The sequence below is a fragment of the Spodoptera frugiperda genome, chromosome 28 (genome assembly GCF_023101765.2).
Source record: "Spodoptera frugiperda isolate SF20-4 chromosome 28, AGI-APGP_CSIRO_Sfru_2.0, whole genome shotgun sequence".
In the NCBI taxonomy this organism is placed as follows: domain Eukaryota; kingdom Metazoa; phylum Arthropoda; class Insecta; order Lepidoptera; family Noctuidae; genus Spodoptera; species Spodoptera frugiperda.
This window is the reverse complement of record NC_064239.1, coordinates 10272807-10404412: the sequence shown is the minus strand read 5'-3', so window position 1 is coordinate 10404412 and position 131606 is coordinate 10272807. Positions and strand designations below refer to the sequence as shown.

The 131606-nt window shown below is 34.6% G+C and overlaps 3 protein-coding genes across 4 annotated transcripts; all 3 read left to right on the top strand.

Annotated features, from left to right (window-relative positions):
* The first annotated feature begins 15081 nt into the window (after nt 1-15081).
* On the top strand, nt 15082-72353 carry LOC118265521 (hemicentin-1). 2 transcript variants are annotated; one of them, XM_050705910.1, is made up of 7 exons: nt 15082-15545; nt 50370-50468; nt 59979-60178; nt 64984-65194; nt 67888-68015; nt 69929-70097; nt 70733-72353. In XM_050705910.1, the coding sequence occupies exons 2-7, from the start codon at nt 50396-50398 to the stop codon at nt 70864-70866; spliced, it is 915 nt and encodes a 304-aa protein (XP_050561867.1). In that variant the 5' UTR covers nt 15082-15545; nt 50370-50395; the 3' UTR covers nt 70867-72353. The 2 variants fall into 2 exon arrangements, with proteins under 2 accessions (XP_050561867.1, XP_035434329.1); XM_035578436.2 differs by having other exon boundaries at nt 15083-15545; nt 67888-68027.
* Nucleotides 72354-106659: 34306 nt separating this feature from the next.
* On the top strand, nt 106660-113764 carry LOC118265308 (O-acyltransferase like protein-like). The gene is made up of 13 exons (XM_035578119.2): nt 106660-106906; nt 107535-107850; nt 108648-108836; nt 109346-109425; nt 109807-110000; nt 110540-110654; nt 111088-111302; nt 111563-111756; nt 111847-111982; nt 112123-112309; nt 112392-112534; nt 112627-112735; nt 112819-113764. The coding sequence occupies exons 1-13, from the start codon at nt 106732-106734 to the stop codon at nt 113097-113099; spliced, it is 2334 nt and encodes a 777-aa protein (XP_035434012.2). The 5' UTR covers nt 106660-106731; the 3' UTR covers nt 113100-113764.
* Nucleotides 113765-115859: 2095 nt separating this feature from the next.
* Nucleotides 115860-123138, top strand: LOC118265078 (nose resistant to fluoxetine protein 6-like). Its single transcript, XM_035577792.2, has 13 exons — nt 115860-116051; nt 116405-116720; nt 117186-117374; nt 117763-117842; nt 118296-118489; nt 118733-118847; nt 119179-119393; nt 119797-119990; nt 120401-120536; nt 120896-121082; nt 121411-121553; nt 121628-121736; nt 122067-123138. The coding sequence occupies exons 1-13, from the start codon at nt 115871-115873 to the stop codon at nt 122141-122143; spliced, it is 2136 nt and encodes a 711-aa protein (XP_035433685.2). The 5' UTR covers nt 115860-115870; the 3' UTR covers nt 122144-123138.
* Nucleotides 123139-131606: the final 8468 nt, after the last annotated feature.

Genomic DNA, 131606 nt, shown 5'->3' with positions numbered 1-131606 from the left:
TTTTTTATTCTCCCTGTTGCACGATAATCTTGTACTTATAATTGCAAGTGAGTTATGAGTATTTTGAGGTGTTAATTTTGAAACAAAGTTTGATTATTAGCCATTCTAAACTCTTATACTCTTAAAAAGAAGACATATTCAAAATCCACAAAGTTTTCATGACCTTATTTTTTATAATAACTATCGTGAGCCATTATAAATTAAGTACTCAGCGTATTCCCTTCCCTCGTAGGGCCTTGTGTGACTCGAAACTAGTAGAGCTTTTTCTCCAAATATTTACTTGATTAAACCGTGTTTTGTAGTTACTTTTAATTACTCTAATTTTTTTCCTAACAATGTAGTTTCTTTTGATTTTTTTACGGCTGTGTTTACATTAATATGAACGTCTGGTAAAAATGTCAAAAATATCTATTAAAATAAAACTATATTGTAGCAATATTTATTACTAGAAAAACATCAACTACCACGGTACTATCTGTAAAGTTGTTTTTTGAATTCGTTTGAATTTGTTTTCAACAAAAACTATCGACAACTAAAACGAATGTTGTTTGGTTAACCAGAATAAACTATTTTGAACTTTTTTTTGTATTCGAGAACGTAGTTTTATCTCTATTGAATTCATTTTGTTGATTTTGAAAACATACCACGTATACATAGAGTACAACACAGGTACAAAAAATACTAACACATGGCAAAATTATTTAATTTTGGGCGTCATGTGTATGTGAATTTGTATGCTTGTAGACGCACCCACAATACAGGAGAAAATCATAGTGTGGAGCAACATTTTAAAAAATAAAAAAGGAATTTTATTTAAAAAATATTAAATAAATGAAATGATATGTAGGTATGGTTTTTACCTCGAAACTGTTACGCTGAATAATAAGTAAAATGAAAAAGAATTCACATATTTTTGTTTTACTTTTAATAACACTCAACTGCAAAAAACTCCCAACAATTTGTAGATAACATTTAGTAAAAAATATTATTTACAAAATATTTTTCAATGTAAGTAACTGGTCGCAAATATGATTGTCGGACACGATATCCTGGGTTCGATTCTCCGATCAGGCAAAATATAACGACGCTCTTTTTCGGCGTTTCGAAAATTTCTCAGTAGTAGCACGGAGTTTGTAATTGTACCCAGTATAATATGGCAATATACTCACCCCCTAATACATGGGACTTATAACACAAATGGTTAAAGGTGGATGTACATTGTACAGTACATTACGTGCCTTAGTGTAGACTTTTGCCTTCTCCTTCAGGCAGAAAAGGCGTGACGATACAAATGTAAATCACTCCATTATATACATCGATAAACATGTATTTGCTTCACAATAGCTTGAGGCTATTGTAAATCCCTACTGAAAAACTCATTGGACTTACAGAATAAAATTAAACATTTCCAATTTGTAAGCAGATCCTATGTTATTCTTATAACTTTAAATTATTACGTGATTAATAAATATAATATAATATTTTAATATAACCTTATTTTGTAGGATACGTCGGCAAGCGAATAGACGGCTCACCTGATGGTAAGTAATCGGTGCCGCTCATGGACGCCTGAAACACCAAAGGAGTTGCAAGTGTCTTTTGGGTTAGCGATTTGAGGATTGAGGTTGGTGAGGGGAGTACTCAGGCCTCCGATAACGTCATTCTTACGACGAAACACAATGCTACAGTTGTTTCACGCTGGCTTTCTGGTAAGGCCGTGGTATCACTCCGGTCGGCCCATTCGAATAGAAGCGAAGTATTTTTCTCCCACACTTTAACTTCAAAGCACATCTCACATCTACAGCCTATAACTGGCCATTGCTGATCAATGGTCTTGTCTCGCACGGAGAAAGTTTGAGCATTGATCACCACGCTTACTCAGTGCGGGTTTTCTCACGATGTTTTCCTTCAACGTTTGTCAGTGATGTTCAATCACTTAGAAAGTACATATAACTCGGAAAAAATCACATTGGTTCTTGCCGTTAGTGGGCTCCAAACCCGAAGCGGGCGTCTTAAAGTGAACTTAAAATGACTGCTTATGAATATTTTAACGAAACCTTTATCTTTTGTCAATATAGCTTTATAAAGTATTACGGCACGATTTAAAATGGAATCTCTCTCAATACACGAATGTCAATGCGATGTAGCGTAAATATTTTACGATGGACTCCGATGTACTTGCAGCTGCAATAGATAGAATTCCTATTGAACTCAGATATCAGGTTTGTTTAGCTTCAGCGATTGAAATTATATTGTGTTGTGATCTCGAACTTGGTTTCGAATGGAATAAATTGTTTGTTTTATTGTTCAATTGTTACTTTTGCTGCTACCAAATTTTTTAAAAGTATTTTGTTAAATATTATTATGTACTTGCAACAATAGTCACCGGAATGTCTCAAGAAGATATCAAGTATGCTATCGTTAGACTAACACAATGTTGTCACCATTATGCTTTAAGTTTAGGTAGTCTTTAAAATAACTACTATTCCACATACCCATTTTTAACTATTACTTTGTATAAAATCAAGGTTGACTAACTATAAAGGTAATGCAGCAGCATTAATAAACTCCAAAATTACAGATCGCCATCCAACCATACTAAGTCGCTACGCCGTAGCTCGTAGCGCTACGAGCTACGACCGTAGCATTTTTAGGAGCACCGAACACAGTCATTTCCCTGTAGAGTTACTGTTTTAATTATTTATATCTATAAAAAGTCCTGGTAACTTTTGTATAAAACTTTCGTATTTCATTTTACTCCTGGTGGTGAATTTGTGGCCTTCACTTCAGCGTCGACATGGGTAAAACACGTGTACCTAATTTAAACCATACTGAATTATTTCTACGAAGTAAAGGGTATTGTGTTTCTTCGGTTTTAATGTAAATAGGATTGTTGTGAGCCATTAATTTTGTTACGGTTTCATAGAATGCATTTTACTCATTAAAATAACCCGATATTTAGATATACAATTCTGATTTAACTGAAATGAAATTACGATTTATATACTCTTCGTTTCCAATTAAGACGTAATATACTACTGCATATTTTTTTTATAATTTTATTAACAAAAAATTAAATTCTTAGTTATTTTAAGCGCTAATAGTCTGAAATTAAATAAACCATCTCTATAATAAAACATGCTTGACCCTTTTCCACTTGATGTCATCACAAATACATAATGTACTTCATCCCGCTGTTCTTATGTCCACAGTCTAGCAAAACATCTTTAATATTCATCGCAACGCTTCCTTTGCTATTTATGTCAACGGCTTCGTACCTAATTTGACAGCAGAAGGCATTGCTTTTGAAACAATATTTTTTCTTTAGTACTGCGTGAATGAGTCTCTTCGGTTGAGTAATCATAAGTACCGCGATTTGAGTATTTTCGTCAATTCTTAGGGTAGGTCAATCAGGTAAAACTTACTAGGGTTATAATAGAATTATATTTGTTTGTTCCTACATAAGGTTATTGTTTGTAATAGGTAACCTGTTGAATATGAATCATAAAGACGTATAGAGACAGACGGTACACATAAGTTACCGAAGTTTATAAGAGATGTCGCTAGTAGTATCTTCAGGGCACGTTTATACGACATAGAAATATATAGACGCACAGATTGGTTGCTCGTTAGAATTTGTACATTATTAACTAGTCAATAAAGTTTATAATTGATGTAGGTAAAAAGAAAGAAGTAGATACGCAGCCACTGCGTGGCAACCGTGTAATATTTTTTATATCATCGAAATGTGTCCTAAATATTAATAAATATCATAACTTTTGGTATTAAGGTCGTTCTAGGTCGTAGAGTACTTTGAAGTACACTTACATTTATTCTAAAATGTCTAAAATAATGTTATAATAAAAAATTTAAGATACAAGACGATGAAAACATGTCACCGTTGAGCCTAAAATTTATTCCATATTAGTGTCACGAGAAAATAGAGACAGTAAAATAAGCACTGTGAGCATTCGTAATTAAATTTTCTTTTACTAAAGACGTTTTCTTGAAGCATATTACATATTTCTATGTTATACATTTTACTTTTTATTTACCTTTATATTTATTCTTCTTTAACATAACCGCCGGTGACGTGACAGTCTAGTACGTCACTTCTTATGAAGGATTTGCTAAACTCTCCACGGTTATTACATTTCACAATTTAAAAGGTTTATCAGTTAAGTATACAAACCTCTTACTGCTGCTCGTACTTTAAGTTATTTAAGCGCATTTAAGATGTAATAGCCAAGCTGTGAAACTAAGTGACCGTTGCCTATAATAGCATGTATATATAGCACGCATCTTTCCATGCAAAAACATAGCTGATCTGAGCCAGTTTCCACGAGTGCTAAGCTGTGTATACCAATGAATATGATTGGTGGAAGCCAAACGCATCTACAACAACGTAGCATAGCACATCTCTGTTAAAAAAGCACCTTTAAACTATTCCTTACCAACGATTTTGTATCGTATGATATATTAAATTACTCTCAATATGGCAGTTAATCTTATATTATGATACCTACGAAAAGAGTTTCGATAGTGCCAAATAATGTTCATCTCCATTATAACCATACGCCACATTTCTTCTTTATTACCATGAAATCAATCAAATATGAACAGTACAGAATTATGCATAGTTTCTGGTTCAAAGCCTTGTTGTGTTATGCATAAAGCTCAAGGTTTATGGGATACTGTTGCGATGATCTCAGCTATGAGAATTACCATACTGTGAATGTTAATATTGTTTTGTAGTTCGACCAACGAAATTTAATCCTGATTTGATAATTTAGTTGGAACTGATGCTGTTGGTGTTGACATTGGAATTTGTATTCAATGTTTGACCTAGAATTTGTATAAATTCCTTTGTTACTGTGTTATGGGTAGAGTGAAGCTATATATTATGTTATCTTTTGCTGGAATTTTAAAACGAAATGTATGCAGTATTTTGTTTTTAGTTTTCATCAGTTATATAGATGTTAAAGACTGAAGTTGCTTTGCTCCTTATGTGCACCAAATGTTTGCGAGTTTAACATAATGCAATATGGCACATTCTGTTCGTAGTTACATACTGATTATTAAGGGGTACAATTATCAAATGAGCTTTCTCTCCTAGGCGAGGCGAAAGGGAGTGTCCTACTCTTACTGACTAAAACCCACCCTGTTACTACTTTTGCTTTTCAAACCGGAGCCACGGTAACTCGCTAGCTGGGCAGTTGCATTTTGAAATATTAGAACCCAATATTGTTTTGTCGCTCATCTATTATTCAAATATACATATATTTTTTTTTTTATTTTTTTTTATGAGACATGCCGGTAATCGAGCAGACGTATTACCTGATGGTAAGCAATCGCCGCCGCCCATGGACACTTGAAACACCAGAGGCTTTACAAGTGCGTTACCGGCTTTTTGGGAGTCAGGAATTCAAGGGTTGTTGTTCGGGATTGGGGAGTGGGAAGATTGGGAAGGGGGGAATTGGGCCTCCGGTAACCTCACTCACACAACGAAACACAACGCAAGCGTTGTTTCACGTCGGTTTTCTGTGAGGCCGTGGTATTACTCCGGTCGCCGGCCCATTCGTGCCGAAGCATGGCTCTCCCACACTTTACATATGTTTCATACATCTTAAAATTACTATCAAAACTAGTAAGTCACTAACCCTTTCATCTCAAAATCTCATTTTAAAACTAATCTCCTTAACACAAAACTCAGTAGACTATTTCTTAGTAGTCTATTCAGTAGTATTTCCGAAAACAATATAATTATCTTTGGCGTCTGTTTTAATTAGTCCTCCACCCTACAGCGGCGGCTCCGCGACTTTATTAAACAAAATGTAATTATACATATCTACTTATATGAATAAGCAAGCTACGACTAACTGGAAATTTTCTCAGAATCTTCCTACGCGCAGGGTTATATATTTGTTCTAAGAGCACACTCACTGATGTCTTGTGGGAGTAAATTTGTGACATTTTATGCTTTTGATGGAAATAAAATGATGGGTTTTGTTTACACAAATAAATAACTTTTCGTCTGATAGGTTGCACTAAAAAACAGTGATTTAAGTTTAAATGTGTGTTCCTAAAATACCTACCTACCTAATGACATATTACGCACCCGCCTTCTCGTTGTAACATGCAAACCTCAATGTTTTTAAGTCGAGTAATATATCAAAATCCTTTTCTAGGTCATACATTCATACATACACACAGATCAAACTGAAAACCTCCTTCTCATTGAAGTCTGTTAACAATGTCTTAATGATTAACATAGAATGAATAACATTACAATTTTAAACTTAATCATGAATTTGAACCTTAAAAAAGTTACCAACTTGGTATTTTTATACTAGAACAATTTTCACGTAGGTTGCTAGAAAATATATTCAGAAAATATCCCGCGGTTATGTAACGGTAAAGCTGATAGATTGGGCTAAACAATGCTTGCTACGACTAGTGGATTAATGACTATCACTTACATACATCGATCGGGCTGGATATACATTTATTTTGCCTCGACGAAGCTTCGGGACTGGATAGTCGATAGATGTTTTTATTCGCTATAAAAATGTTCTAGCTTCGTAATTAAATTGTATGGAAATCTGTTTTAGGAGGTAAATGAAAGTGACGTGGATGTTAATGTTAAAGTACATACAGCTAAAACATACAAGAGATTTACAGCGTTTAAAAAAAGAAGTACCGTATTTTTTTTGTTTGAGCATATCAACTTACACGTGAAATATAAAAAGTATATTGAATACCATATATAAATTAACAACGTTCCTAGAAACCAATTTTGCCTTTTATAGGCTCTCCGTTAAAACAAAGATTCGATTACATATTATTTTGACAAACTTAATTTATATTCATTTCTAAAAAAGTACCTTATTATCAATATACTAAGATCAATCAAAACTGATCAGGAAAGAAAAGTAATTGATGAAATTAATTTTATTTAATTAAACATTTATCAAGAAAATGGTAGAATTCCTTGAAAATATTAACCTCTATTAGCATTTATCTTAAGCAAGATTTATTTTATAAGGAAAAGATTGGGGTTTTATAAGTTAAATAATAATATTTTTTATATAATTTCTTCTTATTATCAATGTTCTACGTAACATTAAATACAATAAAGTTTAAAAATATAACATAAAGTAACTACTTACTGTCCCACTCATAAACATTTAATGGTTAGTTAAATTATTCCATTCTAACGTTTTTTTTTTTCCAAAACCAATTGTTAAAGACTAGGTTAAGTAACCATTAAATGACTCCGAGTACGTTGGTAAAAATATAAAATGTTTTTGTTTTTTACATGCCATATTGACACATTTTTTGATTATACAAGCACGACACACGATAAAAAACGCAATAAGACATAACTTCTTATATACTCATTTAATTATACAAGTACAACACACAATTAAAAACGCAATAACTCATTTGTCTTATATAACTTTGAACATAACGATGATTTACTTATAATCAAAGAATATCATGACATTTCGTACCAACATAATTGTTACATTACTTCTGTAGAAACTTAAACGTTATTAACTGATGAATATAAACAGATTAAGATAACAGCAAATACAATCCAATCTCTAAAACTTGATACCACATAAAATTTTACATAGTTTGTCGAATGTCAATCCCATTATTTTTCTACATATTTTTTTCGATTAGAGTAGGTAGTATTTACAATTTACATAATTCCATAATAACAGTTACAAGTACAATAAAGCGTATATCACAAAAGATTTGTTAAAATTTAATGTCACAAAGTATTTACAGAATGCGGTCATTTTATTGGTAGCGACCTCCATAAATAAGACCCTCGTTTGTTTCGTCCAGTTACGATGTTATATTCATTATGATGTAATTTTCCAACTAATTTTCACAACATTTTGGTAATTTTGTGGCTGTATTAAAGGGTTGGCTCGCACTGCATTTAAAATGCATTAAAATCCTTTTCATGTATTATACGTTATAGAGAGACAATATTTACTATGTAATACACAAAAGACTTTTAGTCACATAGAACTATTTATTCCTTGTAAGCGTAGGATATTTACTTACATGCTAAAATATTCTAAATACTTTAAGGACAAGAATATAAGTCATATTATAGCTTATACATATGATATAATATATATTTATAGAGGTACTTTTTCACGACGGTACTTAATAGTACCAGTAAATATACGGGTCGACGACAACACTTTCAAAGTTGTTTTTCCTTGACGAGCATAATGCAATGACACGTAGGACACGTTCCTAGTGGGGACGTGACGTTCGGACTATTGCAGGTAAGAGGTATAGCAATAGATCACGTGGTACGGTACATCTACTGGCTGCACATCAAGCTATAAAACCAGTATAAACTAACCGTCAAATGTGTGGAAAGATTATACGAAGTAGGATCATGATAAACTGGTTATGTATCGGTCGACGTGTAACCGTGTACACATCTAGTGGCGTCCTTACTTACCCGATTGTATGGGTCGGGTCTGAATGATAGGTGTACAAAACAAAATGTATTTTCTAAGAAATGAGAGAAATATGCTTGTCTTGACAGGTTGTGGATGTGGTCGGTGGCCCCATCTTTTGATGGCTGGTAGTCCAAAAGTATCTCAAAGAAAAAAGACGTCAACATCGACGTTTGACCCTTATCTCGCTTGGTAGTAAGCGATAATACGGCCTCAAATAGAACACGCCTATCCATACGCAACCTATTTACTCTAGCCTTAAAAATACCCAGAATACCATCGGAAACCTCAGGCTTTACTAAATTATATTTTAAAACTAACCATGTCAAACATTTGTTGTTCACATTTATTATTATCTACCTAACAAATAGAGATTCGTTGATATAAAGAACGTAGCAACAAAAATTCTCTTTCCAATATTACACTCAAAATAGCCAACAACAGTTCAAATTACACCGTCAAGAACTAAAGGAGCCAGTTACAATTTCTTAGAACTCAAACAATTTCCAAGTTATATACCTTGTAAAAACTTAAACACTTCCTTCTCGGTAATGAAGATTCTAGGAACCGCAGTTACTCACTAATACTGAATAAACAGCTGACCAGTAACTACACAACAACCCATTTCATTGAGTTGACGTTTAATAGTTGGTAAAGGTAAACTATAAAATAACTTCACAATATTAAAGTCTTGGTAAGCAACTCTACGGGAACTGATACCTGCTGTGAATTGATAATTAGTTTTTAATGTCTACGTTATTGCTAAGATATACATATTTTTAAGGAAATATAAAAGTAAGATTTAAAAAAAAATTGTAAATTATAAAATGATGAAAGTGAATGTACATTGTGCAGCGGTATTGCGTGCCATAATGTGCACCTCTGCCTACACCTTCGGGGATAAAAAGGCGTGACGTTGTTTATAAAATGATCAAGTGGTCATAGAGACTTCGATTTTTTTAAAGTGTTTAGACCGCCACTGACGGATTCAGCTATACGATGATATATACCTACCTGAAAAACCATTAGTAATACACAAAGTAGCAAAATATTAGCACTAATTTGTAAATAAGCTCTTTGCTAATTAGCACCTACTTAACTAAGTATTTAATCTACGCGAAAAATTATCTTATTTGCTAACAAAAATATGGAAAATATGTTCAAAATTGTTTGCCGTCGAAATATAATTTTTATTTGGTTCGGTATCCGCAGACGATTGCTACCGTCAGAACGATCGGCGGTGCCGTTAAAATCGCACGCTTGGATGTATTCCGTGACAGCGAGACGTAATACCTACCTGTATTGATACAGAACTAAAGTTTACTGGATGTGGCATTTGCAGCGTTATTTTATACGCCTGTCTCTGCATACTATGTTTTATTATAAAAATTCCGAAGATAAATTATTTTATAATTGATGGTTAACTACTTATTTTTATTACGAAACGCAGAGCTACGCGAGATGTGTGTTTTCTATTGTGGCTCATATACCAGCAGTCAAGAGGTTAATCCATAATATCTGGCAACCATACATAGAAATTATGTGTCATCTCGTGTCTATGTGTCAGACACCGGACAGAAATTAAGGAGTTCTACCACCACAATCCTTGCAAACTTCTTTAATTAGATTCTTCACATTCATATAATATCTAGCTACACAAGTACGTAGATTGAACGCCTCCTCATTTGGCCTTTCTGCCTACCAAAGGCAAAAAATTACGTTTGCGTATATGTTCGTCAACTCAGACTTAAAGAATCGCGAACAAGAAAAGGAAGCCAACTTTATACATATACAACAAAAATATTAAATTCGGGTCACCCACAAACGACCTTTTTGTAGTTTTTGTAATATGAAACCTGTAAATTTTAACGGAATATTGTTTACCAGATATCAGAAACCTTAAAACATTATAACTCCAAACTTTTACGGTTTAAAGGTCACATGAAAGTGAGCTCGAACATTTGAAAATAATTTATTACACGGTTTTGATAAATAGCCTCATTCAAAGTAAAAACATTGATAGCTGTAATTTATGGTTTAAATTAAAATACAGGCAAACACTCGATACGTACTATAATTTCATGTGTATGTAATTTTTTTATGAAAATTTGTATACCAGCTTCAGTCAGCCAACGGCTTTGCCTGCGTTCTTGTGAGATAAAAAGCATCGTATCACACGAGTCAGTGCATACTCTGCCTGTGCATCTAATTTCACCCTATCACCCAAGTCAGCGCATACCCTGTCTGTACACTAAATTTCATTAAAATCAGTTCAGTGGTTTCGGCGTTATTGACGTTAATCGTCATCCAAACAAATTTTCACATTTAAAATATTAAGTGTAATTTTATTAGAAACTAAAATTAATTTTGGTTAAATTTAAGAAATAATAAACCTTTAAATAAGTATTCCAAATGTATTGTATACTTATCCCTTTTTCGAATGCCAGAAATTTAGTTTGCCAATCTGAATCGAAATTTAATCAGTAGGTAAATATAGGTATATATCTCGTCTCATATTGTCATTTGGCAAATATTATCAACTACGAATTTTGAACTGGGAAGCCACATCCAGCTCATATAAGATCTACGTACAGAGCATTTCATATCGAGTCGCAGACGCGTCGGCATTTCCCGAACCTCCAGGGGCCTCTACGTGACGAGCTTTCACTCCTAAAATATTTGTACTATTCATCGGCACCGGTATTAAAATGTGTGCTATTCGAGCCAGTCTTTTTATCACATTTTATTTTTTTTCTAAGAGTCGGTTACCGGTATCTGTTACCGGCAAGGAGAGTTGTATATCTATGTTAAAAAGCGTTTTTTTGTTGGATTTCATTTTGTTTTGTTTAAGTATGAGTATTGAATCACTATGTAAGAAAGCCTGACCTGAAAAAACGAACCTCCTTACGTCCGTCCCAGCCATCGCGAGAGATACTCCGCGCTTCGGGGATCGCATGACGATCTCCGGCCACCGTAATTTCTAGTATGCGGACGGCGAGCAAGGGTAGCTCGCCACCCGACCGGAACCACACGCGCCATCAGACCATCACAGATGGGGCCCAGTAGGACTGCTGCCTGATCCGGTGCTGTGGACTACCTAGCGGGTTTACCATGCCCCGGCTCAAAAAGCAGGAATAGAAACAAAAAAAGCCTGACAATTTACTTAAAATAAAAATATCTTAACATCTATAGATTTTGAAAACAATCACATCAACCTGTTATTTGCATAAATTGTACAAAAAACCTATGTAATATAGAAATGAGCACATTGACAGCCACAAATTTTCAAACAATCACGGTAGTCTAAATAAACCTGCAACAACAGAAGCCTCATGAAAGTTTTGAATATAACATGATATGTATTTTCCTGTCTAAGGATCAAACACAACAGAACCTCAGAGAGATTCCCAATAGTCACGCTACTGACTCTAACCCACCAAGCCAGCATAACAACCATAATTTTATTAGACTATTTGACCTCAATTAGTACTCGCTTGAAGTTCAACGATGCCCACTGAACCTAAGCTGAGGCTTGGGTATGAAATGAATATGTAAAGGTCTCAATGGCCGTGTGGGTGTAATCAAATTCAGAATCATAAATCCTGGTATATTATTTTGGGGCTTCTACCCGTTTATCGAAGTGAAATAATACGGGAATAGGTCACTTGTAAAAGTATACAAATTGTAATAGTTTATAAAATTATAACTAGGATATTGGAACGGGTATACGGTAATGTAGGTGTCGCTTTTTATTGGAACAGTGAACAAAAACAATTGATTACGTATTATCTAAGCTGTGAAGATGCAAAGATGTAATAGCTAAGCCGTGAAGCTATGTGACCGTCTTCCCTAATACTAAGCTATGTAGCTGTGTGAGGAAGATGCGCAGCTCGAGTATACGATGTATCGATAGTAGGAAAGCCATATAGCACGCATCAAAGGCACGTGTATTTTTATGTAAAAAACATAGCTTAGCTGACTCTATTTTGCTATGCTAATACATACCATAGCACACACCAATGAATATGATTGGTGGAATTCAAACGCATCCACAGCAACGTAGCATAGCACATATCTAGTGGAAAAGTACTCTAACTCTCTCTCTTATTGGCACTCGATATACTTTTCTCCGAACCATATATTTGGTATATAGTATTATACATATACATAGGATTTATTAATTATCCTAATTGAGTCATTATTCCTAAAGTTGTCTCATACTATCTCCTCTATTCATTATTTTAATGCCAATAATCTTCTTATACATCTTACTTGAATAATGAAGTTAGTGACGATGTATTTCCTTACAATTTTCCTTGGCAACTGTGCGACTATCCATTGTCAATGTACCATTTCATGTCACTATTATTTCAGGCGCCTTGTTGTATAAAACAATATTGTTACAAGAAAGTCCATTGACTTAATAGAGGGTGATCCAAAAAGTTGACTTGTCTTACTTATTCAAGTACTTTCTTACACTGATGAATCATTTACTCAAGGTGTGTCTTGGGTTTCGATACAAGATTACGACATTTTATTTTGATTATTTTTTTTGACATTCTTTGACACGGCATAGCTTGAAACTACTAAATATTGCCATATCACGAGCGTAAGATAAACGTAAGATAAAACTGAAATGGCTAGTATTCAAATGTGTGCTCATCACTATAAGAAGTTAAATTTAATGTTAGCAGTATTGAGAGGTGAATTAAAGCCGTATGCAGTCACTTTTATGATTATTTTATGCTCACTGCAGTTTTCATTTGAAAAACTACTGAGTCATAAGAATGTCATTTACCTACTTATACTGTATACCATATATCACTTAATATTATGCCTCGGTGTGTCACGTCAAACAAATGTTGCTTCTCGTAACCATCTTTGAATCGAATCTGATAAAGACGGCATGCTAACTCACCCACCCTTGCAAGCCAAGGGTCAGCATATAGGGGCAGTAAGAAGTTAATGTACTGTCCTCCTAGTTTGTATGCCCCATACTGGCTAAACGAAAGATTTTCCGGACTCCCGACTATTGCTAAGAGCAACCGACGTCGAAAACAGGAAATCATATTTTCGAACTTGTGACAAGTTTAGCTTGCGGTCCGGACATGAACTCTGACGTCATTTTGATCCCCAAACAGTGTAATATTAGATAACGCTTGCAATATTGTTTAATATCTATCTACAAACTATTCCAATAGTGAGCTATTAGCTTGATAGTGAACGGCTGTGTTTAACCGAAGGTATTTCGGTGGGTGATTACAGTTTTGGTTATTCATTGATGAAACTTGGACTATTTGGACAGATTTAGGGCAAGTAATCAATGAATATTAATTTTGTTTTAAGATATTGCTATTATTTTATAATAAACTAAGATTGCTTTCGTAACTAGACAACAATAAATATTAAATTCATCAATCAAGTTTTCCGCAACTTCCATTGTTTATATTTCATGGGATGTAATACCACAAAATTTTCCTTATGCGCATTATTTCATCTACCTACCTATATTCCCGAGGTGAGTATGTGATTATCAGAAGTAAACATATTGTCTTTTCTGGGATCAAATACTTCTTGTACTCAAAACATGTAGTCGCAGCTTTTATATGTAGGTACAACTTTGTATAAACTTCTGAGCAAAAGAAAATTTAAATCAATTCCAAAACTGTTCTTTAAAAAAAACAAAACCAATCGCGAAGCATTGGATTTAAATCTGTGCAATAATAGTGGCTGGAGTGAAACGTGACTAGTGCGAAACTGAATGAACGAACAAAACCAGAACGCGACCGACGCTATGAACACAATTCATTCATAGTCTGTGAGCATCGTGAAAGCCCGCGCCGTCGATCGGCTTAACAGTGCTGTCAATTGCACAGTTATCAAAGAAACAAAACATAAACCCCAACAGTTTGCTTACAAACGAAACATGGACCCCGACTCTTGTTAATCTTCCACCAGACAATCATTATAAGTCCACCGAATAGTGAACCTACAATAACTCAATTACTGTCCCGCCCAAGGGTGAATGTACAAAAAACTCGTTACGAAATTCAAACGAATATTAAAATAGTCTAGGTAAACTTTGAGGTAAAAGATTACAAACACGGCTTGCAACTGTAGAATTTTAATCTCGATAAAAGGTGCCTACAACGAAATTTTTCAAAACCAAGTGTTGCTTTGAAACTCACGAAGGATACTAGATTTAATTGGAAACGTGAGCTTGTACAGACTTATTGAGAAAATCTTGTTAAATATTTTTTATGTGTTGTGTTACAAAGTAAAAACAGAGACATGAACAAAACAAAAACATCAAAGTGACAATCTCATTTTACTTTTATACCGTACTACACAAGTAGACCACACTTAAGATTAGACCCTCATCGCTCCATTTAAACAAAAAACAATACAAAGTACATTAATTAACACGAACCGGACCGAAATTTAATTACGGCGTGCGTAAGTTATGCTAATTCTTTAGCCGATTATAAGATTAAGTTGAGTGTGAATTACTGTCGTTCCTTATAAGAAAAAGGCGGGCTCGTTATCCCGCCTTGTTGTTCTTCGGGTGATTACATTGCGGGAGAATCCCTCGGCGCGTTTCTCGTACCTTCAACGGGCGGTCGGCGGTTTTGCAATTTAGTTGGAACGGGCTATGAGAAAAATTTGCGGCGAAGGCCGCGAAGCGCTTGCGCGCGGCAGTACGCGGCACGGCGGCCGCGGCACGGCAGCCCCGCAGTCAGCGGCGCGGCGCGACGCGATTAGTCTGCGCCGATACGCTTCTCCACGCTTCGAATAATCCCGCGCTCCCGCGCACCCCCCTCACGTCAAACTAACTAATTGATTTATACCCCCAAACATTACTAAGCGAACTTATACCAACTTTCTGTGCGACGCAATCTACAGTGCTGTGAACTTTTTTAATCGAACTACTCAAAGTTTATGACTTTTCAGTGTATTTAAGCTTGTAAAAGTTTTATTTTTCTATGTTTTTTTTAATGACGAAGCCGGACGGGCACCGATATGTCATAGTGAAATGACACTGGCTGAATGATGGTAAATATAACAGCACTCTTTGTTAATTTTGTGTATCATGCCGACTCACGGTGACAAAAATGAGCTAATGGATTCTTCTCTTACAAAATATTCGCAAATAAAATGGGAATTTAAAATATCTGCATCATTTATTATCACGTCACCAACACAATTTGTACGAATACATGAATAACTAATCAGTTATTTCGTCTTTTACATAATAATATAGCGAGTTCAGAGCAAGACTTCGTTACGCCGTGAATTTTAATATAAAATGATGTTACTAATGCTACGGTTGCCGGCAACTTTTTAATTTTGTAACTTAACGACTTTTTTGAATATTTTAACGTTTCGATGTTCGTCTTTTAATTAAAACGGATGCAGCAATATTACAAGTATTGCTGTGGTAAAATGTGTTATTGTAGAAATAGTTTTACTGGTGCTAACACATGACACTAATATTTTTTTATATAATATGTTTAATGGGCCGTAGTTTAGCCTTTAAATTAATTTTCAGCAAAAAATACAGTGTATTAAAACTAAATTATAACGAGAGCTTAAATCGGTGAAACACCTCTTTCACAACTGTTTACTCGGAAAACTAACTAACTAACGTGCTTTGTGTTATTTAAAAAAACTGCAACATCTTGATTACCATGATTTGTTAAATTATTTTAGTTGTATATTATCTATTATTATAATTATAACTTTGACTTTACAACATCTAAGTCACGAATTAGATAGTTGTAGTATAAAAAATGTATTCGATTATGTAAATACAAAAGATGTGATTAAAATACTAAGTCGATATTATTGTTAGACGTATTTTATCATGCTTTCAGAGTATGACATTTAATTTTTAATCGATGTCAGATTTTTTTATTGCGTAAATTATTTTAATATAAAAATATTTTTTTCAAAATCTTCTTAATTATTTAACTTGTATTTGCAAATAACATATTAAGGATGAAAAAAAATCGACGAATTATTTAAAAACTAAAACCAAATGGTAAAGAAAAAGCATCCACCTACCAATAGTCAAAAATTTAAAACACAGGTGCATCTACATTTATCTTAGATCAGTGGTTCCCAAACTTTTGTCGATCGAGAACCATTTTTGTTAGGTTAGGTTAGCCTCTAGCATGGCTTGAAACTAGTCGAGTTCCTCGTCAAAAAAATACGTGAGTAAGCCGATAACATAATAATCATTTTTCTTAAGCTAGGAACCACTATTACTTTTTTTATGTACACACATACGATTTTGTCCAGAGTCGTGAAGGTTCGTTCTCGTTCTCACAAAAATAGTAACTTTTAATTATTGAAATCAATTGACTTTCTTATTATTGACATAAATATTTGTGCGTTAACCATAGGTTTTATTAGGTGATATCTATCTAGTGTATCTTTCTTCTTTCGCCGACCATACATTATCTTCTGCGGACCACTAGCGGTACACGGATCACCGGTTTTGTCTGTTCGTCTGTGTGCTTAAATCTTTAAAATTACGTAATGGATTTTGATGCGGCTTTTATAATAGATAGAGTGATTCAAGAGGAAGGTTTACATGTATAATACATGCATAATATATCACCATTGCACCCATGCGAAGCTGGGGCAGGTCGCTAGTACTCTATAATATAGACTTGACCTGTGAACGACAATTCATTAGTCAAAATAAAAATAACAAAAACAATAAGACTTCGTTACTTTGTTCTCAGTACAAGTCTAGAGCTGGCTAATTGAGCAATCAACGGGCTCATTAAGACACTTCCTATTTCCGGCTCCTCGCCATTCCCAAAGGAATAATGTTTTCTCTCTTATTTATTTTTGTTATTTTATTATTATTTTACATTTCGGTCGTGACTTTTGCTCCGGCTGTAAGAGTAATGGCTATGTAGGTCAATGACGTAATTAATGCTTTATGTAGCCGCTTCAATGGATTTGATTTAGCGTTATTTGTTTTACGGAGAAACGTCTTATTTATTAAGAAGGTCGTCTTAACATAATCGTGTTCCTATTCATATATTTTTTCATTATGACTGCACGATTGTGCAACGTGTAGCGGGTTTGATTCCCGCACGGAGCAGCTATTTCTGTGTGTGTTTCGTGTATGTTTGTAAACGCACCCACGAGACAGGAAAAAAAATTTTTAAACGTGTGGGCAACGTTTCCTTAAAAAAAATATTATACGATTATTTCTATATTAATAGGTACTTAAACTACAAGTCACATCACAGAAATGATTTAGAGAAATGGTCTACGGAAAAAAAATGAAAAAGAAGAAACAGTTTTTTTTTTGGATTGAGAAGGTCAACGTTCTCGTTAAAGGAATACAATATAAATCACTTTCATATTATTCACGGTCGGTATGTGGAAATACTTTAGGGCGACGGTCGTCCTTGAAATATCGGAAGATTGTAGCCATACTTCTGTCGACCGCACTTCTTATATTTTTCTTATGTAAACGAACATAAAAGTTAACATTCATTGTAAAAATTGAATGTGCTTACATAGAAAGACATATTTGTAGGTTGCTGGGGTATATAGCTGTATGTTACATAGTGATCACGATGGCAGTTCTATTGTTATATGTCTAAACTACGGTCACGGTCTGTTCTATTGTTTTATTAAACTATGTCCAAAAAACTAATGAAATGTCGAACCAGTGAATTGGATGGAACGAAAAAATTCACACATATTTTATTTCCTACTTACAAATCGGATACAAATATGTCATGCTTATTCAAGTATACATATTATTATTAGAAGAGTGATAAGAGAGAGAGTTAGACTTTTAATCTCATAAAGAAATGTAATAAAATCATCAATAGAAAGTTAAACAAAATTTGACTGCACTATCAATTCCCGCACGGAGATCCGAAGTAACTCTTTGTGTGATCCACAAATTGTTACTTCGGGTCTAGGTGTCATGTGTATGTAAAATCGTATGTTTGGAAACACACCCACAACACAAAAAATAGTTCTAGTGTGGGGCAATGTTTTAAAAAAAAAAGCCCGTAGTCTTATTTATACCAGTCATAGTGACAGATCCCACAGCTACAAGACATAAACAAAATAAAAGCCACAAAATTGAGAAATATTAAAATGCGTTTAAAAATTGGAAATGACAACCAAGAAGCTATTTGTCGTTCTCTATTCGTAATTTTCCTATACAGTTCAGCAAAACTGGCTTCCAGCCAGGACTACAGAATATTCTGGAACGTATTTTTAAAATTTGCCTCGCATACTAAAATAGGATTTTTAAACTCGATAACACAGGGCCATAAAGTTTGGAGGTATACTGTTGCTTTATTTAAATGTACATATTTAAATATTAGAGCTTGGTATTGTTCGTAATATTAATTCTCTTTAAATAAGTGTAAGGAAATAGTTACATTGAATCGACTTTGGCAATGTCAAAATAATCCTTCAACATTGCAATAGCAACAAGAGGTTTTTTTGAGAGGGGAAAATCATCCAATTACTTATCCCGCCTTGGGCGAGGCGAGAGGGAGTATCAGACTCTTAATGACTAAAACCACCCCGTTCCATCTTCTGCTTTTCGAGCCGGAGCCCCGCTAGGTAGTCCGCAGCATCGGATCATAGCAAGAAAAGATAGGATTTGATATAGACACGAACAAGCACTCGAGTACTGATGAATCTAAGAAGCTGGTCCGGATCACTGGCTAGAGCCACAATAAGTATTATTATTGAGTTTTAGAGGCTTACATTTTCAGCCTAATTGGGTATATGTATCTACAATACAAATGTGAGACGTTTCCATTCTATTCCGATATTTCAACAACATCTATAGCATAACGTCAATGTTGGCCAGTTATTTACGAAACTAATGGCTGTCCACAAAGGTTTCCTTCATTGTGTGTCTGCTCAAAGCTACTGGCCATTAAGAATTACTTACTGGGTACTATCTATAAATACGTCTGTATCCTTTATTAAACTCCCAATGAATGGCTCTCTCCTAACAATAATATTTCGCCAAATAACAAACGAAAATACGAAATATTTTGTACACATTTACAAATACCCGCAGAAGAAAGAATTTTCCTATAAACGTTGTAACAAAATTGTATAAAGATTAGCTGAAAATTCAAGATTCCCTCCATTACCGAAATTAAACTTAATAAATATTAGCCATTTGGGTGCGACGGTAATTAAATTTAGCGCTTATACCTTCATTTATAAAGTCCATATTTACGTGTTAATTTTGTTTCATTTACATACTTTCGCGTAATTTTTACGGCTACACCCTCTGGCGATATTTTTAATTGATAAAATTTTTGGTTCAGGAACTCAGTTGACATAATTCAACTTGTTTTAATGACATATAATTTAGCTTTTTAAGGGTTTTTTACGTGGTTATAAAAGGACACCCTTTTATATATTTACGGTAACATAATAAACGGAATCGTTTGTTTTAAGTATCAACGTAACATACAAAGCCTTTGAATTGGGTGACACTCGTTAATTGTCTGTAAATAAAATACAAATGTCAATGAAAACGATATTTTTTTTAAATATCATGCAAGTTAAAATCGTATAACGTGAAATGTGTTAGCTACACGCTTGATAACTACTTTTTTATTTCGTAGCATAACCAGCTAATGCTGTTAAGTATGTCCATTTTTCAACAGCTCGTCACTGTCTATTGACTATGGGTCTACTCCATATAAGAGAGTTGGCAGATTAAAATATTGAGGTTTATCTGGGAGAGCTAATGCCCAGTCTCTGACAAATGTGTAGACCGTTAGTCGACTAACCCGCGGGAAGAGTTGGAGTGGTGACAAATGTATTAAGGACACTTAACAACTAAATTGTTATTTAAATTTGAACTTTATATCGTATGTCGTAATACACTATATATGCGGTATATCCGAACCGATACGGCTTTCAAACTTTCAAGAAAAGAGCATATTCCTTTTGAAAAGACCCGCAACTCGCCTATAGCTCCTCTGGTGTTGCCGGTGTCCATGGGCAGCGTTGATCGCTTACCATCAGATACCAGTCTGCTCGTTTGCGCTCTATTCCATAAAGAAATATATATATTTCATAACGTCAATACAAAAAGGTGGTAAGCGCGCTGCCAGTTCGCTTGCAGCCTTTTTGTATTGTTTCCAAAACAAAAAAGCGCCGTGCCGGAACCGAGCCGGAGCCGTGCTTGTTAAGGGTGTTATGACCTTTTCTTTTTAACATTTTTTGAGTGGATCCACCACACATAGAAAGTTAAAGTGTTTATAGATATATGAGGCTTCAGGAATTTGTGACCACCTCCCTGATTACCGAATTACTGCATATTAGTAAGGCAGAATGCTTCTTATACTGCTTAGACTGTATAAAGCATAGACTTTAAATTCCATCGTCACCACATGACCATCCATTTAGTATGTTCCTTTTCAAACATCAACCTACTCTTTTGGGAAAACTGGTGTGATATAATATTACTACGTACATTACAATATTCCGTGTCTTAAATTTTATATTCTGAGTTCGCTTCAAAATGTTTTCTCCAAAGTGAAATTACATTCTTTGTCAAGCTTCATAGTACACAGGGGGCGTCTTGACAACTCATACAAAATGTCACGTTTGTATTCCCTCAAGTAGAAATAGACAGTGAAGTAATGGAACACCCACGTTCGCTGGTAATAAGTCCCGTGAGTACATGTATAAAGCTATTTATTGACCTAAATCAAACACGAATCCAGATTCCGGGATATACTGGAAGTTGCGAATCTGGTTATATTTCCGATCCGGGTGTTGGAGGAAAAAGATTCTAATTTTGTCTGTTTTTTGTTGGATACAAGCTTACACTAGATTGTGCCGTCTGTAAGCCTATTGGGGTAATACAGTCTTAGATTGAACCGATAATCAGCGTCCCGAATCTCTATCATATTAAAAATCATTCTGTAGGTACTACCAGAAAGCAAAGCGATTGGCAAACGCCGTAGTTATAATTAGAAAAAAAAAACAGTGTAAAAATTCTCCAAACAAACTTCTCTCGTTGCAGCAATATGTAGTTATTAACTGACCTAATTTTCAAACCTACTTTTCGAACTTGAAATATTTTAATATTGCTCTTAATTAGCAGTGTAGCTCCAACTAACTAGCGAAATTCATGTTCGAGGTTTCTCGTTCCAATATCTATTGCCTATCACTAGTTACAGATGCGTTTGACGCCCCATAAATTATCCTGATTACAGCACAAACTGTTAATATAGAGAGGTATGCCTCAGAATATTGTTTGACGGGCACCCAATATACGGCGCAAATTATTGGTTCCAGGAACGTGATTTTATCCGTATTAATTTAACGTGTATTTGTGTCTAATGTAGTGCTCATGTTTGATTATTAATTTTGAAATGTATTTGTAAGTACTTAGGTATCTATTTACAATATTAGGTACAAATTCCTGTAACCATTATCTTTAGCCTATTTCTGTCCACTGCTGGGCAACAACCTTTTCAGTGGTGTACTAACCACTGACCACTGACCACTGAGCTCAGCTTTGTGCATTCAATAAAATAATAATATTATAATAAACACATTATTATTAACCAATTAAAACAAAACGGCAGTATTTTTAACCGACTTCAAAAGAGGAGGTTCTCTGTTAGACCTTTATGTATGTATGGATGTATGTTTGTACACGATTATTTCGAGTTTGGCCGAATCAATTTTTGTATATTTGTGCGCGTTTATCTCACGAATGACTAAACCAATTTTGATGCGGTTTTCAGTAATGTTTTTGTTACACTTAGGAGGAGGTTTTAGTATATTTACTGATCAAAAAAAGGAAGTAAACGTCCATTTTTTAAACGCACGCAACACTAATAAAAAACATAAACATTTATATATAACATAAGCTTATTTAATAACAAAAAAAAGCAATAGCAATTCCTTATTTATTTACTATACTCTTAACAGCACTACAACTTTTCCATTACACCGTCCATCAAATGCGGCAAAATACTCTCAAAAGCTGGTTAACCTAATCGCTCACTCATCTGAGATAATCGATTCGCCTTCTACCCTTAACCGATGCACAACTTTTTGCTATACCGACTGATACATCAATCAGACCCCATGTTTGTCAAAATTATTTATGATGACGTATAGAGTACATGTGGATATAGGAGCGGCAACAATGAATAAAGGGGAGTATGGAAAAATGTTTTTAAATCATGCTTTTGTTAAAAGGCAGACGTGTGGAAGGTTGAAATTGGTATACCATTATATATTTATTTTGATATGAGATTACAATATCAAATTGTTTGTTATTCAAAAGTAAATAACAGCATAATTAAAGCAGTTATTGAGCATTCAAGTCCAAAATAATCCTACTAATATTATAAATGCGAAAGTTTGTATGTTTGTTTGTTATTCCTTTACGTCAAAAACGGCTAAAGAGGTCGAGATAAAAGATATAAGGATATAAGGGAATATAATTTGGAATAACCCATAGGCCACCTTTTATCTCAGGGGAATGTAGAAGCGAGTGACAAATAAAAATAATAGCCGAAATAAAACAACATTTACTATTACAAGTAAAGGAATTACCTACGAATTTCTGTCATAATTCCATGCTCAAAATAACTTCTCATTAGACTCGCATTAACTATGATATAATTCACACGAAATGTCTCTTCAAATAACATGATAACAATGACAAAATAATTGATAAACATAATATAGGAGGCAACAATGATGGAGCTATTATTGCTAATCACATGCCGTAGAGTGAGTGACCGATCCTTATCATCCAATCCTCACTTCCTCGGTAATGATACCTTTGATAAGGGAAAATCACGCCATTGTGAACTGATTGGTCTGTATCCTCACATGGACAATGGACAGTTGATATAAAATATATTGTATTAAAGATTCACTGTAAGCTTTTTGTTTTTTGTTCTCTTCTAATAATATGTTATGATTTATTTCGTTACGGGATCCATGATAGTTATTTATGTCCCTGTAACGCTATGGACTTCAGTGTTCTGGTGTTTTTTACTGTAGATCCTAGCTTACAGGAGATTTTTTTTATGGTAAACGAGCAGACAGATCACATGATGTTAAGCAATCGCCGCCGCCCAAAAACACTTAAAACACCAGAGGCGTTACAAGTGCTTTGCCGGCCTTTTGGGGGTTAGGAATTTAAGAGTTGTTAGGGAATCGGGGTTTGGGAAGATTGTGAGGGGGGTAATTGGGCCTCCGGTAACCTCACTCACACAACGAAACACAACGCATGCGTTTTTTCACGTCCGTTTATTGTGAGGCCGTGGTCACTCTGGTCGAGCCGGTCCATTCGTGCCGAAGCATATGGCTCTCCCATACATATTTAATTAACTAGTACCAATAAATGGTCTTTAGGAGTAGTTTTAAATTCCTAAATGTGCGACAGTAAGTCCTAAAGCCTAGATGGCAGTTGCTATACTTAAACACTAACCCCACCCACGCTACGTCTACTCTAACTTACAAACTTGGAAAAAGGCCAAAAGAAAAAGACACTTGAGATAAGCACGCGCTTTTATTGGCTGTAAGGGTAGGCAGAATTGTGTTGGTGTAAATTTTCTTTATGTTAAATTTCATTACGCCTTACATTTGAAGTGTTTAGTTATTATTCTTTCTTTAACCCACACAAAAAAGTCGCCTACGATACTAAAATGTACATGAATATTACTATTAAATTGTCTTACTGATTTACTGTCTGCGGCTTTTCTAGTGTGGTCAGAGGGAACAACCACTCTCTAGTCTACTATCTCCTAAAAAAACGTAAAATAATAAAGTTCTCAGTTTAACTTGTATGTATGCGATTATCTCGCGTTTCCTGAACTGATTTCAATGCGTTTTGATCATAGTATTTTTCAGAATAAGGAGAAAGCTTTAGGTATAAATAAAATAAATAAGAAATAACCCAATTAAAAAAATTAAGAAAGTTTTAGTGTGAAGACTTTAACAAACCGATCTTACCGCCGTACTCAGAGTAATTCAAGGGTTACGTAACCCAGTCCTTAGCGATGGTTTTCAGAACAAAATCGTTACTAAGTAATAGTTTGATTAATCAATTAACGTCCCTAAGTACGGCATTCATCAGAATTTTATTCAAAGAAAATTATCCTACATCACATTCCATAACCCATTACAACTAAATACCAATATTATAAACGTCTTATATCAGATTTATCATCAACTATTCTCTGAGTACACCTCAGTTTGACATTTAATTAAATGCCGCCTACTACAAAGAGGCAAATATTTGTTTCAAAACTAATAACATTCGAATACCAAACACATAATACTCTTAATCACCCTTATTTAACGCGATCAACACTTCATAATCCCGTTCTCCATATCCTTGTTTAATCCTCGGGAATTTATACAACGTGTAACAAAAAGGGGGTATACATATCAAGTACACGGCTTCTAGATAACATAACAAACGATACGGGAAGGGTTTTTTAAATTCATGTTTTCATGGTACCAAGTTATGATTTTTTCAAATCGCGCCACCGTGTTTTTCAAAATTAGGTAGACAGGTACTAGGCGATCAGATTGACAGAAGAAATGTTTCGTAATACTCGCGAGTGATCCCTGTAGTGTTGTGACATGTTTGTATGATTTAAAATCAAGAAAAATGCGATACCAAGTATTTGGTACAAAAATTTTTTTAATCGTATTTTAAGCTGAAACTTCGTGTAGAGACTCTATTTAACCTGTATTCATCAGCCCTTCTTGATGTATATGGGTATTTTGTTACACGTTGTATTTATGTTTAAGTTCATTAGCTGTTGTTTGTTCCATGGCTTGCAATACCTGATGTAATGTCTACTTTTATTTTTGTATGTTTTATTCTGATTCAAGATTCATACTGAGAAAAATTTGAAAATCCGTAAAATGCCCAACGGTAGTTTAAAAGACCCGGGAATCTAACCCGAGTTCCCTTGCCTGGCAGTCGCACTTGCGACCACTCGACCAACGAGGCAGTCGGAGCCTGGAAGAGTGTCCGGTATATGGCAATAGGCTCACAAATCATAGGTAATAGGGGTATTACATGGGACTTGTAATGCAAATAGTGAAAAGTTACACCTTCGGGGATAAAAAGGTGTGAAGATACAATTTAAGATTCGTATTACTAGGAACTGTGTTTGGGAAAAAGAGCTGTGTAAAAGATTGATAAAAAGTGGGACTACTGCAGGTATATTAGACGCTAAGTAGTTGATAAATTTCGTATAAAGTACGTATATAACTAATTTGACAAATTATTAGATTGGTGCGTTAAATTGCTTCCCGATTGAGTAATTACCAAGTGTATCTTGACACCGCAGATCGTTAGTTCAAGGCTACTGATATCGGGTTACTTGAAACTATATTAAGAAGCTCAGCTTACGTCCAAAGTACTAATTACACAATAATTCACTAAAAACAAAGTCTTCAGAATATTACGTAAAAGAAACATACTTAAGTTGGTTACAAACCGAAAAGTAAGATAAGAATGCAAATCTTTATTTTGCGAAGGTAAATGAATATAAGGAAATAAAGGGCAAGCAACCACGGGCCGGAAAACTTAACAAGTGACAGCTTTCTCGGGGTTCGGACCTGACAAGGGTCAAGAGAACCGTTCGTTGGATGCAAGCCCCTCAAAATCTCCCCAAAGTAATCCATAACTTACGTTCAACAGTCTACACGAAAGGGCGAAAATCATTACAGCTAAACAAAGAGATTAGATCCCATATCACGTCCACTGGATTCCTTGTAATGGAAAGAAAATAATAAAATAAAAACGTCTCCGAATTTGGTGTTAAGTCACATCACTACTGATCCACTTCCCGCGAGATGAATGTATTAATATTCGTCCTCCGTCACCCCAGGGGATAAACGAAAAAGTTTGTCACAGAAAAAAATATATATATATTAAAATAAAAAATACGAACCTAGCAACTATAATATTAATAAATTCATTTCACGTCCAATACATACGTCCCGACACAGACATCAGTGTGGGGAATTTCAACAAGGTATTCTGTATAATGTTGTTACAAGAGAGGGACCGATTAATCGGGTTTCGGGTTCGAATTCGCCTTCCGTGTATTTTTGTGGTATATTGACGAAGGGCAGGGTTCATGGGATAACGAAACTAAGACACACATACATTTAAAGAACAAGTCTATTTATTTGATGAAGCCTAAAGCTCTCTCGAAATACTTTTTCGTTTTCTACTTAATATAGGTCAAAGAAAAAATAAACACAATAAACATCGTTCGTGCTATTTCGGTGATACATCATTTTTTGCGTCCTAAATTACATTTCCAGCATTACTGCGTACATACAGAACAGAGAAAATATAATTCTAAAAACTACGAGAAATTAGGCCGAATGAGCACATCCAAGCGAAAAAGTCTCGACCAATTTTACGCAAAAAACAAATGCATAACTCTTGCCAACGATTTCTGTCGGAAAAATAACAAGAGTATCCGAACATCGTCCTCGGCTAAAACGATGAAAAGGCCAAAGATTCGACGCTGGCCGAAAAATTGCCCTCGTCCGGACTCGAACGGTTACATATAGAAGTATTATCGGGGGCCCCCTGCCAAGCAAGATTTTATGTTGCTTGATCGTTTGCCCGATATTTCTAATATAGCCTAGCTTTTGTTTCACTCTGCCTGGGTTCCAGTATTACTCAGCGGAATGGTGCTGTGGAGAATTATTACTCATCACTTTGTAACTTTGACATTTGTGACAAAACAATACTCTGTTATTAATTCGCTATTCAGTCTAGTATTGTTCTAGTTTGTTACCATCCAAGGCACTACTTATAAAGGATCTTCATCGTTTGAAGATCCTTTATAAGTAGTTGTATGATGACCAACCAACTAACCGACGAAAATATATTACAATATTGTTCTAGACTAACAATGAAAAACGAAAAATTAAACATCTAACAAAAGCAGTACCGAGAAAAAAGCAGAGATCGGTAAACGATCGTAATCCTCGAACCTTTCAAACTCGATTTTTCTAATCATTCGATCAAATGTTTGTTCGAATAATATTGTGATAAACTCGTCGCCCTATTCCTTAGAGGAACATTATTTAATCATTAAAGAGTTTTTATTTATCTTTTTGACAAGTTACTATCTTCGAAGAAATGTTTTAAATGAATAGGAATATTTCAAAAGATATTAGATTCTAGTGTAATTTAATAGTTCGTAGAAAACAATACAGACCCGAAAACGGTCAGCGTCTTAACATTATTATTATATTTTTTCCCTTTATAAGTCAGTAACAGAGAAAATACAATAAGGGGTCTCGAATAATTAAATACATCAGTCGGGGCATTCACTGTTGTGGTGAAAATAATCTCTTTGGTTATTTGATTCCATCGATAGTCTTATAGATGTGATCTGTTGTGCGCTTACTTCTAATTGGATTATTGTATTAAGCTTCTTTGTCATATTACTTAACAAAGAAATTGGTTATTTCGATTCTTATTCGACAACTAATTATAGTCTACAAACGACTAATTTGTTTGAAAGATTTTCTGCTTTCTGCTTGGTTTCCTACGTACTATTTCATTTTATTTCAATTTAATTTTGTAGGGATCCTTTTTGATTTTTATATTTATTTATTTTTGTGGTACGTCAACTCTATTGTACCATCTTAGTTTTAATTAATAATGAATTATGATGTTATCGGCTTAATCACGTGACTGTTTGACGATGAATTGGACTAGTTTCAAATCATGCAAGAGGCTCATATTCATAAGCAGCATACCGCGACACACGACGCAGCAATTGTCACGTGAGTAAGTCGATTACATAATAATTAATTTAGTATGTCTCACGAAAGTTATAATAAAAACTTAGTTGTTTGGTCCTTGAATTGAGCTCTGTAAGCTTAATGTATGATCTATATCACGCCTCCTTTCCTATGTTACCATTTAAATATAGCAAGCGGTATCCTCCAAATAGGTTTCTGTTGAGTAAGAATTCTTTGTTATGCTATACGTGTACGAAAATTCGCTGAATGCTTAAAGTACTTACTCGACCTCCAACGAAATTCCTATATTCCTACATTTTTCCTGATAAACGGAGAAAATCCTGAGCGGATGAAATCTATACCTAGCGGACCCAAGTTTGGACCGCTCAATACTGTTAACATAGGGAAATTCTTGAATATCCTTGACTGGTACAGTTACGACCAAAAATATATAGTATTTTTATTGGTTCTAAAATAGAATTTTACATCGTGTATGCCAACAAATCGTTTTACAAAATTGACTGCGAAGAACTTGTAAAAATGTTAGTCAAAGTTTCAACTGTATTAAATGTTAAATACCAACATAACAGGTAATCACCCTAAGGATACTTAGTTTCGACTGTAGGACTTATAGACATCATGGTATAATAAAATTTATATAAACAAAGGACAAGGCGCCACCCGTATATGGTTGATATTCCACCAATTCGCACGAAGCGTTTTGCTTCGAGTTTCCTTGTGCGAACCGCTAAAGAATGGAACTCCTTGCTGGAGTCGGTGTTTTCTGCAAAAAACAACTCATAAGTAGGCGTGCTCCATCGTCGGCCACATCATCGCTTACCACCAGGCGAGATGGTGGCCAAACGCCATCATATTAAGTATAAAAAAGAAATAGGTACATGCACAGCAGGTATTCACCCTAACGCTATTTAGTTTCAACTGTACAAAGATTTAATTTTCTTGTCTGTACATTATTAAATGTGTTTCATTAGATAGGACCGAAATGGATAGGAGTAATGTCCTAAGTTGATGGTATAATAAAATTTATATATAGAAATTTTATAACAAAGAAGATAGAGTAACATACTGTAGGTACATATAATATATGTAAATTCTATTCGTTACTCTACTCTTCAATATGCACTCTCGGTAGCAAAGTATGTAAGCGAAGGAATTCCATTCTGAAGACTGTATGTAGTATAAACGGGATTTTGAAGTACCTTTGCGAGTTCAAGTATTCACGTACTTTAAATATACGTGGTCAGTCCACTAGAGCTACTAGTGTCCCTTCTAAGAAACTCATAGTAGATTTCACAGAATATGTTCTGTAAAATGTAGGTACTATAAGTTTATGTATATGTATTTATTAATGTCATTCGTCAGATTTTCACTTGCAATATTTTAGATAGATTGCCACTGCCCCAGTGACAGTGGTAAGGACGAGTACTTTGACGCCTAGTGGAGAGAATTTTTATTTTATTTTTCATCGTTTGGACCTACTTGTGGAAACTTGCAATTGGCCTTCTTTCAATATTTCTCAAAACTATCTGTATCCTAGCTGTTTTCCGAAAAAAATAAAATAAAATGAAATTTTTGTTTTAATTTATAGTAAGTTGTACATATTTATTTATTTATTACTTAATTAAGTTTACATTTTAGATTTAAATAATTTGAATCAAACATAGCTTTCTAGAAAGTTCTATCAATCTACTTCTGTCTTAGTACACTGTCACTATCACATCCAGATTCTGTAGAAATTGCGTATTTAATACATAATGACTATCTACGAGACCTATGTATGTATTTCTAGCTCCACTAGAATAGCTTTAAGTATTAATCTACATAGAATACAGTCTCAAGATGTTTACCTTTCTAAAACTAACTATAGTACACTTTGATCTTAAAAGCAGTTACTTGATATTATGAAAACAATGAAATGTCATACGGCAGCGGTATCGTTTAAATTCTTCAGTAAGTACCGCAATTTTAGCAAAGTAAACCGATATCTTTTCGCTCCAATAAATACGTGCTATTTCTTACTATTAGCCGCGAGGATATTATTACGTAGCTTCAAGCTAATAATTCAGTGAATTCATTAATTTATTCACAGCTTCTCGCCCTTGAGAGTATTGATTATATAATCAAAAACAAAAGACGAATTGTTCTGTTTCAATTAGATGTGTTTGTTTTTGTATAATCGATGTCTTATCTCATTACTTATAATTGTTTCCTTTATGATACATATGTGATAGTTATAATTAGTATGTATGTAACTAAGTAACACATAATGATACAATTCTTCTTCTTTTGGATGGGTAGTCACAAGAGCAATTACCGGTCCCAACAATGATACTTATCTCAGGATTCAAAATATACCTCTTACATTTAGAAATACTTACGTGGTCTTACTTATTCTATCATATATATTTCTACATAAACTGCCTCGTTGGTCAAGTGGTCGTTAGTGTGACTGTCGGGCAAGGTGTCTGGAGTTAGATTTCCGGGTCAGGCAAAGTATTGCTGAGCTATTTTCGGTTTTTCTAAATATGCCCGATATATGCCAATAAGTTCACCCCCTATTACATGGAACTTACAATATACATTGTGAAAAGTGCGTGTACATTGTATAGTGTCATAATGTGCACCTCTGCCTACACCTTCGGGGATAAAAGGCGTGACGATATATATACTATCAAAAAACCTATAACGTGATATTTACGTTCAAGATTAATTCAAACAAAATACACTTACAATTACAAATACGAAGATAATTTGAAATTCTAACAATCAATTTCGTATGAGTACAAAAACTATTCTATTTTGTTGCCAACGAGGTTGATAACCTCTTTGTTATCAGACCTTTATTTGTTCAGGACTATGTCTAGTGCTAAATGCCGAGACTTCGTCAAAGACAAAAGTTGACGGCCAAAGTTTTCGCTTCAATTTTATCTAGGTAATTCCATAACAAACAAAGACTCCCCCAATTTCTAAAACAAACAGATCAGTAGCCAAACAATGGCAAGTAATTATTAAGAAATTAAACTTAAATTCAGAAAACATTTTGATTTAACTACCTCCATTTCATAAGTTAGTTCTGACTTGCTACTGGACTTTTTTGGAATTTATTTGATTTAGAAAACTTAGTATACTTAATAACGGAAAGATTTGAGTTAAGTATGGCCAATTAAAGTACGTATTAAGGCTAATTGGACCTTATTTGGCGTGCTAGAAAGTTATTTTTCAGCTAATTACATGAACTGAAAATTACATGTTATTTTTTATTACTTATTTGATTCGTTTCAATTTGTTTAGTCCTATTTTTGTAGCGCATTCAATTAATGATTTACAGAAATAGAGCTCTAAGGGTTGTGACTTTCTATTAATGATCTTTTAATATGCCATATAATGAAAATACCCTGTAGCACATACATTCAAAACGAAACATGTCTGGAACAACAATTTGCGGATTATCGAATAATTTGCAGGTATACTAAGATTGATTCCGTGCAAAGTCAAACCCGCGACATGTTATGCAAAAGCTGGTATCCCAGCCTCTGTGCCAACCGTACCGTCGTATATAATCCAGCTTCAGTTTTTGTGTCAAGAACATGTCGTAAAAGGCGAACATAAATAAAACCCAAATGGCATCAATCAATAACTTCTTATAAATTCGAAACGGCGTTCGATCATTAACTCGCGTCTAGCATTGAGACAAACCATAAATTATTTTCTCCGGCGATAAAATCTAACTTACGTAATGACAGGTTAGAAATTATATTTAGAAGTAAAAGATGAATTATTTAAGCTCGCTAAGTGATGGATCTTGCTTTTGTTATTAACTTAATGGATGTTCCAAATTACCTTAAGGTAAAAAATTAAAGCTAATGCTTTAAATTATTTTTGTATGTGCAAATTTTATTACAAAAATCAACAGTAAGATATTGTGTCTAGAAGAAAATTACACATTTTTAGTGACAAATTAGTTAAAACTTAAGCACAATTCAGTCAACATTATCGTTTCTAAATGAACAATTAACTCACATTTTGTCTAAAAAATATTACGTGAATGATTCTCCAGAGAATCAGAGACTTTCCAAAACAAATAGTTTTATAAAAACACTTGACAAATAAAACAACAGAATGAAAACGACGGAACTGATATCTATCTATTCTAGTCTTGTGTCTATTCTAATCTAAAGTCTACACGATGCGATAACCTCAATGATATACAGCCGAAGCCACAGTATTGACAGGCAGTCCTACATCTAAATTCAGGCCTAGACAAGGATAAAAAAAATTCTTACTTCACGCACTGTTATATTTGCTACATTTGCCTCGTACGTATCGATCGATGAAACCAAATTTTTCCTTACGCAATACGGTTTTGGTTCGAGTATAATATAGCTGGTTGGTCAGTTTTTTTGAAGATTTCAAAATGAAGTCATTTTAATGAGAATACTCAAGAGATTTTATGGAGTTGCGTTGAATGACGTCATTGATATTTTCTGTACCTACTACAAACAGTTTTCAATACAAAATGATTAAACCTAAATGAATTAAAAACCCACAAAACAATGACAATCAGCCCAACACAGGTTCGCGGTACTTTATTAATTACTCCACATGCGTATTACTCACTCGAACCGACTACCACATAGTTAAAAAAGGGCTTGCCGAATGACGTAACGTTGCCTGACTCGTCCCAAAAACACGCCAAATTCTTCCGCAGCCGTGACACAATAATCATGTACGAAACTAACACATATCGCAGTCCTTTTTATCTGTTCACAAAGAAGTTCTTTGTCCCCTCGTATCATTACGTTCCTGTGCTAAATTGAATAAAAGCCGGACACACGGGCATTCGTTGTTAACCCGAGATCGTTCAGCAAATGACTTACAATGGACTCGATTGTGTCTGAATGAGGTGATTTGTGTTGGATCACAGGTGAATGTTGAGCCCAAAGGTCAATTTGGTACTTTTTGTGAACGTTAGCACTTATTGAGATAAAAGATTTATTTGCCAGATAAAGTTGCGTTGGGGTTAAATGCCAGATTTGATTATTTTCTTCATTTTGCGATTCGACGCGATAGCCAAGTGGCGAAAGCAATTTTCATGAGAAAGGTCATTCTAGAAAGACATTCTATCTCTCTCTATTTATTTTTGACTCACAATAACACATGATACCATCGTTGGTTATACAAACATACCATAACAAATGTTTCACAGTAATTTTCCATACTCAAGAAAATATCAAATTAAGTACAATGTTGACGTGATTCAATTTGAGTTCATATTAACATAATTATAATAACAACTTTGTTCTAAATTGCTGTACTTACTTGCAAATTATATTGTAATCACATTAAAGGTACTATTTTAGTATAATGCTATAGCTTCAAGTAAATTGAAATTTTAAAACGCTAATGTAAATGCGATAGAGTTTTCGTTGGTATAAGAAAGAGGCGAAGAGCCAGCTCAATGTAAATCCTATAATATTACTTCTCTCCTCGCCAACAAGATTATCCTTTCAATGTACTTTCAACCCTTCCAAAGAAATTCGGTCAGTCTTTTTATACTTTATATTTCTAAAGATGTCCTTTTTTGTGAGGCTTTCGTCGTCCCTACATTATAGGCTATAATATTATAATTACATCTGCTACTGATTGTTGGATCATTGTAAACATTTATACGCTTCAAATTACTTTTGAACAAAAATGATCTAGTCTAATTGAACTCATTTGTATTTATTCAATCGATAACAGCAACAGCCCAAGGCAGTCCACTGCTGGACTTTGGAGCTTCTTGATGATGGTTCAGAGACCAGATTCAGATTCGTAGCGTGTTTGACCTTGGCAAATGTACTGTCTTGAGTAAGATACTCGAAGGGGTTAATAAAAGAGTTTCTAATATTAACTTTGTATTTATGCTCCGGAGCTGCAGAGTGCCTAGCGGGTTACCAGGGCTCAGGCACGAAAAGCAGGAGTAGAGGTAGCAAGTGAGGTGGTTTTAAGTCAGTCTGCCACTCCCACTAGCCTCACACAAAGCTGAGAAGAGATTGGCCAATTTTCTCCTGCAAAAAAAATGTATTTACGCTATTAAATCATTGATCTGTACAATTTAAGCCTCAACCAATGACGTATAAAAATATTTAACCGTAAAATCCACATAATTATTTCCCATACAACGTGGCAATGCGGCCAGTCTTCTGGGAACGTTCCCCAATGACAGCGATGCGGACGAGTACTTCGACGCCTAACCACACCTAACCACGCCTATTGCCTTTATTTTAGTTTTAAGTTAGTTTTTATTCCTTATTTTTTGGTATTTTTAAGTTGTAAATAATGTGTTAGTTTAGATTAATAATTATTCCTAGCTAATTAAATGTTTAATAAAATGGAAAAAAAATATTTCCCTAAAAAATAATTAATTCACAAATACGCCGCTGACTACCGTACGTACAATCATAACAACATAATAATTCGTTTTGGTCATTTCCATTAGTTTATTATTCGGTCGCTCAAATATTTCAATTAATTACTATAATTCGACCAACACATTTTCATTTGTTTACAATTCTCCTCGTAATTTGAAATGACTGTTTGCCGCACCTATTTTAGCTTTTTCCATTTATCCAATATTGTCCAATGCTACTTCGGGGAATCAAATCGTTTTGAACACGCTTTTATTTGATGTCATATTATTGTGTTTGCCTTAAAAAAATTATAAACAACATTGCCCCAACACTTGGATTTTCTCCTGTGTCGTGGGTGAGTTTACAAACATACAATTTCACATACACACACTCAAAACCATTTTTATTTTAATAACACGTCACATAAATAAATACATGAATAATAATAACTAATATGAATAATAATAACTAATAAACACAATTAACTAAACGAAGTATAACGTATGACAATATTAATTATTTATTCATCTTTTGGTGTCTGTGAAAACGTTTCACTATTGTATTCAACGACTTTTTTTACATGTTCACCTCAATTAAAGGTTTGAGTTAAAATATGGCATGTAAAGTAATTGTATTTTATTTATTAAAGTGTCCATACGTACTGAACGTGGGTGTATGTTGAGGAGCTCTCCCACTTACATATTTTAATACTGTATTCAACGTACATAAAGACAGGTTTATTATTCCAGACGAGTTCAACGATTTTCTTATAAAACTTCTTTTTTATTATGTAGTAAATTTGTTTAGGTTAATGATACAAACGCCTTAAGGCTGGTTCAAAGACGTTTACATCAACAGATACTTAATACAGACATAATTAAAAGGTAAGAAAAAAATCCAAAAGCAAAATAATAAAAAGTGTATCTTATTTTACACATTAACATATTTAAAAAGCATTTTTTAACTAAACACATATGCATCGCACTCAGAGACATTTCATAATTACGTAATCTATTTCTAAATAACGATTTTGTATCGAAAACAATAGCTAAGAACTAGTTTAAGTAACCATTAAATGACTCTGAATACAGCGGTAAAAGTCTAGAATGAAACAGCACGATTATCATATAAAATGAAAACAGATAACTTACTTAAGTGAGACACAATGTCAAGAACAGCTCTATTCAGAATTTCAAAGATGCAAACACAGCGATGTTTTTTAAAAAAGAAAATGTTTTATATAAAAGATTGCAATAACAATGATAAACATTGAATAAGAATAAGGCTTTCAACTTAAATAAAAATAAACTTAAAAATGTTTCAGTATTTCGCGATTTTGTTTGTAATTTGAGGAGAAAAAAACGTAACGAGGCTATTGTGTGTTTTATATCTGTCTTTTATGAACAATCTTTTATTCTACGATAGGCTCGACAGATGTATACAACTATACAAGTTTAGTATACTCAGTTCTTAAGAGTTATTTATTGGAAATAACTCAAATTATAATTGTGAGTATGAGTATATTATTATGCATAATATAGTACACAGCTTGGGAGAGCCATGATTCGGTACGAATGGGCTTGGTCGCCGAAGTGATACCACGGCCTCACAGAAAACCGACGTGAAACAAAGCTTGCGTTGTCTTTCATCGTATGAGTGAGGTTACCCAAGGCCCAATTACAAACTCCTTAATTTTCCCAATCCCCGATTCCCCAACAATCCTCAAATTCTTAAGTCCTGAATGGCCTGAAATGCACTTGTAACGCCTCTGGTGTTACAGGTGTCCATGGGCAGTGGTGATTGCTTACCACCAGGTGATGCGTCTGTTCATTTACCGGCTTGAACCATAAAAAACACATTATTACCTATAATCGTAATAAAAATCTGTTCATGACATTCACACTGCCTGACATTTGATTGACTTTTCTATTCACTCTATTTGACTAGCGTTTATGCCATTCATTTACAGGGGTCTGGACTACATAATAAAGATTTTTTCAATAAATTCTTAATAAATATGTTTACTACATATTTTAGAATACGGATACGTAATACTGTCGATACGTAATAAGTAATCCAAACGTAATTTATCCAGCAAAACATTCAACACAAACTTACAAATGTTAACACAGGCCCCAGTCCATAAATTAGTACCTTCGCCCAATCCCTAACATTTTTCTTACTTAATACCACGACTACATGATTAGAAGCAATTCCCTGGGAGTAAATTCTCGTCTTACATATCACATGGAAACAAATTGCTGCTACCTCTAAATCAATTTATTTGAGCACCTTTGAGAGTAGGTTAAGCTATTGCTTACACGTCTAATCTTACGAGATTAGATATACTCACTTATATGACTGCGTAGTTACTGCTAGTATACTAACGAAGGTAGCCGATGTATCGGTTTTCAATGGATTCCTGTCGAAAGGTAATAGAGGCTATTCGATGTATGAATGAATTGAATAAACACTACGACGACTAAAACTTGTTTTCTTTTTCATTACCACTAAACTATGAAACTTACAAAATATGTCGTAAAACGGGGTGAATAATCTAATTCAAAGGTGAATAGATGTTGGGAAAATGTCCTAACATCTATTCACCCCGTTCCTGTACCTATTCACCCCGTTGTACCGATAATAAAAGACAATATAACACAAGAAGTATCTCCTTATCCCAATAACCCAACTCGTATAATGTAACCCTCATTATAAATAAAAGAATATATCAGTTTAACTACTATGAAAACAATATCGCTAATCAACATTCAGCTACTCGAAGCTGTATCTCAATGAGACTGTAAGAAAAATCCGATTCAACTGATTCACATCACGTTCCGCACCATTGCTAGCTGGTACATACCCGACTACATTTTAAACCTGTAAGAGCAAATGTAAATTTTACTTATACATTATTGATACCCGTTGCTTCCGTACTGAGATCCGTTTACAAGCTATTGTGCCTTTTGAAACGATACGGGCCTGAACAACGGTTAAAATCCGCCCATTGTACTTGTCAAACTATACAAAACCAGTTTATCATGGTCTAGCTTTGTATGATCCTTCTGCACATTTGACGTTCAGCTTATACTGGTTTTTATCATATCTTGATGTGTTGTACAAGTAAATGTAAGGAATTTGTTCGGTAAAGTCTAATGTAATTTTATTGTAGGTATATTGTCAGGTTATTTGGATCATTATGCGCTCTTTGTACACGAGTTTGCTTTGTTGTGATTTTGAATGAGCTAAGGTTACAGGTACTTTAAATTAGAGTGTCTCATTTTGTCTGATGTATTGGTCTTTTACTAAAAAGTTTTGTCAAATCTTAATGTAATGTTTTTGTGTTGATACCATGAAGCAAATACAAAGGGGAGATGTCATAACTGGATTTCCCTTTAACATAATGCGTGACACTTTAAGAGGAGCGCGGAACGTTACAAACCACGCCCTTCTCTATTTTCCATCTAGCAGTCCCATACTACAAAAACGTTGCCAATTGTCCACATTTTAATGTGCTACTTTCTGAACGCTTATAACCTATCTACACCTTTTTACTTATAATATCATTGGTCAGGGCCGATTTTTCACAGTGCAGTCATTATAACATGTCCTCTTTGTACTTGCTTCATGGTCGATACAAGTGAAGTTAGACAAGTTTCAGTAGTTTTCAGCAGTACTATAGTAATCTGTCTTACGTTTGTCGATAGATCGATAGCCTAATACTGTAATGAGGCTAAAGAATGAGTAACTCCAATTTGTTTGTACTTAGTTAGTAATAACATAATTTTATTTCCTGTTCCTATACTTATTTTCATCAATCAATGAGCTATTTTCATACTCTACTTATCATTACGCACTGGTAACTCGGAAAACACTAATGACTTGTGTATTGAGTTTTTCCAACTTGTAGTGTTGCTACGTATTCGTACAGAAATGGGGACAAATGTAATTACACGCGGACAACCCTAGCCCTTGAAAAGGTCAAGATAAAAATACTTGGACTAGAAAGGATCGCCATTACCGACCCTGCACATTATTTGTGGTCAACAAAACTTACCTAGTGAGAACGTATTTGACGCCATTTTTTTTTTCTTAAATGTTCGGCACAATGAGGGCTAAGTTTATTGCAACTCAGACCACCACAGATGGGGCACTGTAGGGCTGATGCCTGATCCGCAGCTACGGAATACCTACCGGGGCTCCGGCTCGAAAAGCAGCAGTAGGAACGGGGTGGTTTAATTTACGCCCTTATTGCAACTGAATCACTTTCTAATTACCTTATGCCCATCATACCAGGAAAATATAAGCGTTATATTTTCAAACAACTAAAAAATAAGACACAATAATCCGACATGAAAATCACAGGTACTTGAGTGAAGCTCCTACGAAAATATTTTTCTCAGCATTAAGGTAAAAATACCCTCATAATTTATCTTCAATTTGAATGAGGCAAAAAGATCTTTAATTAAACCAGCTTCCCATTTAAGTGGTGAATTCAAAACGTTTAGAAAATATATGTATAGAAAAATAAGATAACTCATCCTTGTTGGGTGAAAATATTAAGATCGATTAATCGGACTGTCTGAAAGAATTTATCAAGGTCACGAGCTAATTTGTATTCAAGATTAATGATAGTTTCAAGGAAGGTCGCCTACGGCTATTCTTTGTTGCGACTTAGTAACTATTCTGTATTCATTTGCGACATATTTGCTGATTCTTTAAATCCAAATTAGGATAAAAGAATAATTTTCCTGTTTTTCTATGCTACAAACCAATAAACGAGCGGACGAATCACCTGGTACGCAATCGCCACCGCCTCTAGACATTTGAAACACCAGAGGCGTTACAAGAGCGTTGCCGGCCTTTTGGGGGTTAGGAATTTAAGGGTTGGGAACGGGAATTGGGAAGGTTGGGGGGGCGGGGTAATTAGGTCTTCTATTATATAAAGCAAGTCTGTCACTACATGACACAGTTTAGCGTTCAGTTAAAATAGGTTTTAAGCAAAATTACTTTAAAAGTGAGAAGTTGTGTAAGTTTTTACTCAAAGATCCTTCGTAATTGTTCTCAGAAAGTTCTTGGAACACATTTTGCCTAATAGTTCCAGGACTTGATTTAAAAATTAAAAAGGTTGACAACCCTTAAGTGGGTGGTGAGGATTTTAATTTTAAAACATTTAGTGTTGAACAGAGCTCTCCCTTTAATAAAGGTTCGCTTAATCTTCAGTTGTTTTGCACTAAAAGGGTAAATACTGCTTCAAGGTTTTCGTGTTTTACGCAAAATTTAGGTTTTAGCTTCTAGCGTGGTGAGCTAAAGTTTTAATGATGCAATTTACACTAAGCTAATAGTTTTGTTAATTTTGAAAATGTAGCACACTAGTTAGCGTATTTTATTTCGGGTTTCATTATACACTAGGATTTTCGTTTGTGTTGTGAATGCGTTTAAAAACATACAAGTTCACATAGATATACCTAAACCCGAAACAACAATTTGTGGATCACACAAGGAGTTGCTCCATGCGGAAAGTAAGCTACAGGCAGTTGGTTACCCAGCCTCCCACCAACAGAGCAGTCATTAATTCAATAATGCGTCAGTTTAATGTTCATAAACTTTGGTACTCTGATAGAATACCCGAAAATCATTACCCAACAATAGAAAACTTAAAAAACAACTTACAAAAACTAAACCGCAAAAGAAAAAATAATGTAAATTCTTGCCACAGAAATTCATAACGTAAGAACATAACATTTCAATTTGAGGGAACGCCGGCTACGCAAAACTGTGCAAGATATGGCGCCACTAAACAAAAAAGTTACAACAAGCAATTATTGGCACGCGGCGTGTACGCACAGGTTTGGGAAACTTCGGCCCATAAACGCTGCATGAGAATCGGTTTGAATAAAAATGAGTCCGCCCGACCACAGAGGTTTGTTATATTTCCGCGTTCACTAAATTGATAAAACGGTCCGTTTTGAGGTCATTCTAAACCGCTTTTTTTTTGTTCAACCGGTGTTTTTATATAAGATAAACAATTTAAAAACCAACCTACTTGTTTTGAGCTTGCCAATTAGTGATATTTGAAGTTTGTTTTTGTGCTTTGTATTAGACGATTTACAAAACTTTAAATGATCCTTCGTTAAAACTATAACTAATAATGAAACATAAGTTTTGTTGCTATTCGATAGCATTAAAATAAAAGATTTGTTCAAGAGTTTTTGTAAATAATATTCGTCATACCGTAGTTCTACCTTTATTTACTTTTAAAATATATACTCAGTTTCAAGCCCGCAAGCTGTTCATACCATGTTATTGTGTCATTTAACATTAATTTGTTGACATATTACATATACAAACATTACCACTACATAGGTGAAAACTTCTCGTTAAAAATAATTTATGAATATTGACTTTTACTAAATTACCTGTCAGTTTCAGCTAAAACTAAAACTGTTTCACATAAATATGTGACTCGTATACCTTTATTCACCTACTGCTAAATGTGAAACGTGCAATTATTTAGGCCAAAATAAATTACAACTGTGGTTTCAGGTCCTTGAAACAAGTCCATGAAAAACAAAGTTGCCAAAAACTAATGTCATTAAAGCGGTGCTCTGTATAATATATCACGATTCTCAGTAGTAGCATAGACGTCTGTTTTACATAATCATTTTCTTTGACATGAAACATACGTAATGAACATATGCATCTCTGCGTAACATTTCATAAAGTATGTTGAATACCAACGTGATTTTACTATAAATATCGTGAATTGCTTACATAATCTTACTTAGTACTTAGTAGGTTATTCGAATTTCAAGACACGTCACAGTATAACACCATGGATTTTAACATCATCAATTAATATCAAACAAATTAACACCTCGTCTCACTTTCTCTTTGAGCTATGAAGTGACAGCGAAGTAATCAACTGCCGGTCTAAATGCGAGATACACTACAGTATGTTTCATAAATATCCACTCTGAAGTTCCTCATGAAGCGAAAAGGATGAGAACAACTACATCCTTTAAAGAGTGACAAAGACAATGCTACATTCGTAGCTAACGTCACGTCAGTGGAAACAGTTTAATATGGAACATGCTGTATGTGATACGGCGACTAATTCTCACGCGTCATGACAGGAGCAATCTATCGCTCTACCCTGCCCACTACATGCGCCTGAAATTAGGTACGAATGATTGTCAGAATGTGTACTTCATTAGCTTGATTAACCTGTGCTTTGGATCAGGGTGTTGCTGTTTTAATCACTAAATGAATAGGTATTTTATAGAGTGTGTGTGTGTAAAAAATATCGACACATTTACAATTAGGTAATTACTAAGAGTGATCAACGAGTCGGACATTATTGCCTCATAGACTTATGGCCTATTGACTGAATGGCTTTGCCTGAAGATAACCTTTGAGTTGTTGTATTGATAGCTCGATGTACTACTATGACCATTTTTGAATCGTACTGTATAAGAATTTAGACTTGTATTGAAACCCATTCAACAAATGATGGACTAATGCTAGCTACTTATGAAAACACCGATCATTTACGAAACATAAATAAAAAATACATAAATATAACATCGACAAACAAAAAAAAATATGCATTGAAGAAACATTATTCACATTCTCAAAATGAAAATAAATCTAAATATTTTCTTCTATAAAAATGCACACACTATTGCACAAATACATAGAAGCATATTTATTTACTGAAAAGTTTTCTTTCCATGAAACTCTTGCTTTGACAAAGTATTATCGAGTCGAATAAAGGCTATAAAATATGAAAGTTGTCCTCATTATTTCTATAAAGGTTTTGTATGAACTGAATTGCAGTAAATATTATCTTTATTAGCTGTCTCGTTACATTAAGAGTGGAAACTCGTAGAGTCGTTGAAGGGAATGCGATCGTTACAGATATTTCAGGGCAAGCACGGTTTAAATATTTTGATGAATATTTTTTATATATTTGGGTGATATTTACATTTTCAGTCAACGTTCAACTGTCGCGCGAAGTGTGTTTATTAACACTTTGCCTAGAAAGGGATAAGTTTAATAATATGTGTAATGTAAGAAAATCAACTATAATAATAATCAGTTCCCTAACCAGAAACTATAATTATATTACGCTTTACTCATGTATATTAATCGAGAAATGCTCTACTAGTATCAAGTCACAGTGGGACTCTCCATCATGAGCAGTGCGAGCGTGCACAGACCAATATCGATAGGCTGCGCGACGTCGCGTCGCCACGTTTAATTGATTTAGTATCTCTCACGGTAGTTAAATTATAAAAACAAAAAAAAACTAATCAATTACCGTTTATTTCGAATATTACTAGACCAAGTTTATTTGATAGGTTTCGAGAAACTCACTCCACTTCAAACAATTCCATAAACAAAACATAATCCCAGCTAACCCCTAAACACATACCTACTTATCTATGTAAAAGACTAACAGAAAACCTAGTAAATAACATAAACAAAATAAATTGTTTTAACCTTCACTTGTATCCTAGTTAAGCCAAAAGGTTTATTGAATCTAGACCTTCCTTTAATAAATTCACTTTACTGGAATACCGCACCGCGACCTCACATGAAATAAAAGCTTGCGTGTGTTCATAAAAGTAGGATAACACAGTAAATTATTATGTAGGATGAAGCTATAGTGCCTCTATAATATAAAGCAAAACTTGTTATGTATTAAAATAATGTATATCTATCTAAAGAATACCATTGAAATCATCGCCAGGTCTTGTAAAAATGTTTGTCCTAAAACCTATTGTCAAAATTAAGCCGTCGGCGTAATGGCTCTTGCAATTTGTGTTGGCAAGTAAGGTATAGCGGGTTCGATTCCCACACGAAACAACTCTTTGCATGATCCACAAATTGTTGTTTCGAAGATAGGTGTCATGTGTATGTGAACTTGTACATAAATGCACCTACGACACAGGAAAAAATCGAGGTGTGAAAAGTGTGAGGTAATGTTTTTTTTTTTTAATTAAATTACAGACGCTTTAAATTTCCGTTAAACACTTCATTATCAATAACGCTACAAAATTTATAATGTAAGTACATTCCATTCCAAATGAAATCATTCAAAACATAAATTACATTCAATCAATATCCAGAAACTCGAGCAAAAGTCTCACTCGAAGATAAATAAAAAGGAAAAGCGGTTACTTTTCCATTCAATCATAAGTCTCGTGAAAACCATCTTTCATATGATGTGACAAACATCGGACAATAAAGTATATCATAAATCATGAGGACTTATCTCGCGAAATCTATACAGTTCCTTTTCTATTCATTTTTGTCTCCCAAGTTCTTTACCCTTATTCAAAGACAGAGGATATTATTATATTAGATTTATATACGTAAGACGGATTTTCAACTCAAAGATATAAATTGTATCATAATATTATTATTTAGAAATTCGAGGTTTAGGCATCTCTGGGGAAGCTGGGAAGTTATACAATGAATGTATGTCACAAAAATATTCGTAATATATTTTGTGGTATTCTGTGACACAGGTCACTTAGGTCCCTATTGATATACAAATAAAAATATGTCAATCCAGAAGGTAAATTTATTCTAAAAATGCGACTACGCTTATTTTTCTTTTTTAATTTATGAACACACAATAGTCTTACTAAAGCACTGGGTTTTCAAACTTAAGTTGCTTTCATTCAACAAAATTAACAACGTTAATTTCCTTAGAAACTATTTTTCAACACTGAACCTCTACTTTTAATATCGTGCACGCAGAAGTCTTCAATTGCTACGGTTATTGCAATACGTGCCTTATAGGAGTTGGAAATCTGTTCGCACTATCTAAAGGAACCTTTTTTGATGACACTTTTATAGCTCCCGAGCCTCTTCCTAGAATCTTTTAATAAAATTTTACGTCACACCTTCAAGATGCCGAAGCGACAACTCAATATTGGAACTATACAAGAATATAAGCTTTTGGTGACAGAAAATATGAGTAAACCTAAGCAGAGACTACAAAGTGGAAAATTATTTTACTCCCAAATACTGACACGTACTTCCCATTTTTATCAGCTGTTTGGTATCAGAAATTCGCTTAATCAGTCGAATACTTCTTACAATGACATCCATGAAATGACCTTGGAACGATTTCGACCTATTTCGGAGAAAACTTGGGGCGTTAATCTCACTTCAGCGTCGGTAATTGTTGGTTTTGTCAGTTTCGGTAATCCACTAAATCAAAGGCGTCATAAAAGATTTTCACTTACAACAATGACGATAATTCAAAGAGATCTGTCGCGTGTTGTAAAACTGAAGGAACGTATCCTCTTAAAATCACTGTATCTTAATAAATCATAATTTCTGTACTGGTAACTATTTACTATCGGTAGGACATAAACAATTTGTACATATTTTATTTAAACTTATTATGTAAGAAGCCTTGGCTGATCCAAACATTGTCAATAGAATAGGAAACACTGAACTTTCCCAATATCACATGTTGGTTAAAAACATCGAAGAACAAACCCCTAACACACTTGGCTGGGTATTCCCCTGTGACGTCATAACATCTAACTTCAGAATAGAACCGCAGGCCAAATCTATGTAGTTGTATGATAAAACTTAAGCAGTATCTCATGTTTACTTACATCTTACTTGGTACCTAAGAGACGACTCGTCTTAAACTTCAACTTAAGTTGTGGTGCTTAGGCTTCCCGCTGAAACACTTAGATTGGGATTTTAAGTAAGTTTGCAAACTTGTAAATTAACTGTAACAGGAAAATTTTCAGCGCTGTATTTTCTTAGTAAGTCCTTAAGATACGACACTTCGTCGGCCTGTATCTTTTGAAAACAAAAAGCGTCGAGTAAGGATTGAGTACTTGAGTAACCTATTAAAAAAAAACGATTGATTATTATTTAATAGCAGTACTGTGTTTTATAAATAGTACATAATATCAAATTCCAGAATTAAAACATAAAGAATTGAAAGAGATATCAATGCTGTTACTGGTGCGTAACTAATACAAACAATTGGAACAAAAAAAGAATCACATCAAAATGCTACATAAAATACATTTATTGTTCTATGCCTTCGTAATTCAAAAGGGTTTGTGGTCCCTATATACCATATTTGGCAAATAAAGAATGATTGTAGAGGGACAAAGCTGTTTCACGTCACTGACGTATATTATCATCTACCGTAGCTATCTAGCTACGCCGTAGAAGTGCTACGAAGTTAGCGTAGCGCTACGAATGTGTAGCAGAATTGTGTTAACGTTCATTTCAAGTTTAGTTCAGATAGATTTTTCTTATAAGACTTAAATGTAAAAAGTGTTTATCTAGACATTATTTGTTAGATTACATAACTTTTAACTAGAAATTACATTACTTTCTATATATTTGTGGCTATGACAGTCAGAGACAGACCGTCCAATTTAATATACGCACACCAAAATCACTAGGGACATGTTTGTGGCATATATTTACATTACATATGTAATTGCCAATTAACTGGCCGTCAATAATTAGCCATAAACAAGCTAGTGTCAATAATGTGGTCATGTGTATTGGAATTATCATGTAGATTGTAGATCTATGATCCTTGTCGTCAGATTGTCGTAATGTTAATGTATTATTAGCCGTTTTATGACTTAGTTGACGCAGTGAGAGGCGGAGTTTCGACAGCTGTTACGTGGTATGTGTTCATTTCCCATTTAAGAGAACATGGTAGATGACTAATTTAATTTCAATGTCCGTCTTGTAGCTTATTTTAAAATACTTCCGAAAATATATCGATTTGAAATATCGCGTGACGTCACTTATATATTTTATACGTAGAAATGACGTATTTGTTCCCATTCGTAAACTTTGATCCGTTTCAACTAAGCATCGTCTTATAAGAGAAGATACAAAAATACGTGTCTAATATTTTACATTACCTAACTGACGCACTAAATAGATTTTTTAAAGTTCATATCCCGTCATCATCCCTATTAAATGAAAGGACTATGTAAGTTGAGATTCACACAAACTAAGATACATAAAATAAGATTTCTAAGATTGTAAATAATTCAGACAAAACATATTTGTTTAACCTTCTTTCTTCTTCTTTGTGAGAATTCAAGTAATCAAAACTGCTTTGTTTTATTCAGAGTAATCATTAGACAGACATTAGAATATTCATATTTAAGTAATAAAAAATGCCTTATTTTGATTTTTTTTTTTGTTTTTGTGGCTGGCTTATTTTACACAAACACTTTGTTACAAAAACTTGAGCCAGAATTCAGATGTCTGTCCCTCTGCCAGTTACAACGGGCATTCAGTGAATTGTGACCAAATCTGTCAAGTGATTAATTGGCTGGCGCTACAGTCCCACGCAACCTTACAATAAATATGCTCCTTGCCCACCTACAGTCCGGAAACAAGGACGTTCCTAATTAATTTACTTTGTAATTAATTGTTATGCGTTCTTTTGATGTTACTTCATCAAAATATAAACACAAGACTGGCTCTTGACACGTTAGATTGTACGTTTTAGTAAAAGGAAAATAATAATTAAGATGAATGTAGCTGTTCTTTCTTTCAGATTATGCGAATTTCAACCTTAATGGCATTAAATACTCATAACTAATCTGTAATTTGTGAAAAATAATATAATTTACAATTTTGGAAGCATTTAGTTTTACAACGCCATCTAGCGTAAACCTATTGAACTACGTAGTACAATCTACAAAACAATATAACACAAACACACAAATTGTATTTACGGAATTTTCACTGAAAGGTTTATATCTTTTTTACCGGTAATAAAATATAGATATAGACTACCTAGTGAGGCTTAGGTTATCATAAATATGTATTTTAGACTTAGACTTAGACTGAATACAATTATTAGAGTAAATAGTCTGTTATTTGAGTTCGCTTTGCGGTTTCTGTGGCTGAAAGCTTTAAGGACATTTGTGTTAGACGTCTCTATGATGTATTGTTTATTGCTTTCGAATTGTTAGTTCGGGCACAAAACCTTATCATGACCTGAAGTCTAGATAATTATGTATATTTTTCTTTATTGTGAAGAGTATAATTTATTACCGAAAAATATTAGAATTTAGGTACTTTTTTTGAGGGGTGAAAATCATCCACTGAGTTCTCCCGCCTTATTCAATGATCCGGAGCTGCGGACCACCTAGTGGGTTTACCGGGGCTCCGGCTCGAAAAAAGGAATAGGTGGAGTGGATTAGTCAATAAGAGTCTGACAATCCCTCTCGATTTCCCCTGGCGAAAAAAGATGCACTCAATGATTTTACTAACAATGAGACAATTTAGGAATTTGGTTTGTCCTAATTTAAATAAAGACACAACAATTTTCCGTATTATTCTAACGACTAAAAAAACATAAGTACACAGAGTTTTAAGAAACTCATAAATATGATAAATTAAAAGAATAACACCGTTATTTTGAATTCAAAATCATATTACGTTTCAAATAACGTTCAATTCAGAATGGAATTAGCATACACAGGTTATTAGAATTCCGTTCGCTACAAACTCGTTGCTGAACTACAATGAATAGACAATAAGTGTAGAACAATAACATAGATTGTTTGTAAATACAGAGAAACTTATGCTTTGTGTTCATACACAAACATTGTTAGGGTGCTTATGTGAGGAAACAAGTTACTTAAATGTGTATAAACTTTGTTCAGAGGGATACAAGTGTCTTCCATGCAGGATTTATCAAAAGGTATTTAACAACGACAACTGTAGACAAGCAAGGAATTTTGTTCAAGTATTGTGAGCGTGTTTTCGAATAAATATAGACTGTTATGGAACAAAATACTTACTTATTAGATGCTGTAAATAGGTACTAGTAGGTAGTTATTAAAAACTCAGTTTCATAGCCAATATTCTTTTAAACGAATTATTATTCAAAACAAACTTGAATTTTGTTTTAACAGTAAAAGGTATAGGTAAGTTTGTTTAAGGCAATTTAATATAAATACCCAAAGCTTTAGCCCTTAAGTCTTAACAGTTTGAAAACTAACTACTAACAAGGCCTTTGTGTACCTACAAAATTTTTGTTCACATTTTTTTCAAGCACGTTTCGTGGGATCTTGTTACAGAAACATTACAAGGCTGTATTGTTTACAGCCGACATAAAAGAACGTGTCTTTATCACACACCCACACATACATACACACATATGTATATACACAGTTCCTACATATAACGAACAAAGAACACAAATATAAAACTTTGTTAAATACTTTGATCAGGCGATGTGTAGACAATTTTTAACTTTCATACGAAAATAACTTTGACACGACCTACTTGCTGACGATATGGGTCGATTCGTTAGAAATTTTAAGCCGTTCCCTATATTCTGGTGCGTGTTTGAATCTATCTGATTTTGTCATAATAAAACGTTAATGAAAATAGCACCAAATTGTTAGGATTATCGTAAATGAACTCACACCCTATTGTCATTACGGTAATACCTATCACAGTTGGCTCGATTAGCGCATAATATTATTGGTCCTATTTGTAATGAAGTAACTATGTTAAACAACCATATTATTATTTACCTTTAGGAAAACCAACATTGTTTTCGTCTGACCTGTATAGAGCAAAAATACAACAAGCAAAACGGGTTTTGGTGCAAAATGTCATCACATTCGGGTAAAACAAATTGAATTATGAGTAAGTCTTAAATCCGCAAATTGGGACTCCACTTAATGTCGGTCTTTTGTGCTCGTTTTAATATTACAAAATCTTTGTTAATGCGTCGTCGTGGATTTGACGTGTCGGTTTTCATTTTAAACGAAACAATTTCGTGATAAATAATGAAAGATTATATTTTGTTTGCTTTCAAGACGCTTTGTACCAAAAATCGGCTTAGTAAAGTAATTGTCCCAAGTTAAAGTGCTCTCTACATTAATTAAAACCGTCAAATAAGACAATTTCATTTGTAAGTAGTTACTTATATCTTTAATGAATTGCAAAGCTAAAGTTTTCGTCGCCGTGAGGTTGTAATTAAATATGCTGCAGAAAATAATAAGCCCTTAGTTTCTGTAGACATTTTAGTTTGTCAAAAATACCACAACGTTGTTAACAGAGCACATTTTTTTCGCGCACGGCTCATTTTCTAGAGGTATCTAGTAGAAAGAAAAGTTCATTATTTTTTTTTTATGGGACTTGCCGGTAATCGAGCAGACGTATTACCTGATGGTAAGCAATCGCCGCCGCCCATGGACACTTGAAACACCAGAGGCTTTACAAGTGCGTTACCGGCTTTTTGGGAGTTAGGAATTTAAGGGTTGTTGTTCGGGAATGGGAATGAATTGGGCCTCCGGTAACCTCACTCACACAACGATACACAAAGCAAGCGTTGTTTCACATCGGTTTTATGTGAGGCCGTGGTATCACTCCGGTCGAGCCGACCCATTCGCATAATACAACACCCACTTATCACCAGTCATGATTATTATAAGTACTATATAATGACAGACGAGCCTATTAGAGCCCATTGACAATTGTATTTAAGAAAACAAAGTTATTCCATTTATAGAAGAACAGCTTATTCAATAAATACGATATGAAATAATATTAATAAGCAGAACTCATAATACAAGAACGGATCTATATTATTGCTAACAGTTCTCGTTTATTTCAGCGATCTCGCTTGGTGAGGTGATCGTAATGGGGCATATAGCGAGCGGAGTAAAACCCGCTTTATGGCTATCTCTTCTACATGGCTTCCTTTTCCTCATCGGTAAGTACCCTGTGTTGTGTACTGCCTTATATTAAACCAGCGCCATACTTGTGCTCACTTGTTTATTCACATTGTGTGCCACGGACATTTAATGCTATTTTGTCTTGCTAAACAATATGTACACTCATGGGAACAAATAAGTGTGCGCAGGTATGGCGCTAGCTTTATATTACGTTTAATATGGATTGTTCTAGAAATATTACTTTTTTTAAAAGCTTTCGTCGTTTGCTTGATGGCATTTGTTTTTTATTTGAAACGTTAAAAATATGGGCTGGTTGTTTCTTGAGTTTTGCGAAGTTCTTTTGTTTATTATGTTTTTGACAGTCGTTTCTGTAAAAATGGTGTAGTAGGCATTGGATATACTTGGAAATATTAATAACGGAAAAATTAATCATGGTTTTATTAATCTTACTATGTATGTATGTATGACTAAGAACATTCCCATCTTTCAAAGTGAGAATCAAACATTCAAAACACAAATTTATATTTAAGTAAAAATCAGCAATTTGATTTGATTACAACAAATCTGCAAACGTAGCGCTGTCCGCAAATTTTCATAGAATTCATTTCATTTTCGATGACAAAACGCTAACTTCGGTATTTCGTGCCTACGCCTAGACTAACTACCTCATGAAAATTTATGGATTTGTTATTATCATGTCATACTCATGTTTAGAAACTCAATTTTGAAATCAGATCTAAATTTGAATTTGTAAAACTACTATAAAAAAGGCATTTACCATACTATTCAACTTTGAGGGTCACGTTTAAAAAAAAATATCTGCATAAGTCCTAGAGTCCTAGAAGTCTAGGGTTGAAACAAAGGTTAGTCGCCCCGTCAATTTAAGCGTAAACTATCTACATCACTGGCTAGGTCCAGATTTATAGGCAGTTTTAGGTCACATTGACAACATTTATCAGACGGTTCCAAACGCCTAACGATTTTTCAAACAGGTTTCCCAATACTGAAATACTGGGGACCGTATGTCTATATTCAGGGCAGAGAGATGTATGTGCTAAAATGGTTTATTTTAAACAAGAAAAGAGAAATAGAAGGTGTTAACTGTGTACTAGTTGTTTTAATCAGTTTACATACATAGCTACATTTTGTATACAATAACTTTGTGAGCGTAATACCTATGCAGATGTATTTTGTGAAAATAAACTTGAGCCATCTTATGAAACTACAGAAAATATTACTACATAAATTGGATTCAAATTATTTTCAGTAAAATACGTTAACAAAATCGACTTGAAGTCGTAGTCGGTTAATATAGGTACTAAAACCTGATCACAGTTTATAACAAATACTTTTCTGAAAACCGCTTCAAAATCGGTAAGGGTAATCGTTAGATAATCGCGCACGTAAACATACATAAACACAGGTCAAACAGACAACCTCCTTCTTATTTAAAGTCAGTTAAAAACAGGTAGCTAAACAGACTTTCCTAAAACATCTGAGTGAAAATGGAACAAGCTACCAAAGCTTATAGTGGAACCACTTTTAGCCACTTATGATAGTAGGTAGGTAGAAAATGAAGAGCTAGAGATTAGCTCAACTTTAGATGCTACACATAAACTACTACATTGTCTATACTTTCCAATAACAGACAGGCAAAAACTAGTTAAACTGATAATACTTTCCAAAAACACACAGCAATAAAGTAATCTTCAACCAGGTTATAAGTGCACTATTCCATACTTTTCTTATAATCTATTTTTAAAATTATAGTCTCCTATTAGATCACCTCGTTGGTCGAGTGAGATGAGATGAGAGCAAGTGCGACTGACGGACAAGGAGTCTCGGCAAAGAACTACTGGAAATTTTTCAGTTTTTCGAACATTTCTCAGTAGTAGCACGGAGTCTGGAATTGTACCCAGTATATGGCAATAGGCTCATCCCTATTACATGGGACTTAAAACACAAATGGTGCAAAGTGTACAGTGGCATTACATGCTGTAATGTGCACCTCTGCCTACTCCTTCGGGGATAAAAGTCGTGACGATGCATATATATTATATATCTCCTATAACGACAATAATGACGAATATGAGTACTAGGTGGCCCACTTTCCAAAACCCATACAGTGGGATTATGTTAAACATAAGGATTACCTCGTCCTCACACCTGAGCCATTTCCATCCTTTTATTTAAGCCCTTGCCGCTGTCGTGCCTATTTTGCGGTTTTCAGCACACTTTATAACCCCTTTTCTACTTAAATCTTAAGTCTCACAATCCAGTAGAAGATTTTAGTAGCTTTTACATAGAATAAAATATTTTTCCACGAAACAAAATAATGATAAAAATGTTTTAGTGGATTTTTTTAAGAGGACGCATGTGTGCTCTGAGAACATAGTACGCGCAAGTTGATCTACATAAATCATATTTGTCTTTAATTACATAGCATGTTTTAAAGTATTCTTTATTTAACAAAATATAAAAAATTAACTAAAAAAAATCACGGTTTACTTACGTAATGAATAGATAAAAGCGCGGTGATGTCGCGCAGCTACTGTAGACTGCGCTACGTCACCGCGTCTGCGCACACTGCTAATGATGAAGAGTCCCTCTGTGACTCAAAGTCAAGTCAAAGCATTTATTTCAATTAATCCTAAATTAGGCACTTTTGAAACGACGAATCGAATTGTCCGTCAGTCTGTCTATCAGTGAAGCTAGCTACTCGTTCCAAAGTGTAGCTTCAAATGGAGAAGAACGAGAAACTAGTAGAGCTTCTCTCCATTAATGTACGTGAATAAACCTTGATTTTTTAGTTAATTTCGTATGCCTTACCATAGTTATTATAAAAATATAAAAAGACTTACACTATCCATTGACATACATTTTAACTCTACTCCAAAGATAGATTACAAGTATTAGGTCACTAGAAGCGATCAGTTGTGATCGATCACTCGTTACTGAGCGCAGTCTAATACATAACGAATTGAAACATAGGACACAACACGCCAGGGTACGTTCTATTGATGGAACATAAACTGGAATTACGTAAAGAAAACGAAATGAGCAATACATGGATATAAATTTTACGACGAATAGCTTAGGAAACGTGTTTGTCCGGAGATTCGTCGGATCCCATTTTGTTTGATGGAAATCACAAAGATATTTGTTTAAAGAAACTGAGTATGTAGATAGTTCTCTATGAAGCTGTTTATCTGTATACTACTACTACTTTTTAATACGACACAAGTAAAACAAGTGATGGCTATTGATACACTGTTTTATTCCGTTACACATTTTCCATACATTTGTGGATTCGGCCATGGCCCACTAGATCATCCATGGCCCTCTAGATCATTAACAACTATAGACAATCTAACAACACAGATTATTACTACAGATACATAACAACTACCATACTTTTAAACATACAATCAATATAATTTCGGTGTGCTACACACATTCTCTCTTTAAAAGGAAGTTTTAATAAGAACTCTTTATAAGGTTTTAACTTCAAGCTAAGATAAATTATACTAGAATTTGTAAAAATATTACGTCATCCTCATCGGATGATGACGTAATATTTTTCCATATCGATGTATTGACGATCATAAGCTATTGTGCGCACTTATTTCGTTAACTAAGAAAATATATAACAGAATTACGAGCGTATATCAATAAATGACTATCGTGATGTCGTGCTGTTTAACAACTCTTTCTCTTTACCAAACACCGCACAATAAAAGAAATAGCAAAACGTAATATAGTTTACAACCTATCAAAATAGAGGTCAGCAATAAACCTAGCGTTTTACAATAAACATTTACAAGATCACAAACCCCTACGTTGACTCTAAAACATTTTATATCATGCAAACCCAATCTGCAAAAACGGGCTCTAAATAAATCGTACGTAGAACTATTTTATTTAGGTCAAACTTGAAGTCTGTATCGATAAAAAAAACAAGGATTATTAAGTATTAAGAGTATGTAATAAGGGCCGATGTCGTTGCCAAATAGTCAATTGTACATAGGTATTGATATCTAGTCATAAATCATAAATCATAGAGGTTCTTTTGTGAGAGTCGCGTTGTTTATTCGCCTTTGGTTGGCTGGCTTTGAATGAAAACTGAACATTATAGATATGTGCTTGCATTTCCCGAGATGTATGGAGGGAATCTTTATAGGTCATGTTTGAGTGGAATTCTGTTGTTTGTTTTGTTATATTAGTGTAATTGCTTGTAGAATAAGTATGTCATAAAATTGTGATTGACAGTTTTAGTATTCTTAATTTTATTATAACTTTCGTGAGACATACTAAATTAATAAATGTGTTTTCGGGTTATTCACGTAACTGTTTGACGAGGAACTCAACTAGTTTCAAGCTATGTTAGAAGCTCATATTCATGAGCAGCATAACATGACACACGACGCGGTGATTGTCAATTTGTCGCCCTGCTACTAGGAGTAGCCCATAGAGAGTAGTATTATACTATTATAATTAAAAATAATTGCAATACTGTGTAAAGTTTTTTTTATATAACTGTCAAATACGATCTACTATAAAAATAAATCCTAAACTGCCTTCATATTTTTGTGAGTCTCGCCTTTGATTCTCCGTAAGACTAGTTAGACAACATTCAAACATCAGTCAACAGACAAAAATCAAACAATAGAAAAAGTTCATGAAATTCGAAGCAAAACTAAGCGTTTCATAGAACCAAAAAAGTGGTTGCGGATAACGAAAAAACTGCAGATTTTTTTAATCCAAACATGGTTTCATACACCCTTTTCAAATTATTTAAAAAAAGAGACTATTGTTAAAAGTAATAGAGGTAGCATGTAAATAAATAATTTTAAGCTAAATATCTTTTTTTGTATAATTCTATTAATTAATATTTTTATTTTGGCAGTTGCATTGCCAGACATAATAAATGCCACAATTAAAACTACACGCGCAAAAACAAAACGAAACTCAATAAAAACTGACGAACAAAATAAAATAAACTGAAATTTAAATTGGACACGAAGTTCCGAATTAAATTCGCTAACTGGTTCCAACTATGAATGCCAAGTATAGCGGTGGTGACTGCAGGGAATATGACAACAAGGGGTGGTTTTCACACCCTCCATAAAACTAATTTAAAGTTCCACCACTACTTATACTGACAAACTAAACTAAAATTATGGGAGATATACTTTAAATAAAATTAAAGGAGTGGTATCATATAATTTAACTTTAGCAAATGTCACAAATATTAGGTCTCACACAGGTATCATTACCATACATAAGATATGTTAAGATGATATTTATCTTCGCTGCTACTTTTTCTATAAATCAACAAAGTATTACAAAACTTCATGAAAGAAAAACAAAACCAAAGTGTCTGCTATAAGAATAAAATCAGTTAATTGGATCCTTTCCAAAGGTCACTTACTCACACAAACATAAGCCACAGAACACTCTTATACTATAGTATAGTCAAACTTTGAACACAATATATTTGCGAAACACAAAAATAATTGGCACACACACACACAATCTGTAACAAAAGTTCTGGCCGAATCCTTGAAATTCTGTACAAAGTTGGTGCTCAAAAAAATCAAAAGCTAAGGCCATCCACTTCTGCGAATACTGCAAATTGTTTTTAAAGTCGAGGAAGAGAAGGGTGATTTTTCACCAGAGATGTGCTATGATATATAAGTATACTACGTTACGTACGTTTGGCTCATATTCATTGGTACACATAGCATAACACTGGTGGAAACGGATTCAGCTAAGCTAGGTTTTTTATGGAAAGATGCGTGGATGACTTCCGTACTATCGATACATCGCTCTTACATACGTGTTCTTACTGGCGGCATCAAACATGTTCATACGCTTAGTTTGAGTTTAATTTACGTTTAAAGTACATATGCCTTTGAGTATAAGAGCAACAACCATTGATACGTCCTGTCATGTTATACATATATTTCTTCCGAGCATTTTTGAGCCATTGACATATATTTTTTTCCAGCTGTCCATTATACTGTTCGATTCTAATTCAATATTACACCATTTAGGCCAGTGCAGATAGGTTTTGAAACAAAAGAAATTTATAGTAGAATGAAACCTATTGGAAATGGAAGAGAATATGCTAAAAATGGAAAAAAATAAAAATTCCACTCCATCCGAGTTCGGGAAGTGGGGGGGAGGGAGGTTTTAAGAGGAAAAATCGGTTTATCGCAATTTTCGGCGAAACTACAAGTCCTATAAAAAAAAGTTCAACGGCAAAGTTGTAGGTAATAAAAAGATCTACAACTTTTGTATTTACACTTTTTTGTATTACCTCAAAATTTTGTGAAAAATTAAAAAAACTACGATTTCGGTTTTTTATTGTTATCTTCGACAAAAATATTTATTTTTTAACGAAATTTTGTGAAAACGTGCCTTTATATGTACCAAATACATTGTATTTTTTTGGAATTGAAAAATTAATTTTTTTACCAATTATTTATTGATTAAATACCGAAAAATTATCCTAATTTTCAATCGAAAATTCACGCGTCAAAATATCAGATTTTTTATAAAGTTCGGTGGGCTTTTTGTTCGTTGAAATCTCTACTTTTCGATAGTGTAAAAAAAAATAAACGTTACTATGGAAAATGTTCTGAAAAAACAGGTGATAGTGAACGGTGGCTGGAGATCGTCGCGCGATTCCCGACGCCCGGAGTGTCTCTGGAGGAGCGAGCGAGACTGGGATGACGTCTCCTCCTTCTGCGAAGCAGTCATGCTAGCAAAGAAGGAGGCGGGGCACGTGAGGGAACGAACCTCCTCACCTCCCAGCCTTCGCGAGAGATACTCCGGGCGTCGGGGTTCGCGCAAAATACTCTGGCCTCCGTAAGTACGGGTCTGTAGACGGCGAGCAAGGGTAGCTTCCGCCCGAACAGAACTAGACCCGTGCATTCCGCGCATCGCGTTCCGCGCGCACCTCAAAGAGCCATCAGAATACCTCAGATGGTGTCTAGTATGGCTGATGCCTGATCCGGATCTGCGGACTACCTAGCGGGTTTACCGGGGCTCCAGCTCGAAAAGCAGGACTAGGAACAGGGTAGTTTTTAGTCAGTAAGAGTCTGACACTCAATCTCGCCTCATCTAAGGCGAGAGAGGTCATTGGATTGGATTGGATGATTTTGCCACCTTAAAAAATAAAAAAGGTTTATAAATTATCTTCAAATAAGAATATATAAGTATCTACGTATTTAATTAAAACAAAATTCTACATTTTTCTTATAACATTGTAGATGTCTTATGAAATATAAACATTATTAACTTATTTGATTGTTAATCATAGTAGAATGTTTTAATTTATATATTTTTTTTAATTGTCAATGTACCATGAAATCTTACGCTACATGAGTTAATTGTAATAAATAGCTCGTGATCCGCAATCCTCTACACAAAGGGAGCAAAATGAGAGGAAACTTAAAAGCAATCGATTTTAATCGCTATTACGTGCATGGTAAAGTCGATGTCGAACTTAATACATGCTTTTAAATTACAAAGTAAAGATACTTAGTACTTATCTACCAGCACCACGTGAGTGTATTTTAAACATAAAGGAAAACCGCCAACTTCTCCTAATTTCTAAAGGTATTAAGAGCACTTATGGTCAGACAAACTCCGAGATCTCGTGATCCGCAATCCTCTCACACAAAGGGAGCAAAATGAGAGGAAACTTAAAAGCAATCGATTTTAATCGCTATTACGTGCATGGTAAAGTCGATGTCGAACTTAATACATGCTTTTAAATTACAAAGTAAAGATACTTAGCATCTACCAGCAGCACGTGAGTGTATTTTAAACCTAGATATCTCATATCGGAGCTGCAGACTGCCTAGTGGTTTTTAGTCAGTAAGAGTCTTACACTCCCTCTCGCCTCGCCTAAGACGAGAGAAGTCATTGGATGATTTTCTCCCCTCAAAAAAAGGTATCTCATATAATATTACTCGCTTTAGTCCTTTACAAAATATAGCCAGTTGAATAGCCTTCCCAGAACAGCTTTAACTTGCAATTGAATTCAGCTGAAAACAATCTGCTAACATTTTAAGCCACTTACGTAGTCCAAAGCCTGTGAGAGCACACAAATCCGTACAAAAATAAGTGGTTCCTTGAAAAGTTGAGGGAAATGGAAATATTTTCAATTATTATCTTTATTTTATACCTTTATAAAGGATTAACAGAAAGGAGATAACACTTCAAGGCAGTCCTCTTAGATAAATGGCATTTTAACTCTAGTCCACTCCAATAGAAAAGTCAATGTATATTGACATAGGTTTTCATATATTTAGTTAAATATCGATGCCAATCTCATAATTAATTAATCTTTTCTTTTATTTGACTAGTGTTTTGAATGACATTTGTATCAGAGGCAGGTCGTCTAAAAATTAAAACAGACAAATACTATCCATTTCTATTTCGATTAGGTATCTGTATTTACATTAAACATTGTTAATACTTTAGCTCACCGCTCACTACAACAAAGTTTATTTATTACAAATGTGTGGAAAACACAAATCCAATTACTTTATACGTTTTGATCAGATTTGAACTCATGGAGCAATTTGAAATAAAATATAAAAAAATCTTCCGAACGATTCATTTCGAAAACGCTTCGTGAGTGCATTAAATTATTTAATTGTCATTACGATTGGTATCCTTTTGTCAGATCAAATGGAAACTTAATTAATAATTCAGTGCGTTAAGTACACTGCGTTTATTTAATAATAAGTGAAATAATCTATAAAGTTCCAATTCCATTGACGTTTATTTTAATAAACATTTTATTAAAAATAAACGTAAATTGAATTGGAACAAACTTTATAGATTATTTCACGGTTTATTTAACTGTAATACGTTTTCCAACGTTATGAGGGCTTTGCAGCACTTATGATGGCGAATAGCCTCTTATGTTGAAGAATCAAATGGCGGTTTGGTGTGCAAGCGAAGCTTTGAATAGCCTGTGTACATCTATTTATGAGTGTGTGTATATTTAAACATAAAATAAAAGTTATGTACCATCCAACTACGCAAAAAGTACCTAGTACACACAAAACGTCACGCCTTTTTATCCCCAAAGGGGTAGAGTAGAGATAACACATTGCTGAGTGGGTGGATTCTAACATACTTTGTGTAGTCACTCGTAATACTGGTATAATTTATTAATGCTTATAATGATACGGCAGAATAGTTGGCACAGACAAAATATATTTATTTGTTCTTAAACACAGTACAAGTAAAACGTCACTAGCCGTCGTTACATATGTATATTACATTTAGTTATATTCATAACAATATTTAACTATGACGTACCTATATAACTAGCTTTTCCTACCTTCAAGAAATGAACGTACTTTTTTTTAAATCAACGCACCTGTGGCTCCTATTGTGTTGTGGGTGTGCATGGGCGGCGTTGATCGCTTACCATTAGGTGACCATTCTGCTTATTTGCCCCCTATACCAAAAAAAAAATCTTATTGCTAGCACTACCTATAGTATTGTCTTTTTTCTTATAGCTGATTCCGGCACCGAGTCACCTCAAGACCACTCAACAATGGACGTCTCCTCACGTCACTTCAGGGCAGAATTCCTTCAAGAATGGCAAGGATCTCCTGACGCACCCTACTTTGACCCTAGTACACCTAGAAATATAACTGGACTGGTCGGACATCCAGTTCGATTACTCTGCAGAGTAAAAAACCTGCAGAATAGAACGGTAAGTGGTTTAAATCTATTACCTATACTAAAAACATAAAGCTGATAAGTGAATGCGCTAATCTCCAGAATTACTGATTCGATTTGAATAATTGTTTTTGTGCGGGGTAGCGCATTTATCAAGGAAGGCTATAGGCTATAAAATATTACGCTGAGATGAATAAGAGCTGAGCAGAGCGGGTGAAACCGCGTGGGAGTAGCGAGTGATAGGATAAAGCTAATAAGTTTGATGGCATGCAATTATAGTCCTTTATTTACATTCAGAAGTCATATTATTGCGTAACATTTTGAGATAGATATTATAATGGTTATGTGGGCGAGCTTGTTATAAACTACAATACGAATATATATACATACTTGAAAACAAATAAGTATTACATGTCATATTAAATTCGTCTGCGTTGCCCTCTAGTAACAATTGAATTCGAAGTCATACAATATTATTATTATAATAATCGTTCAAAATTATATTTGTTTAGGTTTATATAGCAGACTTTGTATAATGTAATTTTCGTATCAAATTGTGACTCTAATTTAAAGACTAACCTATATAAATATACATCTACAGTTTCTCTTTATCTCACTGTTAGGAAATGCATGCTGTCTTTCTCCAGGGATATACAAAATGCACATGTTTTTTTTAAATTCCATTTATATTCTTTCTCCACGGACTCTTGGTCCGTGTCATTTTCATACATTTTATTTTTTATAATAAGTCTGAATTACTTACACACACTTGTTAAATACATAATACATGGATGTCATCCTTTCTAACAAAGATAGCATAATCATTATCTTCTAAAGACATATCTTTTATACGAAAAATTAAGTAAAGTTTTACTATTATTTGAATAAAATAAAACGTTTTATTAAAATATCCGCGTTGACACGTCTGTTATTGTCAACAACTACTTTCAGATGCATGACATTAAAGGTCGCTGGCTTTCACAGCTTTATTACTAAAGGAAAATCCATTTCCATTTACCTGCCGTGATTTTGTACCTCTGCCAGTTCGCTACTAAGAATTTCGTAAAAAATCCTAAGCTGTTTCATCCGACATGCTTCATTAATATCTACAGAAATTTTACATGTTGAAAGCCAAATTCGTAGAATTTTTCACCAAAAAACGGCTCTGGACTCTCGAAACATTTCCCGTTAAATGAAAAAAGAAACTACTTCAACGTCTCACGATTTATCATCCTAAAAATTCTTTTATATTCCATGATCTGGCCTTTTATACCCATTTTTGTTCCAGTTCAGCTTAAAATCTGCTGGTTTGCAAATTCATCCCAACGTATATTCTACACATCGTCAATTTTTAAATTCACTTTTTATATCTCTATCGTTAATCCCAAAAAGAGAATATAAAATTCTTTATGCACTCTGTTTTCATTTATATAGCAATATATGTGTTAGGGGTTTTTCAAATGACCAGACAAAAGAATCAACATTAAGTGACTCACTCAGAGACATTTAATGATTAGTTAAACTATTTCTTGGTAAAAAAATTGTTTCGAAAACTGTTGCTGAGTTAAGTGCCTGACTATTAAATGATTGAGTACGGCATTAAGAAAATAACATTTTATAAAGATCAGATTTATCATAACGCCCAAAAAACGAATACCTCTACTTATAAAAATGGACCAGAGATGAATATACTCCCAACCAACAGATCTAGATCGCCGGATCCTATATTGAATGGATAAAATACTTAAGCGTTAGGGTCAGGCAGTTTTATATTTACAGGTATCGACCTCTTTGCTTTACAAGTACGCACTTCATCTCTATTGATAAGTCCAACCCAGTAAAGTGCTTAAGACTGATCCATTACAAAGAATTCTTTAAAAAAATCTAAAGGGAAAATTGGAGCGATATTTTTTCTTTATTGCTGAACGCTGAAACCGTCTCGGTTTTCTTCGCCGACCATTAAGTGTCTCAACGTTACACTTACAAAATAGCTGTTTGTAAACAACATTAAAATATTTTTATAGCAAGATATAAAGTAGGACAGGTTGACACTAGAAACTTTTTAATAGAAGCTGTCGTTTAACTCACGCCGGGATGAGCTATAGAACGAAGTGGTGTCGAAGATTGATATATACATTGTTTCTTTTTAAGTACTTTGAGTGTTCTTTAATGGGGCACTTTGTATGCGGAAAGTATACAAAGTGCTATCGTTTTTTTAACGTACATGCTAAGGAAAATGTCTTAGAATTAACCAAAAATGAAAAATAACAAAGATGATTATTACCGATTTCTTGTTGTATATTTTATATATTTGTATAATTCATTGTATACATAACGAAAACCCAATCACTTTGGGCCAAGGATCTAAATATAACTCACATTTAATACCTCCGGTTTCAGTCTCATTCAGTGACATTTCAACCATCTAAAGTATCGCCATTACTCACAGCTCCTCACAAAGCCGTGAAATAGTTCGGTTCCAGTTCCGTCCATTAGCAAACAGGTATCAATTTGTCGTTTAAACCTTCGAAATCAATACCACCATTAATAATTTTGTCTTTGAAGACAGTGAAAACAGCGTCAGTTATAAAGGCCGGGCCTTTATTACGGACATCCTTTGAAATGCTAAGTTCGTTTATTTATGTTTCAACATTATTCTGTCCCTTCGGTAACTTTTTGTATAACGATGTCTCCGGACCGAATCCGATATTGGAGGAGGCTAGTTTACGACGTACTAGATGTGGCTCGAGTATTCTCAGAAATAGACCGCTTTCCATTCTCTCATTGTTATAAGTATGTGGGTCATATTGTTGGATTTATTCTAGATTTTTTGTGATTTATTCGCTTTTGTTTATATGTCACATTAGCTTCTGCCAGCGGCCACGCCCGATTGTGTTATACCAGACCATAATCTAACCCTATTTCAAATTACATTCCAATCCCTTCAGTAGTTTTTTCGTAAAGGAGTAACAAAGATCCATACTCACAAACTTTTGCATTTATAATATTAGTAGGATAATCACAGGTTACAAAACAAATTATATTTACCTATTAATTATATCTCTCTTCCTAAAAGTTTTTATTTACTTCACTAACCAACTACTGAGACAGTATTCATAAAATTAAAAGATTATTTGAGTCCACTATGAAAATGCAATTTGCATGTTCTAAAAGTAACAGAACGTTTTATGAAGAAAGTTTTAATAAAGCAAACAAAAAACGCTGACTGATAGTGAAGTTTAAAGATGCAAATTCTGGTTTGTTATGCTAATCAGAAACAGTTTCTTCACTTAAATTCTTGGGGTTGGCTGGGAAATAATTCTTACCAATAGAAAGTTTCATTGGTGATTTTTATTCTGTAGTTACTGATTTGTGATAACAGTAAAACAAATTAAATGTTTTATAGGTAAACACTATGTCGTCTATGGTTTGATATATGTGTTCATAATTATGTTTACAGTCAAATAAAATAATTTAATTAGAAAATATTAAGCACTAGAAAAATTATTATACAGCCTGATTTTTTTATCACCAGCCAATTTTTTTCTGAGAGTTCAGAGGTATCATTCAATCATTCCATTTTAAATAAAAACCTATAACAATGAAAAAAAATGGGATGAAAAATGCAGAAATCAGGAGACAGAAGTACTCGTCCATTGATAATATTCATATCGGAATACTATGGAATAATATTATTGAAATTATTTTTGGGAAAATAATATTTAATCTTAGTTCACTACAAAGTAAAATGACAGAAACAGCATGAGACTTAAAACCAACGTAACGGTGCTTTGCTACCAGATATGTGCTATGTAGCTAATGCTATGAAAATGTAATAGCTAAGTTGTGAAACTATGTGACCGTTTCCACTGATACTAAGCTATGTAGCTGTGCGAGGAATATGTGCAGTGTTGAGTATGCGATGTGTCGATAGTAAGGAAGCAATCCATAGCGCGCATCTTTCTATGTAAAAAACATAGCTTATCTGAGTTAGTTTCCACCAGTGCTAAGCTATGTGTACCAATGAATATGATTGTAGAAGCCAAACGCATCCACAACAACGTAGCATAGCACATCTCTGGTGGAAAAGCTACCTAAAACGCTATTCCATTACTGCTCGCGTCTGTATATTTTAATTTTAATTAAAACAAAAGCTTTATCTCTTACAAACAGACCAACAAACAAAGAAATTATATAATGTATGTTTCCTTTATTCTCTTGCTATCACAAACATTACATTATCAGAAGACGAACAAAATGTTTGGTTTACACGTAAATTGTATGTGTTCGATTCAGGAATGCTCTTTCAATCGTATCTATGTGTGTCATCTAGCATTTGAGTTGGAATGAAAAAGGTATAAAAGATAAAGAATGAAAAGATTTTTTTTTATATTCATGCCCCTTAAATTGTTAAAGTGTGTTTATTTTGTTATCGGTTTTCAGTTGTTTGGGTTTGTTATGGTTTTGGGTTAAGGGTCGGAATTTGTGTTTTGTCAATGAAATTGTTTTTAATATTATGTACTTCTTCTTGCGCCATATTCCTCAGTACGGAAGGTGATATTGCTTCTTTATCATTTGTTGCTGTGGTCGTTGTCGATGGTCTGTTTCTATTTTATGTACCTATGTTTGTCTAATCTAAAGTAATTTGCATTTATAAAATGTCCACAGCAGTAATACATTAAATGCATCATTCTTCAAATTTTTTAGCAGTGTTTTGTTATCCTGTGGCTGAAGAATAATATTTACTGCCTCATTGATAATGCTGTATTGGATCAGTATCCATTGGATGAGCATTGCATACTGCATTAAATATTATTTTTCGTGTTTCTTATTACACAGGTATCATGGGTCCGCCACCGCGACATCCACCTGCTAACAGTGGGCCGCTACACGTACACGTCGGACCAGCGGTTCGAGGCGCAGCACAAGCCGCGCTCCGAGGAGTGGGCGCTGCGCATCCGCAGCCCGCAGCGCCGCGACTCCGGCCAGTACGAGTGCCAGATATCCACCACGCCGCCTATAGGACACGCTGTCTTCCTTAATATCGTAGGTTGGTATAAATTCTTTTACACATTCTTCATTAGCTGCCTCACATGTCAAGAGATTTGGGATTTAGGTCGGGTAATGTATTATTAGGATTTTCGGCTGTTTGAAGATTTTTTTGTGAAAATGGAGCCTAATGTCTAGGAATATACTTACTCTGTATTACCATGATAACTGGCAAAATATGTATATGTATATTCCTCTCTCTCTCTCTGTAGTCGGCCCCTCATGACTGAGGATCGTAGTCATCATTGGATTAGCATTTGAACCGAATTATTTGTCTCCATCGCGTCGGTTTCTGTCCAAGGCATCGTGAACGAGTTGGTGAAATACGGTGGTAGACGATTCCTTGATCTGATCTTTCCATCGTGTTGGTGATCGGCCACGTGATCGTTTGCCCTCTGTATTGCCGACTATGTTGAGTCTCTCCAGATTTTCGTCCGTTTTTTATGTATATTCCTAGTGTTTGTTACAATGAACGTTTCAAGTGTAACCTTTCACATACAAATTTGTGTGGGTCGTTATGTAAATATAATATAATGGTATACAACAAAAGGCTTATCTTTGTGTGAAGCCCTAATTTTTCTATGGAATTTTATTGTACCTAACTGTTTTGTACGATCGCTAACGTGTTTAAACAGAAACTCTACCTCGTATTTCAAAGGCATCCTAGAAAACAAGCTAGAATTAGGTAGGTAGGTTTGAGTTACTTGCCCGATCCGGAGTTGCGGACAACGTTAAAGGTTACCGGGGCTCCGGCTCAAAGCAGGAGAAGGAACGGGGTGGTTTTTAGTCAGAAAGAGTCTGACACTAAGGCGGGAGAAGTCATTGGATGATTTTCCAATCTCAAAAAAAAAGAACAAAAAGGTTTGAGTTACTTACAGTCCCTGGCTACATTATTAGACGCACTCTTGTTTTTTTTTAAATGTACACATTTAGATGAGTTTACTCTGTGCATATTCACTACTTTTACGTTGAAACATAATTATGAGTGTTATATGTACTTAAATACATATTTATTGAGGTTTATTGTAATATTTATTTTTACAGAAAAAATCTTTTTGTCAAGAATAGTCAATTTATTACAGAAATTTATAAGATCTAGATAGAAGCCTTTAAACATCAAAATAATTACCAACTTACATAATGTGAGTGCTTCTAATAATATGGCCAGGGACTGTACGCTTTGTTCATCTTTCAGCTTATACATACATGTGGCTAAGGTACTTCAAAATATGACGTAATTCTATTTACTTAAGTCATATTTCATAAAGTAGATAGTTAACTTTCATTTATATCAATCAAAGTAAATAGCTAATAACTGAGAAGAGGCGGTAGGTTCCATTATTCTCAGTACAAAGAAAAGGCTTCTCTTCTAATGGTATTTGCGAAGACAATATTAATTTCTAGTTATTAGTGCTTAGTCAATAAAGTCTAGTAAAATCTGATTTGATTACATCATAGTCTTGCTTGAAAGGCTATCTTTTAGGAGAATCTAAGAGATTAGTTTTTAATATTAAATATACGTATGTAATGAATTCATAAAACATAATATATGTATATGAAATAAATTCCAGATGTAGGTCCAAAAAATGCTTCATAATCTTCTTCAAAGCAATATTCTAATTGGAACTTTTAAAAATCTCAAATATAAGGTAAAAGGATCGTACACCAAACATTTTTAAATTACGTTTTTAAAATTTAATTTTATGGGAGACTATTTTCAACACATCACATCAACAACCTATAAGGGACCACTGCTGACCAAAGGCCTCTTCTCACACGGAGAAGGTTTGAGCATTAATCACCTCGCTTGCTCAATTCAGGATGGTAATTTCCGACTTATAATTAGAAATTATAGGCCCAGGTTTCCTCCCGATGTTTTCCTTCACCGTTTGTCAGTGGTGTCTAAATAATGTTAGAAAACGGTGTAACTTGGAGACATTGGTACTTGCCGTTGGTAAGTTTCGAACCCGCGCTCTCATATATGAGGAGCGGACTGAGCAGAGGGCGTCTTAAGCCTACGGGCCACCACGACGAAATTACATTTACAGAAATCAATCTTTGCTGAAATCTTAGTTGAAAACAGTTACTCAAGTAACAGTTACTCAAGTAACTGTTTTCAACTACATAAAACTTAATGTCATTGTAGTGTGTTATATTATAATAAGAACCATTTATCTCAACTAGTGGTCGCCTAGTGGTCGAAATTCGACCATATACTATTTAATTTACAATACCACTTAACATACGTTCAAGGATAATTTGTATTTAACGAATTGCTATTTAGAATTAGATTTAGATTTCAGCCATGATCGTCCCACTGCAGGGCAAAGGCCTCCCTACCTTTGCTATTAGTTTTGTAAAATTCAAATTAATATATTCCGGCGCATCCTGAACAGGAAAACTGACGTGAGAATATCATCGCAATATGTGTTTGTGTCTCGATTTTGACGTTTTGTCAAATACGATCAGATACTATGCATGGTAGTAATGTTTTATTTATTGATTTAATGTACTTTATAAGCATTATTTTTGATAAATATTAGCGTTCTCCACTATCCTACACATAAACTATAAGTGTACCAAATTTTGTGCTCCTACGTCCGCGCAATTTTCGTAAAACCTTCTATAGTTTTTGCATCACGTATTAATTATATAGATAATGTGATATAAAAATCTCTTTTCTCTTTCCTCTAGAACCAGAAACGGTAATATCAAGTGGACCGGAGCTGTTCATCCAAGCCGGCTCCACCATCAACCTGACCTGTACCGTGCGTCACACTCCTGAGCCGCCGAGCTCCATCACCTGGACGCACGGAGAACAGGTAATTTCAAATGTATGTTTTATTTTTATATCCATTATTATTACTTACACTAAACATTCATTTATTACATTACATTAAGTTACTATCACTGACTGTCCGGTTGGTCAAGTGGTCGCAAGTGCACTTGCCGAAAAATGGGCCTCGGGTTCGATTCCTGGGTCGGGCAAAATATTACTACGGTTTTTAGGAAATTTCTCAGTTGTAGTACAGTATTTCGGACTCTATAGTCTGAAATTGTGTTCAAGTATATGGCAATAGGCTCACCCGCTATGAAATAGGACTTATAAAACAAATGGTGAAAACTGGATGTATGTTGTATAGCTGGATTACGTGCCGTAATGTGCACCTCTGCCCACCCCTTCGGAGATAAAAGGCGTGACATTGCATAATTAACTAACAATTGAATTTAAGAATGTTTTAAATAACCAATACTGAAAGTTTAATGTAATAACATAATATATAACGTACTTCATTGACAAATCTTGCTTACGCACTACGACCGGAGTTTTATTCATAAGCAGCGTATGAAACTAGTAGAGGTTTTCTCGATACGGTCGTGTGAGAAAATCATATACATAATCTAAATTAATAAAAAATATTAATTAAACTCTGTAATATTGGTATTAAATGACGTATTAAATAGTCAGAAAGCCACGTGAAGCTAATTACGCAGTTACTAGTGTGGTCTCGCGCTAACCACTGTCACCACAATATAGTGCACGCTGCCTGCACGCTATCTGCGGTCTGTCGTTATCCAGTTACAAAATAAAGGTTTAATTCGAATCCATTATTAGAGAATTCGTAGAATCTATACACATCATTGTCAGTGATCAAATTAACTAAACAATACATTTTTCCAGTTAATAATTGTACATGTGTGTATGTGAGAACAATGCAGAAACATTGCAATGTGCAACACAAATAGTTAATATAGTTATAAAGTTAATATACTGAGGGATCCTTTAATCCAAAATGGTCCTCACATATACATACCTACATGCACCCTTTCTGATTGTCAAATCAGAAAGAGTACTAAAGTGCCCATAAAAAAAAAAAACTACCTTTTTCAATAATAATCGAAAGTTCGATGCCATAAAAAAATTTTATAACAATTTTGAAAGCGGAAATTTGGAAATATCGGAATTTGAGCAATAATCTACTGACTATATTTGAGTATTGTCTAGTGGAACCTGACCAACATGCCACCAAGCATTTGCTGCCATGGTAGATAATCTGATAGATCACAGTGACAAAATTTATACACATTGTCAGAAATCAAATTACCTAATATACAGTATAGAACAAAGGAAAATTGGCTTAGTGATTACCATTATTGAACACGTTCCGCAACATAATTTCCATGTACCGAACCATTTTAAATAAAAAAAAATATCGAAAATCTAAAGCAAATTCGGCCACAAAAATTTCATTGAAAAACTTTTGCGAATTCAGCTAATAACAAATTTGTCGACAAATCCCCGGCAGCCAGGATTAAGAGCATTAAATTTCCGATGTGTACAGAATTGGGGACTCAATCCCGAGTCAATCGATTTCATGGTTTCGAAGTGATTGCGTAATGAATGGACTGTTTAACAAACAAATTCATTCCATAATTATGTCAACTCGTTAAAATGCCACATTTATTAATATTATTATTTTAATGCAAATGTAACTAATGGTTACAATCACATTATTTTATAATAATTAGGAAAAACAAATCTGTATTTACAATAGGTGTTGATTTAAAATATTGTGTTGATAATGTAATGATGACAAAGCATAAAATGTAATTGGCATATTTGCATAATTTTAAATCAGTGTAGTCTAAAATAAACACTATCACAATATACATATAGACAATTTTACATTATTTTAAAGCTTATGAATTGGTAACTAATTAGCAATGTTTCTAGGTGATAAACTTTGATTCTGCACGAGGAGGGATATCACTGGTGACTGAGAAAGGTCTGAAGAGTACCAGCCGCCTTTTAGTGCAGCGAGCTACGGGGTCCGACGCCGGAGTTTACACATGTGGACCTAACAATGCCCCCTCAGCAGCCACAAGGGTTCACGTACTATCTGGTGAGAAAACCACAAAAATAAACGACTATTGATGCTTTTCCACCAGAGAAGTGTTATACATATAGCTATGATACGAAGATGTACGAGTACCATAAGGTGCTCCCACACAGCAGTTGTATAACGTTAGAGACTGACTTAACATTTGTGTTTAAACAAATTATAACAGTAGTTGTAGAGTATGTTACATGCTATTATAAATGTTACACAATGTTGTATAACGTTATATAACTGCTATGTGGGAGCACCTCAATAACTAAGCTGTGAAACTATGTGACCGTTTTCACTGATTCTAAGCTATGCAGCTGTGTGAGTAAGATGTGCTATGAAGATGCACCGCCGTTGAGAAGCTGTGCAAGGAAGATGCACAGTTCGAATATGCGATGTATCGATAGTCGGGAAGCCATCTATAGCATACATCCATAGATTAGCTGAGTCCGTTTCCACCAGTGCTAAATATACCAGTGAATATAACTGGTGGAAGCCAAACGCATCTACAGCAACATAGCATAGTACATCTCTGGTAGAAAAGCTCCCTTATGATAGTGTTCCACCAAAAAAAAAAAAAACTTAAAAGATATCTGACGCAAAATGCTTTCACTATTACTATTATCACTCATTCCAATCTCTGTTCACAGGTGAGCACCCAGCGGCGATGCAACAAGGATGTGCTAAATCAACACTAGATAAGACAGCCTCCATCCTATGTTGTTTGTTAACAATCTACGTGCTAAGAAAACCATCGTTCAACGACCTACAGTTCGGCACTTGAATGTAAAAAGTTATCGCTAATGAACCGTAAACTGAGTCAATAATTCGTATCGTAATTTTATTGCTTGAGAGTAAAACAAGCGTGATTTAATAGGGAAAAGGGATAAGAGAAATGTGTACTTTACGGTGCCTAAAAAAACTTTGTTAAAAAGTCACGACGTCTTGTGAATAGACAACTTTTCGGCTCTCACAGTCTTTAATGTCTCGTTATTTGTTTTCATCAAGTTACTTTGTTTAAGTGATTTTGTTTAGGCCGTTTAACATTGAGAATAGTCATCTCATCGCATAGCAGTTTTGTATAAAAATATTTCAAGCGACATTTTTTTTTAAGATATTAAAATTAATTTAACTGTTTAAATATCTCTTTGTAAATATCTCTATCGCTTTGTAAATACTTTAATGTACTACAATAAAGTTATAATCTGTACAGTTGTCTGTCTGTTCTGTCATGTTAACATAATGAAGGGTTGCTGAAACTCATGTATCTTGAAAAGGTATTGTTTAAACTCATTAACAGTTACGTAAGATTATATAATAAATTAATTATTACGAGCAGACAGTAAAACCCTTCTAATTGTAACTAAGGTTTTAGCTCTAGAGAATTTAATTGACAAGTTGTAATGGAAAATAACAGTTATGTTCTGAGTCCTCAAGATTTGAAGGTTTTTACATAAAGATAAGAAACATGGCGGGTTTTGTGAGGGTTTGATGGTTTCTCGGCAGTCTATGGTGTTTTAATGGCGGTCGCAGATGCTTATGAAGTTCTCAAGGACTATATTACACACTTTTGAAAGTCATAGGCGAGGATCCGGCTTAGAATGGTTATCTATAAATATTTATATATATGATGAAAATTTCGAACAAATTTATATAACTTTCTTATTTTAGACATGGCATTATAAGGCACTTCTAAGCTGTATCCTAACCTGAACATTTCAAATGTGTTCTAGACATTTTACAAAATATTTTGAACGAAATGTATTCACGAAGGCATTCATATAATTTATTGAAACGATTTACTGAAAACAACGCGTACATTTTGCTACATTTCACATCAAAAAAATATGCGTAGGCCCACCACCTACGCATACTGCGACAATAAGGATGACATAATCCTGTCAACGATAAAAAATTGTAAGATATAAAAGCTAATGAATGACCTTTAAGTCGTACGGAATACCAGTCATAAAGCACTAACGATGACTAAATAAGAAAACGTGTCGTCCATTACACAATGCCCTGAATATTAATGTCACACAAAATTTCGCCCAAAATTTGAAACAGGCCAAACCATTTATGTAAGATACTCCTCGCTTAATATAACACAATTATCTTGACAGTTAATTAGATCGCGACGAATTGGGAAGGAGAATAATTAATGTAAATTGTCTGTAAATAATTAAAACGCAAATTATTGTCCAATTTTAAATAAATAGATACGGGATATATGAATTATGAACGTCAACGAATAAAATTTGTTATAAATTATGCTTTGGTGTTTCATTCATTATTTCTTTTCAGCAAGATTGCGTACATTCCTATCACTTTAAGGTTAGGTACAATGGTGGTCACGAGCGCCTGACCACCGCTAAGTTTACTGACATCTGATGAGATTCGCTTTCTAGCACCACCCCAAGAACTTGAACTGACGAATGAAACAGGGTGGTGAGCGGTGCCGACGCCGGACCAGGTAGCCGAATAACATCAGACGCACCACTAACAAAGGAATTACACGTGTTACGTTACTAAGCTGCAACTTTATTAGATGCGACATTTATGGGGTATGGTTTAATGTTTTTGCTGAGTGCAAGTAATACATTTTTAAAATGATCAGGCGAATCTGTCCTCCACTGTACATTTAACTTTCGAGTGTTACAAACATTCAAGATGTAGTGAGTAAAGAAGCAAGTCTGCAATTGAAGTAAACATAATTTACCTTCAAAATAAAGGCTAAAAACGTTGTAGGTACAATAAAATAATTCTATTGAAACTCGAACCTTTCAAATCGTTTTCAATGAACGAATAACATGAGATCAATAAGAATGAAGAAAATACCTACACATTGTATTCAATCTAGAAAAAATAGCAAATATGCCTGAAGAAAACAATTATTATAATATTCTATCGTCGTCCACAGTTTATTTACACAGCCTAGATTTCAATGAAAACCGGCTACGTAAATAACTATAGTACTTTAATCTTTGTCGCTTTAACAGTGAATTTGAATAATGGGCTTTATTCATGTTTAAGATAAATTCGTTTTGCTAACTAGATCTCTGACGGAGCGACCTCAAGGCGTTTGCTAGGCAGACCTTTGAGTTAGAAACACAGAACAATGTAGTTCTTCCTTTTTGAAATTTACAATTGTAAAATGCAATTGAAATCACTAACTGGTAGGTAATATACATTATCTCTATATATAATAATCAATTACTGTTGGTTAGTCTCGCTACAACTCAAGAATGGCTGGACCGATTTGGCCGAAATCCAAAGTCCAGGGAAGAATTAAAAGGTGAGAAAAATATATTGAGGTGGTACGAAGTTTGACGGGCCAGGTAGTTTTTTTTTTTTGAATAGGGGGCAAACAAGCAGCCAGTTTACCTGATGGTAAACGATCAGCACCGCCCATGAACAACCGCAACACCAGAGGAGTCACAGGTGCATTGCCGGCCTTTTAAAAAGGAGTATGCTCTTTTCTTGAAGGCCTAAAAAAAGGTAGTAATACATTATTATTTATCCGTCTTATCTCGACAACTCAGCCTCAATAGGGGTTTATTCAAACAAATTTGTTTAGATATTAATTAAACTTTATTCAAAACATCCACCTTTGTTAGTAAAACTCAAGTTTTACTGACGACCTCGGTGACTTATCTCCGTTGGAGACAGTGCGTAAAACCTACTTAAAGTTCCAAAACGAGACAAACACAAACATTATTATACAACAAAATTATCAGGCAACTAATTTACTTAACAAACAAGTACGTAGGTACATAATAATAATAAAATTCGAAGTACCAAAGTCGTTAAACCCTACCAACAACTATAGAACAAAATAATTGAAGTTTTCTCAACACATTGCGAATGTCCTTCCAGACTTAGAGAAACTGTCGTTCCCGTGTGAATTCTCAAGAAATACGCCGTCCTCTTATAAGTAATGGCAGTAAGTAATAAAGAAAACTGTTCCGGACTTGAAAATAAATAGAATGGACTTGTTACAGCTTCAAACATTTTTAATTTAAGTAATATTTTTGCTTTGTAGGAATAAAATCATTGGATGCTTATTTTCTCGAAAAAAAAAAAAAAAAAAAAAAAAAAAAAAAAAAAAAAGACTTAATTTTACTTCCATCCTAGGAAAATCTCGATAGTAACAGAATTGAAAGATTGGGAAAAAATAAAAAGAAAATTGTTTTGTGGTCAACTAAAGTGTTACTAAAATGTTTTAACAAGAAATAGAAAGAATACATTATTCCGTAATCAAACTTTCGACAATTTTAGTGTAGATTATTTACATTTAATTATATAACGTGGCTTATTAGAATAACGAGAGAAAATGTCGACGAATTACTGATTGGAAGATTTGAATCGTAGAATTTTGAAGTCAGCTAAAAACAACGAACTCTTGCCAAACCGAGGAATGAATACTCCCTGACATCTTGACATTAATGATACAGAATCCTATTCCCCTACAGTTTAATCCTATTCTATTTTATACATATTTTTCTTTTTTTGGTAAAAAATGTTCTATAAAGTCTACTATTCTAAATACGAACGGAATGGCAAATTCTTGCAGCCAGTAGCCAACGGAATTGTTTTACTTCGCGAGTCAGCAATGTGATAAGGCTAATTTATACAAAGACATTCGCTCATAAATTGTATCCAACACCTTTAGTTGGCAATGCCACTCGTTTGCCAAATAGCGACGTAGAGTACCTGCTTGCAGTTTATTTAAAAACCCTTACCATAGATTCTAGCGATATTTGGGCTATTTTGCCAAAAAGTTATAGATTTCCATTTTTTTTATGTTGGGGAAGCTTTCAAAGGGCGCTTTGCTTTTTGAGGATAAAAGACCTCACTAAAACTACCCCACGACCACACCACCTACAGGTTTTGGCCACCCTGTAAGGAGCACCGAGACCTCTCAGTAGACCTGCTCTGGCTCTGGTGACCCCACGGTGCAACCGGCCAGTTACGGTACATCCCTTGATAGATTACTTACCTGCGACCGTTACATTTCATTTTACATGTAATTGGATTTAATTACGTAACAGTAAAACAGTAACTGCGTAAAAACAATGTTTTATGAAACTTTATGTATAACAACTTCTTTATAAAATAGTATAAGATGGTCTATACCTAATTTATATGAAGTAGAAGGAATCGCTAAGCAATATTTAAAAAAATATCACATTTTCTTTTACAACAGTAAATTACAAAGACCGCCTCACACAGCTTAGTGTTCACACGTTCAACTTTAGTAAAAAATAAAATTAAAAACGCCTGACCTTCTTACGTTGTTCGCTTTTTATATCAAAAAGGAACTTTTAGAAATTAAAAACTTGAATGCTTTACAAGTTTTTGTAAACGTGGGTGGAATATACAATACTGTTGTTATGAAACCTTTGTGCCTTTAATGCTGATGTTGTAGTAATTGTATGAGTATGTGTATTTAAAATTAATGCTTTATAATGTTGCTAAGTGCAGTGCTTTCAAATATCGTTTGATATTTAACATCACATCTCATTATAAATAAACTAATGACTATATTAACATAATCACAACACATTAAAATTTAAAATGCATTACTTATAACATATCTTTTTATGAAAAAACTGATCCCAAAAAATCAGAAGTGTAAATTAATCACCCAGCTAGTTAGTTCACGTATCAAAACATTTATAAATCTAATTAATTATGACAACGTCAATTTCGTTTGTTACGTGCCAGTAACTTGCCAAACATAATGGCATGCCAAATACTTCACAGGGCTTTGTGTAAATGTTCAAACGTAATTAATTATAGTCGCTTTTAGCCCGTAACGTCCGTTAATGAGGCAGTATAATTTATTTTATAAAACAATTTATTTGTATTGCATACCGTCTTTAAGCGGGGAATAGATGTAAATTTTCTCCTGTTAAATTATTCGGAAAATTTTTGGAATAGTAGCTTTGAGAATTACGATCTGATAACGAGACAAAATAACGGTTATTGTTTTAGGTTTTCATAAACATTCTCTGGATGGAAAATGTGATAATTTTATGCTCGAAAAACACGAGTAAGGTTTTAACTTTAGAATAGATGCTCGTAAAATAATCAGCATATTCATAATGATCCCAGCTTATTATTATTATTTTACAAAGATAATGATAATGATGTTGATTATACAAAAATGCTTAGTCTTGTTATAATTTTGTAATAAGGATCATTTTCAATAATCTAGTACTTCTATTTACATTTTTATGGGCGGTAAACGAGCGGACGGATCACCTGATGGTTAGCAATTGCTGCTGCCCACAGACACCCGTAACACCAGAAGCGTTACAAGTTCGTTGCAAACCTTTTAGGGGTTAGAAATTTAAGGGTTGTTGGTGGACTTGGGGATTGGGAAGATTGAGACAGGGGATAATTTAGGTAAGTATATTCATTTTCGAAGCCTTTTTTAATCAAATACCTTATCACGCAGCGTTCCGAAGGTAGAATCTAAATTCTAAAGAGATTGAATTTGACTCGTGAAGTGGTGACTCTATAAGAGTGCCTACACGTGTCTGGTGTATCGTAAATATACGTTTAATACTGAGATCCTAAATAAATATTCATTTGTGATCGTCAACTAGAGCTCATATATTTCTAATTCTTATATACTGGGGCAGTATATAGTGTGGTAAAAGCCTTGGTTTTAGATGAGGACAAAAAGGGATAGTTAGACCTTGGTCGAGACATAGTACTAAAATGCAAGAACCGGGTACATTAATGGCGACTTGTGACCCGGACTTATATAGTGATACTAGTATAATGTGCCAAGACTTGCTTTGTCCGAAAAGCAATGTACCTATTGCTTTCTTTTAAACTACTCAACCGCATTTTACAACAAGAGAGGAGATGTTGCAGTTTGCGTGAGTTAACAGTGCTATAAGTTTTAAGTGAACGTAAGCATGTTACTACTAGTTACAACCAGTTTTTAACAGCGGTTTTGTCCGTGTATTTTAACTTATATTCTTAACCGTACTCCCAACTTTTAGATCAGATTTTGCAAAACGGTAAAACCCGTGGTATGGAACGCAGTTCTACACAAGACACAATATGTTTTATCTAAAAAATTACGGTGTACTTGCGTAAATTAATGGAGAAAAGCTCTACAAGTTTCCACTGCCACTAGTTACAGTAGGCAGCGCGACATCGTCGCCTAGTCTGCACCCGCTGCTCATGATGAAGAGTCCCTCTGTAACTCAAAACTAGTAGAGCTTTTCTCCATTAATTTACGTGAGCAAACCGTGATTTTTAGTTAATTTAGTACGTCTCATGATAGTTATTATAAAAAACAATACGTTTTCTATTGTGTCTCATATATCGACAAACAAGACGATAATTTATATTTGAATAATTTATTTTGTAAAGTTTAAACAAATATCTAGACAGGCACATTGCTGTTTTCAACCACAATTTGCTAAATACCAACGTACAACCTATAACACGGTTTATATTGAACACTCAGTGTACGAAAGCCTGCAGTCGACAAGCTTTAGAACGTAAATCTAGTACACCGTCATTTGAAACCACACGATGAACTAAATTTCCCCTCCCATGGATATGGCAGTTGCAACAGGCAACTTGTGACTTTATGAGCGTTGCTGCAACGTATTCACAACTTAGTATGAAACAGTATGCACTATCCACGCACTTCGAATAATTATGTCTCTGTAACTTAGATGCACATGCACGTACATAGTTTCTAGAATTACTTCTCCATGTTTATTAAGGAGTTCGTCCAACAAAGTTGTGCAACTTCTGGTTATAATATTTCATAATCAAAAACAAGTTATATCTAAAATTTTATTTAATAGAAAATTTAAAAAGTAACAAGATATTCGTAACGCTTCTTCTTATTCTTAGCTTTTTTATGTCATTAGTCGGTAAATCGAATAGATGGATCACCTGATGGTAAGCAATCGCCGCCGCCCATGGATATCCGAAACACCAGAGGCGTTACAGGTGCGTTGCCAGTCTTTTGGGGGTTAGGAATTTAAGGGTTGTTGGGGAATCGGGGATTGGAAAGGGTGATAATTGGGCCTCCTTTAACCTCCCTTACACAACGAAACACAAAGCAAGCGTCGTTTCACGTCGGTTTTCTGTGAGGCCGTGATATCACTCCTGTCGAGCCAGCCCATTCGTGCCGAAGAATGGCTCTCCCACACTTAGCTTGCTTTTGTTGTCTATTTATAGACATCGAATCAGATCAAATCTTGGAAACTTTGACATCCTTAATCTAAACTCATCAATTATTTCAAAAATGACAATCAAAATCGTTCTGTAATTGTACGGAAAGTACTTTACAATTTTTATTACCTTATCTTTTGAGGAAAACAAAGCTTTTCCACGTGTAAGCATTTGAAGTAAAAGGAACGAACGCTTTTTGATTAAAAATAAATCATTCGTATAAAGTAACAAAAACCACTAAAATCGTAGACAATTGTATTGTAGCTCAAATTATCCTCTTCCTGAATGTAATCCAGTTTTATTCACGGACCAAATATTAATAATTGTGTATTGAGGTAAAATAAAACACAGTCAAACGTTTAAGTTTCCCTTAAAAACTTGGTAACTATTGTTTATGTACAATTAAATACGGACTTTATAATTTTTTGACAAAAGTTTGTTTGTTTCGATGTCTGTTTATCTGATGGAAAAATTTACATAACTAACGAGTAATGACGTAGCCGTCATATTATGTCTCAACTATGGGCCCCTGGCGTGGCTCGACAATAGTCGAGTTACATCGTCAAATATTCAGATGAGTAAGCCTTACAAGATAATAAACATTATTTATCTAGCACCAATACTTTTCAATGGTGAAACAAGCTCTTAACTTTTTGCCATTCGGGTTTGAAATTAATTAAATTAATAGGTACTTGTGGATCTCTAAAAACTCGGATGGACGTAAAACACCAAGAAGTGAGGAAGTAGAATAAAAATAAGAAAGATCTCAAAGTCGACGGGAATCAAGTTGGATTAGTAAAGTTTGATTTATTTAGTTAATTACTGGACGCGTCTGGAACGAGTTGAATGTTTAATTACCTAGATAGGAGTTACTGGTTACTAAGGAACATAAATAAGATATCGATACTTTTCAATACGGTTTTTTTTTAAAGAGACCCGTTTTTAACTGTCTTTACCGCCTCCACTATTTTTAAGTCCTGAAACAAACCTATTCGTAAGTCTGAAAAATACTATGCTGAAAACAACATCAAAATTGGTTTAGCCAAACGCGAGATAATCGCGCATAAACATACATACATACAGGTCAAACTGAGAACCTCCTTTACTGAAGTCTTATAAAAAGAAATCCGACTTTCTGGTCAATAAAATATCCCCTTTGGGTTTGAAATTAAATAAAAATAAAGGAAATGAAAAAGGTAAGATAAATGAGTTCCACTTTTTACGGTTTAAAAAGAAAATAAACTGAATGCCTAAAAGCTTTTTTTATATTTGGTCTGAAATACTTAGGACACTTGATATTTTAATGTAATTTATTTTAGTTTATTTCAACGTTGATCCGGAACATTTTAAATTTGAATAACAAGTGGCTTTTTCCCTCTGTTTTATTAAATGTTTCATCTTGGGACACGAAACCCAAAACCCAAACAGAAATAAAAGACAAATGAAACAAATACCATAAACATAAATACATCCGTGTAACCCTATTATAAGTTTAACTAAGTAAAAAAAATACGTAGTAAAATTTTTAATAAACCACATTAAAAAAATCAATAAACACTCAATAAAAATAACAATGAAATTAAATCTCAAGATACGAAAATAAATTGGACGGAGCTAAAGCAATGAAAAGTAACGACAGTGCCAATAGCCAATTCATTTCAACCTGTAATAAACCCTTTCAGAATTTTAGAGGCTCACATTAATTGTACTAAAAACCTGACTGAAATGAATACTATCAGTAATTCTATTCCGGTTACTGCAATTTGTCCCAGAACCTTTACAATTTAATTATATTCACGAATTTGAATCTTTGAGTTCGGACGAACTTTCAGAGTTCCCTCTGCGATTCGACGGAGCAATATTATAGATTGTTCTAGCTAATTGCTATGACTTAATTGAATTCAGTTCAAATTGAGTGCTGCAAAGTAGACACTTTCGGTTCCAGAAATCTATCGATGGAAAACTTTGGTTTAGCTCGTTCGTGCGACTAGTACAATCTACCAAATTTCCGTTGAACGAATAAATGTAAAGAATATATGAACAAAACGATCCCAGAGGGATTACTGTGAAAATTAACTTGTTCAAATAAAGAACACTACATTGCGAAAGATATTCGCAATAACGAAGGGAGGAGGGAACGAATAATTATTTTTTCCCATTTCTACGAGGAGGTTCATTTAAGTCCATGGTCACGTCGGCTCGGAATCCGTAACAAGTTTTTTCTTGGTCAGCAGAAATTAATTCACGTAATCGAAACCCAGACGAACTTAATTTCGATTTGGTAAAAAGATAAACGCTTCTTTTTCATTTGAGCCAAGATATTGTAATAACATTTGTGGAGCGATACTGTTATTTGAACAAACACTTTATTAAACAATCATCTTAATGACAATGAAATCTGTTTACGTAAATATAGCACAATTTTGAGTCATAGAAACACATTGTACCTCAATCATAACGTTCTCACTTAAAAACGCAACAATACTCAAACTCTCAACTAGATTAACCAAGAACAAGACAGGCAAAAGGTAAGTTGAACTGAGTTAATTTACGAGCCAAATATCACGTCTTGCAACCCGCACGTCGACTTCAAAAATCTCGTTAAAACTTAACAGAAGTTAAGCAATTCATTGGTGGAACCGAAATGTTGGCTTCGCTGTACCTGCGAGATTCCATGCGGAATGAATCTATTGGACTTCGCTACACGCGATTCACTGCCAATAGTTAGATCCGATTGTTACATACAGCAACTGAAATTGTGCGAAAGCCAATCGTCTGTTTGCCAAATCAGATATTCGCGGTGCATTTGATGATGATTGTCTTTTATGCTCACTGATATGTAGGTAACTGTAACTATTTAGATCATAAGGTAATGATGAATGACTTGTTTCATTTCATTGAATAAGTTGATTCTTTATAATATCTATGTTTTAGGGTAGGTGAAAGTCACAGATGGGACCCAGTAGGGCTGAACCGGAGCTGCAGACAACGTAACAGGTTACCGGGGCTCAAGCTCGCAGCAAGAGAAGGAACAAAGTGGTTTTTAGTCAGTAAGTGTCTGACTCTCCCTCTCACTCAAGAAAGAAACCATTGGATAATTTCCCCCCTCAAAACAAAGCGTAGGTGAAAGTTATTATTCCTATAACAAAATAATATACTCTTCTTTCTTTGCCATAAACACGTAAAAGAAAGCTAAAAGGAACAGTGACGTTCCGAACATTTATTACACCCGACTTTTTATCTGCAATGGCAAAAGTAACAAGCTCATTCTGCTTCATTAAATATTCTGCTTTCGTCTCTCCGCTTATTAGTTGTTCTTTATATGTTATCTCATGAACAAACATGTCGGCATTTGTATAACAAGTACATCTATCTACAAGAAATTAATACTTTCTCCTTTAAAACTTTCCTTTTAATTAAAACCTTTATCAACGTTTGCAGTCGCGTCAAGTCAAAATTTAAACGGGAAGAGAATGCCTTGTTTTCGTTTTAGAGTTTTGTAATTAGTGAAATAAAAGCCGATTTTAAGAACTTAACAACAATGCGCTGGAGTCTGGTAAAAGTTTTGGGGGAAATTAATTTCGCGTGATCTTGAAATGGTGGTAGAGGTCAAGTGAAGTCGGCGGTTGTATCATATTAATTAATTTCATTTCCACAACCAATAAAAATGTAGAAAGCGGATTGATTAATCAACCAAACTACCTCAACTTAATCACCCATCTAAATTTAATACTTAACCAATTTACACGCGTCACTTTCTATAACCTTTTCATGTGTCGGCTATACAACAGTCCAACGATTCTAACATTTCGAGTGTTGAAAAATAACAGACCGGTTCACATAAGCTCAGAAACCTCAAAAACCTCGGCAACATTTTCATCCTTCCATATCGAGAGGATTACGCTGCCCGCTGTCTGTCAATCAGTACGTCAAGGAGTTGCTAAGTCTATCTACCCATACATATATACGTACGTATAGAACATGTAGTATTTCGGTCTTACTTCCCGATATTTTCCTCATCCATACTACCGTTTTAAGGAAATTCGACGAAGCAGTTTGTTCAAAATAAAGCATTGAATTTATTAGCTATCGCGGATTTAACTTTTGCTACTCGATATCCGAGTTCTAAATAAGTATTTAAAGTTTTGAAGGTGAGATTAATCTTACTGAAAGCTTCCTTCACAGTTTTTATCATCGAAGCAACTTCGGACGTAGCTATTATTATTTTATGTTTATTTCTCAACTTCTCTTTTTGGAAATGTCGGTTTATATAGCCGGTATATAGGCGGTAGTTGCAGTAGAGCTCTCACAGTATTTATGGCAGAAGAAGAAGAGAATTAAAGGTAGCAATGGGTGAATCCTAAGAATGCTAATAGAATTAGAATTTCGGCAAATCACAACCGTGTTCGACATAACGACATTAAACAAGTGTGGGAGAGCTATACTTCGCACGAATGGGCCGGCACGAGCGGAGTGATACCACGTTAAACAACGCTTGAGTTGTGTTTCATTGTGTGAGTGAGGTTACTGGAGGCCCAATTACCCACCTTCCCAATCCCCTAACAACCCTTAAATTACTTACCCCAAAAGGCCGGCAACGCACTTGTGTCCATGGGCGATTGCTTACCATTAGGTCATCCATCTACTGACTTATACTGTAAAAAAACAAAGAATAAACACAAATTCAGTTTCATCGCATTACGAAGAAATATTGAAATTTTCGAACGTAAGTATTCATACTTCACATAAATGATTACACAAGGATAAGTTATCGTAGCTAGGCACAGTTACATCATTCAACAGTTACGCCTACCAATGTTTGTTATGATTTACGATTCATTCACAAAGTTATACGTTTCCACACGTCAGTAGGGGTGAAAATCGTTTGGACGGTAACACTGGAGTAATTTTAGTGCGTCCTACATGTAACGAGTCGTGAGCGACCACCCGAGACTAACAGGCAGGACCTAAAAATCAGTCAAGCGTATTGGACCAAACGTCATGTAAATTAGGTAGATACGCACCCTATAATACCCCTGAAAATAAAATAATATGTATATAAATTTGTGTGTCTAATTGGTACCTTTTTTATTTTTGAGGGGGGGAAATCATCCCTTTACTTTTCTCGCCTTAGGCGAGGCGAGAGGGAGTGTCAGATTCTTACTGACTAAAAACCACCCCGTTCCTACTCTTGCTTTTCGAGCCGGAGCCCCGGTAAACCCACTATGTAGTCACAGCTCCGGGATAATCCGCAGCTCCAGGTCTAATTGGTACCAGCGTCTGCAATCATGTTTTGTTGAGACTTTGTAAATTTCGTATATCGGATATATTATTTACATTTTGAACTACATAACTTGCTAGTGACTCAGATTTTATAGAATCGTTCTATATTTCAGAACTCAGTAATAGACATATCATTATTTATGTGTGTAAAGTGGTACAGAAGCGAACTGAATACCTAAAACATCAACTCTCATACGACCGTAGGTTGAAAATGAATTAATATTCCGAGAGCACAAAAATAAATGAATAAATTATGTATGTGTGTATATATGTAGGGCAATAAAATCTCGTACTCCTTTTAAAATACCCATCACCGAGTTTATTATCAGTCCGTTGACATCTATTAAAAAACGGATCTCGTAATTAAAGGTCCCACACACGTCACGGACTTAACAGGACAAAAAACGACCAGTTGTTTACACGTTGAGGGAGACCGGGGTAATCCACCGCGCCTGTCACTTCCGTACGGGGGCAGCCAACCAGAGCTAATCGGCGCACCCTCGCCAGGATTACGCGGCGAAGTTTGAAATCCATTTCAGACCATCTATCGGCTAACTAGACCCGTACCTACTTCATTTTAGGGTTAATTATCTGACTGAGAAATGTCTTCAAAGTTACGTGTCATTTCTAAGAATGTTAATGTGGTGTGTATTATTAATTTGAGATTAGAATTGAATGTCAATCACACATGTCATGATAATCTCAGTTTAATAAGAGTGTACTAGACTGTAAATCATGATATTTCACGTTGAATCCACTGGGCTTAGCAATAAGAATTCAATAATTTTAAGGTTTAGATCTTTCTGAAGCTTAGATTCAAGTGAATCACAGTATCAGAGCTAGATTTCTGAAAATAATGGACTACTAGCTCCTGCCAATAGCTTCGTCCGCGTTATTCCAGACCATTATGTATTGTATCCCTGGTCCAATCATACACACGTTCCGTGATTAAGTTACAAACATACACACAAACTTTCACATTTTTAATATTATAGTAAGATATCAACCTGATTTTAATCACTTTCGTATTAGATTACTATACCCTAAAGGGTTTAAGATAACCCTCAATTGAGGCATTTGATTCAACAAATCAGGTATAACACTAAATCTAATACAATGTGTCTATTAGACAATTTACTAAATAATACCCCTTCCCTGTGTAATCGTTTAAACAGAGGGGGAGAGAGGTAATTTCTGCCACATCACAACACGACCGACCAGCCGTATTTAACCATCGCGCCCCAGGATTACGCGTCGGGGCCTGAAAATCGTTGGAGTGAATCTGTCTACTATCACTGGCCTAATGAGGATTTATGAGTGTCCAATTGTTCGTGCGGCTCCTGCATCGGTGTTTGACATAATATATTTGGGTGACTAGTATCTATATAGGTGTAGAGTGATCTCACCATTTGTTATACTTTTGATGGATTTTCTTCTGCATTGTTGACTAAAAGAGGGACGAACTAAAGATGAGGATTGTGTATATATAGAATTTGATATTAATAAAAATCCCTATAGAACCCGAAAAACTCTTAAGACTCAGCTTTATAATATTAGTATAGATTTGATACTAATAAAAATCCCTATAGCTAGTTGCTTTTCAATGGTGAAAAGCCACATACAAAGTCCGTAAGAATACTGAGAATTTCGAAATCAATAACGAAAAACATGTAAAACTTTCGCAGGACATACTTACCGCCATACTCAGTCATTTAATGGTTACCTACTATAACCCAGTTCTTACCAATTGTTTTAGAAACAAATTCGTTACTAAGCAATTTTATTATGTTTTTAAGTTCCTCATCAAACACTTACCTTAATAAGTCGAAAAACATAATAATTAACGCATAACATCTAAATAACCCTGACTGATGATCACCAAACCACCAGTAACCTTGAAATTGTGTGTGGGGCGGGTCAGTAAATATTTATTCGGTAAAACTTAATCTTCACACTCACTTCTAACCGTAGCTGCTTGATAAAACGTTAGTCACGAGTCCGTATCCAGTCAAGGTCAATCAATACCCTCGTAAATGTTTGACACCCACACAATTATTCCTTCTCAAACTTCCCGTAGTACTTTTATATGAAACTTCGTTCCTTTTTCAATATTGTCCAACAATGATGGGATCTTAATTTGGAGGCTTGAGGGGTGACTTTATTGAATTGGTGACAGTTAAGTGAATTGTCATGTCTTGGAAATTATAAGCTGTTTTAAAGTCGAGGAAATGTTTTTACTGCCCTACGATTGACTCTGTGTATGTTTTTCGTAATGAGAACACATTAAATACTTAAAAAATCGATTTTTTTTCAATAGTAGCACGGAATCTGAAATTGTGCCCAGTATATGACAATAGGTTCACCCCCTATCACATGAGACTTATATGTATACACAGATGATGAAAAGTGCCTATACATTGTATAGCGGCATTACGTGCCGTAATGGGCACCTCTGCCTATTCCTTCGGGGACGTTGTTGTGGTTTTAAATACTTGATAAAGGTCCAGTTTAAAAGCGCTAAGAATGGTTTTATTCGGCCATCGGTAACATAGACCCAGTTCAGACAATCCAGTGGAATACGATCGGTATGCCTTCCGATTGTTTTGGTTAGAAACTTTGTGGATAGAGTACGGATGGCAGTTTAATTACAAATTCGGTTGCAGCGGTGCAATTTCAATACTATTTCGCTTAAAGTAAATAGTGGAAATTTTGACGGCAATTCTAGCAAAGATAATAAAGGCATCTTCGTCAACACTGCTCAAAATAACATTTATTAGGTGATTGGTCTTGTATCTTCAGTAGAAATCCGAAAATAATTCTAACGTGACATTATACAATGTTATTACTACAAGAAATACAAATATCCCATAACCGAACTCAAAACTTTACGTCATTGTAAAGATAAATGTACATTATGTAATCATTTTGAATCCAAATTAAGTTATGAATAACTTTACATAACTTTATTTTTATCTCAACTCAAGAAAAATAAAAAATTTAAGAAACAATTGAATGAGCCGTTGATTGAGCCGCTTGAAACATTATTGTTACGAAAATAACTTATGAGGAAGTTTACCGAGGAGCTAAAATTATTAAGGGAAAATTGTTTATGCGGTGTGAGTTTGTTTTTCTGTACCATTATTATACACGTGCTATGTAAATAAGGGCTGAATTTAAAAATAAATTGAGGATTTATCTTATATTTTCTTTAACGTTGTCTAACTTTAAACAACTAAATGATTAAAGTAAAATCAAGAGCTTAAACTACGTAATATTCATTCCGTACATTGCATCCTAAATACAGATTAACACACACTGCACTATTACTTAAACATGGTAAACGTGGGAGCGTATCACTATTCCAATGCTGCCAACCTCGGACATGAATACAAAACGAGGTACCAAACACACGGCACTAAAATAGATAAGTACCGGTCGCACGAGGTACATACATAAGGCCGGAATTTTCATGGAAATGAGCAATCAGTTGAGTCACAAAGAGAATGCGGCCATCAACCGCACACGATACAGTCACCGTTAAAACTTGAAAGCAATTTCGGTACAGTCACGTTTAATAAAGTATTCCCTTACTTTGCTGCCTAAGTGAAGTTTAAATCTGTTTTAGACGATAATAGCTATTAGTAAGTTTCAAGCACGCCTACATCGATGTGTTCTTTGTTCTCACGGTATTTAGGTCGCGAAGAACAACTGGGATGTAATCTGGGAAGGCCATTGGGTAACAAAAGACCTTTCTGTTTAAATAGCAATAAGGAAGGCAATACAGTGGAGCTGAGTAACTGTAAATACGAATGTTTGCGATGGAAGATATTGGAAAGAGTATTATCTTCCTTGTGGATTAAGGGCATTTAAGTCGAGGTGACGCTGAATATTGTGATTCGAAATATTTGCACGTAATCACCGTGGTCCTTTCATACGATGCGCCGTACCAAGTATCACTGGCAGTCGACTGTACCTATGCTTCACATACTTCACTGCAGTAGCAAAATAAGGTTTTAGAAAAACACTATTTTACATACCTTTAGAACTAAACGTAGTAGATTTATTGAAAAAAAGATTGCGTAATATCATTTATTAAAAAAATCAAAAAATCTAAATTATTACGACTGTTATCAGCTTACTCACGTAACTGTTTGACGAGGAACTAGACTAGTTTCATGATTGCTTGAAACTAGTCGAGCTAGATGCTCATATTCTCATCTCAATAACATAATAATTAATTTAGTATGTCTCACAAAAGTTATAATAAAACTTATTCTTGTTTGAACATCTAAATATAGAGTTCGAAATCAAGGCAATGAATATAGAATGATAGTTATAAATAGAATACAAAGTTTCAACCCGTTCCATTAACACTTCGTCCAATCAAGTAGCAACCTCCATCAATTTGGACCGTCCATTAGATTAGAAATTGTTGTACAGTCATTTCTCAACTCCAGAAAGCACTTGACCGGCAATCACAGTAATTGAGGTTCTAAATTTGAATTTAATCCTCTGCAGCCGCACAACGGCCAGTGATAAATAAATCGAGTAACGAACCCTTTGGTACATCAATGTTTGTTCGAAGATCAAATAAATAGAACCACGATTCGATTAATAAATATGCTTGACATTAGTGTATTTTTTCAACATATTGATATTTGAATTATTTTTTAAGTCAGTATTCTGTAAAGATTCAGAAGATAATAGCGAAAGTATTTTTTTTTTTTAAGTTACCCCACACTTGGATTTACTTCTGTGTCGTGAGTGCGTTTACAAACATACAAGTTCACATACACATGACACCCAGACCCGAAACAACAATTTGTGGATCACACTAAGAATTGTTCCGTGCGGGAATCGAACCCGCTACACGTTGCGCGGAAGCCGGTTACCGCGCCAACCGTGCTGTCGAAAACATTTTTATAGTTCAACAAATATAAAAAAAAAACCTTTTTCTTATTATCGCCATATTTTATATCTATGTAAAACTGAACAAACCAGTAATAGCGAAAGTATTATAACCACAATCACTGGACCAAAACTAAACCCTAATATACGGCGAAATCCATTCCATTCTTAGACATCTCTCTCCATAAATAGACACTGATTCTCAAAGTTGAATGCAGTCTCAAGTTCTGGTAATTACACCGACACCGTACCCTTCAAACCGGAACAGCACAATGCTCTTTCGTGGTACTATTTCCCCAAACGACTTACTTCACAAAAAGCTTTGGTACTTTGTTACGAAACATTTCCCTTTTGGAAAATTGTTTTGTTTGTCGTAAATAAATCTGTAGCTCTGTTATATTTGAGTGTCGTGTTAATTACATGATTGCATTGATTGATGTGATCGTTAATTACTTTGGCTTCGAATAAATAAATTTTTTTATGTGTCTTATTGAAATGTGACTTAAAATGGAAATATGAAATATCTGATAATAATGTCAATGTGAATAATAGGGTGCTTTTCCACCAGAGATGTGCTATGTAGCTATGCTACGAAGATGTATATCTTATATATATATAGCCAAGCTGTTAAACTATGTTACCGTTTCCACCGATACTAAGCTATGTAGCTGTGCCATAAAGATGCGCTGCCGCTAAATAGCTGTGCGAGGAAGATGCGCAGCTTAAGTATGCGATGTATTGATAGTAGGGAAACCATACTTAGCATCCATTTGTACGTGTCATTCAAATACACCCATATGGGATTCTTTTAAAACTATCCAAAAAATACCCACAGGTGCAACCATAGAAGAAAAAATAAGCGCTCCGTCAAACAGCGGCTGCACAAAACGTCCGTATGACAACATTTCTCAAACTGTTCCACCCCGCTCCATATAGCAGTTGCCGTTGGTAATTTGTACTGGCGAAGAGATAAATTGAGCTCCCCCGTTTCGGGGACAACGGTTGAGGGGAATAAACTAGTCAGGCTAACAGCAAAGGTGATTTATTTTCTCCTTGAATTGCCTAGGGTCGTTTTGAAGATACCTTGGCAGAATACGGTGAAGGATGACAGCTATGATTATTGTCCGAGTCAAATTCGTTTTATAAATGAATGAAATTATTTGTAAAATATACTTTTTGTTAGACATTAGTCACTAGTTGAACGTTAGTTAAGTCGTTTTATCTGATCATCATGGTAAATGACATTAGTTAGATTTAAAATGATTTGATAACCCTTTAATAAAATCGGAGGGTTGCTGTCGTTAATCAACACCCTACAAATGTTTTCTAATAAATATGAACACCACCAGCAACCCAAAACAAAACCCGGTGATAAAATATCGAATCTAAAACAGAACATTTTCGACCTGTGGTCAGAAACCACTACATTAAACGGACTACAACAAATATCTCCACGTTCACATCTCTCAAAATGAAAGACGATCGAACGAACCCATCATTAATATGCGAGCGACCACAGTGTAGGCAGAAATCCTAAAATCCCAGTCTACTCATTAGACTTGTGTCCATCTATGACCACAACAACCGTTTCGGCAGTTAGTTAGAGGCAACTGAATCACAATTCGCAACACTCCAACGCCGAATTTATCGCCGCAACTAATCGCTGGACCGTAATATCACTAGGAAAGGTGGAAACAGAAGTACAGCACACGAATGCTATGATGGAATTTAGTAATTAGTAATAGGGAGGTAATTAGGGATCGACGTATTTTGTAAATGTAGTAGATCTATACGTAAAAGTATTATATTTCATCAAAAAACACCGTGAAGCAGCTGCCGCTACAACAGCTTTGGTCACTTACATAACTATGTCTAAGTTGTAACATAGATAATATAATGTATATCGCCAATCCGCTTTGAACAAGCGCTGATTAACGCTCAAACTCTGCTTCGTGCGAAAAGAGGCTTTTGGTCATCAGTGGCCACTGATTGGCTGTTGATGATGAGGATGGCGAACAATTCGAATTTTATTAATTCTTAGTGATTGTAGTATTTTTGACAATAAAAGCAAATTGAATGTATACGCTTACCTAAACATTCTGTGTTTATCTTTTCTGTGACCATGTACGTACTTTCATACTAGCCGCTTCGACGGAAATGCGATTTTCGGTATTGAATACGAAAACGAGTATTTCCACGTGAGTTACAATGACCGGAGGCACCCTCTTTACTTCGAAATATATTTTCCAACAGTTCACAATGGACGTGGCCATTTTGCCATTTCTTTCTAGAGCTGATAAGCTGTGTTGTTTCCAAGAATCAATGATTGCCCTGTTAACAGTTGACCAAACGATTTGACTCGATTGTTTACTGAAGTAATCCTGCTTTTCATAAACATCGGCATCGTCTATAGTCTAGAATTTATAACGAATTTATGCTAAACTCCTCGCCATTTTATTTTCAAGGTCGACTGGTTCGATTTTCGTGATAAATATTTGTACGATCTTCTGTTTGTCCTCACTCTGACTGTTTATTTTAAATGATTAATTCATTTAGTAAACACGGTCCAAGACGCTCAGCGTGTTTCGTACTTTCCTTAGATTCATTTTGTTTGATGTTTAGGAAAACAAAATATTGTATCATTTTTCACACATTGGTGGAGGCCTATGATCAGCAGTGGACGTCTTGTGGCTGATGTGATGATGATGATGATAATAATCTAATAACAATAATGTATTTCTAATATGTGCTGACTAAAAAGAAATAATTGATATTCTTCCAAAGTAGGGTTACAGACTGTGAAACATAAATAAATGTCCGATTCGCTGGTTTCTTTGAGAATACCATTATCCTTGAAACATACGCTCCAAATTCAAATCGTTAGCTCGTTTTGTAGTGACCACAGAGTACCGATATAGACAGAGATATCTCTAGAAATTGCTTACAAAAGAAGAAAATGCGTAAATATTGAAAGGAAAATGCTTATGAAAGAAATGAAATGTAGGTAGAATCAATTTTCAGACTGTTTTAAGTTTTCCCGAGTAGTCAATCTAGAAACCTTGATGACTATTGTTATAAATGAAATGCTTTGAACCACTCATAATTATTGTACTTCTATCGTATTGACATTTTACCACGGACAAAATACCTGCAAATTTTTGCCGTTCTGCTTGTCATTGTTCTTTTTTTTTGTAAATATTTGCGTGTGAAATAAATTTCTTTCTTTCTTGACGCCTGAGTCCAAAGAGTTGTCTTTAATAGATTATTCAAACTCTGTGAAACATATTAGTTTCCTCTACTTTAAATTTTCCATCCGTCATCCCTGCATTTACCACCATTATTCATATTAATCGTTCATGTGTGAAGGACAACCCATACATCTTCCTATATATCTCTGTCCTTTAAAGCTACTCTGTACGACTGACCCACATAAAGTTACGAATAGAAAATGAACTGTATTGAAAATTAAAATACTTTTCTAAAGTACTTTCGCATTTGGTATTGTGGGGACCGCACCCAAGTTTTTACTTCGTGTTATTTTTTTATTTGGAACATCGTAGCCGGTCGTTTAATTAATTTATTCTACATTGTTGCGTGCACTGGCACCGAGTTGGCTCTATTTGTGAAGTCTCCTAAACTAATTTACGTACACAACTTTTGCAGTAGCCACCCTACATGAACGTTTGCGGAGGTTTTGTTTGAACTAAACCTTACTAGGTAAAATTAGAAATGAAATAATGTGTTTATATTATAATTTATCCTGTTCCTCTGGAAACAACGTTTTTAGGTAAATTTGTTATATTTTCTGGTTTCCGGGTATATAAATATTCCTTAAGTCATGATTTTAACGTTCAGAATATAAAATATGAATTGGTCTCAATAATATCAATAAAATACGACGAACTATTTGCGTGACCTCTACCTAAATCCGAGTAAATAGAATAATTGTGTAGTAAGCTAGTCATAAAACCTAATTAATATCGAGTCTAACGAAGCATAAAAACATTCCACGCAAATGCTAACATGCGTAATAGTAACAATTATGATAATGGTGTCGGATACTTCCTTCAGACGACCGTATTGTTGATGGCAGTCTGCCCAATTGCCTGGCAATATTTCCCCATTAGCATGTAGATAAACTTATTCTCTGAATAAGCTTTGTAACCAGACTCTGAATATACCAATCCATCTTAAGTGGTCTACTATGAGAGATGTGTAAAAAACAACATGATTTTACGCCAATTTTTCCAACTAAAGAGAAAAAAGGACAATACATCTAGACTGCTTCGTTGGTCGAGTGGTCTCGGGTTCGATTCCCGGGTCAGGCTCAGTATTGTTGATCTTCTAAAATTTCTCAGTAGTAGCACGGAGTTTGGCATATGGCAATTGGCTCATCCCTATTACATGGGCCCTTAACACAAATGGTAAAAAGTGGGTGCCCGTTGTACAATGGCATCAAATGTCGTAACGTGCATTTCTGAAAATTTCGGGGGTAAAAGGCGTGACGATACACCTAGACACAATATTTACTACCATTCTAGTAGTCATAATCTATTACGTTCACTACAACTGAATAACTTGATCTTCAGCGCATCGATTCACTTTCATGTTATCATATTATTTTTCATACAAAACCCCTATTTATTTCAACCCCTTCCCGTTCGTACAACCGTGTTTACAATTCATCACACTCGTGGTCACAAACCTCTCAACCCCCGGTCGAAAATAAATAAATCCATTAAGCCAAATGATAACCGTACAGCTGAATGTGCGAAACGTATATAGAAAAGTATATTTTTTTATTTAAATTTGACACTAATGGCACCATCATTCATAAAAAAATGGTTATCGCAGTCATGAATTATACAAATTGCCATTATTTTTATCAGAAACCAGAGAGAATGCATTTGTTGATATTGTAATCCGAACTAATTTGAACGTACGATATATACAACGCTGACAAACTGTGTGTGTTACTATATTGATGTTGATAGACTATAATGTTTCAAAAATATTTTGTGCCAATTTTGTTAATATAGGTAACCAAAGACTTTAAGTGGTAAATATTATAACGAAGATTGTTTTATTATTACGGTATCTACTGTAAAAAAATAACTTAGACGTGTTCCAAGCAAAATTGACAAACTGGACTCAAATGGTCTTTCAAGATCTAGTACAAGACAAGCACATACGCTTGTATAATTCTATGAAACTTATCATCATTTATTTAGAAATGAGTTCCAGATTAGAAAACCTATTACGTATGCTTGAAAGTAATTATCACATTTATTATATTATTATATCACTAAAATTAACTATATTTAAGTTGACTAACATAGGCTTCAAATAAATAGTTAAATAAAATTACAAAGCAGAAACATTCGTAATATAAAATGCCTAAGAATCCGTTCATCCATAATAAATAGATTGGAGTCGATACAAACGACTAATGTAGGTATTTATTATTAAAATTTAATCTATAAACTATATTTAGAAATTACAATTTGTCGTGTCTGACGTTTAGAAATTAGTGCGTAGTCTACTGATAAATTGATTTACATATTTACCTATCTCAGATTTTCAACTTCATTTGTAAATAGTCATTGGTGCCTACTCGTGTCTAAAACGTGTTATGTGTGCGTAATTTGATAACTAAACTACTACATAATGATGAATTAACAAAAATATTTTGATTTGTCTCACTGGCACTAGACAGGTGATTAATATTCGATAACATTTTATATTTTATATATACCTACCTACGACATGATCATCACCTCATGCCAGGTGGACCGACGACATTTAAAGTCAAAGCCAAAGTCAAAGCATTTATTTCAATTAATCCTAAATAAGGCACTTTTGAAACGTCAAATTGAATTGTCCGTCAGTCTGTCTGTCAGTGAAGCTAGGCGCTCGTTCCAAAGTGTTGCTTCGAATGGAGAAGAACGAGCAAGAAACTCCATCGTTACTCTTTTAAAAAAAATGTTTTTTACAATATCTCGGATACATTATTTGATCATTTACCTATTGTATATATATGTAGGAACAATGTAACGACAATACGACGTCAAAACTATGGGACAATAAAACCAATTTGTAAAGAATATAAAATAAAATAGCGGGTTGTTTCAAACATAGTGCCCACATATGTACACTTACAATTTTGAAATAATGCTTATATACAAATAAAAAATTTTGTTTAATTACATATTTCAAATCAAAAAAATAACTGGAACTGGACTAAAAATACATTGGAATAAATTAATACTTTAAGTTAACGATCGTATTAGAGCATTGTCTAGTGTGAGCGAGTGCCCAATGGAGCCGGACCAACATGCTGCCACGCATTTTTATCTTCAATATAATCTGACAGTTTATAATATGCCTGTTTACACAGTTCACGCTTTATACAAGATTTAATTTTTTTCTCGTTCAGATTCAGTATGGTGGTTGGTAGTTTATTGTAACATTTAACACAAAATCCCATGAAGGATTTCATCCCATTGCCAGAGTTGCGGTGAGTCATGGTGTCATGGATGCCCATCGGGAGCTGTCGTTCAGCGTGAAGGACTAGGGAGATGACCTTTGTCCAGTAGTAGACGTATTCCGGCTGTTACCTGACGAAATGACGAAAAATATATCCAAACTGGTCATATATGATATCCAAAGCTGAGGTATCATTGAAGTCTATCAAACCTACGGTAAAAAAAATATATATTCATTTGTAACAAAATAAATTACATAATTGGCGATATTTTTTTATCCCAGCACTCACAACTCCATGGAACGTGCCATAAGAATGAAATACCTTTATACAGCGCATATCATATTTTATTGCTCACTTCAAACATGAATATTCTTCCAATAAATCCATATGGAAACACTCTAAAACATTCATCGTTGATATCCGCGAGAATTGAACGATTTTTCCATCGAGACCAAAAGGAAATGGTATTCACCGAGCATTTACCATAAAAACGTACGTATAAAAATTCTCCAACTCTCTTTCCTTTTGCTTAAAATATTTTTGGAAGTTATGGTATTTAAGAATATAAAAATAATATACCAAAGCCAGTGTGTATTAGTAAACGTAGCTACTTAAAAGTTAAATTGTTAAGGCATAATCAATCACTAACCAGGAACTAAGACCCACATCAGTAAGAAAAAACTATTCAATCACCCAAAAGATAAAGATTATTTTTGCAAAAATTGTATCAAAACGTAATTTAAAGAAAAATCTGTGCGACGTAAATCGTTTAAACCATATTTCGAAGACACAACCGTGCATCCACATACGGGTCGACATGATAAATTATGTAATTTGCAACAGACTCCTGCTTGAAGCAGCTGCAAAAACGAGTTCTTAAATGGAGTGCCAACCGAATACGTTTCCGGGAAAATATCAGTGAATATCCGGATGATACGTGTATCGTTTTTCTTGTCCCTTTTTTGAAAGCTATAATATAAAAGTATCTCAAGAAGAATCTATCTAATCTCAAGGAGACCAATTTGAAAAACACAATTTATCAAATTGGTCTTCTTGAGATAGATTCTTCTTGAGTGATCTTTGCTTCTTAAAAGATTTTTGCTGCTCCTCACACAGGAAAATCAGCCAATAACTTCTCCCATCTTGGCTGCCGTAAGAAGGAGTATCAGGTTTGTGGTTGTCAGGTTAGTGAGTAAGATTCACTGAAAACAAACCGGTTCCTATTCCTGCTTTTACCGGGAGCCCCGGTAACCCATTAAGTTCTCCGCCGTTCCGGATTGGGCATTAGCCCTACTGGGCTCTATTTGTGATTGTCTCATAGCTCTTTGAGGAGCACAGCCCTGGTAAAGAGTTTATTAATAAAAATAAATTGAACATAGGTCGTACGACAAAAAGAATATTAAATGAAATGAAAAGGTCTAGATTTTTAAACCTAACATACAACATTTGGTGTTCACTCCTCGTGAATTGTTCCGTACCTATTGCCTAGGGACCAATAAGGCGAATTCTCTAAGGAAATTAGTTTGGCTTACTTAAGATCAGCCGTAAGTACTGTAAGTACTGCGGTGAGACAAATTAAACATTAACTAATTTATAAACCCGACTAATGAGAACGTGTAAGATATTCTACTCTATCCATTTGCTTGCTTGCTGCTATCTACTTCCTATAGGCAATCGCGGTTTTCCTGTTCCCGTAGGATTTTCAGGAAATCCGAGAGAGCATACTTCTTTTTTGAAAATGCCAGCAACGCACCTGTGACTCCTATGGTGTTGCGGGTGTCCATGGGCGGCGCTGTTTGCTTACCATCAGGTGGCCCATCTGCTCGTTTGCTCCCTACTCCATAAAAGTTAGTAGTAGTTCCGTAGTTATTGATATATAGAGAGTTGTCATTTAATTCTTCTATATAGAAGATCTCTTGTCCTCTCGCTCTTATCTGCTCTTATCTCTTATCTGACTTCAAGAAAAAGGAGGTTCGCAAATCGGGTTGTAAGGTTTATTATTATTATTTTATTCTTCTTTGCCTACACCGAATATGCATATTTGTGATAAGTTACTTATACATATAAGTTATATTTCGAACGATTACAATTTCTATATTTCGAAATTGTTAAAAAAAAAATCTTTATTAAGTACCTATTTTAGTTAAATCGAAAGATCTCGAATCTTTATTACAATCTCAAACTCAAATAAGATTACAGTTTTATATAAATATGTATGGCAGCGTAGTTTCAAAGTAGGTCTTAACAAACGGGATTTTCCTCATTCCATCCCTAAGGGCCAATAGCCGCAGTCTCCAAGGAAATTAGCAATGTGTTGCTAAACGGTGACTCAGAAGACATCGTGAATAGACTGTTTTATTTAAAAAGGAGAAATATGTCATTTTTTTCTTAAAGTGAATATATTTATAAACATGGGTATTTTAACAAAGATTAATGTTAAATGATTTGTTTACTAAATATAATAAGGTGTGTATACTTTAGGATATCTTATATACTGACATTTACAGTAAACTAGCTTCTGCCAACCGCTTCGCTCGCGGGATTAAAAACATCATATCAGCCAAGTCAGCTGTCTGTATACCTCATTAAAATACGTTCAGTAGTTTCAGCGTGATTGACAAACAAACAAACTTTCACATTCATAATATTAGTTTAATGTGATATAACGTGATGGAAACTGATAATTATCACAATTAGTACTCATCATGCAAACAATTTCATTATAAAGGATATTTGATCTTGAGTTATTTTGAACATTTCAAGATTAACTCAATGAGAACTTCTCTTATTTTAGTTTACATTCTAGATAGTAATAGATTTCGCACCAATCCCAAGTGTTTGAATTTGAAATGTGCAAGTGTAATATGGAGTCAATTTGTTCCCAGTTCACCTGGAATATGGTAATAGCACCTCTCACGTAACATAAATAACATCACGCTTTCTATTCACCGAAGTACATGTAGTATGAAATATACACGCGCATATAATTCTGACCCTATAGGCACGTCGTTGTTTATAAAAAGATTACTATAATATACCGAATTATTCAAAGTGAGTTTAAAGAAAATTCACTGAAATATATTAAAAACAAATTACAGATTAATTTTAAATTCACATTCATAAATAATTTTAATGTTTAAAATACAATTTTATAATCAAATAATATAATCCTCTTTGCTATATTCACAATTATTAACATTGTTATATCAAAAATTCCAATTTGTCAATAAAATGTTCAGAAATGTGAATTAATTTTCACAAATGAGTTTATAGTTTTAATTAATTACGAATAAACCATTGAGCGCAATACATATGTCATTTAATTATTTTATCATTTCAACAATTCTTTGTGTAAATTGTTTGAATGTATCAAATTATCACGTACAATTTGTTTTAAATATCAAAATTTTATAATAGTATTAGAATTAATATCTACCATTATAATGGAAGCACTATAAAATATTAAGGTTTAAAATACCAAATTAAACACAAGAGACTTAACAATAAGACTTTAAAATAGATATTTTTTAACTTAAAAACCTATTCTAATAATTTTAGTAATAACGCAGAGCTCATTTTTTAAACGATCACAAAGTTTTCATATTTAAACAGAAGAATATACATAAATTTTCTAAAAACTCATCTTTACAAAAAAATATGACTATAAAGTATTGAAAATCCATATACATAAGTACATACTTACAATATTATAGACGGTCCATTAAAATATTATTAATCTAACAGCCATTTTTAGGAAACTTTCATCCAAAATGGTGGACATTTTGTGAAATTCGTGACAAAACAGAGGCGTTTGAATGAAGTAGAACGACTCTTAAACTTTCTTCTTTCTTTGGTCACATAAAAGCTTGCATGACGTATTGAACCTCTGAGGAAATATAGCGTTCATTCTAAGAGCTCTCTGATTGTGATAAGTCACGTTTAGTGGCGTACCTATTATGTCTTGAGCGATGAAACATGCTATAAAATGTTAATGTGTGACAATTACAATATAAAGGTAATACTTTAGTCGTATTTTGAGTAATGTTTGTTTATTACAAACACTTCGTTAGTTACTTTTATAATAACTATCGTGAGATTTACCATCACGTAGATCATCACTTACCATCAGGTGAGATAGCGGCCAAAAGTCGACCCATAAAATACAATAAAAAAATTTGGAAAAACATACACAATCTTTTTTGTAATAACTATTGTGAGAAATACAAAAGTTACTAAAAATAACGGTTTACTCACGTAAATATACTGAGGAAAGTTCTACTAGTTTCGTGTCACAGACGTAGTAGGCTGCGCGACGTCGCCGCATCTGCGCACGCTGCTCTTGAAGATGATTCCCACTGCAACTCGAAACTAGTAGAGCTTTTCTCAGTATATTTAAGTGAGAAAAGCCGTAATTTTTTGTTAACTTAGTTAGTTATCTTGATTATATACGGATGCAAATCTCAAAGTGATAATAAATTTATTGAAAATATCACTTGATTGCTATATAACCACAATATGAACATGTTGTTATAGAAACGACCCAATCTACTAGATTCTCATGAAAACAGCAACAAAATAGACTTAAGGCCTTCAACAAACTTAGAATTATAAAACATAATAATGGATACTGTTAATATATATGGATGTTTCAGTCCGTCAGCTGTGAATGTACTATCAGTCAGTATGATCCTCATAATCAATAACAAATAAACAAAATAATGACTTGTTTTACTACCTAGTCTCATATTGTATTTATAGCCGTATTTTACTACCAGATACTATAAAAGTACTGCAACTATAAAAATCCATTCACGTAATACGGATAGGCACGTAAAACGTTTCAATTAATGACTACTACGCATTTCGGGAACAAACCATTATCGGTTATTTTGTCCGTTTTTTTCTCTTCTCTGCTCATCCGGTTTTCATTTGCCGATTAATGATGCAAAGGTTTAATTCTCATTCACGAATTAAGCTATTTTCAATGTAAGGGTGGGATTAAATGAATCGAATGGTCTTTACATTTCATTTTATAGAATGGTTGCAACGTTTTTTTACTGTAAGTACAAAGTTCTATATGATCCTTTCTATTCTATATTTCTAAAATAAATTTCACATAGAGGCCTCATGTCCGGCAGTCGCACTTGCGATCACTTGACCAATGAGGCAGTCCTTTCTATTCTATATTTCTAAAATAAATTTCACATAGCCACTGGCTTTTTTTATTGTGCGTATTGCCTTTAAAGAAATTTCAACCTCCGAAATGACTGTGATCTCTTTTGTTGGGTTTGCTAAACAAAGCCGGTGAGTGAGTTGGTACCACAAAAATGTTATGAGCTTTCGCTTCCGTGTTTTTTCAACAAACTCCAGTGAAATTGGTATTTAATCTACTGCGTTTGTTTCATCGATGTTGTGGTCAATGAATTGTTTTACTTTGCTTGTGTCTAAAAATATATTTGGTGCTATGGTCCTTAATGTGATCTTGGAGGACGCTGAGTATTCAGTGGGCTGTATAACAGAACCGCCTGCAGGGCTGCTCATGTGATAAGGAAAACGGACTCGATGTAAGGATGGAACAACACTTTGTATAGATAGCCATAGTTTCATTCATGTGAATAGCCGACTGTTCGAAGAATATACATTATCCCTCGTCTCATTAAGTTTTCATCAGCTTTTGGAATCAGGATCTTGAGAATCAGATGTGCATCCTCGAAATTGAATATCGACTGAAACTGCTCTTCGTATTCCATTGCAATACAATATACGCGCTCTTTCTAATTAAGAAATGAATAAATTAAATTCGTTCCATTATTTCACAAACCTTAGTACAATAAAATTCTAATGAATTTATGTTGTGGTATTTTAAAAACCACATAAAGTATTATTCAATTCGAAAACAACATCAATAAAACATTCTCTAAGTTTCGCACAATTAATTATCGAACACTCGATGGAAGTAGGTACCCACGTCTAAACGAGCAGTTAGAACAACCATGTAAGAAGCGAGTAAGTTCAACCGAATACAAAACACGAGAACTCAAAAGTTTCTTTGTCGAAGACATTCGAACAAGGACCCTCGTTTCGAATTTATTTTAATTAGTTCACAAACGAATTCCCTCGAATTTTCAAAACCACATTCGAATGCTTGCGGTGTGGACGTACTCCAATAAAAGAGCCACTCGATATTTAATTAAACTACAAAATAAATTCGAATAAGCGTCTCAAAACTTTATTGGTACATAAAAAGAGTAATGTTCAACATGAACATAATACGCTTTACATTTATAGGTATGGCCTGAATCACAATTTGTTGGTTTAATATCGTAAGACAGTAAGATACGCTCATGGACTTTAATTGCGAAATATAATTATGTTTCGCAGTAATATCCCGAGTTTATGTCACATGTAAATTGAAATACCAGCTTTACGGCTACTGGTACTCTAATTGAAATTAGAAATTCACTTACATGGGCATATTGAATATTGGGTGTTACAAGACCATTTTTCACAACCCTAATTTTCCTCGCTGCAGGGTTATCACATGATACATTCTAATTATAATAAATTCTGAAAAAAGCCTTTCGTAAAAATTCCGTGCGCTAACTAAATGAGACTCAACATATTTTTCGTACAAAAAGGACTACATCTCACTACACACAGTTGTTTATCTGAAGGCGAGTGTTCCGAGTGTCATCATCATCAGTCAGGTCGGGCCGCGGTAATTATGTGTACAGCCCTACAGTACGGGACGTGCTTGTGGCAACCCTGATCTACGAGTAGGGTTGCTAAAGTGAGAGCTCCTGCATGACACGCTGAATAGTCATAATATGCATAATATTTTAAATTAACTTTATGTTTTTAGAAGTTTTCAGATACATATCATATCTAGGACATGTTTCATTGATATTTTTGACTATACTAAAGGAATAATTGCAGTACTTTATTGTCTGTAGAGATATCTGTCACGATTTTATCACTTCACTTATTTTACATACAAAAACATAGGTAGAACATAAAACATTGGCCAAAATTACCTTGTCGAAGGAATTTCGATATCCTTATGTTTATAAGGATGTATATTAAATTACGTAAATATATTAAGGAAGGATAATGATAAGATAAGATAACAACAGAGTACAGGATATACCATTATAATTAATTAACGTTAAGATACAACAAGTACATTATATTTTGTTAATTAGTAATATTATAATATTTATTTATTTTATTTTCTTTTCAGTCATGATCGTCCCACTGCAGGGCAAAGGCCTCCTTACCATACATCCACTCCTCTCTGCGCAAAGCTTTCTAATATAGGTAGGTACACAATAATTATAATACACTCGTACTTTTTGCTTTATACCCTTATGGAAAACAATGACAATGACTAAGAATGGAGCTGTTCAGATTTTCATATGTTCGTTTCGTTATATTCACATGTTTTGATTGGTAGATATTATTTAGATTGACTGTCTCGTTGGTCGAGTGACCGTAAGTGCGACTCTCGGGCCAAGTATTGCTAGGCTTTCTTCGGTTTTTCGAAAATTTCTCAGTAGTAGCATGGTATATGGCAATAGGCTCACCCCTATTACATGGGACTTATAATACAAATGTTAGAAAGTGGGTGTACATTGTTCTGTGGCATTACGAGCCGTAATGTGTACCTCTACCTGCCTCTTCGGGGTTAAAAGGCGTGACGATACATGCATAGATACACATAATTTTATACAGATATAACATATTATTTTAATGAATATTTAACAATGCAATCGCTACACTATTACACATCGCAACGTTAGTTTATTTTAATGTGCATTTGATATTAAATTCTAATTGCGTTGTTGATTGTGTGGTTTGATTCGTGTGTTGGGCAAATAATTACTGAAGTATTTGTTTTTGGTTTTTTTGAAAAGATGCACGAATCATTTAAATGGAAAAGGTATACATTATATACATTAAAAAATACTATTTGCACGTTTAAGGACCACATAATATAACCTTAGATTTAAATGTATTAGTTTTTTTGTTGTAACTTTCGTGATACACCAAAATATTTATTATGATATCGGCTTACTCACTAAACTATTCGACGAGAAACTCGACTAGTTTCAAGCCATGTTAGAGGCTCATATTCATTAGCAGTATTCCGCGATACACGACACGGTGACAGTCGTGGTGCAGTACGACTGTCGCCTGACTATCAAATACTTACGTGAGAAAGCCGATAACATAATAAATAATAAAGTATTAACTGCCATTTGCCATTTAATATTCATTATAAAAAAATATAAACAAATTATTAGATATCTAACTACATGAACTTATATTACCTATACACTAAGAAAATACATGTCCATTACAGTAATTATTTTTCCAGCACTATTACCCTTTTTCCAATTAATGGGAAAGGGAAGGAAAAACGCAAGTATACTCGTCAACGGAATCTTTTAAAATCACAATTTATTTTATTTCTTTCTAAATGAATTTTCTGTCTCCTTTAAAGGACATCTTAAGTTGGTTTTGTAAATAAGGAAATGTTATTTGTTATTATGATATTTCGAAATGGTTTTATTAGAACAAAAAGTAATAAAGTCGTTAGGATTTTTTCATATAATATTATTCTCACAACATTTTCAATACAATGATATAATGTCAATTTTTAGGTAAATAGCCGTGGTGAAAACCTGGGCTTATACAGACTCACTGAAATCTCATTACTTTAGTTGTAATATAAAAAAATATATACCTATTGTAACAAAGAAAATATAAAGCAGGAAAAAAATAAATTATCTCATTTTTACAAAATTTAAATTTAAGGAGATTTTGGACATTATCCAATGGCTTGTCCCGCCTTGGGTGAGGCAAGATGGACTGTCAAACTCTTACTGACTAAAAACCACCCTGTTCCAACTCCACTTTGAACAGGGTTTGTCCACAGCTCTGAAGACATACCTACCTAATGCTTGTTTAAGGACGTGTCCATTAATTATTGGTTTGTTTCAATATTATTACAACGCATGTAACTGCACATAACGCAATAGATAATTTAATTGCATTAACAAGATTAATTAGCATGCTAATTGAGCCGTGTTAGTTATTAATTATGTGTCGCCATTATCACATTGTTATGGAATATTCTAATCATGGCATTGTTGTTCAAACATGTGTTTTGATATTTATTTATCATGTATTTGTAATATTGCCAGTGTACAATGGACACCTACATTTCACCATTTGTGTACCAATTCCCATGTAATTGGAGGTGAGCCTATCGTCATACCTGAGGTATATGGATTATACATATATTGTATATTGACTCATCAATGCACAATTCAAGAAACCGTGCTACTACTGAGAAACTTTCGAAATATTTTAAAAAATCCGGTAATAATTTGCCCGTTCCGGTAAACGCAGTCGAGACTCCTTGCTCGGCAGTCGGATTTGCGTTGCGACCACTCGACCGACGAAGCAGTCATAAAGATGTATTTAAAACAAAAGATCTATTGTTTTTATTGTTATTAATATGAATTTATATGAAAGAATAATTTTCTACACTTTATGCCTCGACTGTACCAGTATCCACCTCCAATTAGCCGAACCGTGTTAATTTGAAATGTACATTTATGTGTAATTGGAAATGAAAACATGTGTTTACAAACACATGATTGGTATTTCTTTACTATAACTTTCATTCATTATAAAATTTCATTTTATTCTATTTTTCTTTCATTCTTTATATTTTTATCTTATGCCTGATTGTCTCGTTAGTCGAGTGGTCGCAAGTGCGACTGCCGAACAAGGGGTCAAAGTATTACGATGCTTTTTTTCGGTTTTCCGAAATTTTTTAGTGGTACCATAGTGGTTTTCATCCCCTATTCCATAAGACTTATAACAGATATTGTGAAAAGTGAGTGTACATTGTATAGCGGCATTACATGCCGTAATGTGCACCTCTGCCTAACCTTTCAGGGATAAAAAGGCGTGACGTTAGTAATTACAAATTTTGCGAAATAGTCGCGATTTTACTATCTAATAATAATAGTATAAATTCCTACCCACACCTAGCAATGGAATTAAATCACTGTAATCGGATTTTTGTTGATAATATTGGCACCTCTTACGTCTTAGATTTCTGATTAGATAGGGGGGGAAATCTTTTATGGAAATAATATTATTATATTTCATGAACAGGTGTGCATATTTTGCTAATTTTATCACGCTTCGAGATAATCGCTAACTTTCTTTTTGTTTATGGAATAGGTGACAAAAAAGCGTACGAATCACCTGATGGTAAGCAATCAGCGCCGCCCATGGACACCCGCAACACCAGAAGAGACACAGAAGCGTTGCTGGCCTTTTAAAAAGGAGTACGCTCTTTTCCTCAAGTTTTGAAGGTCGGAAGGACAACAGCTCAATCTATTTCTTATGTAAAGGATGTTCATATTATGATCTCGTAGTGAAATCGTATAGAATATTGAACACTACTTAACTACATATAAAGTCTAAATTACTAATGAATAATTATTATGATGAAGAATTGATAGCATCAGCCCAATCGACCGATGGAATTAGTTCGGGGAAGGTTCGTTCGTAAGGTTAGTTCGTTCAGCAGTGGTCGTCTTGTGGCTAATGATTATCGTACATAACCCTTATTTCGACCATACCACAAATATCTTAAAATACTAAGCATTAATTGCGTAGGATACTTATCAAGTCTATTACGGAACATCGATACCTATTTAATAAAACAAAAATCACTATGAATTTCTTAATTGATTCCTTGATAAAAATAGAAAAATATCAAGATTATCTTAATAATTAGCAATATCAAGCTGAATAAACAAAATCTAGTTTCAAGGTCTTAAGGGAGAGTAGTAATTAGAATTTAGTTTACGATATTATGTTCAGTACTGTAAGTCTAGGTTTCAAACAGATCGATAAGACAATATTCTCTTGAGATCACACTAATGAACGTCGGCTGCCTACATTTCTTTAGATAAAACAGCTGAGACTTTTTAAGTCGATTTATTACCTAAAACGTTTTCTTAAGTCTAAAGAATACTATGCTGAAAACCGAATGAAAATCGATTTGGACAAACGTGAGATAATCACGTACAAACATACATACACTTATACAGGTCAAACTGAAAACCCGCCTTTTTTAACTCGGTTAAAAAGCCGACTACTGAGAACCTCTTTTTTAAATCAATCAATTCCGAATAATATTTTGCTTATCATTGGAACTTAAAACCGGATATTTACCATATTTATTAGTTTTATTGAGTTACCGATATTTCGACACCGTTGCAAGTGCCATGTCCACGGATGATCAGTTCATAAATATTACTAGTGACCATGTCAGTCTAAAAACTAAATAATATTTTGTTTATTTAGTTAATCATATTTGAGATCCATTGCATGATACTTGACCTTGCATGAACCCCACCATTGAGACAAATTAAGCACCAAATACGCAAATTTTTAATTATTAATTATATCTTTATCAATAGGTACCTATCCAATTTTTTGCGTAAGTGAGTGATTAAATACTCTTTCCGCAGTTTTATCTACAATCTCAAAGATACACAATTATATATGTCGTGGCTCCGATTGAAATATTGAATAATCAATGACGAGATAAGATATACTACAACTAACTACATATAATGGGAATTCTTCTTAGATTTTTGCTTATTTACATTTCGCAGCAAATGCTGCTAAACCTTAGCTTTAGTATTTGAAAAAAAGTGTGAAAAAATGTCACTTAAAATATTTGTTTTGTTTTTCTGCACTCCTTTTGTGCTTAGTGCAACTGGATTAGAAAGAAAACCTGAAGCTGTTGATTCTAATTTGCTGGAAAGTGTATTGGATGCGGAGGAATGCACGCGGCAAATAGAGACTATAAGAAGCAACGCCATGTTATTGCTTCAATGTAAGTTTATTGTTATTTTTATTCACGAAAATAAACTATATTTTTGTAATAACTATCGTGAGACATACCAAGTTATCTAAAAAATCGCGGTTTACTAACGTATATTATTGGAGAAAAGCTCTACTAGTTTGGAGTCACAGAAGAACTCTTTATTATGAGCAACATGCGTAAACGCGGCGACGTCGCGAAGCCCATTAATGAACATGAGCAAACCGTGATTTTTTAGCTAACGAAAATGAACTGATCAATATAATTGTGAAATACTGTGTTATGAAATAAAATCATTATAATTGAATACCATATAAAAAGTGCCATGTGAATACATACCAAGTCTTTCAAATGTCCTTTTCAATAGAATCTCTTTAAGTGCGGGTCAGATCCACATGCTAAGATTTCCTCTCCTTAAAATAGAATTAGTCCTGACCTTTTCTTAAGACTCTAAAAGGTCAGTTTATTTTATATCTATTCAGGATTATCTTATTATTTCAATTGCTAGATACACATACGATATATGTAGGAAGGTACGTATAATGTAAACCGCTAAAAATCTAAGGAAATCTTGTGTGAACATCGTTAAACTTATATTTTATGTGGAACTATTTAATCTTATTTGAACCTTATGTTCTAGTTTCTGACGCTGGTATAAGAACACCAAGAGGAGTATTAACTGGAAATTCAGTGGATATGGGAAACTACCACCAATGTTTGGACATCGATCATCAACTAGAAGACATGCATATTGAGGGCAAATACTGCTCAATCCTGGTTCCAGTCAATCAGACACTTCATTTACCTCGCCCTCAAGATACTATATACTCACAATTTGATCCATACTCTTTGCAAATGGACAACGAAACTCTGAGTTTACTAGAAGAATACTACAAAACTCGTAATAAATTACAAATGTTGAGTGGGAACTTTGATGCAGTTAATGATGACACAAGGTAAGGCTAAATAATTATTTCTCATTCCACCGTATTTCTTTTTATTACTTGTTGACGTATAAACTATTAAAGATAGGTTTCAAAAATACGTATTGTTAAATATTTCATACCGACATTTAACATCAATCTTTCAATCTCTGAATTTTATCACTTTAATTATTATTAGCACTCCCTAAATAAGTCAATTGAATATTCTAAATGAATTTTCTTTTTAATACATTTATGTGTCACGACGTTTTGTTATACATCGTTGTACATTGTTCACCAATATAATCGAAAATAAAATGTAATATTACTTTCTAAACAGTACGCTCATACATTTTTCCAAGCATCACGCGAAATAAGTACTACTCGTGTTTCCGTAAAATCAGCACGAGCAAGAGATAAAATCAGCAGAAGCACGTGCCAAAATAGTATACAGATCTATAACCGAAGGTCTATATTTCAATGTTATATTTTCTAATCTGTGACCTCCAAACCAGCTTAAAGTAAGTAATAGGTCGAGATATGGAGACATTAAGATTAAATTCATCAGACGGCCATTAGACAGCTGAATTTTGAACGATATTTTAAACAAATCTTGGTACTGCTACATCACTTTAATAAAATCTATCCTTACTAGTATTTACCCATCGCTTCGTCTCTTTGCAACCTCAATTGTATTTATGTATAATTTACACTAGACTAGTCGATTACACAGTGTCAAGAGGTTATAAGAAAACGAATAAACAAACTTTCTTCCACATTCATGATACTAGTTGGGATTATTTGTATCTTATACTATTTTTTTTTTCCAGAACGACGCCTCCAAATCCGCTCATTTGGATGGTATTCAGACTGGCAGTGTGTATTCCAAAACCATGTACCACAGAACAAGCAATATCTTCTCTATTTTTCAACGTATCTGCTGTAGGATTTAAATACAGCGAGGATTATTGTCGCCTTTCCAATGATAAACCCTGGTCTTCCGCTGATTACGCCGCAATGTAAGTATTAATCCTGTTTCAATCAATATAATCATATAAATGTACTAACAAATCTTATCAATAATGAAGAACATCTGTGCTTGCTTGCTGATATTAATGAATAGTTTCTGATCTACGTCATTAGATTTACTTACTGTTGAACAAGAGGTTGGGAGCATCATATTAAGCGAAAACCATGTAAAGACATGAATTTAAAAGAAAAAATGTAGGTCGTAGCAAAATATCGTCCCGTCGGATTATAAGTGAGGGAAAATACGACCCTACTAATCTATTTGTGATTGGCCATCGTTGTAATACTTTTTAAATAAATGGCTGTGACATACGGACGGACGGACGGACGGACAGACAGACATGACGAATCTATAAGGGTTCCGTTTTTTGCCATTTGGCTACGGAACCCTAAAAAGCAGTTCTTAAAACAAAACTTTTAATTTCTTACAATTTTTATTTCAATCATAGTTTTGATAAAATGGTAAATAAGTAATAATCTTTTTATCTTTTTGTTTTAGAATAATCTTTTCTGTGCTAGGATTTGTGGCCTTAATAAGTACAAGCTATGACGTTTGTTACCGTTTCGTGTTCAAGAAAGGTGAGTGAAACAAACTTAATATCATATTTTTATAATTACCATCGTAAGACATACTAAATTAACTAAAAATTAGTTTACTCACGTAAATTAATGGAAAAAGCTCTAGGCTGCGCGACGTCAACACGTCCGCCCACGCTGCTCATGATGAAGAGTCCCTCTGTGTCTCGAAACTAATAGAGCTTTTCTCCATTAATTTACGTAAATAAACCGTGATTTTTAGTGAAACTCAATGTCTTTATAATTAACATATAATATTTCATTTGCATCAGAATACTCTTCAAAAATTATGTAATATCTTATCTTTATCTTCGTGCGAATAATCGCATTCTTTTTTTGTCATAAATAAATTATTGATATGTTCTAAATCATGTTTATCAACAGATGTAAAACAAATGAGTACCCTTTGTCGATCATTTTCTTTTTACACAAATGGGCAACGACTGACAACGTTTAGTTCCAGTGGTGGGAACTTACAATGTATTGATGGGATCAGAACTCTCGCCATGCTGTGGGTCATTATAGGACACACGTTCAGTACGGAGGTGTTCATAGCAAACCCTGCTGATTCACAAAGTGTAAGCAAAATTAATTATTTTTTCTATACATTTCTAAACAAATTATTTGTACTAATTAACACTTTAAACGCCACGAAGGTCACCGGTGACCGACTTTAGCGGAGGATTTGCCTTCAACAGTATTCTATTGGCAGTCAAAGAATAATATTTTACGGTTTTGCTCATACGGTCTGTTTAACGAAGTAACTAGATAAGTTTCAAACCAGGCTCTGGGTCCATATAATCATAAACAGCATTGCAATATAAATGTCACACAGATAATTTTATTGTGGTTAGAAAAAGGAAGTTAAATCATCCTTTATTTATGTAATCTTTAATGTACACAATACAATTAAATTGTGGTACATAAGGCGAACTAAATGCCATATGGCATGACTTTATCGACATCATTAACAATGAACGTTATACATATTAGGTATATAAAGCAATAGATAAGAAAAAAAGTCCCTTACCATTCATGAATTAAGGACTAATATTACTTAATCAAGGTGACTGACATTTGAGATTGATTAAACAATTTATTATCATTTGGATTACAGTGGATGTTTTCTGCTGAAGCTTTATGGATTACTGCGGCCACTATGACTGTAGACACATTCTTTACTCTCGCAGGCGTGCTATTGGTCTACACAACTGCAGCTAAAATGAAACAAAGTGAGTAAGAATAGATAATTAAAATAGAGGTTTATTTCAAGACCAGTGCTTAGCTGTAAACTAATAGAAACTATGGAATATAAGGGTTAAATTCAGAACCTATCAAACAGGTTCCTCAGTCCTCATTCTGTTTTCAAAGACGGACTTTAATATTGGCTTTTTAAAACCAATGAAGAGGGGAAATTATGCTTAGAAAAAAAATCATGCTAACAATGTAAATGACACACCATAATTATTCTAAGGGCCAATTTTTTTCCAATGCCAGATAACTTTAACAGAGGAATAATTTTGAATTCCAAATTCAATTACACCAAATCAGAAACTGTCACACGTCAATTTTATTCAATAAATAAATAAAAGTTTTCTGATGATTGAAAAATCGACCCTAAATGAAAACTATTAAACCTTAAGCATACGATGATTTGTTTTCCAGTGACTTTCCTCAAGAATCTCCACTGGTTCTACTTGAACCGTTACGTACGTGTGACACCATTGTTGGCTGCTCTAGTACTTCTTCAGGCTTCATACTTGAATCAGTTTACCGATGGACCTCACTGGAACACAGTAATTGAACAAACACAAAGATGTAGAAATAATTGGTGGTCCACCTTACTTCATATCCAAAATTTAGTCCATTTGAAAAATATGGTAAGTTTATAATATAAATTATGCCCAGTGCTAGAAATAGGTAGTGCTTATTAGCCTAAACTTTGAACAGAGAACAGAGAAAAGAAACGGGGACTTCCTTAATACTATATTTTTTCTCGGAAGGAAGTCTCCGTTTCTTTCCTCCGTTCTTCAAAGTTTAGTGTAATAAAAACTATCTATTCCTATCACTGATTATTACATAAAATAGCGATGGATTTTTTTAAAACGTGCATCTGATTTATAAAATATTTATGTTCTAGTGTATTCCCCACTCCTGGTACATGGCCATAGACTTCCAGTTGTACTTCGTGTCACCACTAGTTCTATTCTGGGTCTTCAGTGGAAAGAAACTTCAATCTTGGATCGCACTGATTGGAAGTCTTATTGCTGTGTTGATAGGATCCACAATTTACTGCTTCAGTATAAACAGGCAGGCTGGAAATTTGGTACCTAGGTAACCAACTACCTTAATTTTCATACTAAGAATTGTTTATTGCTCTTAACCATAGACGGTAATATTAGTAAAAATTGAATTGTTTTTCAGCCGTTTCTCAGAAATGATGGACTTTATGTTTGAGTATTATTTTAATACCCTTGCACGAGCCTCTCCATTCTTCGTCGGCATGATTTGTGGATACATTCTACATCTCTATCGCAAGAGCAGAATACAGATTCCATGGGTAAGTTCCAGATGCAATTAGACATACCCCTAGAAATCAAAAATACTTTTCTATAAAGATATAGAAAAAAAGGACTTACATGAAGAGTTATTTTACCATCAGTTATTATAGATATTCTAACTCAAAATGTCTTCTTTCAGATCATTGCCGTCTTCTTCTGGGCATGCTTTGCTGGTATACTAGGAGGTATCTTCTACTTCAAGTACAGCATCAAGCAGTTTGACTGGGAAAATCAATTAATTGACAACTTGATGAACTCCTTCATGAGACCTACTTATGCAGTTGCCATCTGTTGGTTGATAATCGCTTGCGTTCATGGATATTCTGGTAAGACATTAGAGTTCTATATAAATAGTATCATCTACCTTTAAAACTACAAAACTTCTATCATATAATTTCTTATTTACAGGCCCGATTAATTGGTTCCTATCGCTTGACGAATGGCGATTACCGGCACGTCTATCTTATGCGATGTATTTATTCCACTATCCAATCATGTTTTCCATCAATGGTTCTGCTGTTGCCCCGTTCTACTTTACTGTAGGGAACTTTGTAAGTATTTCTATAATCATTTAATTTTTCATACACGAACACGAACATTTGTAGAACGTTTACCAATTTTAAATTATTGTTTCATTTTACAGGTATTTAAGTTCTTTGCATATGTGGCGTTGTCTGTGGCAGTTTCTTTCTTCTTCATTCTTCTTATCGACTCTCCTATAACAGTTCTCTTCAAGCTATTGACCGATTCTGGTAATATTCTATTTCTAATTTTGATTAAGATGTTCTTTGCTGTGCTAAGTATTATACAATACTAAATGATGTATTTTTTACAGTGACAAAAGGAAAACCAACTAAGAAACCAAACGAAGATAAACAACAACATGATAAAAACAATATGAGTGATAGTCCAAGTGTCACAAAGCCTTCTATTGAAGATAAAATTGACCATACTAATGTTATTGGAGCCATTGACAGGGACTCAAATACAAATCAAATTCCAGAAAAATCTAATGTGGAAGTTGAAATTAATGAAGTGAGTGGCGATATTAGAGAAAATGTAGAAGTAATAAATGAGAACGGTGCTAGTGTAAGCTCAAATAATGTAGCTAGATAATAATTATGGAAATTGTTAGTAATCTCTGAGATAGAACGCATGATATTAACTACACATCACATCAACAGCCTATTAGTGGCCACTGCTAACCAACGCCTGTTCTCGCATGAAGAAGGCTTGAGCATCAATCACCATGCTTGCTCAGTGCGGATTGGCGATTTCGAACTTATAATGTTAGAAAATTATAAGCCCAGGTTTCTCCACGATGTTTTCCTTCACCGTTTGTCAGTGGTTTCTAAATAATCTTAGAAAGTACATACAGCCCAGGTTTCGCACCTTCGTGCTAGAAGAGTCTGAAAAGAGGAAGAAAGAGGTCTTAAACCTCTGGGGCACCACTACATATACACCGCTAAGTACTAAATTAACTACAAAATATCATATCAGTGCCAAACGGAATCAGTAGCTTTGATTACGTAATTAATATCTATCGTTTTCACAAGATCAAATTAAACCTTTTTATCTCAATCATTATCGATAAACATGTAAGATTTGTCCTTGATTTATCGTCGAATATTGTTAGGTAGATAGTCATATCTTTAATTTTAATATTAATTAATTGTAATCCGATGTTGAATGAATGTGATATTGTTTTATCAATGTATGTAACTAGGTATGAAGAGAGCGTGTGAAGTCGAGTGATTAGAAATATATCAGATTTGAAAATTTCCGCTGGGTTTTATTTACCTCATTCAAATACGTCAGTAGTATTTTATGTATCTACATTTTAAGATATTTTAAAATTTTTGTTGGGTATACTATAATGTAACTAGAAATATTAAGACACAAATATATAAATTACTTAACGAAAAAAAAATGTCTTGTTCACTGACGCCCGCTTGATTGGGCCAAACATCCCGTTTAATTGTAGTAATAGGAAAACTTTTCCATTGTATTGTAAGAGTGTATTTAGAGGCCGGCAACGCACTTGTGACGGTGACTGATCGCCTACCATCAAGTGGCTCATCACCTAATGAGCTGTTCCGTATTCCACATAGAAAAATGATATTTAATTACAGATAATTTAACTTTTGTTTTCTTTTTTCTCATTATCTCACTTTATAGTAAGCGATAATACAACCTTCAATGGAGCATGCCTGCCCATAAGCTACTTTTTAACCGAGGCTTGAAGACATCCAGGTTGTACCCTACAGAAAATACAGACTATGGCAAAGAGTTCCAATCCTTTGCTGTTCGCACAAGGAAACTTGAAGCGAAAAGCTTCGGAAAAAGGAACATTTCCATATAACGGTGATGCTTAGCTGTTTTTTCTGGTAGTGCGATGATGAAATAGATTGGATGGAATTAAGTTTGTGCAATTCCCCCGCACATCCGAAATGTATCCGATATAATATCGAAAGGCCTAAAAAACTTTGAACTGGTTGTTTACAATTCAGTTTTCATTTTTGGTAATAAATTGGAAATTGAATGTACCACGTGCAGTTCTCATGCGTTATCAGTGAGACTTCCTAACTTGATTACTATGATAAAGCTTATCCGAAAGGTTTAATACATTTTATCAACATTATGTTCCACCTGTATTTTGAGGAAATTTTATATCAATATCACAGATTTGTTCATTATTACGGAAACGTCGGCTTCGTTACTTTCATAAATATTTTGACGTCTTGCAAAAAAATTACCGCAAATATTTTTGAAAGGAAACATTCTTTTGAAAACAACAATTAAGAGAAACCTCTTACTTTTTAAAAGCTTCTATTTGGGATTTAAGAAAGAAAGATAAAACCATTATTCTAGTTAGCATAGAATATTATTCAATAGCGTGTTTGGTAAATGTCATCTACTAGAAAAGCATCAGGTGGGTTATCCAGTTGTCATTTATGACGAAAAATTCACACAGCAACAAGGATAAAGATTTTGTCAATCAATCAATATTTTAATTTTACATAATACCTTTTTATCTAAGTAGGTATTTAAGAAAACTAATTAATTTGTTAAGGAGGAGACACACTACCCACAAAACAGAAAATGTTTTGACAGAAATTTTAAGGGGGAGAAAATCATCCAAAGACTACTCCCGCCTTCCCGAGAAAGAGTATTAGACTCTTACGGACTAAAACCACTCCATTCCTACTCCTGCTTTTCAAGCCGGAACTCCGGTAAACCCGCTAGATAGTTCGCACGCAGCTACGGTTGCAAAAAATCCTAGAGGTGCAAATCCTAATTAATAGTATAAACCTAATAAGAGTTTAATAAACATTTTTTAACATTTTTCATTACAAAAGATCCATCCGAAAAAAGTGAAAAATTAGTTTTTTCACAAATTGACCATACTATAAACGACATGAATAAACTGATAAACCTTAACAATTTTAAGGATAGATGAATATTGTGCCAAATCTTGAACTTCACATACTTCAAATATTTGAATATTCCAATGGATAAAATTTACAGAACGATTCAATCTGAATATAATATTCAAAAATAAAATAAAATTGTAGATACGCAAATAAAAAAATGGCCTGGATCCGCGTCCGGGTACCTATAACTCCGGATCGATAATTTATTCACATATTTACTAAAGGTATCTTAATCCCAAGCTAAGCATTCAAGACACTACGTAAGCGCAAATCTCTTTCCGTGACCTTATCGATATAATTTAAAGATTTAATAACATGGTTGAATTGAAATATTAAATAATAATCAAACTTTAGATTAGATTACATAAACATTATAACATAAATTAAAAAATCTTCTCGATTTATTAATTATTTACTCTGCGCAGCCAAGCGCTACTGGAAAAAAGTGCAAAAATGGCACTCAAGATTCAAATATTAATTTTATTTTTAAGTTCTTTTTTTGCGCTCGGTTATAATGAGATTGGAAGAAAGACTCCAGCAGTTGACTCAGAATTATATGAAAGTGTGATTGATGCAGAAGAGTGTCATCGGCAAATAAGGACGATAAGAAGTAACCCCATGTTGATGCTTCAATGTAAGTTTATATGAGTTTATTGCTCACTATTAAGTTCTGCCAGCGGCGTCACCCGCGTTCCAGTGGGATAAAAAGTATCGTATCACCCAAGTTACCTCATAGCCTGTCTGAGTACTGAATTTCATCAAAATCCGATATGTAGTTTCAACGTGATTGACGGACAAACAAACGTAGTTAGATATTAAAAAAGTGTTAGACAACTGGAGTGCGAGACTAGTTTTTGTCTATTAGTGCCATTTGAAATCCTCACCTGTGACTTTTACTTTTTCTCAAGAGTTTTCTAGTGATAAAACTTTATACAAATACTTTTATGGTAACTATTTTTGAATTTTGACTTAAAATTCTATTGACAGTTGCTGACGCTGGTATAAGAACACCAAGAGGAGTATTAACTGGAAATTCAGTGGATATGGGAAACTACCACCAATGTTTGGGCATCGATCATCAACTAGAAGACATGCATATTGAGGGCAAATACTGCTCAATCCTGGTTCCAGTCAATCAGACACTTCATTTACCTCGCCCTCAAGATACTATATACTCACAATTTGATCCATACTCCTTGCAAGTAGACAATGATACTATGAAGTTGATAGAAGAATACTATAAGACAAGAAGTGAATTACAACTCTTGAGTGGAAATTTTGAAGAATTTGAGGATGATACTAGGTTAGTATTTACTAACTGTTTTACTTTAGCACTGTGACATATACTCGTAAAAAAATACTTTTTTTAAATGAAATAGAGCTCAGTTTAATTTAGCACTGTGACATGTAAAAATTAACTTTCTTTTAAATAAAATAGAGCTTAGCCTTCAATTTCTGATGTTCGTGATAGAAATTGTCAACTAATCAGAGGACTAGTTTACAACTTTAAAACAAGTTGGATTTTTTGTGGTATAAGCCGCGGTATACGAAGGGACGGATCACCTGATGGTAAGCAATCGCCGCCACCCATAAACACCCGAAACAGCAGAAGCGTTACAAGTGCATTGCCGGCCTTTTGGGGATTTGGAATTTTAGGGCTGTTAGCGAATTGGGGGGATTGAGAAGATTAGGAAAGGTAACTGGGCCTACGGTAACCTCACTCACACAACGAAACACAACTGTATTTCAAGAAATTTGTTGTTTCCAGGACGACTCCTCCGAACCCTCTTATTTGGATGACGTTCAGATTGGCTGTGTGCATCCCAAAACCATGCACAACTCAGCAAGCAATATCTTTATTACTCTTCAACATCACAGCCGTAGGATTCCGTTACACAGAACATTATTGTCGCATTCCCAATGACAAACCATGGTCCCCTGCAGATACGGCTGCCGTGTAAGTTAATCCATAGTTGTGTTTTAATAGTTTTGTTATCATTGAATCGTAATCGTTTATTAATAGTTGAGTTCTTACCAAAATACGTAGGTAATCCATTCTTGTCTAAATTTCGGTTTGCATTTTAAGATAGGTCACGGGTGTTTTTACGGACTATTTTATTTTAGTGTCATTAATGACATATTATAATATTTTTAGTTACTACAACATTAACTTGTTGCTAATTTTTATCAAAACATTTATTTAATTTTATACTTAGAGAACTACATAATTGCATCCTTACAAGCAAACATCTTTTGATTCTTTTTACTACTGAAGATTCCACTCAATCCTCAAGCTCATTATTTGATAAATAATTCATATTAAAACCAGGTTTTTCCTCTTTCAGAGTAATATTTTCCGTAATAGGATTTATTGCTATAATAAGTACAAGCTACGACGTTTGCTATCGTTTTATACTGAAGAGAGGTGAGTGAATATTATAATTTTCATATACTTTCTTAATAATAAATATTCAACCTACCTAAACTTAGTAGTAAAACCCAATTACGCCTCCACAATCTCCTCAATCCCCGAAACCCCAATCCTCATAACCCTTACATCTAAAAGCCGGCACTTTTTTTATTGGGACACGCCCACAATTAGCTCCCAAAACTTTAAGCCAAGATCTGCAGTAGATGCAACTATGAAAACACCGGAACACTGAAGTCGCGTGGGTCAAAGACACGAATAACTGTTTTGGATCCTGTAATGAAATAGGCATAGGCCAGTAAGGCACTTGTAACTCCTCTGATGTTTTAGGTGTCTATGAACAACACCAATTGTTTACCACCAAGTGATCTATCTGTTCATTTACATCCATAAAAAACGCTATTGCAGTTTGAATTTTTCTTAAAGTAACTATTTTCATTTTGTTAACAGATGTAAAACAAATGAGTACCCTTGGTCGATCATTTTCTTTTTACACAAATGGGCAACGACTGACAACGTTTAGTTCCAGTGGTGGGAACTTACAATGTATTGATGGGATCAGAACTCTCGCCATGCTGTGGGTCATTATAGGACACACGTTCAGTACGGAATCGTTCATAGCGAACCCTGCTGACGCACAAATTGTAAGTACCTATTAAGTTCTTCAATAGTTTCATCTTCTTGTCTAAATAATTTTAATTGAATGAAAACTTAATCTGCTTTGATTTATAAAATAATCAGATTGCAAAACTTTATTTCCGATAATTACACGTGTATGAGATTAAACAAAAAAATCCGCTATTTTCGGAATTTAGTTACTACGTTATCTACATAATTACTGTGAACGGAATAAGAAATTGATTAAATAATATTTATTTGGATTACAGTGGATGTTTTCTGCTGAAGCTTTATGGATTACTGCGGCCACTATGACTGTAGACACATTCTTTACTCTCGCAGGCGTGCTTTTAGTTTACACAACCGCAGCAAAAATGAATCAACGTAAGTCGAGTTCCAACTATCTCCATATTTATTAGCAATTTTTTAAATCAGAAATAATTTACCTTCCAATTGTTTTCAAAGATATGACTTGAATATCGTTCCACTAAAAATATTTCCGTATAACACTAAAATTCGGTTGACCTTGAAAAATGGGCACCAATTCTTGAGACCTTCAATAGGTCTCAAAAAAATATTACATCTGCAACTCTTAATATAGTTCACAATCTTGAATCCTGAATCTGAGCTTGATAATTTTTTTTTGGAATTGTTCTTCTGTTAAGTAATTTAATTAACCAAGCAATGTTTGGTTAAAATGATTTTTCCTTTCTAGTAACGTTTCTCAAGAATCTCCACTGGTTCTACTTGGGGCGTTACATACGGGTGACGCCATTGCTTGCTGCCCTTGTACTTGTTCAGGCTTCATTCCTGAATCAATGGTACGATGGTCCTCATTGGTCCACCGTCATAGCACACACAGAGAATTGCAGGGAACATTGGTGGTCTACCTTGCTTCATGTTCAAAACTTTGTCCATCCACGAAATATGGTAAGTATTTTTTTATACTTGATAGTTCAACGTTAGGCCACTAACTCGCCTGGTGCTAAGCAATGGTTTTCAAATGTACACAATTTCGATTAATTCTTTATCTATTTTCATACTTAGTTAAAATTGTACGCTCATTTAATTGTCTGCCTGATGTTCGATTTTTAACACAAGGCAAAAAAAAGATATGGAATATTACCTATATCTTATTGTCCACTTTGGAAAATAAAGAGGAATGATGAATTGTTACGATCTAACATAACTTTGGATGGGCACAAAGTGATACTTTTTTTGAGGGGGTAAAATCATCCAATGACTTCTCCCACCCTGGACGAGGCGAGAGGGAGTGTCAGACTCTTACTGACTAAGGGAGCACGTTGTATTACATTCTCTTTTATTGTTTTAGTGTATCGCACATTCCTGGTACATGGCCATAGACTTCCAGTTGTACGTGCTGTCACCTTTAGTCCTGATCTGGGTCTTCAGTGGAAAGAAACTTCAAGCTTGGATGGGATTAATCGGTGGTCTAGCAGCAGTGTTGATAGGATCCACCATTTATAGTTTTAATATAAATCGACAGGCTGGAAATCTCGTGCCAAAGTAAGAAAAATTTACAAATAACCGCTTTTACCCGAATGTATAAGTGTAATATTCTTTATCACGTCGTTTTTTCTAAACCAAACAACTGATTTAGGCATATAATGATATATCGTTGGATACGTCTTGATAACCAAAATGTCCTTAGATATGTGACTTTTAGACGCTTTTAGACACTTTAGAGTAAAAACCACCCAACCGAAAAAAAACCGTTTTAACGGGAATATTTGAGTCAAAAATAATAATGGGCCCAGACTGTTAAAGTTGTTTTAATTAAATTACTTTGTATGCTTCTGAACCGAACTTTTTTCACAGTCTGCTTTTTTACCATATTCGCTCACCACAGTCGTCATCACTTTAGACACTTCCAACAGTTTTAACAAACACTAGTGTAAAACTTGGTCATATTTCAGCCGTTTCGCAGAAACGATGGACTATTTAGTTGAATATTACTTCCACACTTTGGCTCGAGCTTCTCCATTCTTCGTGGGGATGGTATTTGGATACGTTCTTCACCTCTACCGCAAGACCAGGTTACAGATGCCATGGGTAAGTTAGATTACGACTTAATAAGATTTATAAATGATTGATTAATCATTCACTATTATTAAATATATAGATTAAATACGCAAAGATAAATAATTATAATAGCATTCTTTGTGTGTTCGATGTATACAAAATATTTCTTTTTGATGGGTCGACGTGTAGCCGCTGTCTCGCCTGATGGTAAGTGATGATGCGGCCTAGGATGTAGCACGTCTGCCCATAAGCAAACTATTCACTCGGGCTTTGAAGACACCCAGGTTATACCCATCAGGAAATACAGACTCCGACAAAGAATTCCACTCCCTACCAGTTCGCACAATACTAATGCCATTTTTCTTACTTCATTCATATTTGACTTTCAGTTCCTAGCCGTTTTCTTTTGGGCGTGCTTTGCTGGTATACTAGGAGGTATCTTCTACTTCAAATACAGAATCAAACAGTTCGACTGGGATAACCAACTAGTGGACAATCTGATGAACTCATTCATGAGACCTGTTTATGCAGTTGCCATATGTTGGCTGATCATTGCTTGCGTTCATGGATATTCTGGTGAGAAACTTCAACATATTTATTATCCTCGATCTTATTTTTGTGATTTTTTTATTGTATGTGATGGCTCGGTTGGGACTTAATAAAAGAGAGTGGACTGTATAAAATAGGTTTAATACCGTAATTACAAATAGTTATAGTTGGAACTATGAAATGCCCGAAGTCTAACGCGTCTGAGAGCTTAGTGGCCGCGCCGTGGCGCGAGCGCTGCCGCGTTAAGTACCGCGACCCCGCGCTTCCCCGGTGTCGTCCGCCCGTGTCGTCTACAGGCGTATGTGATGCGCCGACAGTATGTGTCTATTATTTCCATATTTGTTTTTTATTACAGGTCCTATAAATTGGTTCCTATCGCTTGATGAATGGCGATTGCCAGCTCGCCTGTCTTATGCGATGTTCCTATTCCATTACCCTCTCATGTTCACTTTAAACAACACTGCGGTGTCTCCATTCTACTTTTCGGTCGAAAATTTCGTAAGTTTCATTTACATAAGTTTATTTCTTTAAAGGCAATTTGGTTCTGTGGCTAATATCTTTTTTGTCTACAGGTATTTAAGTTCCTGTCATATACCGTACTGTCTGCGGCCGTATCATTCTTCTTTGTTTTACTGATTGACTCTCCGATATCAGTTCTCTTCAAATTGTTGATGGATTCAGGTAATTTGCTACTTACAATAATATTTTTGACTATTTACCTCATGTAGCAGTAGGTTTCGCCATATGTATCAGCAGACTACCATGGGCTGATGATCACAATGATGACGACATTTTACTTTTCCACTTTACAAATGATTTAACTTCTCTTGTTTTTGTAGACTAAGTGCCTGTTTCACCACCTTCATATATGTGCCCGATAAACTTATGGGACAGTGCATACAAATTACGTTCTTAATTCAAAGTTATCTAATACATAGCAGCTATCTAGACATTGTGAAACATGTCCTAAATATAATTTTGTTATTAAAACTTTATTTTTCTCTCTTTCAGTTAATAAACCGCCAGCCAAAGTTGAAATCAATGGTGACAGCAGTGCTCGTATTCGGAAGAATGTACCTACAGACTAATAGAGTAATTATGGAGTTATTAGTAATCTCTAAAGTAGATTAAATATATCAATTCTTTATATGTTTAAGGAAAAACAGTTCAGATAGAATATCACGGATCTTTATTCTGAGATGACAATGGTACAAATAGAATAATGCTTAAAAATAATTTTAAATACTCACCCTTGTTCTTAATTATATTTAAGTAAAATGAATCTATATTTAAGTGTATTTAAAGTTAAAGTTAGAGCGTTCATTACACATTAGTTAATGACTTAGATCAGTTGTTCCCAAAGTTGTCTGGACTACGACCTATATAAATCAAGTTGCCAAACTCAGGACCCACTTTCAGACAATTAAACCGATACCAATATGAAAAATAAAATACAGATCGGTTGGTTAGTGCGTCTTTTTACACAAAAGGTCCACTAAAAATTTGCTGACTGCACGGTTGGCGCGGTGGCTGGGCAACCGGCTGCCGCGCAACGTGTAGTAAATTCGATTCCCCACTTTGTGTGATCCACAAATTATTGTTTTGGGTCTGAGTGTTATGTGTATGTGAACTTGTATGTTTGTAAACGCACCCACGACACAAGAGAAAATTGTAATAAGGAGCAACGTTTTTTAAAAAATGAATGAAATGAAAGCTAGCGCCCTATCATTGGATGGCAACACATATTTTGGGAAACCTTGATTAGATATTATTATTAATATAGTAAGTGTGTGTGTAAACTATGTATGTAAATCTAGGAGACTTGACAACAAAGATAATGTTGTTTTCATTAAATATTTAGATTTTTATCTCTAGGTATTCTTCCACGTCCGATTATTATTATTGCCTACTAAGTATTAACTTTGACAAAAGATAACAAAGAAAGATTGATTGTGATATCAACAAAGCACACTACTGATGTATTAGGTCAAATAATTTATTAATGTACATACATTTATACGACTTTAGTTATACGTATGATTTGTATTGTGTCAATGAGAAATAAACGCATTAATGAAAGATATTTTTTGTTTCATTTTAATTCGCCTATCCACATAAATGAAATGTTTATTAATACTTATAGAAGTATATACAACTTATAGAAATTAACAACAAACATCAAACCACCATAGATGGGCATATAAGGCATCAGGCCCAGTGGGCCTGATGCCTTATTCAGAGCTGCGGACTACCGGGGCTCCGGCTCGAAAATCAAGAGTAGGAACGGGGTGGTTTTTTGTCTGACACTGGCATTAGGCAGAAGACATTGAATGATTTTCCCACCTGAAATAAAAACAAAACAGGAGTTTCTTAAAATTTAAGAGTTTTTTAAAACGGGCATTGGCCTTTTTAAAAAGACTCGCTAGGCACGTTACAAATTATGGATCAATTACCAGCTAATACCTGTTTCAACAACAATGAACATATTTATTTATCAATGTTTTTTTTATTATTTATCATTATAATGCACGTTCTAGTACTAATAACAATCATATGACTTGATTTCAATCATTTCATTCAAAACAGATTATGATAATAATTTATGAATGATTGACGTCATCAGTCATTGATAAAAAATCATTATCTCGCTATAAGGCTAAAAATATTGATTGTAACGGCAACTTTAGATCGAAGACCGATATGTTACTTCTTTATATATCACAAATCTGATATATACCTACCTATATGCTAAAAAAAAGTTATTGTCTGTGTTTTCCTGTAAATAAAAATGTTCATTACACAATGAAACAAAATGCAAATCAAATGTGATATTAGAACTCCGGAGTTTCGGACGATGTAACAGGTTACCAGGGCTCTGGCTGAAACTAAGAGAAGGAACGGGGTAGTTTTTAATAAGTAAGAGTCTGAGTCGGAAATTCTTCCAATGATTTCTCCCGCTTCGGGCGAAGCGAGAGGGAATTTCAAACTCTTACTGAATAAATACAACCTGCTTTTTGAGCCGGAGCCCTGGTAAATCCACTAGGTAGTCTACAGCTCCGACATCCTAGATTGTGTGGAACTAAAGTCAGTCACTGGCAAAGAACAAAATTTTATACATATTGAGGAAAATCATGTCACATCTTCGCTTCGCCGTTCTGGCAGTAACCGGTTTGTGGCCAAATGCAGACTTATCAACGCTAAAAAAAACATAAGTTCGGCCACTTACATAGGTTTAAAATAGTAGGTATCTACCATATTTGAAGTTAAGCGGCTTAAACACTACTTAGCTGTGCCCATATTATGAAAATGCATTATCTAGGGAATTTAAAAGAATCGTCCGATTGATAAATATGACGTATGTAATTTCAAAGAAATGCTATCTACTGACAAAATTATACCTAGACTCGAGTATTATGGTGATAAGAATAATCGGTTAATTAATATCCTTATTTCATTAACCAGGTGGTAAATGACTTCACGCCATTGATTTAATTCGATACCTATCAGTGTTCATTGATAATATAATAAAGGAAATTTATCGATAAGTCAAAAACATAGCTACTGTTTACAACCTATTCACTCTAAATTTAATTAATAATTTTAATTTTATTTAAGTAATTTGATTTTCAGACTTAGGAGAAGGGTTTAGGAATATTACAAAATTGCCGGCGGATATTTTTTTAAAAGAAACTTCTTAATAATTTCATCTCACCAAATATACACTTATCACGCAGCTCTTGTTGCCTATAGACGCCTGAAGAATAAAATCGTAGACATATATCTATCGCTTCGCCAACAACAGTTACTGTACCGTACATTGTTCTTTGTTCCCATTTTATTTCCATTCAAAAAATGTCTTGTAAGAAGATCCAGACTAATGCATTCGCAACAGAAATATATAATAACAAACAATGCAACGCTATTCAAAGCATCTGTGTTTGCAGACTCTTGCCTTGTATAATAAAATCCCCTCAACTCGTATTGTGCTTGAACCAAATACATTTAAAATATACCTTCGTAGCTGCAGATCGCATGCATTACGATTCCTTCCCTACTCCCCATTCTTATACAAGAGGGGAATGCATTACCCTTTGTGGGTTGACATCTGAAAGCATAAACGGTGCCTTGTTTGCATTTGATTTTATGTTCTGTGAAAAAGTTTTCCGCCCATCCGGAATGTATTTGACCATTCTGTTGTATGAAATTTTGAAGATTGGATTTAGTGAATGCTACAACTTCTATTCGGAGCCCTCAGTTTGATTTGCGTTGATAGATTGATTGACGTTTCGATTTCGAAAATCTTAGCCAAGAGGTAAGAATTTCTAGACGTACATGGCTTGGTTTTAGGTTATATCAATGTTAGCTAAAATAATACTATACTTATAATTTATTATAACTTTCGTAAGACTTACTAAATTACTGTTTGATGAGAAACTCGACTAGTCAGACTACAGTAGCAGCGCGACAGTCGCCGCGTCGTGTATCACGGAATGCCGCTCATGAATATAAGCCTCTAGCATGGCTTGAAGCTAGTCGAGTCCCTCGTCAAACAGTTAAGTGTGTAAATCGATAACAAACTAATTAATTTAATACTATATATTACTAAATAAACTCAATTAAAACTATTTTTCTTTTATAGGGTAACCTTACCCATATATAAAAAAAGACTTGAAAATAATAAACGACAAAAAAATACCAAATTACTACCAATTTAACTAAGAACTTCCGTGTTATACCAAATTAAATAAGAGGGTTATAAGCTCAAAATTGCCTTGTTACATACTCGAACTAATAATACATGATATAAGCGATTCTATCGTTACTTAATTGGAGCCAACAACCCGTTGTATAGTCTTAATAGCATCGACATTTACCACCAACATAACGTACAATTATTAGTAATCAAATATTTGATGATAAAAAATATCTATTCAGAATAACCATATTAATATAAGACTACTACCAAGTTATGATTATATAGCCAACTAGCGTCGGCCAGCGGCTTCACCCGCGTTCCCCTGTATTAAGAAGTATCCTATCACCCAAATCACCTCATATCCTGTCTTTATACTAAATTTCATCAAAATCCGTTCTATAGTTTCAACTTGATTGACGGACAAAACCAAACAAACAAACTTTCACATTTATAATACTAGTGTGATTTTTAAATGCTAAAATGCACTGAGTTAATAATAATGCAAGTACACTGAAGGGTAATTTAATTCAATAGTAAAATCATATTCTATAGTTGTGAGCAAATTATAATATATTCTGAGAATGGGTTGAATTTCGTTCATAGTAATTTTGAGTTCCTAGAACACCACTTGCAAAACGTGCAATTATGAAATAAAAGTAATTTCTGGTATTTATTAAATGAGAGTATGTACCGTATATAAAATCTCCCGATCGATTTCGGTCACGGTGCCCAGTCTGTCTAATTAGACTAGCCCTGCGTAGTCGCAGAATATATTTTTAATACACAAGTGTGTGCGCAAACACAGGTGCACTCTCTGTTCCCTCACTTCTTTAAGCACCATGAAACGGCAGACCGGCAAGACCGGTGACTAGTAAGGCGTAGAATCAACGGCTTTATAGTCATATTAAAAAAAAAATGCTATTATCACTTTTTTCTGGCGTTTGAACCGAAACCGCAACACGTCGCACAGCAGCAGTTCACCCAACCGTGTAGTCACTGTGAGAATAGACAACCAGTTCTGATAGAAATCAGATATAGAGATAACGGCACAAATATGAGAACTAGAAATCAGTATCAGCCTGTCAGATGCACGAGTTAAATGCACACGTGCAGTAATTACGAAACTATAAAAGTATTGAAAAGCTGAAGCTATTCTATCCTCTAACTTTTCTGCAACAAGGATTTCATTGAACTATTTTAATTAATCACCAATGAAGTTGTTTCCAGTGTTAATCGCTCGTATAGGAATCGATTTTTTCGCTTGATCAACTTTGATCGCTTCGAATCGCAGTGAATGCAACTCTAAAAAGTTATTTGCTACGATTTCAACTGTATCTTTACAAAGAACTTCTTTAGTGTCTCTTATTTTTGAAAAGAAAGGAATGTGGTAGTTACAGAACTTATTTCTGAAAAGAAAGGAATGAGGTAATTAGGGAATGCCAGGCAATGCCAGGTGGTTAGTTAACCTTGGATAAAAATAAAGATATTTTAGAGATGAAAAGTGTGAGGGGTTCCCCACACTTTCCATATCTCTGAAAGGATTCCATAGCCATTGAAAGGAGAGTGAAAGCGGGAAATAGTGTCAATGATGCTTTACATTCTGTACTGTCGAATAAAATTATATTCAGCAAAGCTCGACTTGCTGTAATACAACGTGTATTAACACCAACGCTTATGTATGGTAGTGTAAAAACCAGACACCAGATTTAACTATTTTATGATCGAAATATAATTCTGGTTTATAACAAAAATAATACACATACTAACAAAAACAACATTTGTGCCGTAGGTGCATTCACAAACATAAAATTTCACATATACATAACACCTAAAACCGAAACATCAATTCATGGATCACACAAAGAGTTGCTCTGTGCGTGAATCGAAACCGCTATCCGTTGCACGGCAGCCAGTCACCCAGCAATGCAGTCAATAATAAAACTAAATAAATAAAGACACTAATATAAGTTTTAACTTAAGTCCAAAAGTCCCCAATGACTAAATTAGAAGTTCTTGTAACAAATTCCTTAATGAAGTCGCGGGACTTGTTCTCACTAATTGGTGTGGTCGAAGAGGTCGGGCCGATTAGCACATCGATTTTCAATTGAAAAGCTATATTGAAAATCGTTTAAACTTTTAGCCATTTTCATTTTCCTTAATCATCTTATTTAAGTTTTTGTGTATTACGGAGTAAGGATTATTATTGTTTGTGTTGTTCAATCAAGTGAAACAAATTAGAGAAATGGAGTCTCGAGATTTTTGATTGTGTTCTAAATTGGGTAGTTTCCTTAGTTAAAAATAAATTGTTTTGATTTTCCAATACAATTAAATGTTCGAAAATAATCACACTTTCATTCATAGATTTAATAATCTACTTAATTATTCTAGAAATATGATTGTGTGCTATTAGATTTAAATATCTGATGCCATCACAATGCATTATTGCATACAAAATTCAAAGAAAACATAGTTATTGACGTTTCGAAAAAAGTATTGAATTTGAGTAGTAGTAAACTAGCCTATTGTATATTTAATTAGATTCATAACTTTTTCTAGTATTATCGTTGACTGAATGGCGCATTTTTTTTATCTCTAATTACTGAAAACCACATAGTATTAACTATTTTCACCCATCACTGACGACACTAACTACAATTGACGAGTTATTAATTCCGATTATTTCAAACACAAAAAATACTACAGTTTTGCAGTTAACTTTCACTTACCACCTACATAGTTGGTGACGGCACAGAAATTGGTGGAAGTAGTTGAGAGCTACGTCCGTTTCAATTCTATTAAGTGTACGCCTCAGAAACGGCTGGCGTATTGGCCCTGACAGTTTGGGAGTGCGGGTACCGTGTGCGGGTACTGTGTTACAAAACTTATTTCTTACCTCCTATATTGTTATACTTGCCTAGTAATGTGAAAAAGGAGTATGTTTAGTAGAAAATTGAACTGTTCAGTAACATAGACGTATTTATTATCCCCCATATAATTATTTAAATTTCTCTAAAAATAGATTTTTAAATATTACTTATAAAATAACATTTAAAAATAAGGATTATATTATTAACATAATTAATACGGTCAAACCCGAGAAGGAAAGACCTCCCCAAATTTATTAACATAATTATGTCTCGATATGAAGACTATATCATCGATTAACGATCTTTAACCTCTGATCTCAAATCATCATATCAGCCACTAAACGTCCACTGCTTTTTTTTTTTTTTTTTTTTTTTTTTTTATGGAATAGGAGGCAAACGAGCAAACGAGTCACCTGATGGTAAGCGATCAGCGCCGCCCATGGACACCCGCAACACCAGAGGAGTCACAGGTGCGTTGCCGGCCTTTGTTTTTTAAAAAGGAGTATGCTCTTTTCTTGAAGGTTTGAAGGTCGTATCGGTTCGGAAATACCGCCGACGACAGCTCATTCCACAGTTTTGCTGTGCGAGGCAGAAAGTTGCGCGAGAAGCGCACAGTTGTGGCCTGCCAACCATCTATATGGTGGGGATGGAAATGCTGTCGTGTGGGTCGATGGCGAAAAGAAGCGGCAGGAATAAGACCAAACAATTCCTCAGAGCACTCCCCGTGGTATAAGCGATAGAAAATGCACAATGAAGCTACATCTCTACGCATTGCCAAAGTGTCAAGTCGGTTTGAAACTTCCTGACACTCAACAATCCGAACCGCACGCCGCTGAACGCGGTCCAGAGGATGAAGCTGGTACTGGGGTGCCCCCGCCCAAAGATGAGAGCAGTATTCCATATGGGGCCGAACTTGCGCCTTATATAGAAGCAGGCGATGGGCTGGAGTGAAATACTGCCTCGATCTGTTGAGCACACCAAGCTTTTTCGAGGCTAATTTAGCCTTATCCTCCAGATGACCACGGAACTGGACGTCGCTCGAAATGTTGATGCCAAGTATTCCAATACCGGCTGAGGCAGTCAGAGGGGTACTTTGAAACTGAGGTGAGACGACCAGCGGTAGTTTCTTAGCGGTAAACACGCAGACCTGTGTCTTAGTAGGGTTAAACTGGACCAGATTAAGTTCACCCCAATCTGAGATTCTCTGCAAAGAAGTCTCGATTTCTGACACAAGTCTGTTTCGGCTTTCGATGACGTTTTCCCGAGAAATGTTAGCGCGGCCGGTATAATAGGCATCACCTGTACTGTCATCCGCATAACAATGAATGCCGCTGATTTGCAACATATCATTGATATGGATGAGGAACAGGGTAGGTGATAGCACGCAGCCTTGAGGGACACCTGCGTTCACAGACAGAGAGTCGGAGCATTCCCCGTCGACAACGACTTTAATGCTTCTGTCTGTAAGGAAGCAGGAGACCCATTCGCACAATTTCTCGGGAAGCCCATAGGAAGGAAGCTTCGAAAGAAGCGCTTTATGCCAAACCCGGTCGAAGGCTTTCGCCACGTCCAAGCTCACTGCCAACGCTTCCCCCTTAGACTCGATCGCCTGTGCCCAACGGTGTGTCAGGTAAACCAGAAGATCCCCAGCCGACCGACCTTTACGAAAACCGTATTGTCGGTCATTGAGTAGTTGGTGATCTTCTAGGTACCGCAAGAGCTGGCAGTTAATAATGGACTCCATTATTTTCGAGAAGAGGGAAGTTATGGCTATCGGTCTGTAGTTGGACGGATTTGTTCGATCGCCTTTTTTAGGGATCGCGTGGACCAAGGCCGTCTTCCAGGATTTCGGTACTACGCCTAAAAAGTAAGAGAGCCGAAAAAGACGTGTTAAAACTGGTGCCAACTCCGGAGCGCACATCTTTAACACAAGGGGTGGAATCCCGTCGGGCCCACTCGACTTTTGGACATCAAGGGACAGGAGCGCCAAACGTACCGAACGCTGGTGGAATTGGATATCTGGCATATGCCACCCACACCACGGCACGGCAGGCGGCCCACGCCCCCGTCATCCAGTGTCGAGTTGGACGCAAAGATTTTACCCAAAAGTTGGGCTTTATCCCTTGCGCCATGAGCCAACGAATCCCCCCCCATGTGCAGAGGTGGAAATGACGGCCTGCAGAAATTGCCTTCGATAGCTTTGGCGAGCGACCAGAACGCACGAGTTCCCGAAGGAAGGCGTTCAAGCTTCTCGCCAATTCTACCGATGTACTGAGACTTAGCCCCTGCAATAACTCTTTTGAAGGACTTGGAAGCAAAGTTATACTCCTTTTTAAAAGTGCTGGTATTTACATCCCGTGCCACCACCGCATCGGCCCAGGCTCGATAGGCTTCACGCTTCCTGCGTGAGGCCTTTCTGGAAGACGAATCAAACCAGGGCCGATACCTGCCACCGACAGGGACCAGAGAGGATGGGACGAACAGCTCCATCCCCTGTAGCACCACATCGGCGACAGAATCGGCAGCGGCGTTGGGATCATCCTGCAAGAAGCAAACCTGTCTCCAAGGATAGGATGCAAAAAAGGACCGCATCCCATCCCAGTCTGCCGACCTATAGTGCCATACGCGGCGAAGACGTGCATCTTCTAGACACGGCGAGCGCGTCCAAGATACAGAGCTCCGGACGAGACAATGGTCCGATGAGCCTAGGGGAGCAACAACGGACACACTGTAGCCGTCCGGGTGAGAGGTCAGCAGAAGGTCCAACAGTGAAGGCCTCTGGTCTTCCACATCTGGGATGCGCGTAGGCGCGGTAACCAGCTGTGTCAGGCCAGAAGCAAGGGCTAGGTCGTGGACAGATCTCCCCGCGTGGTCAGTTCTACTAGAACCAAGCCAGTCGGCGTGGTGGGCGTTAAAATCGCCAAGTAGAACGACTTCTGCAGAGGGTATCTGCCCTTGTACAGAGTCTACAGCCGTCTGGATGTGTTC

Bases quoted from the DNA above. Each gene is read 5' to 3' on its own strand.
- LOC118265521 (XM_035578436.2), top strand. From the start codon at position 50,396: ATGGGGCATATAGCGAGCGGAGTAAAACCCGCTTTATGGCTATCTCTT. The intron at 60,179-64,983 runs GTAAGTGGTTTA...CTTATTACACAG, and splicing joins AAAACCTGCAGAATAGAACG to GTATCATGGGTCCGCCACCG. The intron at 70,098-70,732 runs GTGAGAAAACCA...CTCTGTTCACAG, and splicing joins AAGGGTTCACGTACTATCTG to GTGAGCACCCAGCGGCGATG.
- LOC118265308 (XM_035578119.2), top strand. From the start codon at position 106,732: ATGTCACTTAAAATATTTGTTTTGTTTTTCTGCACTCCTTTTGTGCTT. The intron at 106,907-107,534 runs GTAAGTTTATTG...CTTATGTTCTAG, and splicing joins CGCCATGTTATTGCTTCAAT to TTTCTGACGCTGGTATAAGA. The intron at 109,426-109,806 runs GTGAGTGAAACA...GTTTATCAACAG, and splicing joins CCGTTTCGTGTTCAAGAAAG to ATGTAAAACAAATGAGTACC.
- LOC118265078 (XM_035577792.2), top strand. From the start codon at position 115,871: ATGGCACTCAAGATTCAAATATTAATTTTATTTTTAAGTTCTTTTTTT. The intron at 118,490-118,732 runs GTAAGTACCTAT...TTTGGATTACAG, and splicing joins ACCCTGCTGACGCACAAATT to TGGATGTTTTCTGCTGAAGC. The intron at 120,537-120,895 runs GTAAGTTAGATT...TTTGACTTTCAG, and splicing joins CCAGGTTACAGATGCCATGG to TTCCTAGCCGTTTTCTTTTG.